Source organism: Lagopus leucura, unplaced genomic scaffold (assembly GCF_019238085.1).
Source record: "Lagopus leucura isolate 7727_CA_CO unplaced genomic scaffold, USGS_WTPT01 Super-Scaffold_1, whole genome shotgun sequence".
Taxonomy (NCBI): domain Eukaryota; kingdom Metazoa; phylum Chordata; class Aves; order Galliformes; family Phasianidae; genus Lagopus; species Lagopus leucura.
This window is the reverse complement of record NW_024962250.1, coordinates 16,865,262-17,009,440: the sequence shown is the minus strand read 5'-3', so window position 1 is coordinate 17,009,440 and position 144,179 is coordinate 16,865,262. Positions and strand designations below refer to the sequence as shown.

The 144,179-nt window shown below is 35.6% G+C and overlaps 1 protein-coding gene across 6 annotated transcripts; it reads left to right on the top strand.

Moving 5' to 3' along the window:
• The first annotated feature begins 30,053 nt into the window (after window positions 1-30,053).
• PRKD1 (protein kinase D1) lies at window positions 30,054-139,872 on the top strand. 6 transcript variants are annotated; one of them, XM_042864426.1, is made up of 19 exons: window positions 30,054-30,464; window positions 89,251-89,389; window positions 100,159-100,290; window positions 101,116-101,180; window positions 104,461-104,484; window positions 113,308-113,518; window positions 114,762-114,839; window positions 118,538-118,742; window positions 122,110-122,233; window positions 123,029-123,106; window positions 123,899-124,178; window positions 126,514-126,566; window positions 127,110-127,185; window positions 128,141-128,247; window positions 128,729-128,890; window positions 130,291-130,389; window positions 130,964-131,231; window positions 135,816-135,901; window positions 138,876-139,872. In XM_042864426.1, the coding sequence occupies exons 1-19, from the start codon at window positions 30,273-30,275 to the stop codon at window positions 139,092-139,094; spliced, it is 2,598 nt and encodes an 865-aa protein (XP_042720360.1). In that variant the 5' UTR covers window positions 30,054-30,272; the 3' UTR covers window positions 139,095-139,872. The 6 variants fall into 6 exon arrangements, with proteins under 6 accessions (XP_042720360.1, XP_042720329.1, XP_042720339.1 ...); XM_042864395.1 differs by having other exon boundaries at window positions 101,020-101,180; XM_042864405.1 differs by having other exon boundaries at window positions 30,055-30,464; window positions 101,020-101,180; window positions 127,113-127,185.
• The last annotated feature ends 4,307 nt before the right edge of the window (window positions 139,873-144,179 follow it).

Sequence of the window (144,179 nt, the reverse complement as noted above, 5' to 3'; positions counted from 1 at the left end):
TAATATAAAATACTAGGAAGTCTTAAATTCAAGGAAGTTTTAAGAAAAATGATGCTATGTTCAGTATGAGGAAAAAACTGCAAACAACTACCACTGGTACAAAAAAGAAAAATATTTTTCATCTCTTATTTGCTTAAATTTGTCTAGACTACATTTACAAAAAAATAAAATAAAAAAAAAATAATCCCAAAACCAAACAACCAAACCAAAGAACCAACTGGTTACTGAACAGGGTAATACAAAACTCATCAAACGAAATTCTATTCCTGATTTTAGCAAATTACGAATTGGTAAATATTTGCAGATGTAAAGGCTGCTGTTTGGTGGCTTCTCTTTTTATGAAAGCTAGCCTCATATCTTAACCCCCTGTGGTGGTTTCTAATGGTTGAGTACATTTGATTTTTATGTTTCAGATTGACTTAACAGTAGCAGATAATCTGGCTCATTTCATATTGGTCTCCTGCCCAGAAGCCAAGAAATCTAAACATAAATTATAATAACTTCAATTTTAAAGTTTTTTTCAGATCACACTCAGCAGAATTATGTCATCTTTCAGTCTTGATAACTTCTTCATCAGGGACAAAGATGAAGGGATAGAATGCACCCTCAGCGTGTTTGAAGATGATACAAAGCTGGGAGGAGACTGACACATCAGAAGGCTGTGCTGTCATTCAGCAAAACCTGCACAGACTGGAGAGTTGGGCAGAGAAGAATCTGATAAGATAAAGTATGGGTAAGCGTAGAGTCCTACAGCTGGGGAAGGGTATCCACATGCATCAGTACAGAGGAGGGGCTGACGTACTAGAAAGGTGCTCTGCAGAGAAGGACCTGAGTGTTCTGTTGGACAACAGGTTGGCCATGAGCCAGCAGTGTGCCTTTGTGGCCAAGAAGGTAAACATATACATAAATTATTTATATAAATTATTTATATAAGTTATTTATATAAGTTATTTATATAAATATAAATATAAATATAAATATAAATATATACATACAAATACATAAAACATATGAATATATATATTGTTTTTATACATAAATTTGTATGTATATATATATTTTTGTTTTAGAACATGTTTATCGGGGGAAAGGGAAGGAAGGAAGAAGGGGACACAAGTGAGGAAATAATCTATGATCATTTGTGTGTGATGATTTCTCACCTGAGTCTTGTTAGGTAGCTGTTACTTTCAATATTTTTATACTTCTAATACTCTTATTGCATAAACTGACACAGTTGCATTCACTTCAGAGCTACTCTCAAAGCTCGATTTAGGAATTTCAACAGTCATTCACACAGAGAATAGTGAATGTCTTGGGAAAGAAAAAGGACAGAAAAACTAAAAATAGTGAACTTCCTCCTCATTATTAAACCTTTTTTCAGTGCTGCTTAAAAGAGGACATGTGATGTGGCTGCAAGTTTCTTTAGAACATCAACTCAAGATGTGACAGGCCTGTCCACAAGTGTATGATAAATGCATTTGATAAATACCTCTGCTGCATCTTTCAGCACAGAAAAAATTAATAGTGTTAGTACCTAAGTAATCACAATTAGAGTTCAAAGAACACCACATTATGATATATAGGGGAAAAATAAGATTTCTTGCAGTGTGATTGTTTCAGACTAGGACAAGCAAGTTTAACTTTTTCTCGGAGAATAGTGAATTTCCTATGAGCTGGGGATGAATTTAGTTTTGCTTTTAAATCTTTGTGAAAGCTTTTCTGAATATCAAGGAAAAATAGCTTAGTCATTTAGTAAGTTGCCAAGCTTTGTCTTTGTTTCTTTCAGTGCCTTTTTTCAAGATCCTAGAGAGACAAGGATTCCCCTTATGAGTTTTTTTTCTATTTTTTCTTTTCCTTCTGTTATCTTTTTTTCCTTTTCTTTCATGCCTGTTGCTGCTCTAATTCTGTTCTTTAATATAAAAACCATAATCTTCTGACTATTTCACTTATTTCTGCAGTACATACACAAAAATAATCATTCTTAAGACAGTGTGCACTGTTGTTAACAGAACAACATCAAGCTTTAGTGCTAAATATGACAATGAGATTAATGAGATGAGAAATGCTCGAACATTGCAGTCACAGTTTCAGTTTGTTTGCAAACACAGTTTGCATTGCTTTATGCTTTGTTTTGAAAGAAACTTTCAAAATATGAATATTGTGTTTCACTGTAAGTTTAAGATTTTAGCCTGTGAAATCTGAATATATCAATGTGGCAATAATGAAGCAAAGCGTAGAAACAAGTAAGCCCTTTTGGGTGGATTTCTGTTTTTTCTCAACTGGAAGCTCAAGCCAGAGACAGTATTTTTTCACATTCATCAGTGGTCCAAAATCTTTGGTTTACCACATTTGCACCAGGTAAGTAACCCTCTAATTTTTAAGATACTTTGATATTTTCCATCAGAGAGAGGCCAGCACATCATTCAGAAAGTTAATCTCCTCTGCCAAGGTAAAGCTTTTGCTCTGTTATACTCAAAGCCATCCATACCACTTGGCCTGCTGTGTTCTCCACATCTTGCATCAGACCTCAAGAAAGCTTTAATACCATATGTGGACACAGAAACACACAGCCTTCCAGCACACCATCACATCATTTTTTATTTCTGTGTGCTCTGCAGACTGCCTTTCTAAACCTGTTTCCCTTGCCTTAGTCCATACTGGGCCTGGGTAAGAGAGACTTCCCTTAAACTTTGTTCTGTTGTCAGGTCTGCCAGTGCAAAATCCTACATTTTACCATAAGAGCTAGTCTTAAAACAGTCAGATCTCATGTCTTTCCATTATCAGAAAGTGGAGTAAAAATATTTTTGCCAGTTCTTAGTAGTGTATAGTGACAGGTTATGCTTGTTAAGTCAAGACACTGTACTCCAGTTCAGAAAGCAATGTGTGGAACATGACCCATATACAACCTTGAGTAAACTTCACAGAGTTATAAATAGATGCCTAAGCCATGCAGCCTTAGAGAATAATTACTAAGGAAGTCCAAGATGATACAGCAGTTCCTGGCAACTTTGCATAGACTTAAATTATGAGGCAGAGCCTTGAGTTCAGCACTCATTTTCTAGTGTTCTGCAATCTTCTGGACTTCAGGAGAAGAGAGTTCTAGCATGTGCTGATGCAGTGATGAAATGAAGAAGGAAAGAAGGTGCCAAACAGTCTTCCTCGCTGTGTCTGCCAGAATTTTGTTACAACATTACATAGGGAGTGGGCATATGGGTTTAATACTGATAGAAAAATCATAAGATATTTACAAAAGATGTCCCTTAAGGGTGGTTAGCAAGTCTTGTATCCTTACTGCATATTGTGGGGTTAGGAAACTAGCATGTTATCTCCTTTATGACTACAGAACACAGGTAGGATTTCCCTTCTGAAGAACTATTTAGTTCATCCCAGAATAGAGCTTGCATGCATGTTAACATTTATACCGCACAAAAAAAATAGTGAATTAGGACCCTGCCATTAAGTAGCGAGTAGCGATTGTGCCAATGGGACGGCCCCATCTTGCCCAAACTAGCTTCTCTTGGCTCAAAGCCATTTTTCCATGATAGTGTCAATGGCTTTAGCAATGCTAAACAGGCTGTGCCTGTTATCTTCACTTCTTTATTTTCCAGTTTTTCATTGTTACAGCTGCACAGCCAAATCACCAACAATTTATTTCCCACAAACAAAATTGAGCCAATAACATTGTAAACCAGTATAAATAGAGAAGCAATTGATTTCAATTAGGCAAAAGTTTCAGTGTTTCCAGGCTTGCAGCCAGTTTGTGGTTTATGAAATTTAACTAAGTTACAGCTTGATCAACTTGCCACTAAAAAACAAATTCTAGTCAAAAATATCCAGACGATAAAGGAGAAGCTTGAATAGTTGTTAAGAAGATCGCAGTGATTATGTTTTACAACAGCCATATCCTGCTGTTGTAAAAAACAACCAACCAAATAAAAGAAACAAACACTGACCATTCTTGAGATGGCCTGCAGGTTCACCAGCAAGTACAAAAAGTCACAAAGAGTTCTGCCTTGCTCTTTGATTCATAGTTACCTTGACACAGAAAAGAAAATAACAAGACATGGGTATGCTAAAAAGTTTGTCTTTCAGTTAAGACAATCAATAAATTCAGAAAGCTATGATAAATAAAATCCTGAAAAACAGAGTTGTTATATTGGTACTGAAAACCTGAAAAAAAAGTGAAAAATTATTTCTGTATAGGAATCAATGGTGATAAAACTATTAAAATGAGAATGTAATGCTTATGAAGAGATAGAAAACTAAGTGACTACTGATGATACAATTGAAGAAACATACAGTGTACTCCAGTGTTCACATTATTAGACAATACCTGCAATGCTTTCCAGGTTATAATACAAACTACACTATTGGCATAACTGCTGGGTAACAATTAGAAAATACAGGGATTACACGCATAGAAAATTAATCATGATAACTACTAGACAGAAATCCAAATGAGAATATTTTTCTTTTACAGCTAATTCCCCACATGCTAGTTTTGAAAAGTATTTAAAAGAGTTGTTGAGAGATCTAGACAACCTGCTCTGATTTTTGTTACTCTATGCCCATGGAAAATACACAGAGATTATAAGGCATCCTGTCTGAAACTTTGGATGAACAGTTTTATAATAATTGGATAAAGAGAAAAATTAGCAGGTTAACCCTACAAGGCTAAGTTAAGAGGTAGGGATCAGAATCGTTCATAGGGACACAGAAGGTCAAGTATGAATGTATGTCCACATAAAGCAAAAGAGAGAGAAACAGAACAACTACAAAAGAGAAAAACTGGGAGAGCTTCATCAAAGATTGCCCTGGGGCCTAACAATTAATCTGCATCCTAGAAATTATATTCAAACTATTCCTCTAAATCAGGCCGAATGGAGATTTAAAAATACTATAAATTGCCATAAATTGCCATCTCTGCATATATTATTGCCATAATGTAACAGACACATTTCATGTTTCCTCTTTTAAAAAATTATTGATCACATGATCTTACATCACACTAGAGACAAGCATCTAAATCCAGTATGGCTCATAAAGTCACCAAAACAGCCAAGATATCCAACTGACACAAGGGCTCTTGTGAATGTGGTTCAAAGATGTACTGCAAAGACTACTTGCATGCTGAACCCAACTGAGAGCTTAAAGCTGCACTTTACCTGAGTCCTTCAGTAGTGTAGCTTTGAGTCTGATTTTCATGGCAAATACTTCCAAACAAGGTTTAGTGGGTTCTGAAAATGTTTGGTGAAGATTGTGATTAAACTTAGCAGGGAGAAAAGAAAATAAACAAACATGATGTAATGCCAAAGACAAAAGTGATTTAATAATAATTAAAAAAAAAAAAAAAGCAAGAATGTAGTTTCTGTTCACCAAATGAAACCATAGCACTCCTCAGCAGAATTTGTGATAGATCATGGTGAGACATAGTAAAGGGATCCAAACTTCTTTTATTCTACCTAAATCTACATATTCAATGAGATTTGAAAGAACAAGGAGCAAAAGAGACTAAAATTCTAGGCAATGCTGGTATGAATTATTATTATTTCCATTACATTCAGAGAGCTTGTTGAGAAAGGTACTGTAAAGCTACTACATTCGGAGAGAATCTGTACAAAAGTCTCTGTCAGCTACTGTACTGCAATATAGTATCTTCTTTACCTAATTCAAACTGTAAGATAAAACCTGATTTATTAAAGGTGTTCTGATTTTTCCATGAAAAGACACGATAAAAGTACGACAGTACTATTAGAATGCTCATATCTGCACTCTAAATATTTTGTCTCAACCATGCATCAACAAGTTTGTAAAATCACAATTTGAGGAAATGCTATAAAGCTAAAAAAATCCCCGCTGTTAAAGCTCCAAACATCTGTAATATATTTAAGCATTAGCAAACCTGCTCTCTCTCATGACTAGCTTTACTTCTTTTGGGGCAGTATTATACAGGGGAGATACGAAAACAGCTGAGGACTTTTTGTCTTAAAAAATTTCCTTTCCTTGAAATACAAAAGGTTCTTTTCACTTCTGTGTGGCCACAATGTTGGCAGGGGCAGCAGTGGCACACATATTTCTTTGCCAGAGAAGTTAAAAAAACTTGCTTTAAAAATATGACTAGCCTTATTTAACATTACGTGCAACCATAATTATTCTAAACATACAAAAAAGATCTGGGGAAGCAGTGAAAATATGAAAATAATAAACAGGATGATAACGGTGCATTAACAGTACTTTCAGTAACTCTTTAGACAAAATTGCTGTTTATTTTCAAACAAAAAATGGTGTACCATAGAAAACAGAAAATCGGAGTTCTTTTTGGCACAGTAAGTCAACACCAGAGTCAACAGCTTCATTCTTCATTTATCAACTCTTCCTCTCAACAGTGAATTAAGAGACAAAATAATAACTCTTTATCAATCTATCTTTACTTTTATACAAACTGAGTTTTACTGTGTCAGTCTTGTCAACACTGCTGAATATTAATGTGAATAAAGTTAATTGCTAGGTGGATAAAGGTCTGATGCAGTCAAAGAGAAAGGAAGCACCTAACAGAAATCTGTCATTTATGACAAGCTGTAATTTATTTCCACTTCACGATATGTACTGACAGGTTTCAAACCTTACTCTAGTCTTTACCATAAGTTGCAATTATTATAATTCACAGCGACATTTGACCCAGAGGTTATGACCTAGTTCAACACATATAAAAGGCTTCACATCTTAGAGAATTCATCTGCAAATTCCTGCATGTATTTCTCACTGTAAATCCAATTATTTGCACTCAGCACAGACTATGCAAAGTAAATTTTGTGACTTGCACTGCTTTGAAAGCAAATAGTACATTGCTTAAACAAAAAACATGAAATGCTTATGACAAAGTATTTACAAATATTTAATGGCTAAGATTAATTATTTTTTATTAATTGTACAATCATTTGTAAGTTGTACAATATGAATTTTGCTATTTTTATAATGAATAGTCAATTGCTGTTGGCATCACAAGCAATGGGTGAAGTTAACTGAGATTAGCTACTAAAGTTCTGCTCATCTGTTACTTGATATAAGTTTAAACAAAAAACTGCTGATGAGTATTCCACTTTTGAAGCCATGCAGAATTCTTATTCTGACTGGGTTTAATTTGAATTTACATCTATAAATGCAATTTAGAATTCTGAGCTTATTAGGCCAATGCTTCCTAAAAGTAATATAAGAATCTCTCTTAAAAATGATATCAATATAAAAAGATCACAAAGATTTTATAGATAATTAGATGATACAGATGATAACAAATGTGCTACTTCTAAAAAATCAGACATTTGAAGATAATTAAATTAGGACTCTACTAAATTAAATTTAAATTAAATTAAACTTTTTCCATTTAGTTTTTAAAGCTACTGATCTTTTAAAGAGTTTTGAAAAATGAAGTCCAAAAAAATATCTATTACAGATATCTATAAGAAATGTTTCACCTCCCTTCTTTTTTTCTTTTCTAACATATTCCCTCTTAAATGAAAGAATTGGATCCTTCCTTTGTAGGTGTTGTGTACCCTTCACCTATAAAATATAGCAAGATCAGTAAGGAGAGTTTTGATGTTTATTTCCCTGGTTCATTCTTTTCCTTGTATTTGACTTTTGTCTGATTTCTGACAGGTTGTAGTACCCACGACAATCAGACTATGATTTCTGATATCTCAGAATACTTTTAATTAACTAATCAGCTTTCTTTGTCTTGACTATACCTTTAGCTTCTCAGGCCCATATTTTTTCTGCTAAGCATCCGTCTTCCCTCTTTAAGTGTATTTTTTTGCTAAATATAATAATCTGCATTTCTGCAAAATCTTCTACTCTTTTCATAGTATCAGAATTATTGCTTTGTTCCTACTTCACACAATTGAGTTAATGGTCACAGAGACAACACTTAGAAAACTGGAAACAAGGAAAATGGAAAAAAAAAGAAAAAAGTCCTGATAGCATTGTTTAGAAAGGCATAGAGATATCGACTTCTCTCAGCACAGCACTTTTTCTGTTGCTTTTGAACTCATAATGTTTTTCTCAAAAGTCAGTAGAGATTTCTGCAGCATCACACCAGGGAAATCATGCATGAAGCACTATGTTCAACTGAGATATTACACAGCCAGCAAGTCTTTGAGATTTCTGCAAATTCCTGCACTGCAGAGCATAGACTTGTAAGCTGAAACTATTACTGACAGAGAGCACAAACTGGTGATGAATGAAGAGGAATGGTGTCTGAGGAAGGTGGAGTAGGAATGCCAGTCTCCCAGAAATGTGGATTAAACACAGAGAAGTTTAGTGTTAGCAGCAGGAGGGAGAAACTTGAGACAGTTTACACTGCTTTAGGTACAACATCCTGATACCACAAGATTTATTGAACCATAGCACAAAAAAATCCAGACTTATGGATCTAACAACTGCCATAGTTGTAAAAATGATTTCTCTTTCTGCCACCCATTCTTCAAGTTGCTATCTGAAAAAGAAATTCTTTAAATATTTAAATATTCTAATTTAAAAAAAATGTTTGCAGGAACAGGTTTTTGATCTGTTTTCTCTGGCTGCATATTAAAGAACAGTAGCTTTTGACAAAAATATGATGGAATAACATTCTAGAGAAATTACTTTGTCTCAGTGACCAACCCTATTGTTTGTTTCTCCAAGAATTTTACTTGAAATACTGAAACTGTCTTGCAACAAAAGCCATGTGACTGCTTTTTCCACACATTTTTTTCCTAAGCAGCGCTAGAACTATTAAGATTAAAAAATTGCATCTTGAAAATATTCAGGGTTTATGCCATTATCTGTAGATACATAGGGAATAATGAAGGGAAAGAAACACTGTAACAAAGACAGCAGGAGAAAATCCATATCTGAAAACTCTGATTCAAATATGACCTATTTAAAATAATTAGGTATTCCAGAGAAGATTCTGCCTTTCATTTTGAACACCAGCATTATGTGCAGTACTGCAATGTATCTACAAGTCTAACAAGTGAAAAAAAGAAAACAAAAATAAAAATGAAAAAAAGCCAGCACTGACTTGAGTAATGATGTGAGGTCAGTAATATCTAAAACACATTTTTTCTTTGGATTTTTCAAAATAAAGGTAATCTATAGAGCAGTCTCTGATTTCCTGGAAAAAGCAAACCTGCAATTTAGAGCTGTATCAAACCTTCAGTGCAAGATACATTATATCCTTTTTAATATGTCATTCAGGTATCCCTTGTCACAAGCAAAAAATTATCGATGTGACCAAGCAAATGTTTCTACAACTTTTATGAAGATACTAGCATTACAGTTCCTCATTGCAAACAACCAAATGCAGTACACCACAAGATTCACATTCTCTCCCTTTCTGAATTCACTTAAGCATGCATGTACTTTTTGATACCTCAGTGATGCACATTCAGAGTATAAGTCCCTGAAGGATTGCTCTGAGCTAAAACAGATTGGAAAATATGTTTACTGTTGATTCTGGTTTAATTAGTATGATCTAAAAACATTTTGGCAGAGACTTGTTCTCTATCTCTACCTATGACAAACTTAGTTATCATGCACATGTATGGAATCCATCTTGTCTACTGCTAACAGAGCATGTGTCTGATTAAAAAATGGTTATAAATTCTGTGCTTGCTAAAGCAAAAGTATGTCAGAGTTTGGACAGATGTGGTGTGTAATCTATCCTCTCCCTGTTGTTTGGCCCTTCCAACTGTGGTTGTGAAATGTGTTTATTGTAATGAGGTACCTGAATCATCGTCTTTGATCCTGAAAATGGCTGTTACTGAGAATAAATCCAATCATAAAGAACATCTTTTAATCAGAATTTTGAAACACTTATGAAATTAAGCAAAGTCTTCAGCACTTGTCCATGGGATCAAAACTACTATACATAAACACCTTATAAATCTGCCAAAAGATACAAATCTGCACAACAAAACTTGTTTTTTTCCTAGACACATTATTCTTTTGATAAGGACCTGGCTCATTTTCAGCCTTATCTTTTTGTTAAGGCAGAACTGAAAGCAAAAGCCTTGATAGTAGTTAGAAAAACAGTGTAATCACAAATATACCATTATCCTGTCTCTTGTAGCTTTTATATTTGACCTTCTCAAAGCTATGGACAGCAAATTACTCATTTGATACCTGAGCTGCATAAAGAAGATTGAAATCTGGGCTATTAACAATCTTTTCACTCTGTTTAGGATATTCTCGGTAAGAGCTCATGTGCAGTACAGGTGCTGGCTGTCTACATTATTTCTAGCCCCCCAACAAAATATAGAGATGGGAAGTGTCATTTATCCTGGATACACTAATGCTGAAAGAAATCTTATTACTGTATGAAAGATACTTGAAAGGAGGAAATGGTTTTCTAGGAGACCAGATACAATTTGGAGAAAAAATTTGAGGTCCTTTTCCATGATTTTTATAGTAAGTGGACCACATTGCTAGATTTCATAAATGAATTACCAACTAAAATGAAATAGACATTTTTACTGCCAATTAAGGTGATGATTAATTAGAGAATAGACAAATAAATTGTTTATTTAAGACAAGATTATGCAGAGAGTATTTCATCCCTACTCTTTGCAAAGTACTTTAGACTTTGATGAGATCTATATGACAAAAGAGCACTACTTCTCATTTGACTAAAAGCACAAAGCAATTTTTTAACTTTGGTTTTCTTTCCTTGGTAGAACTTCTTGAAACACCTGGGAGATAGGAAAAACATCCTTATTACAGATGGTAAAATGTTGGAGCATATGAAAGACAAACTGCCATGCTCAAAGTTAAATGAGTGTGGGAGATCTAGAAATTCATTTGAGTATACAGACTTTATGCAGTAATAAAAGCATAACTACCTTCCTTCTTCCTGCTTCTCTCCCTGTGCCCTTCTATTAACTAGGTCTGGTTAACAGGCCACAGTCTGATTTGAGATTTTAACAATTCCTGCAATCTACTTCTCACATCTGTTATATGCAAGGTTCTCATCAATTTATGACTTTCTGGATGATTACCTAACCCTCTAGGGAATACTTTAAAAATAACATCTCTTCACCTTCTCCTTCTCCTCCTCTTCCTCTCTCTTTTTAATTTTTCTTTTTTTTTTTTTTTTTTTTAAATCAAGCAGTCTTAGCTTAAAGTCCCTTTTGTATTTCCACAGAATCAAAGAATCATCAGGGTTGGAAGGGACCTCTGGAGATCATCTAGTTCAATCCCACAAATAAAGCAGATTCATAATTTTCATAAAACTTAATTTTTAGGAATGTCTTCAGTCAAAACCAAGGAAACGAGTCAGGCAATGCAGATAGCAGAGATCTTAGCAGTTTGCTCTCAAGGCTCCTCCAAACTTTTCAGCTTTTAAAAACAAATCTTACATTCCAACAAATACATAGTTTCTTCTGGTAGGAAAGCTTGAGGAATAAATCACAGTTCAACAGCTTCTCTGAGTCCTCACCAAGATTTAACACACAAAATCTACACAAACACACCCTTAATTGAAATGGATACAGGAAAGTCCTGTTTCACTACCCCAAATTCCTTCTCCAACAAAATAAGTTTAGTATTAAAAACCTCTGTGCTAGTGGATAGTTACTTATTTACAACATTGATTTGCTAAGTACTGACAAACACAAAAAATAAACTTAAAATCCCCTCCATGATAAAAGCAACCTCAAGAAATCCTTCTTTTATTTAAACTCAAAGGTACAGTAACTTAGCAAACCTAATATGTAGAATCACTGTGTTAAAGGGGACAGCATATACACAAAACTCCACTTTCTTACCATGCACTTTTAAATCAATTTTTGTCTAGCATCTATACCTGAAGTTACTATAGAAAAGAAGCTGAGACACCAAAAAGTAAAGAAACTACACTAATGAACACTAAATGAAAACCAGCTTACACATTTTAGGCTAGTTTAATTTCTGTGAAATAAGTCTGTATACATCAAGTCAATGAGTTCATATTCTCTTTTGCATCTCTTCTGATTTTAATGAAATCTAACTGTTAAGACTTTTGCATGCTTAGGAGAATCCCACATAGAAAGCCATGAACAAAAAGCAACTTCAGAGGGCAAAGAGGTTACAGAATCTTAAAGTAACATTTGGGTAAAATCAGCCAAGTGGTGAGGTTTTTTTCTATCAGGTGGCTGCAGATGAACATCTGTGAAGAAGCCAATAGCACCAAGCAAAACACAGAAGTTTACCGACATAATGTAAAAGAGCGATTCTGATGGGGAAATATAGAATGAGCATATGTCTGCTCCACATGGATATTAAACTTTGGATGACATTTTCTTTAGAAAAGAAAAACATCTTTTAATATTTCCTCTTCTACTGTGGACTATCTGCTACCCTGTTTGTAATAATTTGCGAATCATCCTTCAGGCACCACTTAACCTATCTAAATGCAAAGAAATGAATCTGGAATACTATCAAAGCACATATTGAAAAAAGAGCCATTCTGCTTCAGCAGCAACATAAGAGACCTGGTTTTGATTATGCATGTGAAGTGTTTAATTTAAACTGCTAATGGTTAACCATATCTGGCCTAAAGCAATGTAAATCTAGGAAAAAAATACATAAACAAAAGCCCCTCCATCTCCCTTTAGTTCTTTCTTCTCTACAGTTGAAGAGAGAGGGGAAAACATAATTTTCTAGAAGATAAGAATATTACTTATGTGATATTTATCAAAAATGTGCAGAGAAAGAAGATAAAAACCTTGTAGCTCATACTGAAAAGTCTGAGTTACCTGTTTTAAGATGTCTGTAAAACAGAAGTACCTCACAGCACGACAGATCTTGTCAGGGAAGCATATAGTTACCTATATGCTCCAAAAGTCACTAAGAAAGTAATGCCGCCTATATGTTTCCATGGAAACTACAACAGATACAAAGAGCACAATTATGCTATTGATGGAGCAAATTATTAGCTAAAAACAGTATTTTTCAGTGTAGTCACCAGCATTAGCTATGTATTTTCACCAGCAATGAACAAGAGCCTGCAAGCTACATTTGTGAAAATCTGCACTAGTGGAGGTGATCCACAGTTTCCACTGCTAAAACACCACTCATTGTCTCACTGCTCACATGCACTGTTTGGTCTTCATAAACATTCGGAAAGTGTCAGTGAATGTCAAGGGGTACAATTTCTTCTGCATGGAGGAATTCATTTCCACTCTTTCACTACAGATGCACTTCTATCTCAATAACTAACAATAACAATAGCAAATAATTATTTCTACATTTAAAATTTTCAATAGAATCTCATTTAACAAAAAGAAATTCTTTTTATGCAGCTTTCAAAAGTTTCCAGAAATGTTCAGATTTTCAACTTGACATTTGATCGGCTAGAAAAAATGGTAAAATGCCAATGTAATATACCTACCATAGTAAATCAATTTTAAATTTAACATTATAGGATCTAGACATTGTGTACTCTTCCATAATTAAACTAGTTTGTCTATGGTTCAAATAGAAGACAAATGTTCAAGATCTTTGCCTAAAGCATTTGTATTTTCCAATGAAAGCAACTCTAGTCAAAGTTGTTTGATTTTGACATACATAATTCCTATCCCAGACAAAAAAGCAAGAAATCAAAGTTTAGACTTAAAATCACTGTATGGGCCTTGTCATTCTTTCTCTAGAGAAGTGTTAAAAGTCCTACTACATGTTAACAAACTAGGAGAAAACAAAGAATGAATATATAATTTCTTGCTTAGCAACAGTTCTAGAAAAGAATAGCAATTATAGTCATACTTCATTCAGAATGTAATGTGAGATTATCAAATAAAGGAAAATAAAACTGATGCCAAATAGTATGCAATAGTAAATGGTATCCAATATTATGTTCCTGTAATTGTGTGTTCCCAGGTCTGAAAAGGTTTATTACTACAATAGTCTCCTAGGAATCAAGAAATACTTTGCTGATGACAACTGCTGACTTCCATTGTTTTTGTTTTTGCCTTGTCTTGCTTTGTATAACAATAGCTTTTAAAAGCTAGATGTGCACTTACATATACACTTTACTGTGATGGAAACCTAGCTTATCAAAGAACCTACATTATCCTCTGCTGTTAATATACTGATAAAATTCTGTTTCTCACACCAAAGTGGATTCTGTTGCATTTAATGTATGGTGTATTTTTAAAAATACTGTAACTATTCTTTCCCAAAGAAGTAAATAAGCTAGTTTCTGGAAGGCTCTTTGTCCATATACATTTCACCTTTTTCTGAATGCAAGTAGTACAGATCAAAAAGATCTATGGCCATAAGGAATGGGGCAAAAGACCAAGCAATTTTTTTTCTAACACTGGATTCTTAGTACTGCTTTTGGTTTTACTGTGGGTTAATAAAAAAAATCTATGAAAATTGAAGAGTTAAAAAGTTTTTAATTTGTAAAACTTCCACTTTTAATAAAGCTATAAATGAAATAATACTGGCTAGTGTTCTTTTTTCTGTATTTTTCTGGAAAGGTTTAAGTAATAAAGTAGAAGGACATTATACTAGGCTGAACAGTTAATACAGCTTAAGTGCACTGTCCTTGTACTTCCAGTAGATGGCAGGTAGAGTACTTTCAACTTTTTAAAACTTTATTTTTATTTTTTTTTAACTATAAGATGCTATTATCTCCGAGATTTTGTTTTAGTAATACCTTCTTTCTATATGTATGCATTTTTATATTTAACATACTTATAAAAAACAAGCCAAGAAGAAAATGGATGTTTAACAGAAAAATATTTAATGATAAAAACAAAGTATAAAGTAATAAAAATAGAGCACATTGAACCACACTCACAGAGAACAGGATGTTGCTGAAAGTATCATTTAAAGTAAAATAGAAATGATAAATGGTAAGCTTAAAACAGAAATTTTAAATAATAAACTCCGTAATTTTTTTCCTCATATGTCTCCTTTTTTCTAAAGGCAAGGAAATTTTTTTTTTTCAGAAACAAACATTCAGTTTTGTTATGTATCATTGAATAATTGAGAACCATGAAATGACAGGCAATGACAAATTCAGATTGCATCAGTAAGGCTATTTGTGAAACTGAGCTCAAACCCCTGTTTGTGTACAGGAAATTATTATTATAAAACCATTTATTTTACTACAGAATCATGTGATAAATTCTACTTGCAGCAGACAAGTCCTTCTCTCTCAGAACATGGGACAAATGATGTTCAGACCAAAATCTGGAATAAAACCATTAACATTCTTCCTGTTGTTTGCTGTGTGACACCATGCCATGTTCGCTGAACATTTCCAGACCCCTAAACTACTGAAGATAATTTCATTACTTTCTGTAAGTGCTTTTCTGTGCGCTCATCAGAGTTTCATAATGGCATGAATGTCACTTTATCTCGATCAACGTTTTGTGAGTTGAGTTTGTGATTCTGGCTCTATTTTAGAAAAGGGGAAAAAATAAGATGATTTGATATTAAGGTCAAAAGCATTTGCGATAATTTATTGAATTGTCCAAGAAGTTCTGGGGAAAGGATGCATATCCAGTGTCACAGCACTATAGATGTGTAAAAATTTTTTTTAAATTAATTTTAATTTCAGCCACGGGTGAAAGTTTTATGCAAAAAATGACAATTTTTTATAATAGTTATTAACAATATCTGAGATGGTTTTTTTAAAGGAGAGTGTTAATGTCACACAGAAACTGCCATATAAATTTACCATATAAAAACAATGATTCAGGCAATTTTCCCATCTTTCTTCATCATTCAAGCATGTGTTCTATTCCATGCCTTATGTCAACTTCTGCACAAAATAAATTTGCTTTTATTTTCTGTTGGTGTCCCTAAACATGTACTATAGAGTTGCACAGTATTGAGCGAGGTAGGTGAAGCCATCCCATAGGCATGACTGACTATATGAATACAAATTAGTCTTCTAATTTCCTGGCTTATAGATTCTTGCAATCACCTCTCATTAAATTCTAAATGACTTATCTTTATCCTGAGACAACCCTTCTGTCCTCTTAGCAATATTAATTCTCATCAATTTTCCTTTTTGATTTCTTTCCTTCCAACCTTCTCCTTGGCTTCTCATGTCAATTTACCTGTCAGAATATTTCATTCCTCCCTCTAGATTACAAGTCAGATTGAATCTTCCTCTGTAGTGCCTATGATTACACTGATTTTCCCTGCAAACTATTATCCTCTTGCAATCTTCCTATGCATTCTGTTCTGGTTTTCGCTTTGTTTCACCAACTCCTCCAGTGGCTCACAGTTTAGACACCTGACTCCCTTTTTCTAGTTTCATTATTTCTCCTGAACTCAAGTGCTATGATCCATCATTCTTCCCCTCTCCAAGTTCTAAGATCTAGCTTGAATGAGTTAATTTCTTTGTTTATGTTGTTCAGAAATCAGAAAATAAGGTATTATATCGAATCACAAACAGACTGACAGATGATCACGAATACATCGATATCCACTATGCTCTTCAGTCCAGTGCCTAATATTACTCTGTGTTAACAGAGAAGCTCATGCAAGGAAATCTGACTTCTGTCACATACTCTAAAGTTTACATGCTCAGATCCGCTGTGAAAATGACAGATCAACTTTGTGTGAAATAAGAGGTGTGAGAGATGAAAGCAGTGATGGAATCAACTCTCAGCGTTGTGAAGCTTATATTGAGCAAAGACTGTTGTGTTCTGAAGGTTTGTCACTTGAACAAATTTGGTATTTTAAGAAAATGAAAGCACTTCTTATGGAAAAAAAAAACAAGCTGCCAAATCTCATTCATAAACATTGAATTGTAGATTGTTTTTGAGGAAAAGAGCAAAAAGTTTTATATGTTGATACACTGTCCTTAATTTCATTCTTGGAAACCACAAATTTTGGCAAAATTAAAACATAATATAAAATTTTAACATATTCTCATACAGGTGATAATAACAAAAAATTTCAGCCAAATTGGTAGATTAATCTTGTAAGCAACATAATTTGAAAAAGCAGGAAACAGGTGGTGATAAAACTTCTGCATTTAATATATATTTATGCGTAGCACATGTGGTAACAATAGTCATTCAGAAAAAAAAAAGTGGTCTTTGTACATTTTCAAGTGTTTCATCTGCTCTCTGCCTATTTCCATTGTGAGCAGATGTGATATTACCTTGCTTTGTCTACTGCACTTCCAGTAATATTTTGGGTCACAAGAGTGGGAGATCGGTTTGAGTAGGAAGAGGAATTTCCAAAAATTTGGAAGTAATGCCAATGTAATCTAGTTTATTTATTAAAAAAAAGTAAATACATCTCTTTCTAAACACAGAAGGAAAAGAATAAGAGATATTATCTTTGTATATGTTGCCATGCCTCATTTAGCAACCAGAAGGAGAAGCTTCACTCATGCTTCATTCTTTCCTTGCAGATCATGTTCCCAGTGGGTTTTTTATGGTTGTTGTTCTTGTTTTGAATTTTGCAGCATTTCATTCCTTGTGATATTTTTTGCTGTTTTCCTCAGACACTTGCAATATAATCTCTTCACTCATCTACCTTAAGACACATTTTTGTTAAAAGCATTGAGAGATTTCCTAGGATTATAAACATCCTATAAAAAATACCAGAGACCCTAATTGTAAATGATCTGTTTAAACTCTTTAGTCTGTACCGAGCTTCAATGTAGAAATAAGAATTGAGTCATTGATAGAGCTTTTTAAAAGTGGGACATTTTTAGATTAAAAAATTGAATTTTCACAGTTAATAGGAAGTCTAATCAATTCTTATTTAATTGGCTTGCTACATATGAGTTACACACCCAGATGTGCAAGATAAGAAAATGGCAACGGCAAGTTCCATACAAATATGGAAAGGACAATTATCATTCTGGATAATAAACACAGTTAATGCTGATGAAAAATCATCATTTTTCATTACCACTGAGTAGAATTATTAACCTCAATCACCTCCCATATTTTTGGTGAGTTCTTTTCATGTGAGAAAACGAATCTTTCCCTGAGAATACAGGAAAAAAAAAAAAAAAAAAAAAAAAAAAAAAGGTAAGCAATGAAAAACTAAAAGAATCCAGGAAGTAGGCCAAAATAAACAGTGTTCACTACTTAACGTTATTGCAAGACTTTGTCAGCCTGATTCAGTCCAGAGTCCTGAAACTATTCCCTGTGAACATATTTCTGTTAAAAAAAAAGATAGGGAAGAGAGAATGGAGTTGTAACATGGCACTCTGTAGTCAGTTTATTTCACAAGTGTTGAAGGCTGGTTGAGAAAGTGGAAAATTTTTGAAGCTCTTGTCACATGCTCCAAAAATGTCAAACAAATCTAGAACTAAAACCCTAAATGTTTATTTAGGGACAACACTACGTAACAATAACTTTTTTACACCTCTCTTGCAGCATAGTAGCAGTGACTGTATCCTGAATGCTCTTTCTTCATTTCTCAGAAGCTACGAGGGAATATTCTTGAAGAATTAACTTCCACAGTAGTTTTTAATTCGTTTTTTACATTTCCACTCAGCGGGACCACTACAGAGAAAATTTCCTGCAAAACAAATCCACAAAACATGCCACCAACATACAAAGCAGAGATTTGAATGAGATGAGATGAGAAAGAGATGAACAGGAATATGTGGATTCAACTGAAGTTATGGAATATACTGTGTATTTTGTGTTCAATTTAAATATTCTGCTATGTTGAATCATAAAAACAAACGAGCAAACAAATAAAAACATATACAAAAAAAAAAAAACAGAACAAAAGTATTTAGATATCATTATAGCAATATGAAGATCCTGAAAACAAGAAAAAATGAAACAGAAAAAATGCTGCTTGTTTACTTCTACAACCTGCACTGAGGAAATGCATTGTATTTCCAGCAGCATAGGGGAAAAAATCATAAAATAAATCACAGCTCCAAATCCCAAATCCCTTCAAATCATGACTGTTAGTGTTTTCATTCAGCTTAATGGGAAGGTGTACAAACAATCGTATTATCTTCTTTCCTATGGCACATTCAGTTCCTTCTTGTTTCATCACCTTCTCTGTCAGCAGGAGGATACTAACTTCTCCCTCTTTTCTCCAAACAAGATATACTCAAACTGGAATATCTCAAGCTGCTGCTCACGTGTGTTGGCAGCATGCCTTGACATGGTGAGATTTGCTCCTTGTCCAGAGACAATTATAGGTGGAGAACATCCCCAACTCTGGGGCTCTCAAGTGGCCCAGGCCTTCATGTTTGCTTGTACTTATCAAAAACAAGTTTCCTGTTCTTTAGAGGCTTAAGCCAAAAAGCTAACCACCAATACATGCATGGAAGTGGGAGCTATTAGTCTTAGGAAGTTAAGTCTCTGAATTGTGACAGAAAAAAAAAAAAGAAGTAGATATTTACTGGAATTTTCAGGATCATTATTCAGAATATAGCAGCTCTCTCACTGAAGTGGAGAATGTGGCTGGATTAGCACAGTCATTTTGAAACACTATCATAACTTTTTAAAAGCTTGACTACTGACACAAGTCCCTGCAATAGGTGAAGATAAACATACACCTGAAGAGCACAGTTACTTCAGAGTCCCTGCACAGACAACAGAGACAGAAGAAGCTCCAGAAGGTGATTCAGTTCACAGCCTGCACAGGTGCATATTCCTCATAACTGAGAGTGTAAGGAACCTCAAGAAGTTTGTTTATAGGAGCCTTTTCTCCTATGAGTACTTCAGGCTTTAAGACACATGGGTCCATCTGGACCTAATGGATAAGTTAAACCCTAGATCCATGAATACAGAAAGTTTAAGGAGCAGGAAATAAACTCCTCCAGCATTAGTGTGGGTAAGATACAGGATTTTGAATGAAAAAAAAAAATTAAAAGTAGCTTAATTTGATATAGATACCTGGGATCTTAATAATGCTCCTGAAGTCACTGTCAATCAGTTTTTGCTACACAGAAGATTCTAAATTATAAATTAATTACTTCCAAGATAAAGGAAAAAAAAGAGTATTTCTCCTCTTGTATTAGAGAGTAGTAAGTTGTATATGGATCATAGTACTCTAACAAAAAATAAAGATTCTGCAGTTTTTGCACATAAACTATTCCATTATTTTTTACTGAGCTCATTATGACACCTTTAATTCACTTTTCCTTTTTTTTCCAGTTCCTCTAGTTTCCCTGCCTTCTTGCAATAACGAATGCTTTCAAATTCTGTTGCTTCTATTAGAATCTTATGTGAGAGAGACTGAGAGTGAGAATTTGCTCTATCAGATAATGGTATTGCAATCTTTGAACCTGTTGATCTGTTGTATTTTCCACGGAAATAAGTAGCAGTCATTACTTTCAGAGTGACCTACATAGTTTCTGTGGAAATAGGTGACATCACTTTTGGAGTGACCTATGTATTTACAAGGCCTCAAAGTTCTTATTTCTTATGATGACAGAAGGGTAAGCTGAAATGTATGAATTCCGTTGGTTTTTCTTTTTGTTTGTTTTTTTTCTTTTACAGAAGGATTTTGGGAATATCTTTAAGCAGGTGACTCCAGTTTACTCCAATCCATTCTTTGGCCAGTAATTATTTTCAAGATTTGTTGGTTTGTTTTTTCATTTTGTTTTTTACTTCTAACTTGTTTTCAATGACTATTTATCATTAACAGGTACTGAAATATGCCATCTAAACTTATTGCCTAGGTGTAAGATATAATTTGAGACACATGATGTTAATTTATTGTAATTTATACTACATGAGCATTTATTTATATGACTGTGATTGTTGAAGTTTAATGAATTCTTGAGAATATTTTTGCAGTAAAATACATAGCACTATGGAAAAAAGCAGAACATATATGCCTATGAGTGAAATTTCATTTATTCAAAGTTTTAAATATATGTAAGGAGTATTTTTGAATATCATTCAAATATTTATGCAGAATGTTCAAAGATATGTTACCATGAATCTGTTGTAAAAATATCTGAATCCATGTGAAAAATACTGTAAAAATGAATATAATCCTGCAGATTCAGCTACTCTGGAAATATATTTTCAAAATATCATAAAACTCTGTCTTCTGCAAATAGCATTTTGTAGGATAACAGTGTGAATATCAGGGTATTCCTATCCCTACAAGTAAGTGTTATTGTATTCCTGAGAGGAATAAGGAAAGCAGTCTCAGACAAAGCAAGAGCAGAGCTTTGCCAGGAGAAACTGCAGTTACAACAACTGAACTTTATCCCAGGCAGAATAAACTTTTGACAGAGTTCTTGAGGAAATGTTGAACATCTGTCTTTATGAAAAGCGTACAGGAGATCTTATTTCAAGAAGCACTTTGTGAGTGTTAACTATAGAATTCAGAACTTAATCCAGGTTCTTACCATGTATTCAACATATAGATTTAATCTAATCTAGTATTATGGGTGAATATTCAAATATGCCAGAGTTGGGAAATGCAAAATGCAGTTTCTCATAGTTGCTGGTATTGAGTTCCCTTTTAGAGATGTAAAAATGTATTAGAGTAATGCTTTGAGAATATGTTGCTTTGGCTGTGATGTAGTTAAGTGACAGCTGCTGTGAAAAATAAAAAATTCGATTTCCTAACTTCTGCAGATTGCCCACATCCTCTTGATTTAACATAAATATTTGCAATGAATATATTTGGCATTCCATGCTGAACTGTTTTGGCTTTTGGAAGAACAGATGATTTTTCATTTGAAAGCATGCGTGTAATCTAGTAACTACTGACTCAGCTTAATGAAGTGCTTTTAATACTTCAAATCTCAAAAGATACTGATGTCTGATATTTTCAGTTCATGATTTGTATGTTTTGCCTATTTCAAAACATCTGAAAATGTAGCATGCTCAAAATTTTACTCAGAAACCCATGAGGAGAGGAGGTGAGCTGAAACGAGAAAAAAGCATTTTCTGATCATTCGCTCCCCTCTTTTCCCTCCACAGTCTCTGATGTGGTTCCATTACAGTTTTCTAGCAGTAAGATTTTCAACTGTTCACACGGAGATACCATTTTCTTGTTGATGAATTGTATGAGTTGTGAAAATTAACTGAACATATTTGACTATTCTGGTGAATACTGAATAGAAAGAACGTGATGAGGATCAGATGCAGAGGTCTACAAAGAATAAAAATCAATCATCCTAATATTAAAGATGTGAGTCACTGGAGTGCTGATAAATATAATTAACTATTTCCTAGACTACATCACCTGAAATTAGGTCAAAGTAATATAGACCAGCTGTTCCATGATCTTCTGACCCCAACTGTCACTCCTGTAATTAATACTGACCAGCCTCACAGGACCACCTAGGATTTTAATGAATCAAGATTTACATAAATGCCTGCTCTTTTCTGCAGGATTTTCATATTTTTGTGCCTTAAAAGAAGAATGTATCAAACTCTGTAAAACTATTATTTCATCAAATTTCTACCAACAAATCAGATTTATGAAAGACTTAGAATACATTTATCTGGATATTTATAAAGACTCTCCACAGATACACATGCTCAAGCCTGAACTGAAAGAAGCTTTTGGAGTTTTCCTCCAACACATATATGCATTCACAGAAACAAGCTCAGTCTCCTTCGCAAAGCACACTAATGCTTTTTTTGTGAGGTTGGGCTATACACAGGATAGAAATTCTTCACCGTGTGGTTGAGACACAGTCCTTTTGAAAGCAAAATCCCTTTTTTAGCCATACAATTCAAATAATTCAGCAGTTGCCAAATTACACATTGTGTTTTGTATTCGTAAGGCATGAAAACTAACTATAACTTCACAAAGATTATTGAAAACTCTTATTAGGATAAATAGAACAGGAAAATGTAAAGTCCTCCTCTGTGCTTTATGCCCCAATGTTCACTGCAATTAGCCCTTTGAAACAAATAATATTTTATAAATAAACAATATATTATTGTGTCAGTGCCAGGGAGAACTATCCACCATAGCATCAATTTTCTGAAAGTACAGCATTGTCTTGTGGTGTCTTGGATGTTAGCAGTCTTATTCTATTCTATTGGATCTTTTTGCTCACGAAGAGGCCAGTGGAGCTATTTGCTACTCTTGATACCTACACAATTAGAGATTGGGTTCAAAACTTGGAATATTAATATATATACGTATATATGTGCATATATATATATATAATTTCAGAAACAAAATAGTCTATAAGTGGCTAGAAAGATAGATGCTTCCAATAGCTTGATACTCACAAAAAGGACAATTTTAAATCATCTCTTTTTCTTTCCTAGTTCAGGAATTAGTAGAAAATGGTTGATCAGACATTAATTAACAAATGAGAAAAAAAGTCTACAATTGGACCTAAAAGGGATAGTTCAGAGACAAATATATTTTCATATCTTTACTACATAGACGTGGAATGTTACCTGATACTTTTATGCTGAACCTAGTAATGTTGTAAAAATGTACTTCTTTCAGAAAGTCATACGTTTGTGGTTGGAAGACAGCCTCGTATGAAGTCCTCCACTTTAAAATATTCAAAGGGTAAAGATTAAAAAATGTTCATTTTTAATTTAAATTTGATTTCAATCTTCTGGTGTATTTTCAAGTTATCTTTTTTTTTTTCCCCCAACAATGTCATTTATTCTTGATAATATTTAGCATGCTCAAGAACAGATTAACTGTAATATTCACAATCTCTTGTCTACCTGTTTCTGCCTAATATCACATTTTTTTATTCTCTTACAGTGTTGGACATTATTCTAATGAAGTTACTTTAAAGACTCTCTTAGCATGCTTATTGTGTCAAGATCCACTAAATTTAAATAGAATCAAATACAGCTAATCTGTCTTCCTACTCTGTCTTATGGTTTTGTTGTTTATATAACCAAGGATGACAAAGCTGCAGCACCATATCGGGCTTCATGCTGAGATTCTTGTCTTCTAAAGTGCAGAAAAGATATAAATCTATTTTCTGGATTAAGACTAAATTGTGGATTAAATGAAAGGTATTATTTTCTTTTATTACCTAAAGAAATTCTCAGCAATCAAGTCATCTTTATGTGCAGAAAGTAACCGCAAATGAAAGAAAAATACAGTTCTAATTATCTGAAAACCCAACCTGCTGAAATGATGAGGTAAGGGTAAATTTTAAATTCTGAACATTTTCAGGTAACAAAAAAGTTATATGCAATTGTAGAACTCCCTGCAATAAATGCCCTTTCTTCTCTTTCTTCTCCTTGCCTACAAATCTTTCATTTTCTATTTTAACCCCACTCAGGCAGGTTGCTTGGTATCCTTTGCACCATTTCCTTTTTCTACCCCTCTCCCCTTCCCTGTAAAATAAGAGGTTCCCCCATTACTGTCACAGTTTCATGCAGTAAAACCAAAGCAGCAGTAGTAACCAAGTCCAGTAAACAGTAAAAATCAATGACAATACAGGCAAGAAATGTATTGAATTTCCTGTTTCAATGTGCAGTCTCTCTCATCTCATTAAAACATTACAAGTATGAAAAGTTTCACAGAATTAAGGAACAGTGTCTATCAATTGCTTTATTGCTATTGTCTCAGTAATCCCTTGCAGGTGTTATCTGGGCCTGTAGTCCTTGCATTCATGCAGCAATCATTAATAATTTAGGTTAACCATAGTTTAATTTATTCAAATTATATTGTGCATCAAAATAAAACCACATAAAAGTATGGTAATACTAACTGTACTGGAACTAACCATCTGACAAGCTCAATTAGCATCACTTTAAATACCAGAGCAGAAAGTCAGCAATCATTACAGAAATTTCTAGCTTCTGGATAAATTACTAGCTCAATTTAAAAATTGCCTGTAACCTTGTATACTTTCCATACAACCAGATATTTCTTAGATCATAAATAAGACTCTGACACCCTTACTTATTATCTGCCACTCTGCATGTCCACTACTTTGACGTGTTCCATAAGATTTGGTGAGAACTGCTGATGGATAGCTAGCAGCTTTTACCTCTTTTTTTGGGCTCTATCTATCTGCTCACAGAAAAAGTGTGATACCCATTCCTATAGGTCAAAATTATGCACAGATCACAACATACATATCTGGCTCTGCATGGCCAGTACTCTCATTCCTGGGATCTGGATTACGTGTTGAACTGCCAAAAAGCATCAATGAAAATGACATGTAGGCCTGGACAGCAGCCACAAAAAATAAAATAAAATAAAATAAAATAAAATAAAATAAAATAAAAAATCAGTGTTAAGAAACCATATAACAGGTTCCTGATGTGTAACAAAACAAGGTTTGGTAAATAGGTTATGCTCGTATGTATTAATAAATGAACAGTACTTCAAGAACTTTAATAAAAAATACACTTAACTGAAATACGATACAACTGGTTTTCAGTAACATACATATTTTACTAACGGAAAGAATTATTGATGTAATTTAAAAGCAAATTATCAAAATAAACAAAACAGACTAGCTCTATGTTGATTAACTATTCCCAGCTACATAGTGAAGATTATATAATCATTTCTAAAGAGGAAGCAATTCTATATGCAATCATAAAGTCTGACTATCAGACCTAGAAGTTTGAGATCCAGAAATCTGTAGAATTGTATTGCACTGACACTGAGGAGCCTGTTTAGTGCAACAGTGCTATGTAAGCAACAAAAAAAGTGGTCTTTGTAGAAAATGCTATATTCAGAAGTCATCTGGGAGGTAGCAATAAGAAATTTCTGAATAAAACATGAACTCTGCCTTCCTGTCCCAGCATTTTTCAAGTACAGTTAGATCAGTATGGAGCATATAAAAAAAAAAAAAGAAAAAGAAAAAGAAAAAAGAAACCAACAAAAAAATATCAAACCTCCTATATCAGCACGATATTTTCTCAAGCAAAAGAATCAGAGTGTGTAGATGAGAGCTTTATACTGCAGTCTTCCAGATCCTATTTTGTCCTTCAGCTTTTAATAAACCATCATCTGGATGCAAGTCCGTATGTCAATGTATGGGAACTTTGAATCACAGCCTGAACCACTGATTGATTACCTGAGGAAAGGACTGAGTCAGGTGTGGAAACATCTCTGAAGGTGATTCACATGTGTGACCCCCTCCTAGATCCCATTTAAGGGCTGACTGCCAACGGGAAAGATCTCTTTTTGGACATCCCTGTTCTGTAGAGTCTTTCCTATGAACCTAGATCTCTGGATACAGGTGAGCATTTCTTCCCTGGTTGCTTTTTTTTTCCCCATTTTCATCATGATAATATTTCCATCTATAACACCCACTGTAACAGTCAAGAAAATGAACTGTTGGAAAAAAAAAATGCATTGAAATGATAAATGAAAGCAGAAGGCCTACGGGGGTGTGGTCCAGGAACATGTAAGAGAAGGAAAAGCCAGGAAACAGAAGCACTGTAGTAGCAGAATGCAAAAATGAGAATCAGCCTCATTCAGCAACAAAAGTATCTTTGCACACTTCAACATTTGATGTGCTATTGCAGATTGAGGAGGTAAACTATCAAAGATTAAAAAACAAACAAACAAACAAACCTGCTGTTATTTTCATGATGCCCTGAAGAACAAGCTGCTCCCCAGGCTTCTGCTTGATGGGGCAAGTAATTCGAAGTGGCATAAGGAAAACAGGGTTTATGGGCTCACTTTCTGCTTGGACAAATTGTGTCTTCCCTCTGAGGTAGAAGATGGACTCTTATAATAAGAGAAGAAGAAAGATGGCTGTCTCTGTAGCTTTGAATTCATGTGTGCTGTCACAGGAAAAAAAAACCTGCCTGCCATTTTTAGATACTATTAAGTGCATAACTTAATATGGAACCTTTGGAAGGCCAAAGGTCTTCCACTCTGATCTTGTGAAACAAAGTTAAAACTGTACTGAGCCCCAAAGTCTTTAAGAAAAGAGTTTGAATATCAAAGCATTCAAAAAGATTTACCACTTCCTTTTCTTACTCATTCTAATAATTCTCACATTTAAAAACTTGAACGTTATTTCCTGTATCACTTTCCTTCTAGCTCCCATACACTGCTTTTTTTATACACCTTTCTCTGCTTTAGCCCTACTCTTTTTTTTTTTTTTTTTTTCCCTTGCCAAGATGTACTATACTACTGGTTATACTGTCAAACAACATATTTTCAAAGTACCAGTCCTAGAACTGGTACTAATAGTATTCTACTATTAGTCTAAGAAGGCCAGCAATAATCATCTGATAGTAATCACCTGTGTTCTACTCTCTGGGTAAACACATCAGAATTTATTTTAGGTCAAACATATTAACCTAAACATAAGCATTGTCAGTGCTCAATATCTATTCTCTATTTTTTGAGGCATATTTTGCATTATTTTTTTCCTAGCTGTTTGAGCTTAGATTTTTAAAAATTATAACAATTAAAACACATGCAGTGAATAATTATGTTAAAGAGCAGAAAGATACGTGAACAACTCACTGGTCAAAAAGGGACAGTCACATCAAAAGTAGAGAAAAATAAAGGAGAGGACGATTCTTATTCCCAGTGGATAGAACAGAATTCTATCTATACAATGTCAGATGCTGAAAGAAGAAAGTTTCAGAATGGGATGTAAGTGGAGGGTCGAGTGTACAATCTGAGAGTACATGAAAATCACTATCCTCCCTTCTTGCTATAATTATTCAGAATAATTGGAAGTAATATTACAACAGCTTGTAATTAACCCTATTAGCAATACAATGCACATGCGCAGGAAAAGCAGTCCTTTCTCAAGAACTGCTGGAATCTTGTCCAACATGTGCTACAAACAGGTAAGGCTCTGTACCTTGGGGACAGCTGGGAAAGGTTCTCATAATTTGATTTTACAGTGACAATCCTCTGTTGACTGCTCTTTTCCTGTAAATAGCTAGATGCATAGGCTCTGAAGCCATGTGAGGCAAACTCTTTTTTCCCTGAAATTTATGTCCTGCTTAGTCAACTGGTACACTTATAGTGAAATCTAAACACTCAGAGTTTTTTCTGAATCTCTCAGTATAAATGAGCTCCAGAACTGGAAAAGTTCTGTCTTCGCCTACTCTGATTACAAAGGTGTATTCTGCAGGGCAGATGTGCCAGTGAAACAAGACAGAAACCTAGAACTTTTAAAAACCACTACTGTCTCTCCTTTTGAAGAAAACATTGCAACCATGTCTGCACAGAGCATATGAGCTGACATTGCTAGATCTCCAGAGATGACAAAGACATGGATGGATAATTCTCTGCACTGCTACTGTGTAATAATTTTCTGATACAAATTACAATACTGTTGCCTTGCCCTCTATGGCTGCTGTTAAGCACTTCTCAGTTATTTTGAGATGCAGAAGAGCTGTAATACTGCACAGTAGCTAAGTACATGTGCAGCTTCCATTTTTTTCACTCTTTCCCTTGAAAGCCAATGCCATCATGTGACTCATGTTGTGAAAGGCTCAGTTAGGTGATCCTATCATTAAACATAGCAAAGTCAGGAGAAAGGAGGACTACTCAACACCTCTACTGCCATCAGAGCACATCTGTTTTTGCCACAGTGAACTGCAAGGAAGAAGCACTCTGATAGCAGCTGATGACACTCATGATACTTTACCACATTCAAAGACCACCTGTACAATTAACCAATGCTACAGGAAATTCTAATATGCTGCTTTCAACAGTGGACAAGTGTATATGCTCTGAAAAAGCTTACACATGCTACCTGATATGACTCTGGCCTTACCTTTGCATTTGAACTTCTGAGAGTCCTTCAGAGATGGCATTTTGACCTCATATGTTCTTCCTTTTGTGGGTGTGCATACAGATCTCATGCTTCTCCTGTGCTGATTCCTGTATAGGACAGCTGGCTGGATCACAGGACTGTGAGAAGCTTGTAGCAGTTGTCCTCAGCAGGTTTTGACATGGGAGTGTAATTTACATACTCCAAAACAAATGTCTAGTACACTGGAAACCATTAGGAAACAGCCCATCGTAATGGTAACTTGCACCAGCTGGAGTACAATGCTGTGCCATAACTGACATGTTCCTACAGAAATGCTGCTTGCAATGACAGCAGTGAGTATGGTTTACAACAGTAGAAGCAGCAGATGTGGTTGAAGATGATTATTATTCCTAATGTGATAAGAAAGTCAGCAGGGGGAACTAAGAATCATCTTAATCTACAGTGCTGTTGATTTCATTAGGTTTGGTATTCTGTAGAAGATACAGATGTGAAAAATGCAACAATGTTAGTCAGAAAACTTGCTTAAGAATAAATGGATTCAAAAATAGTGACAGCAAGGTGCTGCATGTGTGTGCAGAGCTCAGCTGTGAAATAATCTGACCACAGTAAAAACTCGTCCTTAAAAACCAGCTCCTCAAAATGAAATAGTACTGCAGCTATACGTTTGATCAGAAAATCAGTTTGTAAAGAAAAAAGTGGTAAATGCCATCAACCTCGATCACCTCCTCACATTCACTCGGCGTTGCCATCTTCAGGAGTGCAGTAAAGCTGCTTTAAGTATCTCTGCTACCTAGAATATTTACAATTCTTGCTCCCACTGACTTAACAGATTTCCAAGTGGAGATTATATTGTTTGTTTTTTTAAGTTTAAATATTGCCTGCCATCGGTGCTATTTCTACAGACGTGTGGGACTTGCACTGATCCTGAAACTCAGGAGGAATAGCTTGTCCTGGGCTGAGGCGGCCAGGAGCTCCTCAGCACCAATCGCAGCTGCTTATCACGGCTACAGAGCAGGCTGTCCCTCGTTCCTCCTGCCCTGCACTGAGAACTCTCTGTGCTGCCTCCAAACCGGAGGTTCCTCAGGCTCTACCTACTCCTGCGACCAGGAAAGGCTTTCCGTAGGAGGCACGAAGGCTGCTTAGACGGAGGCGGGCGGGGAAGGGGATGCTTTTCCCTCCTCAGCCCAGGTATCCGGGGGTCCCCGGCACACGTCACGAGAACACCCCCGTGGTCATGAAGTCGAGCTCAGTCCTGGCCGCGGCCGCCGTGTGGTAGAGAAACGGCGCGGCGCAGCACGGCCCAGCTGAGGGCGCGGCCCGTCCCGCCCCCGCGCCGCGCACAGCGCCAACAGCCGGAGCGGCGGCACCACCTCGGCGGCGCCGGGCCTTGCTCCCTCCTCGCGCCTCTCGTCTCTCGCCGCCTTTTCCTGTCTGCATCCTCTCCGGTCCTCCGCCCCTCTTTCCCCCCACCCCCCCTCGCCATTTTCACCCGGGAGCAACTCGACCGGGACTTCCCTGAAACTTCGCAGAGAAACTCGCCCAGCGCCTCCGTGGCGGCCGCGAACTTTTCACCGCGGCGTCCGCGTCTTTGCCTCCTTCCCCGGCCCCGCGGCGCCCCGGCAGGCTGGTCCCGATGAGCGCTCCACCGCTGCTCCGCCCGCCTAGCCCGCTGCCTCCGCCCGGGGCTGCTGCTGCTGGTGGCGGCGTCGCTTTCCACCTCCAGATCGGGCTGAGCCGGGAGCCCGTGCTGTTGCTACAGGACTCTTCAGGGGACTTCAGCCTGGCCCACGTTCGGGAGATGGCTTGTTCCATCGTCGACCAGAAGGTAAGAAGCGGTTCCCCCCCCCCCCCCCCCATCCCCGCCATCCCACGGCCGCTGTGGCGACGAACTTTTCTGTCCCGGCCTGCTGGCGGCTTTTCCCGATGCTAGAGCACCGAGCGCAACTTTCCGGCCCTCCTCCTCCTCCGCCGCCCGTCTGGCTCCTTCCCTTCCTCGGCTCCGCTTCTCAGGTTCCCCGGCTGAGGGCGGGATGCTCTCCCACCGCCTCTGCTCCGTTTGTTGGCCAGCGCTCGCTGCGCTAAGTGCCGCGTAGGAACCGGCCCCCAGGTCGCTGCGGCTGCTCCCGGTGCTGTGGGAGGGAGAGGGGGGCGAAACCTGTCATCGCGGCGCCCGGGGCAGCTCTTGTCCCAGCCTCGGCCGGGAGAGGTAGAAACTTTCCACTGGAAAAAAAAAAAAAAAAAAAACAAAAAAACCCCAAACGAAAACACACCAGCCCTCACAGCGGCGCAGCTCCCGTTCGATACCCGGGCAGAGCAGCCCAGCTCCCGCGTCCCGCCGCCGCCTAAGGCGGGGCCGGGGGCGCCGCTCGGGCCGGTGGCGCGCGGCGGGGCTCGGGCAGCGCCCCAGCGCTGCTCCTCCGGCAGCCGGGTGGGGGTCTCCGATTGGGCTGGGGCCGAGGGCGAGCCCAGAGCTGGCAGGTGGCCCTGGAACGGGAAGAGGCCGAGACTTAGAGGAGCAGCCGGGCTCGGCCTGGCTGCAGGTAGCAACTCGGAGCAGAATGCCGTCGGGCAGAGGGCTGTAGGAGTCGCGGAGCGCTCGGAGTTCCGCTCCGCCAGCGTTTGCGTGCCTCATCTGCTGCCAGACGCCGTTTCCTATTCTGAGTTGTATAAAATGTTGCACTATCGCAGTGCTTCTTGAGTGAGGGACCAGAGTAACTGTGTCATGATGATTGCAAGACATTACAACTAACTCAGCCAACCAAAACTTAGACATCCGGAATTGTTATAACGCAAAAAGTTGTGATTTTTTTCCTTTGTTTTTACTGAGGTAAAGTATTTTCCAGCAGCACGGTTTTGTTTTTTGTGTTTTTTTTTTTTTTTTTTTAAACTCACGGTTGTGCTTTATTTGTGTTTGTAAAGCCTGTCCTCTGAACTTTGCTGAAAGCAGAATTTCCCTTTTTTTTGAAGAGCACCTAATGCAACGTTTTGAAAGAAGTGTTAAACACACAGCTTCGCTTCTAAATTCTGTGTCTTAAGAAGTGGCTGGTGACCTGCACTGCTAAACCAAACTGAAGAAAGACACAGCTGTTTTTTAACGTTGCCATATTGGCTATCAGGCTGAAATTTGTTGCTTGGTCACGGAGGTCAGACACAGCTTACCCAGTGCATAGTGCTTTGCTATTCATGTTACTATGCTTGCAGGAATGAAAACATGTTAAGATCGTTGCATGCATTGTTAATGTGTTTGTGCTTGAGGAAAGCACTAATTTCAGGGCATTATAATTAGATTTAGTGTAATCTTTCATACTTCCTAACAATTTCCTAACTTCTTAACAATGCAGTATTGTTTAAAGAATGCCAAATGCTTTGGCTTTTCCTCCCAGAGTCAGGTTGAAGTCAGAACTGACATAACAATGTTAAACACTTTAATTTGTTGGACAGTACAAAAGAGAAAAGCATGTACCAATCTTCACAACAATCCCAAGTGAGGAACTTTCTTCTCAGTACAATTTCTCATTGCCCTAGTTCCTGCTTTCTCAAGGCTGGCAAGAAGAATGTGGATAAAAGAAAGTGATAATGAGGAGGTAGAGATGTTTTCCATTTGTTTGTTTGGTGTTTTTTTTAATTGTTGTTTTACTCCTGGGATGGTGGCTTGCAGTTCCTGCTCTTTGCAGGCTAACTTGTATGTTATTTAGTCCTGAGAATTTTTGTTTTAAATCTGCAAGCATGTCTGTTGACATGAGTCCTGCCACTCACTGTTTCAGTGTCACAGGGGAACTGTTTGCATGTGCAGTTACTCTGCATCCTGGCAGAAACTTGTTTAAAAAATGGCCTGGAATCAGATAGCTCTGAGGTAACACCTCCTGTGTGCCAGAGATTGATGATGTTTTCTCTCCCTGAAGTGATCTAAAGTGCTACTTACTCACAATGTAATGTGAAAGATCTGATTGTTCACCGCCATTGTGCAGGAGGTGATGCTGTAACAAATACTTTAATGAAATAGCATGCTATTTCCAAGGTTCCTTGGGTCTGCATAGGAGGTGGGCAGTGTCTGCAATGTGACTGTTGTCCTAAGGCAATGGTTTGGTCTGAGCTGTATAAGCAGTATATCAGGATGAAAATTGTTATTATTATTTTTTTTCTTCAGCTTTCCTGTTAGGTCATTAATATAAACTCTGTCTCTGTGGTGATACTGTTAAATATTTAAATGTGCAACTTTATTTGTAGGATTGTGGCAGCTTCTCCTCAGTATCAGTCAGTCAGATGATCTGTTTACAGAGTGTCTCTCCCATGCTGATGTGGATGTACCTGAGTGAAGACATTTATGGCCTTTACTCTGCACAGATTTATTGGCTGAACTTAGTGCTCAGTGCACAGAACTTAGATTAAGTGGAACTGGGGTTCTCAGAGTGTGCAGCATGGAGCATATGTAGTCCTGAGTAGGATATGAATATTGAGGGTCTGTGTATGTATATGCGTACACGTGTATCTGTCTTTGTGTGTACTTATGTATCTTTGTAAATGTGAAACCACAGTATTTAGTACATAAAACCACAACCAAGATATAACTAATATACATATGTATGCACAAATATAAACTTTTATACATAGCAAAACTTTTATATATAAACATGAATTTGCATATACTTACACTAGAGGACTTTAAACGGCACCTGAAGTGCAAAGGTTAGGTTTTCTACTTTTATTAGAGTATATATTTACATAATTGATCTAATATATATGATGTAAAAAATGGCATGAGCAAAGAACATTTTTCTTTTTCTTTTTCCCGTCATCCATGAGAGGGATTCCTTCAGGAATATCATGCTGATATAGTTGTAAATGAATTTTCATAACAAATCTGAAGATGAAATGGTTTGTGCTAGTTTAGGACATAACAGAATTAAATGTGTTTGAGTTTAAGAGCTATACTTAAGATGATTACATTTGGTTCCTCTGAGTCTGTTTCCTTGTCTTTCCTAGAACCGGAGGTGCTGAGGTGTGCTTCCATGGGATCTTCAACTGAATGGGAATTTTAGCATTTAAATTATGTGGTTGACAAGAAATGAGAATATACTGAAAAATATGTATCATGTTTGGCTTTTAGGCTGATCCCCTCATGAGATCAGCAGGAGAGTATTGTAAAATATAGTCTTTGTTTTCTGAATATAAATAGTTTGAATTATTACCCTTTTTGAGTTAGTGGTTTACAATAGGATCACTTATCCAGGGCACAAGTATAGTGTAGAGCACTCTAAGTAGGAACACAGCATATTTGTAGTTGTTTGAAGTGGTCATGTTACCAAAGACTTTTTTGTTTTAACAGTTATTATAAAAACTAATTTGCTTTTTGCTAGAAAAAGTATTAGTCCAAAGGAGGAAGTTCTATTTTCTGTTTGCTGAAGTTCTTTGCCACCTTTATTATCTCATATAATATACAACTAACTTTCTCATATAATATAAAACTCAACATATACAATGTGTTGAGTTACTTATTGGCATTGCCAAGTTTTGAAAACTTTGATGTAAATATGTGGTAGAAAATTATTTGGCTTAAGAATATAGTTTTATGAAACAGCCCTTAGATCAACTGCTAAGATGAGATTTGGACCTGATCTTTGGCCATATCTTTGGCATATGAAGACAGAGAAGTTGCTAAGAGGAGTAAATGTGGACCCTGTGCCATCTTTTCTTGAGATCTGCATGGCTTATGTTCTGTGTACTGCAGTGAGATAACCTCTGTAAGCTTGAGGCAGCTTGCATGTGAACACAGCTGGCCCTGCATAAGCATTATGCTTGTGCGCATTTTTTAGTTTCTCATTAAAGAAAAGTAGAACAAACAAAATTTCATCCAAAACAGAAACAAAGTTTGGTCTGCATTGTCTCTGTGTGTTTCAGACTGATTTATAAAAGTAGTTGTGTAGATGGTTAATTCTGAAATTTCACAAATAAAACAAACAGAAAAGCCCCAAACCCAATCCCGGTAATAATAAAACAGAAAATGGGCCATCTCAGGAATGAGGAAGGACAAAAGTAAAATTATAGTTCAAGTGGTGTACAACAAGCGAAGTATCGTACCCAGGTTTATCTCCATGTAAGATGTTCAGTGGTAAAGTAGCAGAGTTGCCACAAATCAAAGTGAGAGCTCTTTAGAAGTATTTATGTCCTTTATTTGTCCTCTGGAGTTGATCCAAGCACACTTAGGAACAGGTATGCTGTTTGTGCGCCTGGTCATCCTTGATAAGGGAAATCCAACTTATTCTTAAATAAATAAAACAAGAAGACAAAAATAAACCTAGTTTTTTTGCTTTTTTGTTTTTTTCTCCTTTCAGGCCAGAATGTCTAGACCTGCGAGCTTAGTGAAGAAAGGAGTTTTTCTAAAGGTTGATTTGAAATTTGAAAATATGCTTAACTTTTTTTCTGCAAGGGTTTTAAGCAGCCATGGAAAACATACAGATTTTGTTCATGTGGATGAAGTTGATTGTTTGCTTGTTTCCCCATAAAATCTACAAACCTGTGCAAAATAAACAAGAGCCTGGTAGTAAGAAAATTATTTCCTTTGGAGTGGGATGAGGACTCAGTAAATAGTATAGGAAGACTTTCTCCAGATAGACAGATAAACAGTGGAAGTTTGTTTTTTTTTTCTTTTTGTTTTTTTTTCTCTTGTGCTCTAGCCAAAACTCTTAAATGATCAATTCAACATGCAGATGTAGACATTTCATATACTTACTATGTATTTGTTCTTAATCACATCCTTCTTCTGTTCTGGAAAAGTACAAATGTGTGTCTGTCTGTTAAAGCTACATTCCCTAGCAGTCTTTACCTGGTGTACCCCATAACAAAATGTTTGACTTCTTGTGAATTCTCTGTACTGAACGCTTCCTTCTGCCTGTGTTGTGAAAGCGGAAAGTTGTTGTATTTCATTTTAGGAATGTGAGGTCCCTGGTCGTTATGCATGTAAATATATTTCAAAGTGAAAGTACATTTCTACTCTCACTCTTACAAACTCAAGAGACTTCTGATGTTTGCTGTTCAGTCTTTTATTGACTTTATATTTGTTATTCTCCACCCTGGAAACTCTTAAGTCAGTGTGCACAATGTTGGTTTGTAGATTATTTAAATTACCTTTGGAGAATGTGTGAGAGTAAGCCAGGAAAAGGATAACTGATGAAAGGGAATCAGTCTGAATTTGTTAAAAGAAACTGGGATTTTTTTTAAAGAAATGCTGACTTTGTTATTTATCACGTCTGTGATGGATGAGGAAAGCTGGTGCAATGCTGCTGACTGATTTAGAGCATTTGAGAAATTCCTTGCTAAAGATTAAAGGCCATCAAATGAATTCTCATAGAATAAGAAGTAAGATGGAGCTTTGGATATAGGACTGGCTTGTAATCAAAGCAGCTGATGTTTTAATTTTTAAAAGAATTATAAAAGGAGCCTTGTGTTGCTGTTGTGAGACACGTAGTTTCCATAATGATTTTGAAAATGATGAGATGAATAAGCAGATGAGCTGCTTCTCTTACTGTTGGTGAGATGAAGCTCAATTGCTATAGAAAGAAACAGAACTTATCCCTGGCATTACAGCACATACTGAACAGAGGTTCATACTCTCTGTATGACATTCTTAGTGAGTGTGGAATGCTGAAGGTCACCTGTCTATCTGATTCAGAGCTGGTGGGACAGTAACCATATGGATAATTTCTCAATGCCAAGAGCCTCTGGTGCCTCCTGTTGCCACTGTTGGTTTACTACTTGTGTACAAGTGGTCTGTGCTGGGACTACGTATGGTACATATAGAATGCGCCGTGGTCATGTGTGGATTTGTATGCTTTGTCCATGGGTATTTTTCTATCATTTCTGAAAATTTCTCGAAAACATCCAAAGCTATTGTTCTTCTTGTCTAGTTTTTTTTTTTTTTCCTTTTTGGAGAAATCGGGCTGTGTAGTTACAATGTGTACTATATTGTGGTTACCTGCAAGGAAACAAGCAGACTTGAAGGCTGCATGCTGTTACTTTTTGTTTCTTTTTGTTACTTTTTTTTGTTTTTAATCAAAATAGTTTCATATAAAAACGAAACAAACTTCTGCTAAATGTGCGTTAGCTGATTTGTTTGTTTGTTTTAATGACTCTATGGTAAGGATTAATTTAAAGACATGGAATTTTTGAGATAGGACCATGGGAAATCAAAAATCACAGCTAGCAAGAGAGTTGAGCACAGAGAGACCAGGAGTTGTTTATCTCAAGAAATATGTGATAAGTAGATGTGTTATCTGTGGTTTCTACAGTTACTTTTGTCCATATTCTAGACCATCCTTAACTTAACTTTGCTCTCTGCCTGACATCTGGCAAGTTTGTTGACATTATGTAATGTGACTGGAGTTAAATAGATGCAATTAAGTATATAAATTAGAACTCTCTCCCAAGTGTTTATTATGTTTCTACCTCTGTATGGAAGTGTGTGTTGTAGCTTGGTCTATTCTCTAGAGGTAATAAATTAAACCTCATCATACTGGCTGTATACAGGATTTAGTGGTAGCATTTGTCTTGTTCAGCTCTTGCTGCTAGCAGCTGGGTTTCTCCTTCAAATTGTCTTTGGGTGCTATTATGTGCTTCTCAGATAATATAAACTTGTCCTTTTAGGGATGGACCTGAAATCTGCCTTACGATACATTCCAGTAAAATATTGGTTTTGCACTTCAATGTCATGCTTGAATGTCTCATGCATATAATAGATGTTCTGCTATAAAAGCTATCTCATTTTGTTATCATGCCTCATTTGCTCTAAAAGAATGTGGGCTATATGAGAATAAAAAGCACTTTCCTTTTCTGTGGAATGCCTTTCACCTCATCTTTGGGTGTGATTTGCTTTCCCGTAAGTTCACTGTACTTTACAGCTTTGTGTGAGAAAACTTTGGATGCTGATCTTCCTCATGCTTGATGATGGTCCGCAGGATCAGCACAGATGCCCCGTGTGTCAGTGCTCTGCCTGGACATCACCTCCGTTTACATTCTTCTAGCTTCTGTAGTCCCTCTGAATGTGCAGGGTTTTGGAAACTAAAATAAATTTGAACTCTCTACTTCCTTGTACAAGACTTTCAATACTGCTGAGGGCTCTCTTCCTTTTTGGGTCTTTCCTTTTAAATATTCCTATCCACACAGCAATCTAAAATTATGACAGACTTGATGCAGCTCAAAAAAATCCTGTGTGTAAGATTGAAGTAACTTGTGTCATTCTTTAAACTTCTTAAATTTAAAACTTGAAGTATGTACTTCAAATCAGCTACTTCATGAAGCACGTTATTGCTTTTAAATCTTCCTTTTTATCTGCTGGAACAAAATGCAAAGGTTAGAAAGGTAGTGTGGTGTATTACATGATAATGATAATCCAGAAGTAATAAACATCTTACAGTGATATATACATACACAAAGATAGTAATTTGTGTGTGTGTGTGTGCATATGTACATATTTACTTCCTCTTCTTCCGTGCATTTGTGGCTTCTTATTGCTTGTTCCCTGCAATTCTGTGTTCTTTTTTTTTGGCTGAGGAAAAGATGATCAAGATGTAAGCTTCCACTTACTGCACAATGATAAGGTGGTACTGTGAGAAAGTCTCATAGAGCTTGATAGCCAGATAGCCATTGTTTGCTCCCTATGCCTGTGCTGCAGTCAGGATCAGCTCAGGAACTGCAATGATATTAAAGCTAGAGAATGGTAGATTATTTTGATTAGTATCTTTTTTTTTTCTTCTCCTTTTTTTAATTTTTGAAGTAAGAAATGTGAACATATGACATCTAATCTAGTTCCTGGCTGTTCCTAAGGTGTTTAGAGGCTTTTATTTGTGATTGGCATAAAAATATTTTTCCAGTACATCTTTAAGCATGAGGGACATGAAAGTACAAACCATGACCAAAGTCTAAGTATAAACTTTTATTTTGTATATTTTAAGGGAATCATATCTGAACATGTTCCATGTAGTCTGAAAGCAAAAAACGCACACAAAAAAGTAACCTTGAGATTTATTTTATGTTAGAAATAGTTTTTAGCATCTTGTCAACTGCAAAAGCGCAGAGGAGATAGCAGCTACTGGGAGCAATGTTTTGGCTCTAAGACAATTTCTCTAAAAGATACTCGCTCTTACATACAGCAGTTTCAGTGATTTTATATAAAGGGTAATTTATGACTTAAACTTCTTAAATGGTGGCTTTGATTGGGGGGATGGCAGTTCATGAGGATGAAGGAAATCCCACTGGTAAGGAGAACAGCATGGGTTGTTGACATTGTTTCCAGTCTGGTAAAATCAAACAACCTGGAAAATAAATATTTGTGCTCTACACCTAGAAACATATGTCTAGTCTGCCATTAACCTGTGTTTATTTTCATGCTTTTTGTTTTCATGCCATCTTTACTTGATCCAGAGAATGGCACAGATTCAGACCTATAAACTAATGCCAGTGTTGTGACTTTCAATTTTTAATCTGGTTGATTGATCATTGCATGTACACCTCCTCTTCTTTCTTCTATTTGAATTTTATTTGGAAGCTATCACACTATCTAGTGGGCTCTGTGTGTTCTTGATGGAAGCTGCATAAACCCTATAGGGGTAGTTACAATGGTAATAGAGCTAAACTCTTCTACGTGTTGTAAGTAGTCCTGCTGTGAGAAGTCAGGCTTGGTAACTCCTGAGGTTTTAGATGTTTCTGTGGTTTGGAGAATGTGTCATTCACCATTATCAATAATTAAACTTGCATTTAAATTAAAGCAGTAGCATTCCCCTGCCACAGCTTAAGATACAGCTAATTTTATTCAGGAGTTGACATGGTTGTATATGGCTTTTATCAGTCTACGTTTTTCCTTCATGCTTTGCATTATATCTGTAATCTCTTGCTTCTCTGTGATTAGAGTATTCAAAAATTGAAAACATAAATCCTGATAGTAGTATGCGCATAAAAGTAGCAGATAAACAGATCTTTGAGAACGTAGCTATTAAGGAGATACATTGAAGAAATCATCATAATGCTTTGTATGAGATCACCTAATGCATTTAAAAAAGAAAGCATAGAGTAAAAAGAGAAGTTGTGGCTGATAATTACATATAACTGCAAAAGAGGAGGTAGAAAACAGCTGGAAAAGGTTATTTGTAAGAAAGTTATTTGTAACAGTCCTTTTAAATCTTTATGCTTTTTTTTTGCATACATTTGTTGCAGATACCTAAGATCTGCTAAGGAGCCTATGATATTATAGAACCTTATTATATGCCATATTGTACGCAGGCAAGAAGTCCCTGCCTCCAGTGGTGTGGAGTCAAGGTGTACTGGACAGCTGGTTAAAACACCACAGCTTAGGCTGCATGGAAGGATACCTCAACACTTAAAGCAGCAGTTTATCAACAGTGTCTTTTGAAGAAGGCCCTATAAGAAATTTATCCTAGGTTGTAAGCAAAACCATGGAATTTCTTCAGGGCAAAAATGGCTGGTAAAATATCAGCCTCCTAATAATGAAATGAATACCTTAAATCCTATGGTTTGGAAACAAAAACAACAAAGGTACTGTTAGATAAGGAAGAACCCTGACTGGATTATCTATCCTTATGGAGATGCATAGGCTTTGTCCATGCGAAGATTAAAGGAAGGAATAGTATGATGAAATAATGTACCCATCTGCTGCAAAGATTGTTTTAAGTAGAACAGTGTGTGATTTGTCAAGGAAGGAAAAGAATATACTACTTAAGAAGTGAGCAGACAGAGAATGTACTTGATTCATCTGTCTTCACAGGGATAATGCGTGTGTTAGAGATGTTCCACAGGAAAAAAATGCTCGTTTTATACCCCACCTTCCTATTAGGTCTTGGAAGGGAAAGCAAAGCTGAGGTTACTGTTTGTTGTGTTACTTCCTGTTTTTCTTCCCTTTTCCACCTTTGTCTGTAATTCCTATGCTTCTTAATGGGCTCTTATCAAATAATCATACTATGTAATTTAGGCATCTGAAGTTAATACCATGGACTGGTAGATAGCTGTTGAATAAAGTAGGGGCATACAATCTAAGCTAAAATTTACTTGTTGGTTGCTTAACAACATATCTGAAAAAATGCTACATGTTCACAGATTTCACATAGACATGTGCAGTTATATGTTTAAATGTAAGAATACTAATGTTAGGGTAACATTCAGAGAACTGTGGAGTTCATGCTTTTTTGTGAATTACACTATTTCATTTAATATCTTGTTTTATTCAGAATTAAGTATTTTTTGTTGTTATAAATAAAACTTAAAAGCTGTCATGCTGAGTTTGACAAGTTTAATTTTTTTCTATAACCTAGATAAGAGAATAAGGATGAAAGCTGCTTTAAGACTTGAGCATGAAACAAAGATTTCTAAACTTCTAAAGCTACTGAAAATCATTTCTGATTGTCCAAAGGTGGCCTGAGAACAGAAAAACCAAACTTGATGGATTCAGCTTTAAAAGTGCCAGTTTTCATATTTGAGAGGTAAATATTGTATATATGAAAACTTGCTAGAAAGTATCTGGAGATGCCTCTGGAAAAGAACTGAAAGAGAATAGACCATCAGGGATCTCCGTAAAAAAACTGTGTGTGTCTCATTCATGGTTGGTGAGTAAAGCTCCTTTGTGAAGCTACTTTTTTTTCTTTAATTTAAAAGCCTTTTGTGCTGTTAAGAATTATTATTATTTTTTTAATATTAATGTTATTGTTTTTTTCTATTTAGTAGTACAAGGAGATAGTGTTAAATGTGGAGGTGGGTCTCCCTGACTGTGGTGGGGGTTTGGAGCTCCTTGAGGTCCCTTACAAGCTGGGCCATTCTGTGGTTCTATGAGATTCTGGAAACACCAAAAACTTTCTGTAATTAGAGAGGTTTTGCAAAGGGCAAGTCAGACCTAAGCTTCCATTTTTTTGAATAGGAGAGCCTAAAAGTCTGTCAGTAGCGTGAAAGTCCAAATGTGTTCCAATTAAAAATGAACACTGTATGTAACTGTGTTGATGTCATGATTACATGAGTACAGACACTCAACAGAAAAAAAAAAAAAAGGAAGTGACTCAACCTCATGATAACTACAAACACACTTATTGAGTATTAGAATCTTTTTTTTCCAAAAAAGTTATTTGATTGCAAAATTGGCATTCAGATCTTCATGAATTAAATGATCAACAAGTTCTACAAAAAACTTGAAAATACACAAAGCTTAAATTAAAAGTGTCTGTGTGTGCTTTTATTATTTTTCTTGGAGCATAGGAATTGCTTATATGTGTAGATGTGGCATTATGAGAACACACAACATCTTGTCTTTATTCAAGTTGAAAACATAAGCACTAGATGAACTTTCTAAAATCTGCATCTTCAGTATATTGAAATTCATTTCTGAGCTGACTTTAAGGACATTTGTATTAAGGGTTATAATAAGTAATGAATTGTGTAATGGTATGATCATTTCTCTGATTCCTGCTGGCCATATTGTTGAGCAAGTCACTTTATTCCTTAATATATGTTTCCCTTTCTGAATGGCATATTGGTAGTGAGGAAGACTGTATGAATAAAGCAAGATTTTGATTGCAACTCATTTTAATGAAATTGTTAACTCCTGTTTTGTGATGAATCTTTGAATTTACATTACAAATATGTGTGTATACAGCTGGAATTGTTGATGAATATTTATGTAATAAATCCTTATAATGTTTCTGAAATGATATGTGACTATTTAGATACTTGCTAGTTGAAAATAACTATACAGTAAATAAAAGAGGATATGCAGTTATCATAGTTATTGGAAAGATGTTCTAAGCTCTTAATGTTGTGATTGACCCAGCTCTTTAGTTCTCTAATGTGGAGCATTTTCATTGATTTGAATTCAGTATTGACCCTGCTCTGAGCAGCAGCTTGGATGAGGTGACCTCTCAAGGTCTTTTTTCAACCTCAATTCTGCAGTTCCACAAGGTAAAAAACTGAAAACAGCTGCTTCTATTATTCAGGAAAACTTGAATTTTCTGCTTAATGATAATTCACTCATCTTTTGTGATTTCATAGCGGATTACAAAAAGGACCACAACTTGTAAGTTTATATCAGAGTCTGCTTTATCTATTTTTTTTAATTAAACTTCCATTAAGCTGCAAATAGTGGCAGTCGGCCTTATGTGCTGCTTTATTATATCACGCTTTCTCCTTTCGAAGGAAAAGGTTATTTTTCTATTTACTTTTGCCTATTTCATTGAAATGCATATATTCTTTTAAAATTTATCTTTTAATTCTTAAAGAAAAATTTAGAAATCAAATTGCTATGTAATTATTTCTATCTTCTTGGTTGTGTTTTAATACAAAGATCCATAAAATGGACAAAAAGTTAAATGAAAGTGTAATCTTCTTGTATTTGTAACATAATTCCATTCCCTTAGATTACTATTGTATTCAGTACTATTTACAATTTTTCTTGGTATTTAAAAATTCAAAAGCAAAAATTACTCTGTTCAGCGAGAGCTTCTTTTTAACTATATGTGCTATACATAAGGTAAATCTGGATGATCTTTTCACCTGTGTAAAGAACAATTGAGTTTCTCATTATTTCATGTAAAAATGATTAGAATAATTGCGCAGTGTGTTGATGCTCAGAACTCTTGGTTTCTCTTTTGAGTGGAGCATTAATTCTATAGCACTTAAGTATGCATTTAACTTTTCTTGTATCAGCTATCTGATCCAGTGTAGGGCTGTTCTGAAAGGTCAGTGAGGGAATAGAAACAAATGACAGACAGGCGGAGTGAACACTTGAAAGAAACTGAGTCTTGGATTTTTCTCTCTAAGACTTTAAATGTTTGTTCTTCTGTCACCTGAAATAATTATTTTTCTGTTGAATATGTTTGTGTTGCATTTGATGGAAGACTAGAAATACCAAAGAACATCAACATTCTTACATTTTCCAGAGATCAACATTTAGATAGAGTAAGGAGCCAAGTAACCTGACTGAAGGTAGGTTGCCTGTGAGCTTATGTTTTGTTAAACCTCAGAGAATTCTCATAGGAGAAAGACATTTCAATTAATAATAGTTGCAGGACAATAGAGCACTCCTACCTCCTATTTGTCAGTCATTTTATGGAATTGAATTTTGTATTTTGTATGGTATTATTTATATTATGAGGAGAAATGTTTACAAATATTTATATGCTTGTATTATACACTTGGGCTACTATGGGTGTTGTGCAAAAAACCCTCTTCAGTATACTGAAATCATGATAGGAAAAATATAAGACATATAAACAGTAACCAGGTGGATTATTCTCTTTTTCTTCTGAGAAATTAATCAAGATGTTTTTGAAATAGTGTTTAAGTGAGATTTTTTTTCCAGGTTCTATTCTGGAATTAATTTTTTTATATTTCTTGGAAACTATGGTCTAGATAGTGGGAACATAGGCAGATACTGTGGTTTTGGAAAAGGAACGTTCTAGTATTTTGTACAATACATCTGTAGGCATTATTCATAGTAAAATGCCAAGATAACATGAATACTTCTATGTGTTCTTCTGTTTTGTTTTTAATCGCACAGTAGTGAGTGGATGAAGGAAAACTGAAGTAAATGTTTTTCTAGAAAGTATGCTGAAGGTTGTCATGTAGTGACTTAGGCTGGAAAAGCTGGACAGTAGTAAATGAGGGGCAGCTAATGAAAACAGATATCAAAGTTATCTGCATAAACATATTTTTGCTTGGAATCCTTATAATAACAAAAGGATAATCTAGAGCGTGTGATTGGCTTGCTGTAATCTCTTACTAGAATGGTCATTAATATAAAACTGAGTGACTGAAGGGGCTGGAGCCAGGATCTACCCCTTCACAGACTCTAAGGGTTGGCAGTGGAGGTGAGGGCATCTCTTGCTGGAGTTTCCTGCCTACCTGAGGCCTTCTGAAAGTAAGCAGCTATTTTCTTTCATTTCTGTGTCTGTGGTTGCTGCATTTGACCTTGTTCTCATTTGCTGTAGCCAAAAACTTTGCTACCCCACTATTATTGTGGTACTTTCCATCTCATTATAGCATTACACTTACTTTATTTTTTTTTTTAAGGGTTTATACAAAATTACACAGCATTGTTGAGTTGGACGTGACTTTATCTGATGTCTCATCTTTTGGAATACGGTTTTTTCTGCTTACTCTTTGAAGTCACTTGCCTCTTCCATTCACTAGATGCTCTTTTATGAAGTAAAAATATCCTATATGTAGACTTAAAAAAAAAATTATACTATGCATAAAAATTATACTCTAAAAAGAGCACTGACTTTTTAAAAGGTTAAAAAAACAATGTAATATTTTACCTTTAGAACTGGTATTTTCCTATATACTTGAGCACTCACAAGAAATTATACCTCTTGGAGGAGAAGTATTTAATTAATTATGTGCTACTCATGAGCTCACAAAAATATCATTTTAAAAACATGTTGTTCCACATGAATACACATTTCTCTACTTAGCATAGATAGTGATATGCACTGTGGCAAGTCCTAGGGTGTGAGAGACTTAGAGTGCTGTGTGGAATTAAATTTTCTTATACAATGGAAAGTTGGCTTTGAAGATGCAAAAAAAATCTAGCTGAACATAAAAGAAATACAAAAGAAAACAACAATTTTTGAATTAAATACCAAAAGTTCTGACTGTCATCATTTTATGATTTTGGTGGTGGTGGTAGTATTCCACAACATAACATCACATAGTGCATGCTATCTTGCATTCCAATATCTTATTTAGTGAATTAGTTTGTTTCTCTTCAGGTCGTTGCTGCTGTTTTGTTTTTAGGCCCATCTCTCTACCCTTTTCTCCTTTTTCCTTTTCCCCTTCCTGTGGCATGGGTTCATGGGTCCCTCCTGTCCCGCTAGTCATGGAAGTGGGCCAAACCAGCTTGTAAACCGATGACACGACTGAAGTAAAAATTTCCTAGATTTTAATGCATATCAACAAATATTTTTTGTCATCAAGCTAACTTTTTGCAGATATTCTGTTCTATAGATATCAATTTGCACAGTTTTTTTCTTTTTTTAACAAACCAACCAACTTTTTACAAGTGTGTGGCAACAGAAAACGTTACTTTCTCCAGGTGTAGAATCTTTAACATCCGAAAATTGCTGTGATAGCATGTGGTCTGTGGTTCAGGGCTTGCAGAAATGCATTGCTAATGGTGGTTACTGTGCTGAAAAATAGTATTTAGTAGCTGTGAATTTGCTCTATTGGATAGCGCAATTGTTCCCTTTACCTGTTGTAGTTTCCATGGAAATAAATAGGAGGTATTACTTTTGGAATGGCTTAGCTATGTTACAATGTCAGTGATACTCTTGATGCCCCCCAAGCCCAAGTCAATGAACTAACCAAATAATCTCTCATACTCTGCAGCTAAATGAAGCAAAGGTCAAAGAAATCAACCGACTTTTATAACGGTCCTTAATAGATTTCTACAGGTACCTGTTTCCATATAAAATTCTCATCTATATAATTTGGTTTTACCAGCCTGCCATTGACTATGGGATTAAGATCTTAACAAGCCTATGTAAATAAACTAACATGATAGTTGCCCTCCAAACATGAGCCTGCACCTGTTTCTCTATGAGTCTTTTAGCGCTGGAATGAGATGTCAAGAAATTATTTCTTTAGAAAAGCAGTATCAGTTTTCCTACTGCTATTCCTGATCTTTTCAAGCTTCGTGTTCATTCTTATTCAGTATGTAATGCCTGAATCCTTTTTCTGAAGAAATGTTAACTGATTGTTTGTCATGTCTACTTTTTCCTGTCTCCAGTAAAACATTTCTGTAAAACTTCTTCCTCTTTTCTTCAAGTCACTGCTTCATTTTTTTGGAGATCTTTTTGAATTCCAATCCTGTTTGTCATGCATGTGCTGTCTGTCTCAGTTTCATATAGTAATGAAATTTTAAAAAGAATTTTCTGTTATTTTTTCTTTATGCAGGTATTCAGTGTTCTCTTGGTTTAGTTATACAATCTCCTTTTAAGACAATTTCAGCAAAGTAATACCAATTTTGCTTTGAAGAATGTCCATTAATTAAGGAAAGATGCTTTGAGGAGGAAAGATTTGCCGACCAGTCTTGTCATTCTCAGATTCCTCTCTTTTCCCCTGATTTTTACATCCAATAGGCTTTTGTTCAAGTCCTCCCCTACTGCATTTGCTCATGAGTTTTCAAATGCAACTTGAAAATACTAGAATTGCTTTGAATTGCTTCAAAATATACTAGATGAGATTCAGCATCAGCCTTTATTGAAAACATTGGAGTTAAGTACACTGATCTCTTTTTTTTTTTTTTTTTTTTTTTTTTCCAGTCTGGTCTGTCATATTTTTCCAATTATGTTTGAATCTTAATGAAAGGAAAACATTTCAAAGTTAAATATTTTTGATGTCTGCACAGTGTTATAAGGAAAACTCTTTTGTTATATGTTTTTAAGACCACAACTGTAATCTAATTGATACTTGCTATTGTTCATACTTTTTACTAATATAGTGGCCTTTTTTTGTTTATAGTGTTGTTTTATTCTTGTTCTCTGTACTCCATTCTAAATGCTTTCATGTTTGAGTTCAATCAAAAATACAATTTTACCTAGTTCAGTGTTTCAGTGTTCTTACTGCTGATTTCTTAGACTTTTCACAAGCCCTCAGATTATAGAAGACTGAAAGGCAACTGCTTTTACTTTTCCTATCTTCTCTGTAGAGTGTGAACTCTATCATGCTGTGGTTGCTTCTAGTCCAAAAGCCTTTCATGTTCTTGGTCTCAGTAATTTCCCTTTGTATTGATTGTGTTCAGAATTTGAGGAACCTTTTTCTTTCTTTACCTTACAAAAATATTTGCCAATGCATTCCAAGAACTTGAGGGACAATCTTATGCCTTAGTGACCAGTATAGTACAAAGAGGAAAGGATAGAGAGTTTATTTGTGCAGCTTGCTACATACAGTCTTGGGAATATATATTCACATTGCATATTTTTCAACTATGGGAAATGTGCACCAGGTACTGGGCCTTAGTGTGTTGTGGCATATGTCTGTGAGTCATGCAGAGCAAATGTCTGTACAGATCTATGTACATGCACAGGGAACGTGCTGCTTGGAGAGCTTTGGGGAGATTCACTTCCTTCCTGGGTAGATACTCTCATCTGCCTTACAAATGGGGTGCTCCTGTACATGGGTTCAGCTTTGGTTCCATCAGAGAGGAAACTATGCTCAATGGAACAGCGGTGTGTTTCAGTATGTACTGTATAACTAACAATGGATGCAAGGCACTTTTGTACCTGATGTAGTCATGTGAACCATTTTACAAGTTAGTTAAGTCTTAATTGCCCATTGTAACATCCCCATTTTTAAGTTAATACACAAACTGTGGAGAATAAATGCTTTCTGAGTTATTTTTTTTTTTCCTCCTGTAATGTTCCTATTTCTTAGAGCTCTGTACATGTTGCTGTATTTTCAGTGTTTACTATGGAGTTCTGTTATACCTCCTTACTGTGTTAAAGGGAAATAAGCCATGTGCAGTCCTTGCTGCAGAAAAACCTTGTGGCATACTTGTCTGCATTAGGAGGAGTGATGCCAACAGGCTGAAGGAAGTAATCCTTAACCTCTGCTTAGCACTGATGTGGCCTTGCAAGTTCAGGGCTCCTTAGTACAAGGGAGACATGGAGCTGCTGGAGAGAATCCAGAGAAGAGCTGCTGTGTCTCTCCCATTAGGAAAGGCTGAGAGAGCTTGGTCTGTCTAGAACGGAATACTCAGTTGGAAAGACCTACAGATATAAAGTCCTACTCTCCGACCTCTTCAGGGCTAACCAAATGTTGAAGTATATTATTAAGGGCTTTGTCCAAGTGCCTTTTGAACACTTAAAGGAGAGGAACTGAAGCCTGCAGAAGAGTAGGTGCAGGTGAATCTTAGCAATGCATGTAATTTGATAGCAATGAATTGAAACCAATGTGAAAAGAAAAGGGAGCCAAACTCTTTTCAGTGGTGTCCAGTTGCATCAACATTAAGGAATGCATTTTATTCCACAGTTAAAGTTGTGTCATTTCTTTGAGTTCAGTGGAAATTAAGCTTGAAGAAATATAGGTGTTCTTTTCCTGGGTGGGGGGGATGGGAACTTCAAATTCTGTGTCTCAGTTGACATTCCTTCTCTGGTCTTTTGTCTTTATGTACATATCCTGGGCAACATTTTCAGTTGTTGTATTTCTCTTTTTGAATGTTTTCCCCCTATTAGAGTATCTGGTATCTATAATCTGATGTTCTCAAAATTTTGATTATTTGGCTTATCTGCGATGTCAAGGATTCCTGCGTGGTTTCCAAGTACTATCCAGGCTTCCAAGAGCAAGTCAGTGCAGTTAGATCAGGAATGACATGGGCAGCAATTGCATGATAAAGTGCAATGGTTTTTGAAGAAGTCCTAGCAAACTATGTTACTGAAAGTGAACAGCATGTTGGCAACTGTTGTCCACATTCTTAGATAATGATCATCCAATGTTTGTTAAATATAAGAAGGAGAAAAGGCGTGAACATATTTGTGGAAATAAATATTCAGGAAAAGGGATTTTTTTGATTTATTGGTTAAAAAAATTTACGAAAAAAGTAAGGTGTATTTTGTACTTTGTACTCTGCCACTTCATGGCATATGTATCTACTCCACATCTTCGAGTATGTGCTGTTTTGTAGTACAGCCAAGTAAGCAAGCAGCAAAAACTAATTTCAACTAGAGGTTATAGAAACAGGAGCATGATTTGGAAGGGGTTATTTGACTGTCTTCTCTTCTGGCAGGGAAAATAGCTGATAAAATATGAAAGTCTCTTTCCAAAACTTTACCTGTATTTATTTTTACTTCTGTTTCCTTGTGTACAGACTGACTTTATGTGGCTGTTTTCCACCCAATGCTTTCGGAAACTACATTAATATGTTGTTTGTCTTTGCTTCTGTCAAATCCATAGCTAGTGACAAACTAGTGCTTTAAAAATTAATCAGACTTTTTCTTGGGGAATGAGTGTGTGATTTGCTTGTAACGATTTTGTCCAGAGATGAGAAAAACAATCAAGAATGTAAATGAACAGTAGTAAAAAAGCATAAGATTTAGAAATGTTTACACTGGTAGAAGTTTCTATAGCAGCTCAAATCATTCTTAAAAACATTCTGAAAATGGATTGCTATAAGTGAATCACAGATGAATAACAGATCTGAAAGCGTCTTGGACATAGCTATGTTAGAACATTCAAATATGTCCTTAAAAACAAATGAAGACTTTAAATGTTTTTATAAGTTACATAGCAACATGTATATATGTGTAATTTCTACATATAAATTAAAAGGTGATCTTTTCTCACCCAGATCAAAAAGTGTAAATCATTTTTAGTAACCTGTGCATTTCTAAACCACATGGAGAAGTTTGAGTGACAGCTTCTAACCCATCAATGATGATCTCTGTAGGAACTGTTAAGTAAACACGGGAATAGTTGTGGAACAATTCCTACTCAGTAACTAGACATCTGCATCCTAAAATTGTCGAATGTGTGATCCTAAGTGATCTTACTTTTGCTATCAGAGAAAAGTCAGAAAAGTATAGCTGTGATTTTCCTTAATTGCTGGAGAATAAGGCTTGTTGGTTTGAATGTAGCATTAAAGCAGCAGGAGCAGTGATACTGCAAATTAGATGAGATACTGCATTTCAGTTAAAAATTAAGGATTAAGTTTCAGTTTTTGTGAGGTTTCTTGTTAAACAGTTTCAAAAATATTTCTAGTTTAAAGCAATAAGTTGGAATAGTTTTCCAGTGTCTTTGTGTCTTCTGATCTAAATTGATTGACATGTCTAAAAATGTTCAGAATATCGCCATGCTTTACCAGGACAAATTTGTTGAGGTTCCAATATATGGGACACATTAAGTTACAACCGTGAAATGTAAATTTAAATCTTTGTCATGCTGCTGCTATCATAAAGGTAGATCTTTGGACAAAAACCCCCTGTTACCCTGAAGTTGTCTACAACTCTAGCATTTTCTTTTTGTGATATTAGCATGCATGAATGCCCATGGAGAGGAGCTGCAGCTGAAGGGGTGTGGTTTTGCTCATCATGTACTAAACCTAGTTTGGTTTTTGTCTCATGAAATGTGGAGTGAATCTGAGCTAGGATTCTAATAATTTCTGACTGCACCCTTTTTTCCCCTCTCCAGTTAAAAAATAAATAAAAAATACAGTTTGCTGTGACCATTGTGGCAATAGTGAAGTAGAAGCTGTGCTGAAGTTGAATATGTAGTGACTGATATAGCTGAAATAGGTAACTTAAAGGAAAATATAGGGAGATGGATAGGATAAAAAATAGTTAGGAATAAAGAATTGCTTTTAAAATTCTTAATTTTAAAAAAGTGATCAAAGGTAATTTTATTTATTTTATTTAGTTAAGAAGGTCCCGTTTAGATATAGAGTTTTGGAACATATGGTTTGTTTACATTGTAGACTTACAAAGAAGAGGCTACAGAAGAAGAATACTGCAACAAAATTAGATTCACTTTACTCAATCATTTTAGGTTAAGATCCACTTAAAACAGCCTGAGAAGCATAACAAAAGAATTATTAGTTCAAGTTTTATCTGCAATTGTTTATTAAGCTGACGTAATTTATTTTAACAGACAAGAGTAAGTATTGTTTTATGGAATATATGAGATAATTCAACTCAGAAATAGTATGCTAAGAACTGTGTAAGAAGACACTGCATCTGAGTTCTAGTTCAGATTATATGTTGCATTTTCATCTTCATTCCATTTTTCTGTAGAGACCAGTTTAGAAAATACTGTACTTCTATTTTAGAGTTAGGATCTATAAAACTGTTCTCTGGTTTGGCTGTAGGTCTTAAGAAAATCATTATTTATTGTTTAGAACAATTCTTTTACCGATTATCAACAAGCTAACTAACTTCCTTATTCCTCTATGTAACTGACACGCATTTTCTGCATTTCAATCAGGTTAAGGGTGGTCACCTGTGTTCTTTAAAATAAGTTAATCAACAGTAAAATAAAAACTTGAAACAGGATGGAAATGGTAATTTAGATCTGATCTCCAAAACCAGGGAAATAGTTGTCCATGAACTTTTTAATTTGCTCCACACTTCCAATGTTAGACTATTGTTTGTTTTTCCACTGGTGTTTGGACATGCATTGCATGCTTTCTTGTTCAGTGCTCTGAATGTCAGCCAGCACTTGAAGACACTTCAGCTTTCATGCCCACAAAAGAAATCTGTTTCCTGGGGGACCTGATGTTTTTACTTCTTCCACCTTTAGATTTCTGTCTGGAAGTCCAGAGCAGTTCTGTCAGAGCTGTAAAACATACATGGACAGTTTGAGGAGACATAAGCAACTTGGGAATAAGTTTTAACTAGTTAATGCATGTAATAGTACACTTGCTATTGGAAGAAATCTATTTTCAGAGTTTGGCTCCGTTGCTAATGAATCCTCATAATTCCACAGAATCTGAAGAGTAGCCAGTATTTATTGAAGGAACCCTGTGGAACAAGATGATAGTGGAATTTCTTGACTGAAATAAAGAAGGAATACATTTAGGAAATGTTTCTTGTTGTTTTTGTTTTGTTTTTGTTTTTTAATCTAAGTATGAGAGATTCTATAAAATGTCCAAACTGTGATTGGTTTTGATGAAAATAGAAACCGCAACTAGGATGGAGCTTAAAACTGTCAATATCTGGTTTTCTGTGCGTGTAATACAATTTCTGGAAGCGTGTAAATACAATGCTCTAATTTGCTTGCAAAAGTTGAGTGGGAAATCACCGTTAGTTCTCACCGCACAAATACCCTGAAGCAGTGCACCTCAAAGATCTGAAGCAGTTGGTTCAGATCTTTCAATGACAACTATTCTGTGAGTAAACAAAGCATTTCCCAGTTCTGTTTTCTAATTATTTCAATGGGTAAAATATAAGAGTGTTGCAAATTCAGTATTAAATTAAACCAAAACTCAGGATGTATTCAGAACAATACATATGCTTTTGAACTCTTGGGCGGTAGCTTCAGGGCTGAACTGAGAGTGAGTAGTGAAGCAGGCTGTTGTCAACAGGAAATCTCAATCTGCAAATGTTGATGCGTTATGTGGTGAATGAGACAAGAAAAAAAGAAGAGGGGTGAGGGGAAGGAATAATGGTGAAGTTTATATAGCTGCATGTAATCCTGGGGGGTTGTATTCATCCTTACACCTTCTGGTAAACGACTCAATTAACTTCTCACTACTACTGAACCATCGGTGTCTGTGTATCAGTTTCAAACCGTTGATGACTGGTTTCACAAATGTAAGAGCTCACTGCTGATGCTGCACTAAGTGCTTTATTTTTAAGGAATTGAACACCATCTAACAACTGCAGATTAATCTTGGTTGTAGAAAAAGAGCAAAACAGAAGGAATTACTGTTCTCAATTGCCCTATATCACTCTTCATCCCTGTAATTTGCAGTGCTGTGAAGGTCTTTTCTCACATTATTCACACTGGCTCCAACCACAGCCCCCCTTATATTTTGGGCAAAGAGAGATTAAATAGTTTTACCAAATTTGCTTTGGATAATTAATTCAGGCGATCAAAGTTTGTGTATCAATTTTCCTGGATCACATGTTGCAAAGTGCAGAAGAAGAAAATCACTGCCAGAATGAGGACCTTGCTGTCTTATGTTTTTTTGAGTCTTCTGCATTTTTACATAAATCAGTCATATTAAGAAATTGCTCTAATTTGCGATCAGATTTTCTAATTTAAAAACTATATTGCATATGTTAGATTTAAGAGCACTAATGTCTTAAATGCATCTTTTATATGGGAATAAATGATATATGGTAACTAATGCAAATGAGCTGCCTGGTAAATTGAATTCAGCCCCATAATCTCACATCAAGTCCATTCTCCACTCTTCCAATCTAGTGAGCTGGAATTTAATGGTACAATTAACTTCTGGCAACTGTGTTGTCCGTTTTTCAAATATGTGCAGGACTTGAAGTTTCTTTTATTTGGATCCCCTGAGGCAACTATTTTTTGTACAGAGTGGAAAGCTTGAAAAATCACCTTCCTCACAAAGGACACAACGTGCATGCCATTACTAACATTCTTCTACTTAAAACAAAACACCTGCAATGCAAATTCTATTTTCTTTCTTCTCAGCAGCTATCTTAAGGGAGGGAAGTAGGAAATTGATTGAATTGGCAACAACAGTTGTAGTTCTGGTGGTGAACAATGAAATTTATTTTTTTTAATTTTATAAGATGATATATTTTTTTTTTTTTACTTCTAGTCTGCATCAGTGTGTTTGTTGGACCTAAGGACTTCAGGGCATGAAAAATACTTTCACAAGCCAGACCAATTCTTTGTGTCTCCTTGTACTCAAATTTCCAGCAGTAGTAGTTAGAGGCTCTTCACAAAGGCAAATCAGGCCTACTACCTCTTATGAACTTATTTCCCACTCCACACTCCCCATCTCCAAATTACTGAAAAGGGATTTTAGAGAAAAAACATCTATTCATATATTAGGATCTGTTTTTGAAATGTGTCCATTTATTCGTCTGATGCCTTTTTGATATGAATAGGAGGATGTAAAGTAGGTGATATTTAATAAGCAGATACATAAGGCAAGTGGAGTCCAGCCTGAAGAGGAGGGTTGTCTGTGTTTTTCCCTTTGGGAAAACTGTACACATGACTGTTGAAGAGTTGCAAAGCTCTTGTGGAAGAGTATGCAGAGTTGCAGTCTGCCAGAATTGTTGGTTTGGTTGTGTTCACTGCTTATAGATACAAAACCTCTTGGTGTGTTCTCTGAGTGCACTCTTAAAAGACTCAAGATGACCAGAGGATGCACAAAAAGTATCCTTGATGTCAGAACAAGATGTGCACAAGCTACTCCTACCCCATTGCAACCAGTGAGCAGAGACAAATTTTTTCATGCAACTGAAAGTAGCACTCTACCAAGAAATGGATGCATTAAAAGGAGAGCAGAGAGTGAGGTGATCCTCCTCCTCTACTCTGCCCTGGTCAGGCCTCACCTGGAGTACTGTGTCCAATTCTGAGCTCCCTGGTGCAAAAAAGACAGGGATCTCATGTAGAGAGTCCAGTGGAGGGCCACAAAAATGAGAAAGGGCCTGGAGCATCTCTCCTGTGAGGAAAGGCTGAGTGACCCGTGTCTGTTCAGTCTTGATGAAAGAAGACTCAGAGGGGATCTGATTAATATTTATAAGTATCTTAAATGTGGGAGTCAAAGATACACAGCCAACATCTTTTCTGTGGTCTGTGGAGACAGGACAAGAAGAAACAGCCATGAACTGGACGCACCGATATGCGAAGGAACTTCTTCGCAGTGAGAGTGACAGAGCACTGAAACAGGCTGTCAAGGATGTTGTGGATCCTCCTTCTCTGGAGATATTCAAGACTCGACCAGATGCCTACCTGTGCAGTCTTCTGTAGGGGGTCTTTTTTGTAGGGAGCCTGGACTTGATCTCAAAAGGTTCCTTCCAGCCCCTATAATTCTGTGATTCTGTGAAATGCCTTAGATTCCTTCAGCCCGAGCATACAGGCTGTGTGAAAATTGACCTGCATTCTTTAATTTATGTGGCTGCAATACTTTAATTCCCTATAAATATTGGGATTAAATACCTGAAGATCTGTTTACCTGTTAATGTTCTGTGTTAGAAATATCAGACTGGTCTGGTTCGCATTTTCTGTCTGTTTGTTCTTTGAAACTTAAAAGCTAATCTCTAACAAGGGGAAAGAAATTTTCAGGAACCTTTCAAATTTGGAAACTGAATTGCTTAAGTTGAAAAATTTTAGAATGCAACAAGAATTTTCAGAATGTTTTAATATCTTACTGTATTCAAGTTTACAGCATATTGCCAACTCAGTTGATTAGGTATTGAAAAGGGCAGTAAGACAATTGCAGCTGTTTAGATGAGGAATAAATGTAGGTTTACTCTGCATTAACGTTGGTAGTTGCCTTCTGGAGGCCAGTGAGGCTACTGTATGCACTCAGCATGGTGGGATTGCTGTCACTGTTAGGTACTTCAATCAAAATGGTACTGGGTAAAATATCAGAAAGATTTTTTTATTTCTCTTTGTTCTTACACCCAAAAAAGGACCTCCATTAATTGTTATATCTGTTTTATCAGACTGAATACTTAGTGGCAATCATGCAAATAATGAAAGGATGAACTGAAAGGTTGTGTAATTTTTAGCTTTTTATCTAATTCCTATGTTTGTGAATACCGGTAAGTGGACATAGATAATATGAATTTTCATTTTCATGAAATACAAACCCTGCCTAAAAACAAGTAAAAGAAAGTTGATGTCTGTCTACAGATGAAGAGTGGCATTGTGTAGATTACATTCTCATGTAGCATATTTAACATAGAATTAGTGTTGTATGATGACCTTTCAACTTTTGAATAATGATTTTCTTGAAAAGTAGTTGTTCTTAAGAACAGGTTTGGCATAACAATAAGAGATTGTTACATAAGGTTACTGTATCCTTTGCTATCCTTCTTGACTTGCATGTTGTTGGAATTAGTGTGTATTATTTATATTGACTCTTTAAAGAAAATTTAGGTTCTTAATATTTGTCTGTGCTTTGATAAAATATTTATTTATTCATTGTAAATAAGTACTTATTTCACCAATATACCAATGCCATATGCTGTGCACTATGTATTAGGAAACTGCAAGGGGAGAATATGCTGTGTTACAGGAAACTGCTTACAGAATTTCTCAAAATATTTTCTGCAAATGTGTGTGGATAACGTGTTTAAGTTGTGTATGAAACTTGTAAGAATTTTAAAACTCAAACAATTCTTCCCTAAGTATTTCATCTGTGTTTTGGCATATTGGTGTAGATAGAACTAACCTCTTATATATGGACCATGGTGTGAAATGTGGTGTGAAAGTGATGACATTAATTTACTACTACTTACTATGTTTTGTCTCTGTTGTGAAAGTCTTACTCTTTGACACTTTCAAAGAAGTGATTGAGTCATTACCTCACTCTGTGCCTTTTATTTTTTTTCACCTTTAAAAAGCATGACAAGTACATTTAGTTCTTTCTAAGATTCTGTGCTTTAAAGTCAGTTAGCAAAACTAGTTACATAAATATTAGTGGTACTATTTGTAATTTGGTTGTAAAGTAATTAGTTTTATTAGCTTTATTTCTGTTCAGACTATGAATAGGTGACTAATAAGATGCATACAGAAAGCAGTGCCAAAGAACAAAGCTTGTTTGTGGGAAATGCATGTTTTAAAGATGTATATTTAATCATTGTTACAGGAATAAAATGAATTTCTTTTATTATAGTGCTAATCAAGGAAATAATATTATTTTGAATTCTAGTTCATATAAGTCCCAAAATAAGAATAAAAGGGAAAGACTGCTTTAAACATTCCTATTCTGTAAGAAATGTGGATGTCCTGTGCCTAGTTGCATTCAAGGCCAGGCTGGATGTGGCTCTGGGCATCCTGCTTTGTGGTTGGCAACCCAGACTGTGGCAGGAAGTTGAAACTAGATAATCTTTGAGGTCCTTTACAGCCCAGGCCATTCTATGATTCTATGAAATAAAAAACATTTCTGTTTAAATTTTAGAATGTTAACATGTATCTCAGTGCTACCGTCTCTGTTGTTGCTAAAGGTTGTATACCTTCCACTTTCTATTCACACCTCTTTCAGTGACGCACGTTCAGTGTTTATGAAAATTCAGCTGGGGGCTAATGTCACAATTTCTGCTTGATTCATATGGTGTATTGCTAAGCAACATGTGTGTGAATGACAGTGTTTGCTTTCATTTCATTTTCCTGTTCTGTCCTCCTCCAGTTTTCCTCTTCCCTAACAAGTGACACAAGTTTGAAAGGTGAGTATTAGCTTGTCAGGCAAAACAGTATTTTTAGTTCATACCCTATGAACGATAAAAGATGCAGGAGGTAGGGAGGATTTTGTATGTTCTTTAGTTTAATTGCTTAAACATTTATGACATTCCCAAATGATTTTTTTATTACTATTATATTTTGGAAAATACTGGTGGTTTTTTTGTTTGTTTGTTTGTATGTTTGAAACAGTGATTTTTTAGTATTTTTTTATTTCTCCTGGGCTATATTTGCTTGGTTAGATAGTTTGGGAACACTACTTTTCTGATTTACAAACCTACTATCTTGTGCTTATTCAGTAAAGCAGTGGTGAATTTTAGATTATGTGTTTCAGAGATTGCTGTTAAGTCATTGCTGTCTAGATAGTTGAAGTGGAAAAGTATGATAGTAGAGCATTATACAAAAGTGTATACATGATACACACCATACACACATACATACATACATTTGGGATATTGCCTGTAACTGAAATTTATAGAATATCTGACTGTTATTTATTTATTTATTTTTGTATTTGAATGCAACAAGTTAAACTCCGTGTAAATTTGCTTGAAGGAGGGGAATAGGACAGGGATTGAGTCACTCGGAGTCCTGATCTCTTGGTCTCTTAAGAAAAGGAATTATTGTATCAGTGCAAGAACCTGTCTATTGAGTTTCTTAAGCTCAAATACATGGAGTAAATGTGCAGGTTGATTTTACTGTCTGATCTACATGGTGGTGCTTAGTTCAACAAAGGTAGAGCAACAGCAGGTCTTTTTTGAGGAGTGACAATAATTGTCACACCTTAACTTGGAGAGAACCTCTGAATTCAATTGAATTTTGTATGGCAAAATGAATGTAAAATGCCAGAACTAACAAAGGGAGGTATGTATATCTGTTCAAAGACATTTTTCCAAGATGATTTTTCAGAAAATTGACTTTGATTTTGAATACTAATTTTACATTTGCAGTGTATGTTATTATTTCTATAAATTTTTTTCCCAAGAAGTTTGTTGTCTTCTACTGCTTTTTTATGTGTGGTTGTGTTATGGCTACCTTGTTTTTCCTTTTGTACTTTTCTGGTATGAACTATTTGGGAATTTCAGGATATGAGCCATCAGTACTTGTCCTGCTACATTTGGATATGGAGGAAACGAGTGTGCCATTTACTATCAGATTTCCTTTCCTTGCACTCAAAATCTGAACTGCTTTCTCAGCTTCTTTGGAATTTTACAATGAAAATTTTACAGAATTAATATTTTGAACATTCTTAAAATAATCATTTATGATTAACATTTAACTAAACATTATCAATATTAAATCATTTTTATTACCCTTTTAAACTTACATTGACAGGATGATTGTAGCCTTTTTCATGTTGTCTTTCCTTTTTTCCACTTTTGAATAGAAAAAGAATGCCTTTCCAGAATGTTTGATTACACGAAGGTGAACTCTATTATTTTTCTCATTTAATATTCAACAATTTGCATATTAATGTTTTCAATGGGAACTAAATATGCTAATTCACAGCTTCTTAACAGATAACCTTAATCATGAGGATATTTGTATGTTTAAAAAGAAATAAGTTAAACTGCAGCATCACACAATTATACTACGGGTCAACCAGAAAATCATTCCTGATTCAGATGCTTCATCTCCATGGAAATACAAGCAGCTGCCACTGAATTTGAAAGAAAGCTTAGTCTTAAGAGCCACAAAAATGATCCAAGGGATGGAATATCTTTCCTACAAGGAGATCTGTCTCAGCAGTTCTGGAAGGAGTAAAATTAATATTTTTGATTAGTAAATCCCATCATAGACTTTGCGATTAGTTTTGGGGCTACTATACCTCATGAGTTTTTTATAACCAGATGCTGTCTGGTGTTACTGCCTGTTTTTCTGAAACGTACATACATGTATATATATATATATGTATATATATATGTATATATACTTTTTTTTTTTTTGGTCAATCCATACATTAACAGTGTGTCTATGTCCAAGTTCTTGTTTCTTGTCCAGTTAATTCAGTTGCATTTCTATTATGAAATTCTTAATAAATTTTGTGATTCGTGGTTCTATGTATGGTAGCTGAGGAAGGAGAAGAACATAAGCCATGGTAATAAGACTGCTCTCTGCTGTACTCGTCTTTTTTCTTTCTTCATAAGTGTGAAGTTATCTACTGAAACTTTTCCAAAATACTGGTGGAGAAGTTTCCTTTTTTTCTTTTATTAAACTTCTTTCTAAGGCAAAGACAAACATGCACATGGATACAAATGAAGTTCTAGAATTTACAAATTTGACTGGTATGATGATTTGATGGTGTGGATGAAAGCATTAGTTACAGTGCAGAACTTTGAGGATTCTTCCAGTGATTCATTACAAGAAGAGCTAAGTAGGAAGGAAACTTTTAAATTTATCTTCTGTGAGTAAATATAGTCAACATGGAGTGTATTTCTGAACTTAGTCATTGAATAGAGTATTAAATACCTTTCTTGTAGTATTTATGAGAGACTCTATGTTCTTTATGCTTTATAGTCTTTGTCAACAGAGGGACAAATAATGGTAAATATCCATTTGGAAATGTAATTTAGCACTGTATTTGGTAAAAGAAAGTCCTTTCCATTCCATTTTAGGTATGAACAAGTAAGCTACTTCATGTTTTTTGCAGTTAGCGATATCTTCTCTTGAGAAGGGCTTTTCTCAGGTTTTCAGAGTAGCTAGAATTGACAGTGTAAAAGTGAGCAGTTTTATGTGAACAAATGAATAATTCTTCATGTGCAAGTAGAACACAATTTTTGTCTGTGAAGTTTCAAACTTTTATTTTTGAAAATGGATTATGTTACAACTTTATAATCCATTAATATGACTCTAGTCTAGATAAGAGTATTTATTTGTTTCCTGTATTCAATATATTTCCTTTTTCTTTGTCTAGACTTCAATATAAATATAAATATACATTTATTGACTGCATAATTTACATATAAAACAATACTTTGGGAAAAAAGATATGTTTCTTAACATTGTTTGAAAACTGGTGGTGAGGGAGTGGTGATGAGGAGGAGGAATATAGATTTGGTGGAACACCCAGAAAAGGTGCTTAAATTAATCTAGGCTCTTCTATATAGTGACTGGAGATAAATAAGCTCTAGAACAGTTTAGTTTAGGGTACCTAAAGTTAGAGTTTGCCATAATGGCCTGAAAGATCTCTAAAGTAGTCACCTTACTGGAAGGATGGTGGTGGTTGTGTTCAGTCGTATCAGACAGTAGCTCTTTTAAATATTTTGAGAAAATTTGTGGTAAATGATAGACTATAGAGCAGTTTAGTATGTACTGCTTACAGAATGTTATTTATAGCAGTAAGTGGATGTCATTTGTACAACACTATCATTCTATTTATACTTGGTTAATGTATTTTCTCACTTCATTTTCCTACACTATATGATACAAATTGCACAGTTAAGTCTGGACTTTCACGCACTTTAGAAATTAGTCACTGCATTTCATAGTCAAATTTTACAATTGTCATCCAGTTGCCTTCATTTAAATGAGGCGTGCATTTTGTGAGGCTATCCCGTCGAACAAAATTTAAATAAAATGTACATCAGCTTGTCATTATAAACTCTGAAGGTCTTTTCTGCCCAGCTGTATTGTGTTGATAACCCAGTTCTTCATAATAATTTCAATAACATTACAGAAAAATGGTTAGAACGTTAACTTTTACTTTTTATTAAAAACAACAACAAAACAAACAAACAAACCGTCAGAACCACAACCATAAAACAAGCTATCTCTAATGTGGTGCTATTATAATAATAGTGTTTAAAACTAGTCTTGGCTATAGGATAATACTTGGAAATTATTATTTTGGTACTACTCAAATGTCATCTAATTCAAATGTCACACAAAACCTTTATTAAGGCAGACATATCATGCAATCTCCAGCAACTAAATTAATATTTAAAAATCATGCTTTGTAAATAGGTTCTTATCAGGAGTAATTTGAAATTTCAGTAAGTTTATTTGATGAGGTAAGTGTCCCTTTCCTGACTAGATTTCAATTAAGATTAAGTAAAAGCAACAGTTTTTAAAAAACTTATTCAGCAGAATTAGATACAATCTGGGATATATTCCATGTTGTTTAAAGCCATCTCTATGAACAGATTTAAAATGAATTTTTATTCTCTAATCATATGTTTAGAGGATTGGCTGTTAGTAGATTTTTAGTTTTCCAGATGCTCAAACAATGCACTTTCAGTACAGTATACATAGATTATTTTCAGAATGCTGTAGATTAGCTATTTTAAGATTTGAATTGTGAATAAATGCTGTAGAAAAAAGCAACAGCAGTTGCAAATGTTTTATTTCAATTAGCTCATTTAAAATGCGTTTACAAGTGAGAGAGACAAAGTAGGCCAGTCTGCACGTAACACTGTTGGTCTGTTGATATTTTACATACATATACATGTGTGTATCTGTAAATGAGAGTTCAGTGTGAATTCTGTCAATGGAAAGCAAATTTGTTTATCAAGAAGGCAAGTTGTTATTACCAAGAGCTGATTAGGAAATTTTGGACGATAACGCATGTAGTTACTTTTTAAGTAGAACTTCTTTCTGTTTGTTTAGATACTCAGTATTTTACCACTTTGACAGATAAATCGCTTCACTGTCAGTTGGAACAGTGTTTTTAATTTACTTTTATTAGTAATTGTAACTCTTACAAAATATCATTTTATTGAATAATTTATAACATGTAATCATTAATCTTTAAAATGAATGTTCTTTATCTTTTTTATTTAAATTTTTCACTAATTTTTTTTTTTTTTTTTTTTTTTTTTTTGTTATTTTCTAAACAGCACTTACTGGATGTGTACTGATTTAGCTAACTTAAGCAAATCTAGTTCTAAGCTATGTGCTTTTCTTCTAATACTTACATTGAAAGAGTACTTCGGTTTATTAACTGTCTTTTTGGATGAAAGGTATTTGCTTCGAACTAAATAAGCAAGCTGCACAGATATTTCTATGAGAAATTAAGTTAAGAGTTACAGTTATTTATATACATAGGTTAAAGATAGCCCAAACCAGTCTTTTTCGTGGCATGTCTGAGATGTTACTAACAGTCTGAAGTGCTACAGACTTCACTGTCATTGTGGCACCTATCTGTAATGCTGTTGAGTATAATACAAAATATTTTTAAAAATCAAGAATAAGAGACTATTCAGTAATAATTTTCTGATTTAGTTCGGTTTAATAGAAAGTGTATCTTGGGGAACATCTCCATCGTAAATGGTCGAAGGAGTAAGAATAGACTTTGAGTGGGCTCCTACAGAACATGATGGTTCTAGTAGATTTCAGATTGATGGAGGATGTCGTATTTTACTCTCTGTGTTACGTCAAATAATAAGCCCAAGTTAATGCTTATGCAGCTGATGCATTGGATATCCAGTGGAAGTAGCATTCCCCTGCTCATATTTGAAAATTGTGTTCTGAAATGTATCTTGTAAATAGAAAATACAGATATGGGATGTGTTATCTAACCAAGATACTTAAACTAATATTCTAGGCTCTTTGTATAAGGATGGGATGGAGGTAACCTTAGAGTGCTATTTTGAGTATTTCAGTTGAACTTTGCTCAGAATGACCTTTGAAGGAGATACCATCTTGGGGTGATCTAGGAAAAGGATGATCTAGGAAAGCAGCTTGTTGCTTGAAAATTACCAAAGCTGTATGGTCATACAGTGCACTGGATTTGACTGCATAATACAGGAACTCCTGAGTCATAGACCTGCGTCCACAGAAGGGCCACAAAAATGATCCATGGAATGGAACACCTCTTCTATGAAGACTGACTGAGAGAGCTGAGACTCTTCAGCCTGGAGAAGGCTGCATGGGGATCTATTAGCGGCCTTTCAATATCTAAAGGGGAGCTACAGGAAAGAAGGGGACAGACTTCTTAGCAGGGTCTGTTGTGATAGAACAAGGGGAAATGGCTTCAAGCTCAGAGAAGGTAGATTTAGATGAGATATAAGGAAAAAATATTTTACAGTGAGGGTGGTGAGACACTGGAGCAGGTTATCTGATGTAGTCGTTGATGTCCCATCTCAAGAGACTTTCAAGGCGAGGCTGGATAAGGCCCTCAGCAACTTGATCTAGCTGTGGTGTCCCTGTTTATTGCAGGGAAGTTGGACTAGATGGCCTTTAAACGTCCCTTCCACGTCTAGGGATTCTATGATCCTATGATTCTAACTTAGGTAGGACTCTTCCTAGCTGTGCTACCACTCACTGATGGATTTAGGAGCTCCTGGTAATAGAGCAGTCACAAATGCTTCTCTTCAGCTAAATCCATAGGGCTGGATTCTTCATGTTCTTCTAAAGGAGATTGGACTTGTGTCCTGTGTTGTGTATTAACACTGATTCTTGAAGGCCCTCAAAGGCTCTGCTGGCACACCTTCTCTCTTTTTAGAGAAAGTGACTTTTGTTGGTTTGTTTTTTTTTAATCATTAGTTCCAAAGTCTTCCAGGTGACTGTTTTTAGCTGATTTTTTTTTTTTTTTTTTTAATTGCAATAGAAAACTATGAAAATTATGCCAAATTTGTTCACTAACAAGAACAAGAGAGAAGGTATATGAGAGTTACATCAGGCTCAGGGTATCTATCGGTTTCATTGCCAGAGGAGAAGTGAATTCTCTTAAGAGATTTGTCAGTCTTAGCCTGGCACTGTTTTTCTGCCAGCACTTTTCTGCCTACTGACCTTTTTTGCTGCTTGTCACAGAGCAGACTTGCAGGCAGAAAAGAATCAGTGTATGAAAGAGTAATCGGATAATACTAATACATTAAAATTTTGTCGTACTTTGGCAACAAAAAAAAAATATGCAGAATTGCTTTATTTGCTCATTTGATTTAATGGAGCATGTGATTTTAAAATCACTGTTGTTTTTTTGTTATCATTGCTGATAAGATTTGTATATATTCTTCTATTTTTTGATAGCAAAATTTTTGTATGATTGCAAAACTCTTAGTACTGTTAACATTTTTACCTGTTTCTTAGGAGTATTGTCATGTGGCTATTTGAGATGCTACAAAATATTTAAAAAATAATAATAATCCCAGAGCAAAAACCATGGTGAATGTGATTATTTTCTTGCACAGCTTCAAATTTAGATTATGTAATACTGAAATGCTAAGGTTCTCCATTTATTTTGCAGTTCATTGCATAATGTAATTGCAATGTAATAGCTGCAATTATTGGAACCAATGAGACAGTCAACTTATAAAAGAAGCGTAACTGGTGGTAGTTACAGGCTTCTCATGACTAAACATTCAGCTTACAACACAAGTTAAATTCATGGGTAAAGTGGAGGCAATTAAAAGTCACTGAAACTTTGATACCCACCTAAGTAATATATTTTTAATGAGAGAATTGATTGTATTATTTTTTTCCATTCCTTGCATTCCCTTAATATAAGAACATTTATTGCTCCCTGTTGTTTGCTTAGAACAACATTGTAACCACTGCTGGGAATATACCACCATTCCTGTTGCAACTAACTCGCTTAAAATGCTCATGGATTGATTAAAGTGCTGAAGTGCCTTGTGCACTGACTCCCAACTCTATGTGTTCTGATTGTTGCTTGTGAGATGTATTTGGAAGTTTGCTCATGGCAAACAGTGAGCTATTTGGTATTGCACTGCTCAGTTTAATCTTTTAACAAAAGTGATAACAGAGAAAAATGGGCTTAATATTTTCAGGTTTCAATTGTTTTTGAAGGAAAATAAAAAATATGCCACAAGTAAGTAATAGTGCCACCGGTAACTGATGTTAAATTTTTATGTACTTTTTCTGTAGCAATACCTATGTAAATGTAAAACTATCTAGACGGTACTAATCTTGTCATTGCTAATTTTTCCTCAGTTTTGCCTACTCAGGATAAACATCTGCAAGATAAGTCACTGCTGTATCCTTTCTCATTGGAGTGAGATTGTTTATATTCTTTGTTTACTGAAGGGTTGTCAATCTTATAGCAGTTTCTAAGGGAAAAGCATTAGTTATTTTTAAAATTAATGATTGCAGTGAGACTGAAAATTTCAGAAGAAATCACATTATAGATTATAATATTTTCCCATTGAAGTGCAAACTGTGTGACTGGTATTTAAGTTGAACATATGTCTGTCAGAAAATAGTATCAGATTGCACTCTTAAATTTACAAGGGTAAAAAGGCATTGCTAATACAACCATTGTGTTAGTAGTTGAAGTTAGTAAATTTGATCTGCTGCTGACTGTCTTCTTCATCTTGAGTGTAATGAATACTTTGCGTAAAACAACTCTGCATTATTTATTCAAATCTTTCATCCGGAAAACAAGATCACTTTCTGTAGTAATTGGAGAAAAGAGGCTGTCAGCGTATTTCAGGAGGTAGAAACTTGCAGGTTTAGAGTCAGAGAAGTATTTGTTCTTAAATATAGAAAGAATTGGGTTCATAGAGTTGGCTTTCAGCACTGGTTTACAATTACTGATTACTAGTACCACCATTTTGAATAAATAGGGATAAATAGTGATTATGACACTGAATTCATGTATGCCGTGGGAGGAGAGAATGAAGTTTTGTTCATTTATTCTGTGCAATTTGTGTTCAGGATTTTCTGTTGTCTTGTATTTTCATAGTACATGCACATTTCAGATTGTAGACTGCAAAGAGAGATTCTGTGCAAGCCAAATAGATTTTTCTTTTTTTTCTTTTGGAAAATATAATTATTGGCTAGCGTCAATGTTATGAAGTGTGAAAGATTTTTTTTTACCATTTCTCATTAAGATTTTCAGTGTTTTTGCAGTATGAATAACTTAGTCTAAAATCTGCTAACTATTCTATGACCATTTTCCCTTGTAGAAGGACTGCTCTGAAAGTAATGTCTTAAATTTTATGATGTTGGAGGACAACAACAATGGCAGTTATTGGTGGTATGGCAATAGAGGCTGAACCTTTCTGTCAGTATTCCTTTGCATGTTGTTGCCCTGTGACAGTTGGCAGCAGAGGAGCAGTCTAACAAAATGTCATCTGACATGGAAGTGCATCTGAAGCAAAGGCATGTGGAAAGAATGACACTTGTTGACATTGATCGACACAGGCTGAATGTTGATGAAGACCAAACAGTTGACGTGAGCATGGTGAGGCTGTGAGTGGTGCAGTAGTGACAGTGGGCCACACATTTTTACAAGAGTGACATGAAGGCTCTTGTTCATCAATGGTGAAAATGCAAAAATAGTGATGACTATTGAAAAAGCTTTGTAGCTGAGAATTGGCTCTATCAAATAGTGTTAAAGTCATAGAATTGAATCATAGAATCATTTGTGTTGGATGCAACCTTTAAAAGTCATCTAGCTCAGTAATAAATAGGGACATCTACAGCTAGATCTAGCTGCTCAGAGCCTGGTCCAACCTGACCTTGAGTGACTCCAGGGTCAAGGCTTCCACCACATCTTTTGGCAACCTGGTCCAGTGTCTCACCACTCTCACTGTAAAAGATTTTTTCCTCGTGTCCAACCTAATGTTACATTCTAGAACTGTTGTGCCAGTCCTTTTGCTAGGAAATGGCTGGCAATAGAGTTTGCAGTTTTGTACTTAGAAGATGAACATAGTGGAAGAGATTTACTGTTGTTCCAAGTGGGCCTAGACTTGTAGAATGAAAGACGGCTCTGCTTTCACTGAAGATTTGCTTTCATACCTTTCAACTTTCAAGCTTGCCAGTGTGTGTGATAGAAGCCATCAAAATGTGTGAAAACTGACCCAAAAGCAGAACTGTTATTTACAGTTATCAATACAAACTGTTATTGTGCCATAATTGACAGATGGTTTTTCACTCTAATATCTGTTTTTAAGGATATTTTTACACTGATGTAGACAGAGTTGTGGGTTGTTGGTTTTGTGTGTGTGGTGTTTTTGTTTGTTTGTTTGTTTATTTCCAGGAGAAAACAGAAAGCCAGGAATTGGAATGACAGAAGAAAGGAATGACAGTGCAGAATATCCATGTGAATATAGTGATAAATTGAAACTTGTGATTTGAGTTGAGGGATACTGGGACCAAAACATAAGTTCTTCTACTCTAGGAAAGTGTGCTGAAAGTTAGCTGTTTGATGTTAAATGTATTTTTCATATTTTGAAATCCTGCAGGATTCTAGTTTCATCCTTTCTTTCACAGAATGAGAGAAAGTCTGAGAAATAGTAATGGAATCAAATCTGATACCTGGTACTGCTGGAGAGCTGATTCTGTTATAGCAGTAACAAAGTCTCTGTTAAGTGCTTTCATCCAGTTCTTCTCTCCTGCATAGTTTTTCTCTTGGATTGAATTAATGTTAATGATCACTGTAGCTCTGTCAGAACACTGACATTGATTTGAATGTGTTCTTAGAAAGTTCTTGTTTGCATACAGATCACATCTGGTTTTCCGTAGGTCAAAACTACTGAGTGGACCAAATATAGATTTATCCCTAATTTGATATAATCTTGTGATTTCTCAGAATGTCAAACCATATATTTTTAAAGTAAATTAGATTTTGGTTATAGATCCTTATTTCAGAGTGGCAGCAGCTAACTATTTGTGATGTGGAAAAGAGCTCCTGTTCACAGGGAGATGTATATTAAGGTTAGCTGACCCTATTAGGATAACTGTTTTGTGTTTCAGAGGTGTACATTGTTGTGTGGTAACAATTTAAAACCTACACAATTTGCTATTAATTTTGTGTTACAATAAGTTTCAACTGAAGAGCTGCTACTTCAGGCCTGTCATGAGCTTGCATTTCCTCCTGTCTGTTGGTATACATATTCATTATAATCTTATTAATTTTAACTAGACTCTGAATTGATACAAAATTGGCCTGTTTACATGAGTAATCTCAGTTTCCCCTGAGGGCTGACATTGTTTTCAGTATTAAAAGAAAGAAGAATGAGCCCTAGTATATAGCTTGTTTATGACTGTAGAACCAATTCCTACCCTTGTATGCACGGAAGTTTTCATACTGTTTTGGTTTTTTTTAATTTGTTTGTTTGTTTCACATATCTGACAAGGAACTAACGAAGCCTTTGTGCAAGGACTAAATAATGGGATAAAGGTGAAAGTCAGATACATTGCTGCTTTGTGAAAAACAGAGCTATAATATGACTAGCAGCAAAACCTTGCCTTTAAGTATGAATGTCCAACTGCTGCAAACTTCATCAGGAGCTAATGTGTTTCCTTTAGTGGAGTTATTCCATACAGCTTATTTAATTTATTGAATGCACCAACTTTAATCTGACAGCATTTGCAATCTGCCAAAGTGTAAAAACTGTCACAAGATACATTTACATTTATAGCAGAATCTGCATAGCTGTACAAGAGGTGAAAATAAGTCAATATAAACCTATGTCAGTCAAGATGGAATTTTGTGTACAAAATCTGGCAAAACAGTTCATCAAATTTGGGCTGTCCTTTGTGCCACTGAAGAAATGGAAAATTTTATGAGGAAATAAATGACAAAACTTTGAGTCAGTTTATTACAGGACAAAGTACAGGCAATAAGCTAGCCACTTACTCTGTGAGAGCTCACACCAAATTAGAAAATTGATTTTAATCACTGCCTAGAATGTGTTGCTAAATTGTCAGTCTCCTTTAGAGACCTCCCTCTCCCTCTCCCTCTCCCTCTCCCTCTCCCTCTCCCTCTCCCCTCTTTTTTTTCCATTTTGTTGTGCTAGAGATTTGTCCAACATGAATATTTATTAAAACTTTTCAAGTTACTTAACATTTTCCACAGTGCTCCTTCATTAACATTTTTGCAGTTTGTTTTGTTCTTATCAGCTTTAGAGCAGGAATGCAATTTCATTAAAATTAAAACATTGTTTCATAAAAATAATAACCCATGAGCATCTGAGTAAAAGGTGGTGTGCGTTGGGGTTTGTTTTGTTTGTTTCTTTAAGAAGCCTGATATCAGAACACTGACAGCAGAAACAGCTATGTTTTTTCATGTATTTGGTACATACTATGTCACTTATTTATAGTGTTGAGTTAGCAGTACTTTACCTCAGAATTTGCACTGCTTTTCATTAAAAACCACTTAATGAAATATGTTTTCCTTGGCTGTTAGAAATGTTCATTTTTAAGGTATTTTCTGTTTTTTTTGTGAGAACACTCAAAAAGATGGCTACTGATTTTTTCCCATACAGGTACCTAAGGAGTGAAATTATTGATGATAAATATTTTTTGTTAGCATATGACCACTTTAAGTTTAATAAAAAGTTTGAAAACCTAGGTTAGCTCTATGCTGAGTAATTATTATCAGAATAATATGTTTATCAAGATTACATAGCTTTTTCAAGAATGATACACAGGAAAGTTGCATTTTAATCTATCACTTATAGATCATTCTGGCAATTTCAGTATTTTGATTTAGAATGCTAGGTCAAAATCTGGTATTACGCAAATATATCATTTTCTTAACAAAATATGTGTTTAAAAGATGATAAATTTTATTTTATAAGTCTGAATTCATGGTAATTTTTTATTGCGTTTGTTTTGGACCAAGGATTACAATTCTGAGGGTGTGTCAACACCATCACACTTTCAGCAGGAGCTTGAACTGGATGTGCTCCAAAGGTCTCTTCTAACCTGAGTCATTCTCTGTTGGTATTCATGTATTTGTGTGCTTCATGAATTTGTGATCATAGAATTATAGAATCTTTTGAGTTGGAAAGAACCTTTAAATGTCATCTAGTCCAACTCCCCTGCAGGGTACAGGGACACCTACACCTAGGTAAGGTTGCTCAGAGCCCCTCCAGCCTAACCTTGAATGTCTCCAGGGGTGGAGAATCTGCCTCATCTCTGGACAACCTGTTCCAGTGCTTCGTCATCCTTATTATAAAACATTTCTTCCTCATATCCAAACTAAATTGCCCCTTTGTTAGTTTGAAAACATTTTCACTTGCCCTATCACAATAGACCCAGCTAAAATATCTGTCCCTTTCTTTCTTAAGTTTCACTTTCAGGTCTCCCCTCTTCTCCAGGCTGAATAGTGCCAGCTCTCTCAGCCTGCAGGTTAACGTGATGGACAGGCTTTTTTCCAAGCTGTCTGATAAGAAGACACTACAGGCCACTACTTTTTTTTTTTTTTTTTATCAAGGACTGCAGTTTCCTTTGTGTTCGAAACATTCTCCATTTGTTTTCTCTTTTTAGATAATTTCTCTTTTTCAAATCTACAGAAAGTAAAACTCTGAAGGATTACAACCTAAAAATATTGATTCTAATTCTGTATTAAAACTTGATGTAAATCTCAGTAATGAAGTAGTGCCTAACTGAAATCTGTTCCTATTCAATCTTGTCTAAAATTTTTACAGAAAATCTCTATAAAATGAAATATGCCTTTCATATACACAAAAATTGTTAGAAGTGATGGAATTGGGTAGTGAAATAATGGAAATATATATATAGGTAATATGAGGCTTGGGGGATGAAACTGGGAATATATGAGAAGAATTTACACTTTCCTTTGTTTGATTTTTACCTTTAAAAAACAATTTTGAATATCTGTTTAGTCACAGAGTAAAACATAATTACCCCAGAAAATGGGTGTGCACAGTCATTATTTAGTGTCCCGTTTCACTGCAGCTGTCAATGAGACAAAATAAGAAAAAATATTTTCAGACAGTATTTTGATACTGCTATTCAATCACATGCAAATACCAGGTATGTTTGTGTTTATTACGGTCTTCAAAGCTCATTAGGCCTTGGAAATACACTGTTTCCCTCTCAGTGTAGTAGTTCCAGTCACAGTTGTGTTGACATGTTATAGATTATTAATAAAGAAAGTTTATCAGTAATCTCTTTTGTGTGGAAAAATGTTTCACTTGCATTTGTGCTAGTTGGGGTAACAGATAATTTCTTCTTCACATTGCTGCACCTATCTGGTGCTGTAATGAATTAACACTTTGTATGTGCGATGGTTTACCAAAGGGAAGTATTAAGCCTTTGATACTATAATCTCTTTAAATCATCCCTCAGTCTGCTTACAAGTGTTAAGCTTTGGTTTATTTTTATTGTGTGTATGCCTGCAGATAGACATAAATACACTCAAATGTATGGATACGTACACACACTATGCACAGTAAAAAGTAGTGAAAATTTATCTGTGGAAGATTTTGGCAGATTTCAGCTTTAATGTTGATTTTGTTCAAAAGACTTTTTGCATCGTCTCTGCAGTTTATTCATTGTGCATACTTCTAAGAGGATAAAACCGATTAACAGATTAGTAATAAAATAATATTTTGGCAAGATTAGCAGCAAAATGGGCATGGTATTTTCTTTACGTTCAAATAGGCTTCTGGGACTGTAAAGGATCTGTTATCAGTTGCTTTTACAAACAATCAAATCATTCATTTTGTGTCATAGGATTGACAAGCTTGACTTTTAAAAAGTCTAGGTATTCTATCCCTGGGACTTCAGTTGGAAAAGCCATCCAAATCATAAATTTCTTTGAAGCTGAGGAATTAAGTATGCAATTTGAGTTCCTAAGCAGCTGGTGGTTGGTTCTGCTGGACTGTTACTTGGTTTTGCTTGGGGTTCTTTCCCCTCTGTTCAGGATCTTGTCTCATGTAGGCCAACGCTGTTTTCACTTTCATGTTCATTTAGCCCAATTAACTAAACAAAGCTTAGTCTCTTCCCATGAGATACACTATCTATTTCCCTCGTGGTATTAGTTGTATCTTCTGTCAACCACATTTTAAAATTTTATTTATTATCTAACATTGGAGTGTAGGGATTGTGCTTTGTGCCATGTCACAAATAGACTTTCCTATTGAATATGACAAGAACATTGGGCGTTGATTTCTGGGGAGATGCACATTTATGTTGTGCTTACATTTAACAGTTGGTTAAGATTAAATGCGACATTGTACTTGGTAAAAGTCTGTGAGTTACTATTTCAAAACTGGAATCTGACCTTCAATCCTCAGGTGACATGTCTCAAGAAAATATTTTTATTTTGTCTCTGCTATAAATTATCAGAAATCTTCTGATTTCAATAGAAATCACCTTCTGAAATGAAGTCCACACTTTCATGATTATGATACAGTTTCTGTGTGAAAGCCCTTGTTTAACAAGGGTGTTGTGGTAGGGTGGCTTCTGCAAGATGTGATGAGGAGAATTGTTTGTGTAATTTAGTAGTTTAGTGGTAGTATTGGTGATAGGAGGATGGTTGGACTATACGATCTTCTAGGTCTTTTCTAACCTTATAATTCTATGATTCGGTAACTGAATATAAAGTTGTTTCTGAAAGTGTTTAAAAGAGGCTGAAAGGGATTGCTCAACATGATATAAGCTCCTGGTTTTTTTGCATTGCAATTCTAACTATATTTGCCATCACCATTTTATACCTTCAGATTGAGGTGTAATAGCTGTATTGCATTACCAGTACATGTTGTCTAAACGTGAAATGTTTAGATGTCACCAAGAACCTAACAAAACATAGTTTTCTGTGGCATTTCATAACAATTTTTATTTTAAAAAATGTAAAAATGGTAGAAAGAAGAGTTACAGATGACTCTTACCAGGCATCAGGGTGCAGGTGTTGGAAGTTGCTGGTTTAGTCCATATGTGTACTTGTGCTGTTTTCTAGGCCATTGTTTTCTTTTCCTCTGTGTAGTTCTCTGCCATCACTAGATTGTTCTCTGCTTTTCTACTTCACTAAATCCTAGAGTATTTGCAGCACGTCATAGCTGCTAAAAAGCTTGTTTAAATCTTTGCTTTATCGGGTGTAGCATGCTAGGACTTCTTCACTGAATTAAAAAAAAAAAAAAAAGTTTTTTTTTTCTGCTGAAGTATTATATAATCTGTTTTACTTGGTAGCAATACGTAAACGAAGTAACTGGTTTGTAGAAGAGTACATATGACAGAGATAAGATGGCTAAATAGAAATAACAACCTAAGAAGTGTTTGAATTTGAATTGCTCTTGATTTGTACTACAATTATGGATACAAATTGGAAGTGCATGTCCATTTTCTCTCTCGGGCCTCACAAAGAGCCCTAGGTGGGAGACAGTCAACAATGCTACTTTCTGGTCTTTTCTAGAGACAAGAGACATTGAATTAATTTCTAGACATAAGACTCATGTCTTCCTTCACTGTGATTCCAGAAATGGTGTTCAAGGAATTTTGTGCCCTCTTCTCAACACAGTTACTCACTGGCACTGTCTGAATTTACTGCTTTGTTTTTTTTTCAATTCTTGCATTCCTTCCTTATTCTTCTCTCTCTAATCATAGCTAGTTGTGAGAAGTAAAAAAAGCTAAAAACATATTGGCAAAAATGATCAATATAACAAGTTTGGTATTTTTATCAATAGAGAAAAAAACCCTATAATCTGCTCAGCCTACTGTAAACAACACATTGTATGCTAGTTTGAAGAAATTCAACTTTTTCTATAAAGAATTGCTAAAATTTAGATTTTTTGAGATGTTCTCATTTGAGTGATCACTTTATATATTTTTATTTGTTTCCAAATGTCACAGGAAGGCACTGATGTAAAAACCTGCTGATGCCTGGTGAGTTATTTAGCCATTGGAGCTGATGGGCACCGGCCTCTGTGGTTTAGGCTTTTTGTATCTTTGTGCAGGCAGCTTCTCTGAAGGAAGGAAAAGGGGTACAGCAAGAGGAAGCTCTATAGATGCATTTGTTTCCTGATAATTATGTTTTTATTCAAAATCCAGTTGGTAAAGTTGTCATTTGTTTTGCTTCGTTTTGTTTTTTGGTTTTTTTTGTTTGTTTGTTTTTTACTAATTTGCCTCTTGCTATTTTGAAATTTTCTTAAAGACTGTTTCAGAGATGACTGCTGCATTTGAAATATAGGATTGTATGTCTCTTTGAAATGCCAGTCTGTTTAGAAACAGCACCTACCATTTAAGTAAAATTATAGTGCTCTGAAAAAAAAAAAAGAAAAAAGAAAAAAAAGTCCTTTGTCACTCCTGTGTATTTATGCATATTTCATTTTAACCAGCAGAATTTTTTCCAACTTGGCAGAAGTGTTCACTGGCAGAGTGATTTTTATTTTTTTTTTTAACTTGCCTTTCTTTTTAAAAATTCCTCTTAATAGTACAGTTCTTTCTTCTTTCAACTTTTTCATAAATACAACCAGTTTCATTCAGGATGAGATTATTCTATTGTTTTGGTTGTGTAGGCTCTTGCGTGAAATCTAGTATCTAGTGTTTTTCTCACAAATGCAGCTGTAGTTCAGGGGGTGGAGGAGACTGATGTGGTGTGGAAGGGTGGTGTGAGCTCTTCTGCTCTTACACCCAGGCTAACCAAGGTACTGGTGATTTGTCCTCACCCAGACTTTTTTTCTGACAGTCCCTTCAAAGTGGTCATTTTATTTCCCTTGTGTGACTGTAAAAACTTAAGAACAAAAAAGGAGCTTGTATTTAAGACAGGGGATTTAATGGAATACAGACTATTGTAAATTGAAATTATTTAGACTGATGTTGAGGAATGAAATATGTATTATCATTTCACTAAAGAATATTTGGTATTTTGTCTTTTTCTCTATGAAATAAAACAAGATTTAGACTACTCAATTATTCTTAAGTAGTTAAAAATAGAATTCTCACTTTGAATATCTGAATTTTGTGCTCTATTGTGAAAAGTAGTCACTTGTTATCACTTTTCTTAAATGTAGCATTTTCTCGATAGTGAGTATGTTGTCCTTCTGGAAGAGCTTGCAGAAAGTTCCATAGGCTGGTAAACAGAGGTTCTTGCTACAAACAGGTTTGCACTTGTGGGCTAAGATGATCTGTAGCCTCTAATCAGATATTTCTAAAGAAAGATCATAGGGCAGGAAGGAGGGAACGGTCAGAAACCAGTAAGCATAATGCACACTTGCACATAATTTGAATGTGCACCTGTGTGTGAATATGAAATCCACACTATGCATGCAGAATTACTTCTGGCCCCACTCATTTGCACTATGTTCAGATCTGACTCTCCAAAACAGTATATTTTCTTTCCAACTCATTGAGCTTTTTTTTTTTTTTTTTTTTTTTTTTTTTTTTTTGCTACCTGTTGATTTCTATTCTCATTTTACTGGATTCTGAGTTTATATGTGGATAATTAAAAAAAAACAAAAAACAAAACCTATTTTTCCCATGGTGCATAGGTGAGCCAGTGGTTGAAATGACGGTGCTGGTGAATCATTTGGTGAGGAAAATACAACTGACTGTATAGAACAGAACTTCTGCTTGTGTGTGTGTTACGTTAACAGTTACAAATTTGAACCTATTTGAATTTTTTCAGCTTTCTTGTTATATTGTAGATTTTACCCAGTTTACAAATGATCAGCATAGCAATGCAAAATGAATATGAACTGAGAGAGTCTATCTGATTTTAAAAAAAGTTTTAACTTTTGTAGGCAATAACTAAGTGCTTTTTGAAAATCCTGTCCTTGCTGAAAATCCACACAGGTCAGACAGGTCTGACAATGCATTATGTCAGTTTTCAAGTGCTTATTTACCACATGGAAGCACACCAATTAATGATCAGTGCATACTTACAGTGAAGCATTGGTTCAAGTGAATCAAAGGGGGCATAAGCCATGAAGCTTCCATTGCAAAAAAGACTGATAAGGATCACGAAAACTTTTTTCTCTGTAATATCTAAAATCTTTGCTCAGCTGCTGGTAATATAACCTTGTCCTCCCTGCAGACTTCTGTTGCTAAGGTCTTCTTGCATTAAGTGTCTGGCTCCTCACTCCCAGCTGGTGAAGTTCCACATGGCTGAGACTTTAAGTAAATTAGATTATTTTACATCGACTTGTTTGTTATTAGTGCTGAGAATGGTTTCATTATGTGTTAGATAAAGGTCTGGATACTCACAAAGACACTGTCAGTTTTTCTTATATTGGGTTTTAATCTAATCAAAAAACACTTGGAGACTTATTTAAAATCCATGATCAGAGGGGCAGAGCCATGAAAAAAAAATTACAGTCACTTACTGACTGAGAACAATATGTTCAAACATCAAACAAGCAAGATTTATTGAGACTGACATTCTCTAACTGAAAGTATTAAATACTTAGGTATTGAAAGATGAGAATAGCTAGCTATCTACATAGGTAAACCTGTGCTGGAAATTAGGGATAATGGTGTGTTGTTCATTTCATCTGTTAAATGATTACCAATGCACACGTCACAGACATACTAAAACCTAAAGCGACTTTTGTCTTGATGTTTAAAAATATTCTTGAGGCAGATAGGTTTCACTGAAATTAAATTGTCAAATAATCTGTCAGTACTGGTTAGCTGGGGGTGGACATGTATTCACCCACACGGAAATGCAAAATCCTCCCTTGTGAAATGTGGCAACTTTGTGAAAATGCAGAGGAACTGTATAAAACCATACAGGATAAAAAAAGAGGGAAGTATTTAACTAGTTGAACTTCAGCTGGGCATTTTAGATAATCAGGAAGAACATCACAGGAAAATGACTTACAGAAAAGAATGCTAAATGGATCTTACATGGTTTATTTTTCTTACTCTGAACTAAAGCAATTTCTTTTTGTGTTTTTCAGCAGAGCCATAGATACAGGGATAGAAAGACACAAAAAGTCTGTTGTGAATGAGGGTCAGCTGTACTGGTGCCATTCTTGTCACCCCCCTATGATAGAGAGTCCACAGCCTCTCTCAAAAGTCATTGCCAGATTTAAACTATCCTTAATTCTTAATAGGTAACTTAAATCCCTGTTGTGAGAGTCCCTTACTGCCTAACAGAACTGTCAGTGATTCCTTTCAAACTGCCCTCTTTCCCTTAATCAGTGCTTAGTTCTGTAGATCTTTCCTGTCATATCACATTTTATAGAACTGTCTTTGGTGCTGTCATTGGACTGCCTCTGTGCACTCAGAAGTAGACAGTATTACATTAGAAGTCTTATCAGTGCCAAGATGAGTGGCAGGATTGTGTCATATATCTGGTGTATTAGGTACTTGATTTATTTTTATTCTGAGATTTAAAAAAAAAAAAAAAAAAGTGGTTCTGAGAAGAGTCCCAGGAAAGGTGTTAGCTTTCTGTAGTTAGATTGACTGTGACTGCTGTATGGATTGAGAATATGGCATGTTGGTAATCTAGCCTGAGAGTCTGGTGTAAGAAAGGCTGTAGGCATTTTTTTTTTTTTATTTTTTTTTTTTCCAGCAAGCACTTCTTATAGCTATTTAGAATAAAAAGCAAAAATACTAGGAAGAAATGTTAACAGCAGAATAATTGCTGCGCGGTCTAATTCTATGTAGCCTCAGCTGTCAGAGATTGGAACTTGCTGTTTCTTTCTCTGTGAGGCAGATTAATCAATAGATAATCAGATTTCACTTTCTCATACTGATGCTTATCAAAAATGATCAAATCAAATCCTAATCTTCTGTTAGAAATTAAGCAGGTCAAGCTCCTGCTGTCACATACAGGAAAGTGTGTCTTTCAGCTTTTAACTATTCCACTATTCTTCCCAGAGCTTGTTCTTGAGTGTCCTACCTTTGAATTGTAAATGCTAGATATGAATACAGAGTTCCAGTTGCAGTTATTTCAGGGCCAAAAGCAGTGGTAATAAATCCATATGCTTCTTTGATGTTTCCCAGTTCATGGCATAAGCAATTTACTGAGACTTCATGTGGTCACCCAATACATTTGCAAAATTCAGCATTTCTTTTCAAAGAGTACCAGTTCAGCCTGCCTACATCCCATGTTTTCAGGGGCCCGATATGTTATTTTGCAAAGTCTGACTTTATGTTTCTGCTAATCTAGACTTATGCAGGCTCCTCATTAAATTACCGATTTATCTGTTCGTCTGTAATCCATGATGGTAATCAAACAATAGCGCTTTCCTCTAAGTTATTATTTGTTCAAATTTATATCTTTTGTTCCATTACTTTGAGAAGGCTGTAGTTCTGCATGTTGTTGTTTCCTGCTCTCAGTTGCTCCAGAAGACAACTATTACCTTTACAGCTGTTCTGCTGTTTCTAGGAAGTATTTTAGATTTGCCAATACAAGTGTGGAGCTTCAGTGTTCCCTTCAATACGCATAGCAACAAATGTTAGAATAGACACCATTGCAAGACATTAATACATAGCGCTGCATTTTCCCAGTGTGTTCAACAGTTGAAGTGTTGGATGTTTATAGCTGGTAGAATTGCTGTGTTTCTTATTCCTAAAGTATTAGCAAAACCTTATCATACATTCGCTTAGCTTATAGTGATATTTGGAGTGTCTTCAAGCTTCCCTTAATGGTTTCATAGAACTCCTAAGTTTCTGTTTATGTCCATTACTATCAACTTTATATTTGGAACATTGTATGTCTGTATATACAAGATAGTTCCTTTCTCAACATGGCATTTCCTGTGTTGTGCATTTATTTTATGAAGTCCATGAAAAAATAACCTTAAGGTTTGTTCATGGGCTTCTGTTTGAATGATTTTCCTAGTTTACCCTGTACATGTTTTCTGTTCCATGAAAGTGTTACTAGACTGATAGAAGGCTTACACATGTATTTAATCTTTATGTCTGAGTGTCCTGAGATGTTTTCCTTGCAGTCCATACTTGTTATAAAAGGCAAAATTTGTTATGCAAATTGAAACACGGGAAGTACAAGCATTTTTATGAAGAAACAATACTGCTGACAGTATGTCTGGAGCAATCTTTGTTGAGGTCTTTGCTTTCAGGGAAGGTCTTGTTTCTGTTTAGTGCCCAACAGAGAGAGAAGCTCTGTTGTGATCTGTGATCCCATCGTCTTTCAGTAGTTTTGGTTTCCTTAGTGTTCTTGTTCATGAATAAGATGCTGTACAATCTGACTTTGAAATTCTCTGGTGAGAAGCCCATGAAACTTGATTCTTCCCGAGTGACTTGTTTGATGTGTATTTATGTACATTTTATATATGTATGTATATATGTACACGTAGAATTTTAACAGAAAGCTGCCATTTCTTTGTCATATTAAAAAACCATGCAGTTTCATATCCCCAAAGAGATATTTGATCTTGAAACATGAATCATAAGTCTGACATATGTCTTACTCAGATCTGCAAAGAAATGCTAGACTTGTCTATAATAATGTTTTAGAGATATCTCTACCAATTGTCTTTATTGTCTGTTCTTAACAGTTTTCTCTTTTTTACTTTGGCTTTTCTAAGGCACATCTTGCATAGTGACTTAATGTGCATGACACAGTATTATGAATTCTTCTCCAGAAGTTTGACTCCTACTGTGGATGTGGTTCTAAATATGCATGCGAATGCTGAACTGATGTCCAGTGTCAGCTTTTTCTCCTATTTATTATAGAAATTATGTTCATTATAGGATTGAGGATATCAGTAATCCTGTTACTTCATTTTGTCTCTTTATCCTTTGTTAATAAGGATCCTAGTTATTAATAAATTGAAGTAAAAGAACAAGTGACCAAGGAACAAACTAATAATTAGTATTAAAAACTGAACCAACGTTGTTCTTGCACCTAAAAAGACATTCAATTTTATATCAAATTCAGTTTGAGTGGGCTTACTATATTTCCTGTAATGTAGAATTAATCTTGCGAGTAGATGAAAGATGACATACTTTTCAATATCTCTTACAACTTCACTCATAGTGATGATAAATTCTGCTTTTTCAGGAAGAAGCTACCAATTTGGAGGCTTAATTTAAAGAGTAACTGTTTAGATGTGGTTTGTTTCCTGTTTTTTGCAAAACAACAATAAATTATCTTGAGGCAATTAAGTGAACTGATATCCATTTTGAAGGAAGTGAAGAGTAGGTTAGAAGCAGAACAGAGTTAAAAGAAAGTAAGAGTGAACACTAGATATCCCTTATTACAGCTCTTACCTCATGCACAAAAACTTTGAATCAGAAGCAGACAGCTGTTTTATATCTATACAGGTGAATGAGTTAAAACCTGAATGAGTTCCCTGAACTGATGTAATACTTGCTCAGAGATGCCTAAAACATATCTGGTTGTAGAGTCTTACAGACTTATTTTTTTGAGGATATATAGAAATAACTCTTGAATTGGTTTTTATGTTCTTGTTCTGTTCTGTTCACGTTCTGGTCTTACATTAAGAGTTTGTTTACCCAGGCATAGTATATGTTAGAGTATTAGTAAGACTGCAGCTTCAGAAAAAGTGAATTTATGTGAACAACGGATTCTTTAGTCACCGTATTTAAGACTTTCTTGTTTAAAGTAACTAGAAAAAATAGTTGATTTTGTTAGTGATTCATCACCCTGCTTCTGCCTATTCCCTAAAGGGCATGAAATTTTCTGCTGCAGTTCTCAGCATCCTTGGTGAGAACTTCTGCAATCTGTTCATGAAGCAGCTCTGTAAATGGATGCCTGTCAGCAATATGACACTGATACTGTCACATTCTGCTCTTAAACATTGCACAGGGAACTCCACAGCTCTGTACCAGAGAGGGCAGTATTGGATGTAACAGAGCATGTAGACAGGAGTGGTGTGAGCCTTCCTGTTGAGGTCCCCATGTTACCCTGGAAAGGGCATTGAGGCATTAGTGGGTCAGTGTTAATAGAACATTGCTCCTGAACTCAAGTTAGGAAATAACAGAAAAGCACAAACCATTTTTTTTTAATCTCCATGCAATTTTTCAGGGAAATTACACAGCATATGCAGATGTGGTGCATGTGACAATACTTTTTGCTACAATAGGATGTAACGATCTGTTTTCTGAGTCTCATTGTTTCATGTTTATCATCATAACTTTTCTAAATGTTTGTGTTATATTAATCACTTAATGTACCTGATACTAAAGCCAGCTATGTAAGCATGTTCTGAGTTGGATTTACTTCCTTTTAGAATATTTTTGTGACAATTACTTGACTGTTTCTTCAATACCTGAATTATTCTTAAGCTTACTCCTTCACTATGTTGGCTTGACTCAGCTGGTAATTCTTGAGTGGTATTAATGAAAATCAATTTCCAAGAAATAGGAAACATGTTTAGGTAATTAATTATATGTGGTAATTCCAAGAGATACTTTCACTCAATGAAAAATAAATCCAGTCTGTTTAGTAGAAATGGAGAAAGTGATGAGTATCCTGTGGTAGCACAAACAAACTTACATTAGTTATTCTAAAGATCTCTTTGTTTAGGAGAGAAGGGTTATTGTTTATGACTTTTTATGTTTAGTGCAATGAGTGGAGGGTTGATACTTGCCAGCAGACAGTTGCCAGCTGCAGTTCAGGAGGACAGAAAAAAAATATATTTTTATTCCCATTTCTTAGAATCTTCTTAAGGCAACAATGCCAGGCATCAGAATTTACAGTCACTGGAATTTTACTGTAGTTTTCAATTGTAAGGAAGCCTTTATTTTGACTATCTGCTCATCACTGGGAGAAGTGGGAGTTTTAAAGACTGCAGACCAGCAGCTTGAGTAATGTAATGTGTGCTGAGTATTTTTGGCAAGGAGCAGTTTGAGTGGCGGAAGGCTGGCAGCCTCACAGCAGCAGGAAGCACAGGTAGCAGGGAGGTGTTTGGGAATACTGTGCAGGAAGCAACCTCTTCCTTGGATGACCACAGGGAACAACCTGTTCTGGAAGAAGCGGATCAAAAGGTCTCTTGTAGGTCAGGCTCTACAAAACTGCCATCCTTCTATGTTTCTCCAGAGCCCTGCTTCATTTGTTTCACAAATATTTCCATGAGGGAACTCAGCTGTGTTTTTCCTCTGTGGTTGCTGCTGGCAATTCCACTGCTGGCAACTGGGAAAAAAAGTTGGAGTATGGGGCCAATTCCAGTCAGTGCATGTGAGCAAAATGTTCTCGATCTGTGTGATATGAAGAAATCTGATTCCCACAGCAAACTGCTGCAGCAAACAGCATTAGCAAAATATTTGTGTGTGTTATGTAAAATACTGTTTATATCATGTAATGATACCAAGTTTGCTCCTTCCTGAAATTCTGCTCGGAAAAAGCTTATTAACTTCTGTGCTGCAGGTGTCTCATTATGCTTCATAGAACTTTATAGAACATCTACAAAGATTTTAGATTAAAAAAAAAAAAATTAAAATAGAAGAATAAAAAATATATGGCAAATAGGGAGTGGAGTGATGCTTCATATATGGAAGCATTTAATAAAGCAGTTTAACTGCCTTTAGGAAAGGTTCAAATGGCAATGGCTCTCTGAGTTTATATCTGTATTTGTAAATTAACCAAAATGAGAACACAGGCTTAAGTACTGGTCCAAAATCATGTAAACGTTTTGGTTGTTTAATAGCTTGTTTCCCAGTGCAGTTTGAACCATGCTCAATCACACTCTTACAGTATGATTTCACCCATACACAATTTGCATCCTAACTCGGGATCTGCTGAGAATAAGCATTGGGAATGCAGCCTCCCTGCTTCTGGAGGAAAGACTTCAGCCCTTTGACTCAGCCTCATGACTGGAGAATGATTCCTGCTTGGCTGACTGGGAGTATCTCAGAAATTTCTGCTTAACTGAGCAATTAAATCAGGAGTAAGCCTTTTAAAGGGTTATGGAGGCAAAAAGGAAGCAAAGACCCATAGTTTTCAACACTTGAAAACTTCACAAAACTGGCTGTCTCTATCCTCAAGACTCACTCCCAATTCTGAGTTATCTTAACATGTATCCTTTGTTTGAGTCTTCCCTGTTCTAAATGTGTTGAGGTCATCTCTTTTCTAATGTTTCCTAAACCTTTCTGGGCTTCAGTCATTTGTCGTCTTTTCTGCACTTTCAATAAAGAGGATTGGCCTAAGCCTGTCTTGCAGTCCCTCAGTGTGGGCACTGTCAACACCATATCAGTACTACTGTGTGTACTTTCTGGTAATTTTTTGTGCAAATGAAACCTCATGGTAGGGTAAAAGAAGTAAAAAGCGGAAGAAAGGAAAAGAAGGTATCAGTCATTGCCTATCTGTGCTATTTGGCTGCCGGGCAGGTGCAAAGGCACTTACTACTAGAAGATTCTAGAGAGATTCAGCACTTCAGAGATTTCAGAGTTGGAGTCTGGAGTCCCCTGGCTGTGGAGGGGGTGCCACTGCTGCTGGAGCACCCACCAGCTCCCATCTTTACTTGGGTGTTGCTGCATATATGTTGCCTGGCTGCAGTGTGAATCTCTATTTATGTTTGTAGTAACTGTAGTGCTGTATGTGAAGAACGTCTTTGTAGTAAATACTAATCAGTGTTTCTTAAAGCAAAACCATGAAGTCTTTTGGTATTTTCATTCTGCATAAAATAAAGACTAAATACCTTCATGGTAGTTTTGAGTTTGGGAAATAGAGCCTCTCAAAAATGTCTTGAGTTTCTCAAGTAGATTAACAGTGAAACCCACATTTAAGTGAAAATTCAGACAGTTCTCTTGATCAAAAAGTCTCTGCTTTTTAGGATCATTTAATTAGTGTTGGAGCCTCTGCAGAGAAAGGAAATCCTGACTTCTAAAAATACAATGTATTGTTATTTTTAGAATGTAGAGTAGTGTTTTAGTTTGGTCAATATGATTATTCCAAAAATTTTAAATATTATCATTTTTAATGTTTAAAAAAAAATGACTGAAGGTAAGCTTTATTACTGTTATTTTAAATGATACAGTTAGGTCCACAACCTTGGTTAGGTTATGTCAACAAACATTCAACATGACTCAACTTCTCCATGTGCTATGAAGACACTGTTTAGCTTACAGCCATTATATGTTCTGGACCATTATATTTGCGCTTCCAGCTTTTATCAAGGTTCTTGTTGGCTTTATGATACTCACTAAGGACTTGTCTAAAAGGCAGGTCCGCAAAAATCTATCTAATTTGGAAGGAAAAAGAAATTGCTATCACTAAAAAAAGATGTAGCTCAACTTATTGAAGACTGAAAAAAGGAGACTTTTTACTTTCTAGAATAAGGCAACACACATTAGCCCTTATGCAAAATGTGCAAAATTGTAGTAGAATGATCACAGCGACATATTTTTTCTATTAGATTCCATTAGTATTCATCAATGTTTAAAGTACATGTTTTCCAGATTGTCCAAATACATATAAATATGTATATTACATATGTATAATACATATGTCCATCCATATAAAAAAAACTTTCTTTCTCAGGAGTTTTTCATACTGGAAATATGTTAAGATGTGGATAATATATCAGCTCTCCCAAAGTTCTGTCTTGAACAATAAAACAATTTGATTATCATGGTAGTTGGGCAGAGCTTTAAAAGTCGATTTTCTTTCATGAGTTTTTCTTTGATGACTGAAAACAGTCATTACTAACACAACACATTCATGGAGGTATGTAGTTCAACTTGTGTCTGTTTGTGTATGCCATTGAAATTATAGATTGATACAACAGATAATGGATTAAGAGAACTCCAAATTTGAGACACTAGTTATTAAAAATTGTCAGCAATTTTTTTTTAGTAGTTCTTCAAGACTTTAAATGATAATCTGGAATTTTTATAATCATGTGACTTCTTATTGTTTAAGTCTTTTGGTGGAATTTTTCTTAGGTATTTACTATCACTAAAGATAAAAACACTTCAGTGACTACTTTCACTTTGATATGTGATGAGGAAGGATTGGTGCCAAGCTTCTTCTTGTCCTGTGTCTTCTGGGTAATCTGCTGCTGTACTACCCACAAATGGGACAGTGTCAAATTATTACTCGTGATACTGAACAGCAGACTTTTTCATCTGAAAAGACTATTCACTTTTTTTGAAATCTCATGGTAAGAAAACAGTTAAATGATATGGAAATGAAGGAAGTACACAACTTCAGCCTACTCATGAATGACTTCAGATGCTAGTGTTGTTTCCTATTGGCTTTTTGTTTTGTTTTGTTTTTTGTTTTTTTACCTAAAGAGCTGCAACAATATGACATAAAACAAATTTTATATGAATGTTTAGATGAGTTCTTAAGGCTAAATATCCAGAATCAATGTCCATTAAGCTTTTCCCAGATAATACACTTCTGTTATGATAACATTACTTTTCCTGTAAGGAGAAATTATTTACAAAATATGAGAAAAGCATTGTTGAATAACTGGAATTGAAATGCTGAAAACTGACGTTTACATCTTTGTTGCTGAAATTTTTAAAAGTAAACTTTGTTAGGGTAATCATAACTTTTGAGGTGCCATGTAATACTTGCATATCCATTTTACTTTCTGAGGGGGATGTAATTAAGTGAGGTATTATTAAAGTAATCTCACTCAGTGAATGATTACTGCATCTGCATTCAGTAAGTATTGCTCATGCAAACTCTAATAAACTAACAGTATTAATATCCCCACTATCCAACAGTAAATGTATTCAGAATTCCAATACATTTGTAATCACTTCCTTAGTCAAATACAGTTCTTAGTAGAAATTTTGTAACTTAAAGTGGACCAGTGAGAAATAACTTGTGGCTTGATTCAGGAACATGATACTCTCAGAATTGCCCAAGCTTCAGTTGCCCTCTGCAATTCATGCCAGTTTATACTTAAATGTAGATGATCAGTAAATGACAAGTTTTTCTCCCCAAACTGTTTGAAATTAATGTGACTCTATCATGAATATATTCAAATTATGACATAATTGGTTGTTTCAATGAATGCTACTTTGGACCAATGTCTGAAACCTTTAATCCTACAAATTTATATGTGTGTGCTTAATAAGCAGTTAAACTGATCAGTAGTTAAAATTGTAAGTCACTTCAGTGCAACTTTACAGGTACAGAATTCAAATTTTCTTAAGCCTGGTCAGCTTATTTACTGCTAGAGTGTTGCTTCTTTGTGAGAGCAGTTTATTTTTGACATGTCACTGGCAGCATTATGAAAAACAGTATATTTTATTTATTTATTTATTTTGCAGAAGAGTGTGTTACAATAATCTGATAATAGTTTTTAGTATTACCTTTACAAGGGTGCACTACAAACTGGTAATCACTAATATAGAATAGGGAATTATACAGAGCTTAAATTGTAAGTTTACTGCACTGACAGATGATGTTTTTAGCAATAATGTCATCTACAAGCAAGGTCAGGCAACATTAATTGCTCTTATAGCAAAGCACAAATCTGGTACATCATATGAGGATAGTTTGTATTATAGTTTTGCATATATATGTATATATATATATACTGTAGTATTTTTTCTTCTGTCTGCTATGTTTGATTTAGTAAATTAATGAACAAAGCCTGTGGGCAGGTAATGCAATTTATTTCGTTAACTCTCAAGTTCTGTTTGCTCTTGCATTTTGAAAGTTGTCATTTTAAAACATTCATTTGCAAAAATCTTTCCTGTTTTTCTAAATTTCAAAATACATTTTTGGTATGTTCACTCATGAATCTACACATCATTTTCTAATCAAGTTTTTCATGGCCTTCAAAATAACAAAATATAGGATCTCATAATCTCCTTATTCCTTGCAATGTTTTACAGTGTTTAAAATAACAAATTTTGTATTTTTGTCATGCGGTACTTAAAATATACAGCTGAATTATGGCAATTTAACAAACTATTATGCTATTAAGTTCATTTATCCTGCCTCAACTGTACATTAATGCAACCTAGATTAAATCATGTTATGAACAGTTTAAACTGATGTCTTTTGTTTCACACTTGGGGATAGTAAGCAATGTGTATATGCAGAGATGTTATATCCTAATGACTACTGATGCCTTGAAAAGCATCCAGAAATAGACAATTAGCTCACACCATATAAACAATTTTGCTGTGTCCTGATTCTTAAGGAAATATTCTATTTCCACATTGTAGTATTTTCTGTGTTCATTTCATTCCTGGTAATTTCATTTAAGCATATAACATAGTAATAAAGGGCTTTTAACAGTGTTGAGAATGTTTAATAATGTCATTTTTAGTTAGCTTTTAGATAGTCAAATCTAGTTAGCTTTTAGGTGGCTTTGACTTGTATGCATTTCCTATTTTGCTCTGCATTTGGCAAAAATAAATGATATTTATAGTGTTGTAGTACCAAGCAATGTGTTAGATTTTTGTTTACTTTTGTTTGTGCTTATCAACATTATTGTTGGCAGGAAAAACTTAGCTGAGGGAATATTTTTGTCACTGTTGAAACAGTTGGTCTTTACACAGCATTTTATTTGGAGAATGATACCATCAAAATGGCTTTTTTGGTGATAGAGTAGCTTATGTTGGGAAAACTAACTTGATCCCAGCAAATAACTCTTGCATATATATATATATGCATATATATAATATATATTTAATTTAGATAGTCATCGAGTTCATCTTTCTTCAGAATATAATAAATAATACCTTACAGTGTACATATTTACACACACATGCAACATATAATACACGCAGAACAGAAAATGTTTTTTATAGGTAGATACAAATAGAAGTTAACACTAAAAGAGCAAATGGAATGGGGGTGTACAGAGAAGGATTAAAAAAAGATTTAGAGGGAAATGCCTGTCCTATCTCTGAAATACAGTGAAATGGAAAAATTCTATCAGTGTTTGAAAAAGGTCATAAGTGGCTGTTTTTAAAGATGTTTTTCATTTTACAGTGCTTCCAAATAAGAAAATTCCCTCAGTCTTTTGACAGGAAGCAGCTTCATCAGGCTTTTTACCTTTAGCTCAGTGCTGCTGCATACTGCAGTGTGAAAGAAACACTATTGATCACTTTTCATTTTTATTCTCTAAGTATCTCGCTTTTAGGAATATATATTCTATGAAATAAAGCAAATGTAATTATGAAAAAGTCTGGCTTCTGCTGCCGCAACACCTAAACAGCGACTGAAAGTCTCTGGCTTCTCTTGCTTCATTGCAAGGCATTTCTGAAAGGTTCAAAAAGAAAAAAAGAGAGCATATTTTTTAGATAAGCTTTGTCCAAAAGTGAATGAGAAGGAATGTGTACAATTACAAGAAATTACATGCTTATCTGACTTGCAGCTGCCTTTAAACTTAATTATATATTCTTATTTAGAAATCATTAGATTTTAAACTTTATTATAGGAAGACAACTAATTGATAAATGCAGTTAAACTTATCAACAGGTTCATAACTTTATTTAGTATATAAATTATTAATTTTCTATCCAGTATTTAACATTTGAGGAATAAAGAAGAAATCTCCAGTGACATCATCTCACTTGAACTTGATGCTTTGTTAGATTTGGATTATATTGCAATGGAACTGGGCATTAAAAAAATATCTTAAGAATAAAAATTTGAAAGAACCAACACAATTAAGAAGCTTTTTTTTTTTTAATGGAAAAGAATTCTCATTTCAGAAATAGAGATAAAAATCAGTAATAATTTAAAGCTGACACTGAACAATTGTTGAATGAATGTGTTACGTGACATAATTTAGTCTCATGAAATGATTATTACCTAATGACATTCTGCTTAGGTGTTGTATCTTAGGTAGAGCTAAAAATTATTTCTGTTGGCCTTCAGATATCATTTTACCACTTATCTTTCTAAAAATCGTAGGATTATTAAATAATGTAAATTGGTGGAGGTTCTCTAGTCCAATAACTTTCTTTACCGGTATCTAAACAAGTTGCTTGTGAACTTGCCTTTGAAAAGACATCAAGTAAGGGATACCACATTAGTTGCAAACAAAAAAAGGCAAATGTGCTTACATACATGGGGGAAAAGTCATTTATAGAATACAGTAGTAAATATTGCCATATATGGAAAAACATTCACTTTTGTTTTCTACTGGTGTGAACAATAGTCTACTTTGCCCTGAAAATTAATGATATTAATTGTATTTTACAGTTACGTGTTTTAGTAACATTCAGGTTTGTATTTGCAGTTTCCTGAATGTGGTTTCTATGGAATGTATGACAAAATTCTTCTCTTCCGTCATGATCCTACCTCTGAAAACATTCTCCAGTTGGTGAAATCAGCTGGAGATATCCAAGAAGGAGACTTAGTTGAAGTTGTCTTATCAGGTAAGAAAAATATGAAAATGATTGTCATGTTTGCACAACTGAAGATATCCACAGTATTTTTGTTCCAATTAGGATCCAAGGAAAAGGAAGTTTTCTATATATGGATTTTTGCTTATACTGGATCAAAATCTTCACAGATACATCTATGCCATGTGTACTGTCATTATAAGCCTACTAATTTTTGAATTGTTCTTCCTTTTTGCCAGCTTGATTTTGTCCATATTATTAGTTAAGCAACAAGTTAATTTCAATAACCAATATGAAAAAAGTTAGGTCTGCATTTTCAGAGGAAAGTTATCTAGTCAAGGAAGTACAGTAGAAAGAAAATAATAATAATAAAAAAAAAACAAAAACAAAAACATCATTTTAACATTTAATTAAGACTGTAGCTTGAAAATTGGGATTGATCTTAAGATGTTTTGAATAACGTATGAGCAATTTAATATGTAATTGGGTATACTATACATTTTTCTCTTAGTCCATTAATTGGTGCGGCTAGTTCATAATTACCTGTGTGGAAAATATCAATGCCATTTTTACTAATAGTGACCTGGCTCCTTTTAAAATAAGGATTTTTGTCTTTTATCTTACATGAAGTGCAATAAATTGTCTATTGGAAGTAGAGCAAATGATTTTTCACAGCATTCACATTTCACAGGAATGTCTTTCAGGGCTGCTCTGATTCTTTGTATGATTACACGATTTTAAAAAGTAAAAAAAGAAAGTAAGAGGAAAATTCTAGATTTGGTAGTAAATATGTATTATTTTTGGATCGCTTTATTGGATGCCAGTAGTCTCTATTTCACATATTCCATTTAAGATAACCACTCCAGATCAATAAATCAAATGAAGTAGCAAGGAATTTAGTTTTTCATTTGATGCATTGTTTTTATGTGTTTGAAATGGAGACCGCATATCTTAGTTTCCCAAAATCAGGCAAGTAACTGTTGAAATCTTCAAGAGAACTGTACAACTTAGAAGCATAAATCCCATAATGACTTTATTTTGTGGGTGATGCAACTTTCCAAAGTGGTCAAGTACAAGCAACTCGGCAATATTTATAAGGCTGTTAGAATAATACTGTATGAAAATGTGAGTGCTTCCTACAATTGTGCAGGCTTTGTATAAGCTTTATAAAAATAGATTATATAGAGTGCTGGCTGAATTTAATATCACAAAGTAGTGTTGTTCTGTGTTCTAGTAATCACATTTTAGATAATGGCGAATCCCCAAAATATACTGTTCTTCTATACCTTCTAATAACTGTTGCGTGCCTCCTAATAACTTACACAGCAGTTGACAGTGTCGATCAACTGCATTTTATTTTCATTTATTTTATTACACTAAAATTATGTTATTGGTGCACACATATGCTAGATAAACATTTGAAGACTAGTGCATAATGTGTTGCATGAAATTAGTTTGACTTTCACAAGATAAGGTGATGGAATTCACATAGTAAAATTTAATTAGAGGACTACCGGGAGAAAAGGTGTCTCAAAGAAGCCTAGGAAACTGTGTGCAAACACAATGTTCACTTTAGTATGTGACAGACACCAGCTGAAATTATTTATAGTGCAAGATATCCAACAACTGCTGTGAGTTTGTCAATCTCTTATGTCTTTCTTTTACTCACACTGGGGCACGTCATGTGCCCCTGTCAACAAACAGAGTGCATTTTTCTGCCTTTGGGAAGTCATAGACTGAACTTCAGTAGGGGAGAGAACACGTGCAATTCTGCTCAGTGTTCTTTAAATAAGAAGCTTGATTGTATTTGACAAACATTGGATTATTTATCTGCCCACATTATTATTAATCACAACTTAAGTTTAGAAAGTATTTATTTGTTCCTGAGTATTAGTTGATAAAATATTATAGAATCACAGAATGGTTATGTTTGGAAGGTACAGACCTCTGGAGATCACGTGGTCCAACCTCTTTGCTCAGGTAGTGTTAGATAGGTCGGGTTGCTTAGAAGGCATGTGTAGTTGGTCTTTGAGTATCTCCAAAGACAGAGGCTTCACAACATTTGGCTGTCAAGATTTGGCTGTTTGATTGTCAAGTGTTCTATTTCGAGCTTACATTAAAAATGTCTTAAGAGAATACACATTCCAAAGTTCTATAAATTCAAAGTTTTGGAAAATTATTTTTGAATAGCCTGAAAAAGGCAATAGAATATAATGCTACAGCTTTGTTGCTGAAAACTGTGCACTGTGAGTAAACAGCCCCTGAAACACTGATGTCTGATGTCACAAGCTATACTGATCCACTGCATTCATTTTTTATTGCAGAAATCAATATTGACTACTGGAGAAAAAGCTGAACTGTCAGTCCTAATACTTTGGGATTACATAATGTTTTTTCACAGTGCTTTATGTAATTAAAATTTTTTCTGTCAAGGCTGAACAACCTGTGATTATTACATACATTTCTTTTTAATTTTCATATTCTGTTTATTACCTTGACAGTTTAAGCAATGGTAACATCATCTTCTGGTTTGGACCTTATGCTCCAAGTTCTTGAGAGAGATGAAAAATTACATAGAAAAATTTATAGTTGAGAAAAGTGTAAACAAAGCACTTCAGACCATTTTAGGGAATAAAATTGTACCTGCAGAAGTCAAATAACATAACTGTTACAGTTTGTGGAAGAGCTAGAATTTTCTATTGAAAGACATGAAATTTAATCACTTCAGAATGCAGCACCTGTTGTGCTTTTATATATTCATAATGAACATTATTACTTGTATTTTACTTTGGTGCATTATGCCAGTTGGGAATTTTATGGAGAATAAGAATCATGCAGCTTGCTAAACAACTGGTGTGTGTCTGTCTGCTGACTGGCCCACAGAAGAAAGGCACAGACTGCTAGGATCAGCTGTCTGAGCTCTGTTCAATGCCAATACAAATTCTGGAGTTTTTCCCTTCAGGAAAATTAACAATTTGAAATGGAAACTAAGGAAAAGAATTAGGAAATGATACAAGTTGCAATCTGCTTGTTTTTGTACCTGACTCAGGACTGGAGACTTTGTCGTTCTATGAAACCTACTTCATTCTGTCTCTAAATGAGGCCTCAGTAATATTTTTGTTATCCTAGACAGTTAGTAGTTGACTTATTGCCTAAGTTTGGAGTGCTTGCCTACCTCTCAGGACGTGAAAATTTACCTCGCTGTTTTATTGATGCAGAAGGTTTTACTTCAGGCATTATGTTAGTTCCCTGTTTTTGTTCTTTTGCAGCTTCCTTCTCTTCTGGACCCCAGTACCTGCTTACTCATTTCCTTTAAAAATGACAGAATTACGGTCTTGTAATCTCACTGTACATGGAAGTCATCTTCCAAGACTACAGTGGTTTTTCTCATCTGTCAATTCTTCTCTCTTACTCTTAGTTCTTTTTAGGTTGGTCTCTGAAACCAAACACAGTGTCAAGTGAGGAGTATTGGTGTCACCATTTCCCAATGTGTATTTCAATTTCATTTTATTTTGTGCATGAGTGAAATCCTAGATAAACCACTAAGTCAACAGCAACTGTTTTGTGTTCAGTGGAGCAACTGTATGTTCTCTAAATATTTTGGTTTTTTTGTTTGTTTAACTTTTTTTTGACCAGGCATTGGAGATTCGCACTGCGTCATTCTTGAATTATTTTAATCCATTAAAAACAAACAAAAAAAAATCCACCACCAACAAACTGTTTCTAGCTATAATTCATTTATTTTTTCCAAGTTATGTCATCTTGGATATTTTATGTACAAATGTTCCATTTGTTTAACTTGATTACATTTTCCAGTCATATCCTAGAAAAGATAAAATTGGGGATGAAAATACACAATTATTTATAGTCATACTTCTGTTCCTTTTCTCTGATGGTCTGAGGTCTTTGAAAAACGTATTAGTCAGACATAGACCATATTGACTCCTGGGATACACTGATAGTTAAGTGGCCCTCCGATTAGGTTTCGTGCACCTGATCACCATCCCCTTGGCCCAGCAGTTTGGCCAGTTTTCAGTTCACCTTACTTTCTGTTCATCCAGTCCATACAACAACAGTTTCACTATAAGCATTTTATGAGAGGCAATATCAAAAGTATTATTGAAACTGAGACAATATCCACAGCTCCTCGTTTGCATACCAAGCCAGTCATTTAATTACAGAAGTTTATCTTCTTGGTCATGTATGACTTACACTTGGTGAATACTTGCTGAATTCTCATGACTCACTTGTTGTTTATGTGCTTGAAAATGGTTTACAGCAGATATGTCCAACCCATTGGGTAGCCAGCACAGCCTATAATGAGACCTCACCCTGCTGCCCTGCTATCATGGGTGCAGATCTTCCCCACCAAGTCACTGAGCCCAGCCCTGGACACACACCTATCACTCATCAACAACCAAAACATCAGTGTGCTATCAACACTGTCTTGGCTGAAAGCAGGCAAGGGGAGGGTGCAGTGCAGTGCTAAATAAATAAGTAAATAAGCACAATTAAGTTTATGCATTTTGATGCATTGGCTAAATACAGTCCTGTAAACAGTGAAAGATATGCAGCCTTGTTCTTGGTTTTCATAAAGAAATTTGAGAAATTTGAGGGAGGTAGCTACTGGCCTGGGAAGGTTGAATGCAAAGTTTTCTTGTTTCCTTCTGTGCCACTGCTTGAAGCTCCCAGTTTTAGTTATCACTAGCCAAAATGTATGAACGTTGGCCTCCAGTTTCCTGATCTCTGGATCATGCCTCATTTCCAGCATCTTATTTGTAGGCAGAATATTTACCCTCTTGTTTCCAGATGCTAAGGTTCTGTTCTAGAGGACCTTGCTCTTTCACTTCCTCTTGCTGCACCACCAAGCTCACATTTTTTTTCCAATCTAATTAGTCCACATGCAGGAATGCAACATGTAAACAACATTATATTTGGTGTTTCTGTTTCCTGTCTCTTTATTACTGGAAGATTCAGGTTGTTCCACTTTTACACAGTTCTGGCACTATCAAAAACTGTAACCAGACACTACCAGTTGCAGCTAGTGAGTTGCAGATTTTTTCTTAAGAGTTTGAAATTCAGTTCTCGATATTTGTTTCCCTCAGTTGGCAGCGGATTACCTGCCAACTGTTAGCATTAGTAATTTTGGCTATTTTTCACCTAAAGCATTGGGATAAAAGCAATACTAGGTAGGAAAAAGGAAAAGAAAAAAAAACCCAACACTTTAATGGGTTTTACTGCATATAAAATTTGAAATATTTCTGGAAAATGCATTAGACCTGAATATTCCTTATTCAACCTTCTTTATCTCAGACAAGAAAAAATAAACAGTGATTAAAAATCTGAATATGTCTAGTTTTTCAAAAGTTTTAATTTTCATATATTGGAGTCTTGATAATCTTAGTTTTATTTCTAAACCAGGTATTAAGATGGAGATCAGAGTAGAGATCAGAGGTCAAATCTTTGGTTTGTTTGAACTTCTAGCAGTCTGCTGACTTTGGTGAAACTCTCTTAGACTTTCATTGATTGCCAGAATGGAATTTCAGAAAGAGTAAAAGGCTTTCTTGTCTCTTAGCCCAGTGAAATCGTACAGACATCCATTACTTGATATGGCTTAAGCAATGTTTGAAGTTGAATAGTGTGCCAGGGCATGTTTTATTTATTTTTTAAGTGGTGAATGTCAGCAGATCTCGTAGCAAAAGACTCAAGAATGCCTGTCAATGGGATACATTACTTTTAAAGGCATTCCACATAGAAGAGGATAGCAGGGGAAAGTCTACTTTTCATAGCTGCAAGATATTACTGATCGTGTGGTTGGTGTTTTCTTAGGCTATGAGAGGCATGAATGCTAGATGAAAGTTCCCATTACACAAAGCTGTGTTGCTCAAAGTAGCAGGATCTCGTCTCTGCTAATAGTTCATGTCCTTCTGGATTTGGAATTCAAAGTGATCAGTAAATCATTTGCCTCTCTCTGAAAGCAGGACTTGCCTCTATGGGTCACAATGTCTTCTCGGTCTCATTTCCAGCTGTGATGACTGATAGATGTGCTCCTGAGCCCTGAACAGGGAGCACTAGCCACTAACAGCAAAATCATTAACAGACTTGATGAAATTGCCTTGTCAAAACTGTTCTAGTTTCAACGTCTGTGTTTTAGTGATACTTGGAATGCTTAAGTAGATAGTGAAAAGTTATTCTAAGAATTAATAGCATAATAACATCATTTAAGAACATAATATTGCAAACTTATCTACAAAGTAATTGGTTGCTCAGCGTACAATAATGGGCACATTTGGAGCCCATTCCTTTTTAGTATGCGGTTTTACGTATAGTCTGAAAGTTGCCTTCATAGCAACAGTGTTCTGTAAAAGTATGAAGGTACCATGACATTTTTTTGGTTAAAGAAATGGTCTCCATTTAATTTGAAACATGTACATATCATTCTTTATCAGCAGTGCTTTTGTCTTCTCGTTGCACAACACTGGAGTATTCTGAAAGTTAAAACTTTGTTTGTTAGCAGTTGTATGGAAGCATTTCTAGATGTGTAAATTTAAACAATTAAAAGTTGAAAAATTATGGAAGAAATTTTAAAAATCTATTTCATATACTACTAGTTCTGGTGTTGCGTGCTCCAAAAATCTAAGCTGTGCTAAGTTTAGCCATAGAAAATTGAAAAAGCTGTGTTGCAGAACAATATGGGAAAGTGCAAAGAGGATAGGACTAGGTTTTTTTCAGTACCAAGAGGTTCCTCCAGAAGACTTGTTTACAATTCAGGTGATGGAGTACTTGCACAGGCTGCCCAGAGGGGCTGTGAAGTCTCCTTCTTGGAAATATTCAAAGACCATCCAAACATGGATGTGGCTTTAATTGTCCCTGCTTGAACAGAGAAGGTAGAGATGACCTACAAGGTCTCTTCCAACCTGAACTATACTGTGATTCTGATTCTGTGAACTTTATATATTTATACAGATAAAAGATGTGTGCAATTTTCTAGTAAACATAATTCGTCTAAAGTAAGGTCTACACATAATAGTTTCAATGAATAGTGCTCTGAAATAACACTGTTTCCTGAGACAAAAAGCTAGACTGCTTTCTGCAGAGCTTGATGAGAACATGTAAATTTAAGCTGAGAAAAATATTGGATTACATGAAGGATTAAAACCCAAAATGTTTTCATGCCTTTAAGCACAATAGAACATTACCAAAAGTTCAAATTAAGGGGAAGGAATGTTGGTATGTTTTCATTTAATTACTAGATTTTTTAGTACTTGTTAAAGCTTTCTTAGAATCATATAAAGAATCATATAAATGCCCTCCCCACCTTTCATTTTTGAATATTTATATTTTCAGTATAAAATGGTATATTTTAAAGTTCCAGTTATTCAGTCAAGAGAGTCATGATGAAAAGAAAGAATGATATTTATCTCTACTCATCTTATTTTGATAATGCAGGAAGTATTCCAGAACTTACCTTTTCAACCATTAGGCTGGTGTTCCTCATCTAGTAGTTTGACTTTAACTTCGGTTTCTTGCTGACCTGTTGGTGGTGGTGCCTGAGAGGCTTTAGGTTGGAGAGTGAGTGCCCTAGTAGCATTTTCCTGCAATGTTGATCTGCATTCCTTTGTATGCCAGCCTAATAACCTAGTACATGGTCTGGATGCAGCAGTCTTTCATTGTTCCCTGAAATGATTTCCTGCCTTTCAATGCTTTGTACTTTGTTTCTGGTACATTGCATTCAAATGGACTCTTCGTTACTAACAATTGTCTCTCGTCCCCACAGAAGTATAGTTCAGCTGCTCTTAGAGTTTGTTTTAGGTAGGCAAATTTGCCAGTCAGCTCATCATTGCTGAGATTTAACTCTAGTATGTTGTAGCAGATGTGGCAGGAGGTTGAGTACCCTGTGAAAATGATGGCCCAACTTGCCACAGACCTATTTAAATCCAGCCATAATTCAGCACAGACAATTTACTTTTCTGTCAAGGAAAAATCCCAATTCAGTAATCAGTTAAAGACTTCAGGCAAAAATTAAACTTCAACTGAAAAGTAGTTTCTCTGAAATTTTGTCATCTCTGTTTTGCTGGTTTCATTGTACAAGAAAGGAAAATATGTGGGACATTGAGATTTTAAACATCTGTATGCAGTTTTGCATGTGTGCTTATAATCATCTCTGCATAAACTTGAAGTTCCATACTTTGGGAGGTTTCTTTACATTAGATTTCTGTCTCCTAAATTTCATTATTACTGTTAAAAATGTGGTATTTAGTATTACACTTATTTGTAACCCAAACTCAACAGAAGATGTAATTAAGTCATTTCTAGATCATGTTTTTTGCCTTGGGAGTAGAAAAAAAATTTATTACAGGAGCATGAACCATGATAACACATTCATTAATTTGCAGGAAGGTCGGAAGGTTCAGTGATAGCTTTAATGAAAAGGATATCAATTATTTCTTTGCCATTTGGGGATAGTGAAGAGAGTAGTTCAATAAAAATGTAAGTAAGGAGAATAATGACAAAATGCTTTTCATCTACTTAACAGCTTCAGATGGAACTGAATTTAAGATACAGAAAGAGAGACAAATGAAGAAATCCCTAAGGATAACTGCCTCTGGGAGGTTTTAAATTCAAATCAGATTCTACTGTTTTCTTTTCACGGAAAGTAGTAGTTTAAGATTAAAATATTTTCAATTCATTATCTAAATTATGAAGATAAATGACAGCTACTGCTTTTTCTAAGTTTGGCTGTGTGGGTTTTTGTTGTTGTTGTTGTTGTTGTTGGTTTTTTTGTTTTGCACTGCTCATACTATTTGAAAAACCACCCAGTAAATCCATAAAAAGTTCCTCTCCAATCTTTCAACATAGTAAAGTTCCTTCACTCAGAATAGAATTTAAGTACTTGAATAGATTTGGGTAGGTATTCAGGAAAGTAGGCATAAACTTCTGTACATAAATTCCTCGCTTGATTGAAACTTATGCTATTTTTGTTTTTAAACATCACTCATATTTTAATTGTGCTTTAATAATTGCATGTATATTTTACATATATATTCACATATGTGGTATTAAAATTCATGCATTCTTGTATTCTCCCTGGGTAGACTTGCTGACATACTGTCTTGTTAACTAAACTTTTTGTTTTTGTGTTAAGTGCAAATTTAAACTGGAGAGACAAGTGTAAGGCTGTACATTTCACAGTCTTGTTGGAAATATATTGGGCATGTTGTTCCAGTTTTGGTGCTGAGTAAGCTTACAGCTTTTCCATGGTCACTGCTATCTATAGAGGAGGAGAAGATAATTGCCATATTCTTCTTAAAGCTATGTGTACGCATGCTCTGCAAATTCCAGAATCAAAGGTCTTGAATAGAAAGGGCTGAGGCTCAGAACATACTTTCAATCTCTGAAGAAATCAAGCAGAGAGCTGAAGCCTCCTTGCTGAGGAGGTGTCTTTGTTATACTAGGCTGAATGACTGGAGTTCCCCAAATGCAGATGACCATGTCTTCATGTCTATATCTCAGCTAATAAACCAGGTAAGTGGAGAGAAGAGGAAGGTATGAATTACCGACATCCAAAATGATCAGTTTGTATGACTATATTTTGTTCTGATGTTTACAGATGAAGAACAAATATGCATTTTTATATTTTAATATCAGTATATATTTTAAATTTTGAGTGCTCAGTTTTCCAAAATAGTATTCTTTGATTCTATAGAAAAAACATATGACTGAAATGATGGTAGACTTGATGATTGACTTCATTAGTTTGCAGATTTTTGTTTTTCTTTATTAATACATGAACTGAAGGTGCTTAAGTCTTTCAGGATTTATTTCAACTGAACTATTAAAAAATTGATTTTTTTTCTCTTGACTCCACATTGGAAATGTATTTCTATTCAGGGACAAGGTATTTCTATTAACTCACTCCAGACCTGGTCCTTTCATACTGGTAACTATGAAATGGAAGCACATACTTGCTAAATCAAATGTTTAAATGACATCCTAAATAGAATCAAGTGTTTGCATACGTGCTTAATTTTTAATAACATTTGGTACATAATATTTTTCATTAGACTGGTACATTAACATAGTAAGAAAAAGAAACAATTTTAACACGGTCATCTGAAGTAGAGTTTTAGAGATGTCCACAATGTATTCTTTTTTCTTTTTCTTTCTTAAAATCAGGAAGAAAATCCCTCTGCAGGTGCTCAGACTGGATGATAACCTTTTCTCCTTCCTCTCTTCTCTATCCACTGAAATTCCATCTGTAGTTCATTTTCACATCACCCCTTTTACTCCTTGTTCTGTCTACAAGCTCTTTAGAATTGAACTGTTTTTCTGCTTGTGTATTTATTTACATTCCATTTTGTATCTTTGGTTAGATTTTAGGTGCTATCATTTACATTATCATGTACATTATCTTTAAACTTCTATTAACAAAGGCATCAATTATTCAATTTAGGGAACTTAATTTGTTCAGCTTCACCAAGTTACTAGCTTTCTTCTGAGCTTATGTAAAATAAAATCATAAAGTTGTGCTGCATATATGTAAAAGTAGTTTCTTTTTCCAGTGGTCTTTGTAGTGTGATGAAATGCCATCAATCTTTCTACCTTTGAGAAATGGTATATTTACCTATATATAGTATACCCATATAAAATTCAGAGTTCGTTATCTTCTAGAGTTTACTCTGCATGAGTAACAAGACATAACAACTCTAATAAAAAAGGTGTTTTGTTTTGTACAGTGATGAAAGATATGAAGCATGTTATGCTACTAATTTTACTCCATTTTGGAATTAATCTTGTTACAGCTTCTGCTACTTTTGAAGACTTTCAAATCCGACCCCATGCTCTTTTTGTTCATTCTTACCGAGCACCAGCCTTTTGTGACCATTGTGGAGAAATGCTGTGGGGACTGGTGCGCCAGGGACTCAAATGTGAAGGTAAGTTGCAGGCTGTTCAGTCTCAGGAAGGAAGTCTTCCATTACATTTTCACGCATTTGTTTCTGATGCAGCTTTCTTTTAAATTGACTGGGTAGGTAGAGACAGTTAGATCTAATGATCAAAATAATTAACAGATTAAGGAGGTATCCTTTTGACTCTCCTGAGGCCTCCTAGATACTGATCTGTAAGTGGAAGTGCAAAACAGTCTATATGTAGGTTGGTTTGTTTGCTCGCTTGCTTGAAGAGAAGCTTATCTGTGTCTTATTTATAATAGAACAGAATGGTTTGATGGGAAGTGACCTTCCAACTGCTTGACTTCTTCAGGGCTAACCAGAAATTGAAGAATATTATTGAGAACATTATCCAAACATCTCTTGAACACTGACAGGCTTAGGGCACCAATCAACTTGCTAGGAAGCCATTACAGTGTTTAATCTTGATGGAAAAGAAATTTTTCCTAATGTCCAATCTGAATATTCTGTGGTGCAGCTTTGTGCCATTCCTTCCATGTATCTATCATTTCTATGATAGATAAAACACTGTATAGGTTTAAGTTTTCAAGAGCTCATAATGTCACTAAGAACATGTAGAATATAGGAACTAAACAAGGAGAGCAGAGGAAAAAAGTTTCATCAAAAAAGGCTGTTGTTTTTACTCACCAAAGAAAAATGTTCTTTGCTTTTCCAGGAATAAACTGTAATCAGATGGTTTTAAAATTTTCTTTTCAGGATGTGGTCTAAATTACCATAAGAGATGTGCATTTAAAATTCCTAACAACTGCAGTGGTGTACGTAAAAGGCGCCTGTCAAATGTTTCCCTAACAGGACTCAACACTATTCGGACAGTTTCTGCAGAGACATCACCCAGTGTGACGGATGAAGCCCTTCTGGTATGCAATTCCTTAGTTACCAAGGTCATGGATATTACTGTTAAGAAACAATTATGTGCTGCAGGATTTGTTTTTGTCTGTTGGAGACTCTGGGGCTAAGAGTATGCAAATAACAAAGCTTTTCTGTGGGAAAAGGCATCATGATGTAAAAGGGAGGTCACCAGCTTAAGGTATGTGAGCTTAAGGTATGTGTCACTTCTGATACTCCCAGTAGACTCCTCCCTTAGAGAAGAATTATGTTATTTTGAAAATCTGAAACTGCCACCCATGCTAATGTGAGAAGCTACATCTTGATGCTCAAAACTGGATGTCTTCACTGGAATTAGATGCTGAAATTTTTCTGCCATAGAACATTATGTCCATTGGTTCATGATACAGGAAAGAAGTGGTCTCAGGAGAACACTGAGACACTGCATCAAACAGAGTTTCTGTAACAGTCAAGGCTATAATGTTTTGTAAGTAACCTGTAAGTACAGAATATCTCTTAGTGTTTGGAGAAAGTGAAATCTTTATCATTTCCTTAAACAAAACATTGTGGTAAGTGTAGTATGTGTGTAGAATATATGTATTTTTATGTGTAGATGTCTAAATGCAGAGCTGCAGGACACACGTGCACACATACATATACAACGTATTTGTTTATTCATAAATATAGTAGTTTTCCATGATGAAAAGTCTTCCGATAACAAAATGCAATGACTGAAAAAAGTTGGAATACTTGTTTTTGTCTTGGCAGTATTTTTCTTGTGATTATAATATGAAAGTTATGAATTTGCACTGTGTGTAAATGGACTCCACTTCTAAGTGAAAGTTTTGAAAACCTTAAGGTTTGAAAGAGAGGAAAGAGTTTATAAGTACACACAACAATTATCATGTTTTCCTCTCAATTAGAATATTAAACTTATTAAACTTGACATACTAAAAGGACACTATTGCAAATGGTGTAGATCTGGTGTTAGATGGCACTGCATATATGAACCATAATTATGTACTTATGCTGATGATTATCATTAGCGTAAAGCTACTTGGAAATTAAGGTTAACATTATGAATCTGTATTTTACTTGAAAAGCTGCATAAATGAATAAGATGCTTAAGTTCTGCAGAAACTGCAGCAACAAATCTTCATAGATTATTCATGATTCTCAGTAGGTTATTTCAAAATGCTGACTTATTCAGACCAATACCAGTGAAATGTTGAGACAAGACTGACCCTAATTCTGTTCCTGGAATTTTGATTAAAAGAGTTTTATGAGTGAGAGTCTTAGTACACTCTCTATCAGTACTCACTTCACTGTACATGATAAATTACATGATAACAATTTAAATATGAAAATACGTTCAATTATATGCCTCTATTGGTTCTTATATATATATATATATATATTTTTGCAAAGCTATACATTTTAAATGTTTAAAAAAATAAAACTAAGTTAAAATACAAAGAAATACAGTAAGTATCATGCATACTGCAAAATACACTTCTCAAAGATCTTATAATCATCAGGGTAACCAAACTTTGGAATATCATGCATTTGTATAAACATATATGCATGTGCACATTCACACATGTACATAGAAAGTATATTTGTAGAAAGTTACGAGGATAGGCATAAGCCTAGAAAACTGAAATAAGTGCTTTTCCAGTGTCACTTTTACTTCAGGAAATCATGGTATCATTTATCATATTTTCAGATGAGATCTCAAACAAGACTTCTTCATGTGTTTTTGTTTTTGCATTGAACATGTTTGAGTTTTTCCACCTTTTTTAAGTCTATTTAGACTTTTTTCACTTTTCCTACATCAGACCTCTTCTTTGAACTCCATTCCTCTGCTATACTCTGAGATAAATTTTTGGCAATTTATGATGTGAAATCAAAGCATGTATTTTGAAATGTATTTCATTATTCTGGAATCTTTGTGAATAGACAAAGAGACATTGACCTTTATCACAAAATTTTATTATACACTATTTTTATTGTATTGGCATGATTCTTGAGTCACTGACAGAAAAATATAAACTCCATCTGAGACTAGTGAATTCAGTCAGAGATCTACCAGTTACTTAAATAGAACTAAAATAAATTTCATTTTTAACCTATTTACTAAGTGGAGTGGTAACAGTTGATAGAGAGTTGATAGTTCCTGGAGACTCTTCATAGGGGGCAAAATTATCTGAATTTTTATTTCAGTGTATATATTTTTTACATTACGTGAAGGAGCTAAGACATTTTGCCGTAAATTGTAGAATTTTGATATTTGAGAAATCTTTGAGGCATGGTAATGGGTAATGTAGTATCCTTCAAGAGTTATTTTAATTATCCTTTTCTAGGGAATTGCCACAGCAGGCACAGTTTCAAAGTTTATGTCTGTCCTCATTAGCCAATAAAGCATTTCATTTGAGCTGAAAATTGACTGGAGGCTATACTTAAATGCAACTTTAAAAATAAAATAAAATCTGGGGAATATCCTTTTTTTCTTCTTAACTTCACAGTGTAAAACTCATCAAATGGACATACTAAAATTAAGTAAAACTAGGAGGGTGTAGTGTTACCCAAGTTTTTACCTATCATAGCTCAAATGCAATTCTTTTGCATTCTATTCTATAACATATCAGGGTTGCGATGAAAGTAATGTCTCCTATTTTATTATGGTGGAACACAAGATTAGAGGAGGATGGTGGTAATATGTCTGTTGGGGTTCAACCTACCCACCAACATTCCATTACACTTTGTTGCCATACAATAGACGGCAACAGAGGGGCATTCTGACAGAAATGCATCTGGCATAAAAGTGTGGATGAAGCCAAGATGTAGAATTGAATCCCTCTATGTGGAAAAAATGGCACCTACTGACTTTCATTGATGTGTGTTGAATGTTTATGGAGACTGAACAGTGGATGTGAGCACAGTGAGATGGTGGGTGGTGCATTTCAGTAGTGGTGACGGTGGGTTGCCTCTGCTAGTGCAGAGTTTTACCAGTGCAGCATGCAGGCTCTTGATCATTGCTAGCAAAAAGGCATAGCTAATGATGGTGACTACACTGAAAAATAGTGTTTTGTAGCTGAGAATTTGCTCTATCAAATAGTGTAGTTGTGCTCTTTGTATCTGTTGTCGTTTCCAAGGAAATAAATGGAAGGCATTACTTTCAGAGCAAGCTATGTAGAACTAATGTATAAAATAATAGCCTGTTCATGCTTGCTTCTAAAGTAACATTATTTTCTGTCTTTTTTCCATTATTTCTTTGGTCTATCTTTTATTCTTTCCAACTTCCTGTCTCAGTCTCCTGTTAGCCCTGGCTATGAGGTATGTACTAAATTTATTCCCTACTATACTGTCAGGAACAATCTCTTTTATTAATTATCAGCATGATTTTATGTAATCTCGAGAACTCAAGAGCATTTATTTTTTCTTTTAGAAAGAGTGTGAGTGTATCTGGTGTAAAACTCCAAAGCCACTATTCCAAAGTGAAGATCATAATTCTTCTTATATTAAAGAGTAAAACTCCACTGATATTAAAATATTTTTGTATGAAAGTGACATTTTGTAATAGATGGGAAGAACATCTAAACTTCACTTTCGGAACGTTGGGAATTTGCTGGAATAATGTACAAAATAAACATCCTGAGATGAACAAACTGACCTAAAGTGGTTGCTAGCAAGCTTTTAATATCATGACACAACATAGAAGCTTTTTTCAGAATATAGTTGCATTACAAAAATCAGTCAAGGATTCTGTTTTTCTCTGGAAAACATAATTTTAAAATAATTAAAAATTTATTTTAACTGTGTACAACTGAGTCATAGCCATAAATAATAATAGTGTGTTAGTGAGAAAACAGTATATCAATTTTTTTAATGCATAATTCACATCAAAAGGATTCTTAATGGGTTTTCAAAATGGATTTCCTAAGGAAGCTTGTTAAATGCAATAAATTTTAAAAATTTTTGGAAAATAAAATTTTGACATCTTTTCCTTGCAGCATATATTTGATATACAGAGGTAGAATATTGAGCTTTGGAAAATAGATAATTAATTTGAGAAATATTTTTAATGTTGAACATTTCCAAACATTTATCTTTTAAAAATAAATTTCTGTGTTTTTTTCCTCAAACATAACTATTGTGATTTTTCTTTGCCTAAGTAATGTAGAATGCCCAAGAAGTACAACTCTGTAAAACACTCACAAAACAATATAAACAAACATACATGGAATAGAGTATTTTTAATACCTAACAATTTTATTCTATGTATGTGCTATCTGAAAAATGATGATCCATACAGTCTCGGACTGTCATAAATTCATGGTAAGTGAAAGTAGTAAATACTAAAGGTGGTATTCGGGGAAAAAAAAAGTTTCTTTTTTAAAGGAAAGAATGTATTAACTAACTATATTTGTACTTTAAAACATTTATATGACAAAACATTTAATTTCTGTGCTATTTATGTTTTCATTATTTTGTGAGTTTTATTCATTCTTCTGGAAATGATCAGTGTTGATGTGTAAATGTAATTTTATTAGATGCATTGGAGGTGATGTCTCCAGAAAAAAAATCTAGCTGAGTTTTGTGTTTAAAATAGGAATGTTCTGTCTTTGGGCCATGGATAAATGAAGTGTTAAAAATTTTACTTATATGTTATCTTTACTTCTTAATGGAAAATCAAGAATTATGTTCTGCAAAATAGTTTTAGTTAAAAAGACTATTTGTATATCACTGACAGAATGTTGCATATTTATTATAAGCAGGTCTGAAGCTTCTTAGCTATGTACAGAAGAGAGATTTTGCGGTGATAGGACATTGAGTCCTAGAGTCCCTGGGAGTCTGCAGTTATGGATGGCCATTTTCTCTTCCTTCCCTCATCTCTAGCTGTTGATACAGCTGCTTTTTTCTCTCATTCATTTCAAATAAGGAATCTAGTGAGCAAAAAATTCCTGCTCTACGAAACCTTCATTTTCCAGTCAGACATCTAATTTTCTCAGTTCCAGTACCTGTATGCCTCAGTAACTCAATGGACTGGAAAGAAGGAACTTTTAGAGAAGGGCTAAAGAATAGCTAGGGTGCTGCAGCTGAGAGCAGTTCTGTGCCTTATTCCAGTTGTAATCAGTAGGAGCCCTTCTCTAATGAATATAGTTGGGTTGATTAACCCAAGGGGGAAAATTAATATTTCCTCAAGAGGAGAGACTCTCAAGTTAACTCTGAATTAACACTACTCACAAATACATTTTATTCTTGTCACCCTCAAGTTTTCCTCCAGTGTTGTGCTTTAACCTGGCAGAAAACTAAACACTACACATCTGTTTGCATGCTTCCTTCACAGTGGAATGGGGAGAAGATTGAAAAGTGCAAGAACTTATGGATTGAGATAAGGGCCTGCTCCTAGGAGCTTAGACTTGCAGTTTTCAGCTTGTGAACCTACATATAAGTCTCTGTAGCTTAAACTGGGGACTTGTAGATACTCTAAATAAACCCTAATAGCCCCTGTAGCCACTAGCAAATCTTTGTCAACAAAGGGCTTTTGTTTGGGGAAATCCCTGACTGAATGACCTGAGAAGATAGCATAGTCACACAACTACTGCTGAAATGTATTAAACATTTTTTGTTACTTTGCAAAATAAGGCAGGTTACATAAAAAGCATTCATACTACCATTTGCTGCTATTGATATCTGAGCAGGAGAACGGGGTACATAATAATTTCCATCTGTGGGTAGTTTAATTTAACACTACTAAAGTCAGTTCTTTGACGTGTTTACACATTTAACATTGAAGTGTTTTTCAGACCATAGATAGCTAACTGTGGTGCTTGTGAGATTAAATCATACACTTGAGTTAAAGAGAAGAGTGCAAGAAGCATCAAAAGACAACACAGTTGATTGAATTCTAAGTGTGGTATTTCAGTGTATTTAATTGAAGATTTGTTTCCTTGAATTAACTTAATTATAGTCACATAGTTTAATTTATTAAAGAAAGTCAGCATTTGCATTGCAGCAAAGAACATAGTTCCTGTGGTGACTGATAAATATAACTTCATATATGACGCTAATTTCCTGTGAAAAATTTGTGTGTGAACATATTAAGTCTTTATCTTTTGCCTTCAATACAAGAAGGAAGTGCATATTTCAGCAATATATTTCCACATGGAAAATGCAACTTCATGAGATCAGTTATTTTGTTGGTTTTGTTTTAATGTATACTAATTAATATACATCCAAATAAATAAACTAGATTTTTTTTTTTGCTTTTAGGGCAAGCACTTCAAAAATGTAGGAATACCATAATTTTTTGGTTGGCTGTCTTGGTGTTATACACAGGGATAATATCACAGAGCTTTTTAGATACTGGGCCTGCAAAAGAGAAGCACTTGTCTGTGAACGGTTTTGAAAAATTACTCATTTAGGGGAGCTTGGGATGTGCAGTTTGTTCTTGTTCAGGACAAATTTATTTGAATGTGTTTCCACAAGCATAATTTACAATAAGACATTCAAATGTCAAAATTAAGTAATGATTTTTCTGAGCGCTATAGCACATGAAACTCTTCAGTGAAGTTCTTCCAGAAACTCTGGGACATTTTTTTTAGTACTTTTTGAAGCCTTTTAACAAAAAGTTGGACAATCAGCAATGTGTTACATTTTAGGCTTTGTGCAATTGGATTGCAGGGCTGTTAAATCCTAGAATCATAAAATTGCTCAGGTTGAAAAGGACCTTAAAGATCATAAAGTCCAACTGCAACCTAATCATACTACCCTAACTCTAACAACCCTCTGCTAAATCATGTCCCTGAGCACCACATCCAAACGGTTTTTTGAACACATCCAGGGATGGTGACTTAACCACCTCCCTGGGGAGCCTATTCTAATGCGTAACAACCCTTTCTGTGAAGAAATTTTTCCTGACATCCAACTTAAACCTCCCCTGGTGCAACTTGAGGCCATTTCCCCTAGTCCTGTCACCTGTCACTAGTGAGAGGAGGCCAAACCTGCTTTCACTGTGAGCGCCTTTCAGGTATTCGAAGTGAGCAATAAGGTCTCCCCTCAGCCTCCTCTTCCCCAAACTAAACAGTCCCAGTTCCTTTTTTTTGCACCTTGTAGGGCATATTCTCCAAGCTCTTTATAAGCCTTGTTGCCCTTCTTTGAATCTGCTCCAGCTCCTTAATGTTTTTCCTGAATTGACATGCCCAAAACTGAACACAGCACTCGAGCTGAGACCTCACCAGTGCCAAGTACAGGAGCAAGATTACTTCCCTGGTGCTGCTCACCACATAATTTCTGATACAAGCCAGGATGCCATAGGCCACCTGGGCACACTGCTGGCTCATATTCAGATGACTGTCCATCAAGGTCCATCCACCAAGGTCCCTTTCCATCAGGCAGCTTTCCAGCCACTCCTCCCCAAGCCTGTAGGGTTGAGTGGGGTTGTGACCAAAATGCAGGACCCAACACTTGGCCATATTGAAACTCATGTGGTTTACCTTGGTCCATCGATCCAGTCTATCCAGGTCCCCCAGTAGTGCCTTTCTCCCCTCTGGCAGATCAGTACTCCCTCCCAGCTTGGTGTTGTCTGCAAACTTACTGAGGGTGCACTCAATGCCCTCATCAAGATCATTGATAAAGATGTTTAATAGAAGTGGCCCCAGTACCAAGTACTGATGGACGCCACTCGTGACTGGCAGCCAACTGGATTTAACTCCATTGACTTCAACTCTTTGGGCCCTGCCATCCAGCCAGTGTTTCACCCAGTGGAGCATATACCCACCCAAACTGTGCCAGCCAGCTTTGCCATGAGGATGTTGTAGGGAACAGTGTCAAAGACTTTACTGAAGTCCAGGTAGAGCACATCAACAGCTTTACCTCCATCCACTAGACAGATCACCTTGTAGTAGAATGAAGTCATTGTAAAGAGATGGGGTGGCCTGCTGAGGGGTTTTTAATTTTGGAGTGGAAATTATAAGAAGGATTATTTCCTTTCTGCAATGACATGATTCTGCACAATGACTTTGTGCTTCTGCCTACTGTAGGCAAATAGTTTTGTTCTTGGGTAGCTTTTAACAAAGTCTAACAAATGATATACAGTTTCAGGACATTCCAAAAATCTGAAGAGATTGATCAAGAATGAGGGGCAAGGGATCAGCTAATGAAAGTAAGCAATATGTAGAATGGAGTGTCGGGGAACAGCTTGGCACTTAACCATTCTTGAAAGAGAGAGAGCCTCATCTGTTTTTTGTTTTTTTGTTTGGTTTGGTTTTGTTTTGTTTGGTTTTTTTTCTAAAATAAGAAATAAGCAAGTACTAGGTTCTGATATTTTCATAACTCAAGGCAATACTGGATCAATTTCACTGGCTCGATTGAACATCCATGCAGTTAAATAATTTCACATGTTCCTTTGTTTTTGTTGTCACTTGGAAGATAATATTCTAATCTGTTAAAATACAGATTACCTTGCTAGCGTGATTGTTAGAAGGACTGTTTAGTGTTTGGAGCAGTGCAGGCTGTTAGTTTCCATGGTGTAATCCAGTTAAGCAATCATTTCCTGGGAAGTTTCCAGAGTTGCTGAGTCAGTAGTCTGGCTCACTACCAGGAAAAACTAATTTATCTTTCTAACAAACCAGGCTCACCAGCAAAAAAGAAGGTGCTTTTGTGCAAGCGTCTTGCTTTTACTATGAAAATAGTGTAGTTCCTGTTTTCCTTTTAGGAATTTTAAATTATGGTATCTGCCTGATGCTGGATGGTGGAAATTAAAGTTAAGGGATGTTGAAAACTATTTTGGAAGGTATTGGGAGGAGAAAATCATGACCTGTAAATTTAGATGGTTCTCCTAAGCAGTCAGTCCCTGGTGTTGTGGAGTGACCTTTGTGTTTCATGCCACCCAACTTCCCTGCACTTGCTACCCAACGGAAGCAGATTTTATGTTGCCTCTGTTGGAAAGAGTGCCAGTCCATGGGATTAGGCCATGAATGGAAAATATTGCCTCTCTCAGTTTATCATACTGGTACCTAAAGTTAGTCTCAGTACATTTCAGCAGCACTCCTGAAGTTTCCAAAACCTGCTAGCTATTTGGTGAGTAAAGGCAAGCCAAGTCAACTTTCTGAAGTCCTTTGAGGAAAGATTTTAGCAGTATTCAATTGCTAAAATAATTTTTCATTCAACAATAATGTTGAAAACAAAGCCTAGTACAACAATACAAAGTAGATTTCATTTATGTAGATGGTACTAATTGGTGATTTTAGCAAGAGCATGTTAGGAGACATTTGGATTGTTTATGCTTCAAAAAACCGTACGATTGTCAAGAAATTGCTTAGCAAGCTGAAATATTGATTTGTGGCAACAACATAAAAGTAAACAATATAACTCTCCTTAGAAATTTTTACTTTTCTCCATCAGTTTTGTTTTGTGAAAATACATTTTAATTGTGTCACCACATTAAAATTCCACCAAATGTCCACTTGAAGACAAAGACATCAAATTTTGTGACTAATACCTTAGAAAGCTCTGTTGAGTTTATGGGACAAGGTGTTTATAGTGTCACTGGGGGGAACTGCAGGGGTGGGTTTTGTGAGATTAGGGTTAAGACAAATCTGTAAAGAATTATTTAAAAATAATATACTTCCATTAAAAATATAATACATCAGATAGGACAACAGTTTTAGTCTTGTGCATTGTAGATAACATTCTGAGCTAGATGCCTGACTATGGCATGGGGTTGAGGATGAGTGACTCTTTTAAGGCACTGCACTAAGACTGCTGTGGTATCAATCTAGTGCAAGGTGTTGCACTTGGGCTGGGACACTCCCACGTATTTATACAGATTGAGGAAAGAACTCTTTGAGGGCAGCTCTGGGGAGAAGGACTCAAGGGTGCTGGTAGATGAGAAGCTGGACATGAGCCAGCTGTGTGCGCTTGCAGCCTGGAAGGCCAATTATATCCTGGACTGAATTAAAAAAGAGGTGGCCAGCAGGAAGAGGAAGGTGATTGTCCCCCTCTACTCGGCTCTTGTGAGGCTCCATCTGGAGTATTGCTGGGGACCTGGGGCCCCCAGCACAAGGCAGATGCAGAGCTCTTGGAACAGGTCCAGAGGAGGGCCAGTAAGATCTGAATCCAGATCAGAGATCTGGAGCACGTCTCTTATGAAGAAAGATTGAGGGAACTGGGCTTGTTTAGCTTGGAGAAGAGAAAGAGACCTCACTGTGATCTTCCAGTACTTGAAAGCAGCGTATAAACAGGAGGGGAAGTGACTGTTTACATGGATCGATAGCGATAGGACAAGGGGGAATGGTTTTAAACTAAGTCAGGGGAGGTTTAGGTTAGATATTAGGAGGAAGTTTTTCATGCAGAGGGTGGTGACACACTGGAACAGGTTGCCACAGGAGGTTACGGATGCCCCATCCCTGCAGGCATTCAAGGCCAGGCTGGATGTGGCTCTGGGCAGCCTGGTCTAGGGGTTGGTGATCCTGCCCAGGGCAGGGGCTTGAAACAAGATGGTCTTTGAAGTACTTTTCAACCCAGGCCACTCTATGATTCTATGAGTATTACTAACTGATCAATATTAAACAATTTTAATCCTAAACTGAAGCTAGTTTTTTTGTATGTATAGGTGCGTTACAGAGCCTAGAGATGGAAGGCTCAGGAACAAGTAAACATATAACATCAAAGCATGAACTTGTACATTTTCTGTTGTTGTGTGTGGTGAAGAGAAGACAGACACTTTCCTATGCTTATTTCAAACTAACTTGCTTATGGTGAATGCACGTGGTTCATACAGTGTATTTTGCATATTTCTCCTTGACTGACAGGCCTGCGTTTATACACTGAATAAGTGTGAAGCTGGCATTGTTGTCAAATAGTAGGGAAGCTCTAATGTTCAACAAATCTATTGCATGTGCTTCTTTGGAAAGAGATAGTTATGCAGTATAGCCAAAAGAAAAGAAATTGGTCTTTACAGTAAGAAACCCATCTGGTTTTTGTAAGAATTATCTTTCTGTTTCTTTGGCAAATATGCTGTGAAGACAAGGCTAGAACTCGTCAGGTTTGTTTACCACCAAAATGGCATACAAATCTCCCCTTGCTCCAAGGTTCTCAGACAGAAGCATACAGAAATTGACTTTTACATTCTAGTGAGCAGGAAATAATAATTGGTCTCTAAGGATGACAGCTTTGTTGGAACATTATTAGTTTGAAGGAAAATAGTTTTCCAAGCTAGGCCAATCCAAAGTTTCAGCTACTGCAGCCTTTGACTAGTGGAGGCCAAATAGAGAATGGCTCATTTTCTAGCCTTCAATTACCTGAACATATTTTTTCAACGAGCAAGAAAATGATGAATTTTAAAAGATTAAGTTGCATCTTGTTACTGTATTTTTCTTTTCCATGTTAACTGTGGGTGTAGTTTGTTCCTCAAGGCAGTTCTTAGGAGTACACAGTTTTCTGAGTCCATAATTTTCTGTGTTATTTACCATATTTACATCTAAATGTATTTAGCAGAAAAATATGGTAACTTATTTCTTTCAGGATTTTTTTTATTCTATTTCTTAGAGAAAGTGCGTCTCAATTCATGTGTATTTATAGAGAGAAATATAAATACCTGTTCTGATTTGTCATGCATAATCTGAATGTGATAAGGTTAGCAATAGCAAAAGTTATAAGTAAAGTGGATGAGAGATACTGATCTGCTTTTTATCAAAAATCTGCATGTGCATAGATCAAGATAACAATTTCCTTAATGTTTGTACAAAAGTAGTTTTTCAAAGTTACCTTTGTATAAAACAGGAAATAGGAGAGAAGGAAAAAAATGGTTCTTGTTTTACTCAGAACCAAAAAAATGTTTTTCTGAGAAATTTTTTATGAATCTTTTCATTTTTATAAAAATCTGTTTTTAAATTGAAAATCAACAACAGCAACACAGGTTTATCCACATTGTGAAATGTATGATGCTAGTGTTAGCAAACATATTATTTGATACCATTCTAAGTTTTTAAACACAATCTCAGGCAGGGGTATGTTGCATATTCTGTTAGTGTTTAAAAGCAAAGTATGCTTTTTATGACAGATAATTTAATATTTGTGAGGCATATGTATGTTATGCTATTAAAAATGAATAAATCATTATTTATTTTAAATGTCCTTTTATGTATTTCACAGCAAAAAACGCCATCAGAATCATTCACTGGGCGAGAGAAGAGATCAAATTCACAATCCTACATTGGACGGCCTATTCAGCTTGACAAGATCCTACTTTCTAAGGTTAAAGTGCCTCACACATTTGTCATCCACTCTTACACACGGCCAACAGTTTGCCAGTACTGTAAGAAACTTCTCAAAGGGCTTTTTAGACAGGGTTTGCAGTGTAAAGGTAAGTAAACTTTCTCTAGGTATGTAAAAGCTAAGCATAATAAAATTAGTAAATTAACATTTGAGTAACTGATATGTAGGTTCACTCAGGATTTCTTTACCAAAGTGTCCATATGTAGTCACATGATCAATTACATTGGATTGTGCTGGGATCAGAATTACACTAGTTCTTCAAGAGCTGGCTGCATGCTATTTATTATTACTCTGTGGTATAGCTGAGGTACCTTACATCTTTGTCACTAAGGTGTAGATTATTTTGTTTGTCACTAGGTGATAGTGTGCTCATGGGCAGTTACAGCAGAATAGTTAACACGTAGAACCATATTCTTAATCTTCATTGTTTTCTATCTGCAAGTTTTTGTGCTTTAATTATAGCATGTACATTCTTCTCAGCAGTTAGAAGTCTGGGGGGAATTCTAGTGGAAGTAAAACAATAAGGTCTTATATGAGAATTAAAAAAAAAAAAAGAAAACAGAAAAAGAAAAAAAAAGCTTGTTGGCACTGCAGTCCCTTGGTTGGTTTTTGAATCAATCTGAAGTTAAATAATTACAAGGATAGAGGCATCTCTAATATATTTTTTCCTTCCAGACTTTGCTTTTCAAGCTCTTTTAATAAATTACAGCTCTGAGTTCAAGTAAAATGTGTTCCATAAGCCAAAAGAAAATAATTGAAATGACATCTAATAAAGTGCCATTTACAGATGTGAAGAATGTAGAAGTAGACAGTAGTAAAAATATCTGTGAATGAGGGCCTTCACTTAAAACTGTCTAGAAGTTGCTTGATGATGCAAAGAGCAAGTATTCCTCATGTAAAATTGCCAGCTAAGGTTCTGCTTCTTCAGTTTTCTTTTGTATTTGATATGTAGTCAAATGTCTAAGCTGAAGTGGATGTGCTGCAGCCTGATCTGCTTCTTGTAGCAGAAAAGTATCTCTGGTTTTTCAGCCAAGTGCACAGGTATCCAACTTGCTCCTCAAGATCAGTGTAGCACATGGTGCAGTGAAATCTTCCTGCCATTGCTGTAAGCACTGCTTTCCTTCTCTGTGGGAGGCTGTTGGTGTGTTCATCCTGTCTGCTGTACTGGCAAATGGCATGTGGCCAGGCTAGTTCTCTCTGATCATGTTAAGTTAACTTTGTGCTAGTGAAATGATTGAACTTGACAGTTATAGGTTATTGCAGGAAAAAGAAATGAAACTGTGGCAGTGAAAAAGACAAATAATTATATTATGTTCCTTTTCTCTTGCCAGACTGTAGGTTCAATTGTCACAAGCGCTGTGCTCCTAAAGTACCAAATAACTGCCTGGGGGAAGTTGCCATTAATGGAGGTAAGTTACTTTAACAATTGTTTCTGTCATTGTTTAAACCACGAGTTAGATAACAGAGAAGTGTAAAGCCTATGTGTAGAAAGATATCTTTTTCCACTGCTTGGGAGTAGCCTTTCCACTAAGATATTTCTTGTATTGGAGATGAAGTGTGGGAGGAACCCTATAAATAGTTCATACATTATCATTTTGGAGCACAGATCTTCAAAATACAGCGCTGAGAGGCAGGCTCAACCATGCCACGGGGGTGGCTTCAGCAGCAAAACTTCTGGGTGATCGTTGCTCACAGAATGCCAAAGTAAATTGAAGAGCCCAATGCATGAGAAGAAGGCTTTCATGCAGTAGATAAAAACACAAAATTGATTTTTAATTTGAGAAGGGAAGAAGTTTGTTTGTTTTGGGATAATCTTCCAGAGAAGGAACTGTATACTGGGAGAACTTTGAAGGCCATTTGGGATAAAACTAATCGTATCAGTTGCCAGAATTGAAAGCTTGATTATCTGCAGAATTTCCCATATATGTGCTGTCAGTTTTGTGTCAACTATAGAAATGTATGGCTAGGCTTGACGGACAGTACTGGAGAAAAAAAGGGTTTTTGTAGATGAGTTGTTGATTGCCTTGAAAATATCACTTTTCTTTGTGATAAAGGAATGAGAAGTGTGGTAAAGTGTTCAGTGTCTAATGCATATTATCATATTGTCAGCCTAAACTGCATCTGAGGTTGAGAAGGTATTGCTTCATTAGGTATCCTTTTTCAAACTTTAAACCAATGATTTTCTTTATTGAAAAGGTACCAACAATACTAAAATCAAAAGTGTTAAGTAATTTTTCATATTTGTGTGACTATATTACTGCAAAGTTTTTTCTGTTTAATGGCAATTAACATAGGCAAAAACATATTAGATGCTGAATATCCTGACTTTTGGGAATATTGATGTGGTTCTCCAAGTGCATATCCACTGTCGTACACCTCAAATTTAGCTCTTGGAATCTCCAGTATTTTTTAATATTACATAGAATCACATGGGTTGGAAAGGACGTCAAGAGACCATTGAGTCCAACCCCCCTGCTAAAGCAGGGCACCCACAATGGGTCACACAGGTAGGCATCCAGAGGAGTCTTGAGTATCTCCATAGGATGCTCCACAACATCTCTGGGTAACCTGTTCCAGTGCTCCATCACACTTACTGTAAAGAAGTTCTTCCACATGTTAATATGGAACTTGAATTTGCACCTCTTGTACCTCTCTTAACCGTTACTTGTCCAATAACTTGCTTATGGAGGGGGGTAGACTTAGTTTCAAATCCAAAAGCTAAAAATGTGCCATGATGTGCTAAACTCATTGATAACAGTATGGAGTTTTCCGTGTAGAAATCTTCAGTAGCTTAGAAAAATCCTTTTTATGCATCTTCTAATCTTCCTTTTTTAAGTTTGTAAATAGTTGTGAGCAGAGATTTGCAGAGCCAGAGGAAGTCACTAAGTCTGCTTATAGATGATAAAATTTCTACTGCATGCATTTTAGGTGTGATTTTAGAGGACAGTGCAAAATAGGATTGATCAGAAGTGTTAAGGTGGAAAAGCAAGACTTATTTCTGGACAGCTAGACTAAATGAAACAAATTTGCATTTGTTTCTCTGTCACTCTTTTGATTTCCCACTCTTCGTCTCAGACAGCTGTACTTCATTCCTTCAACACAATCTTTATCCCCTCCATGCCTTTGCCTGACAAGTAACATACTGTTTTTTGTTTGCTTTCCTCCAACCACGAATCTGACGGCAGACTGATGAGATGTAATGCTTTCTCTGAGGAAAAACTAAGTGAGGGAAGCTTGTACAAAGCCGCTTAGGGGTGAGAGTGCATACTCCATGCAGTATTTTAGAAAGCGCTAAACTTCTTTTTGTGCAACTCTGCAGAATTAGTTCTTAGGTCCTTGGAGCTCTCTGCTGTAAAAGTTCTAGAACTTGGCTTTTCCTCGCCAATTTCCATAAAGTAGTATCCATAGCATTATAGTATAACTCTTAATTTTGTGTCTAAATGAATTACACGTGGTCGTTAGACTTTTCATAGGCAATTTCATTCTGGTGTCTCATTTCAATTCTTACAGAAATTTGGTTCACATTAATTTCCATCTTACTAAATAAAATACCGTATCTGCCTCTCTTTCCATCTGCTGTGTGATGCATCTTCCCCAAAATAGTAAGTGAAGGAAGAGCTGAAGCAATAAAATTTCAAGCATGGTTTCATTAATGTATACATTAAACACTAAATGTGGGAGGATATTTTTAACTGGCTGTGGGTTTATTAAAAATAGAGATATAAAGCCATGCTGTATGAATAGCAAAAAGGGAGTCCTGAACTGTGAAATATCATTCATGACTGGATGACTGTTTCAGCTAGAAATTAAATATAATGTGTTTCTTATTCATACATCAGAAACTTATATATAAACATTTGAAAACTACTGTGTGTGGAAACAAATGTTTCAGCCATACACTTCCAGATCCAGTGAAATACCATCAGTTCAAATCATTTTTCCAGCAGTCATCTCAATGCTATTATTGTTTTGGAGCATCCCCTATTTTGACTGTCAAGAACTTGCCTACACCAAATTTGGTGAAAATTTCTTAGTGTGAACATTTGATATCTTCCTGTGATTAGACTTTGTGTAAAATTCCTGTCCATGAGTCTCTGAGTGGGTCCTGAAACAGTGCAAATTATCCAGAAAAATAAAGTTTTTATATCTGACAGAATTTATAATTTTGACTTTTTTCATTGGTTTCTTTTTTCATTGTTGATTTTCTGTGGGTTTTTTTCTTTTTTGTAATGAAGCCTTTAGCTAAGTCATTTTTTTCTCTTTTTCAGTCTTCCAGATTAATCCATTTGCAAGCAAGAGTACAGTAAAAAGTTGTTTCTTTGATCTTGCCTATGCAAATTTAATAACAAATGAGAAAGTTTAACATTATTTGAACATACACTTCTTTAATATATTTATACTGTTTATATTATGCACTGTGTGCTAAAACTTAAAACATCATTGTTTTTTCAGTACTATATTACATAGAGCTATTTTATATTAATTAAATATTTCCTTCTTAAAGGCAGGGAATGTCATTTCATTAGAATGGATTACTGCCCATATTGTACAGTCTTCTTAGGGAGCACCAGTGCAAAGGAAATATATTTTCTGCCCAAATAAATAATTCACACTATAAATAATCATCTTGGGAGTTGTTTCAATAGTTCATCATCATGTCACCATCATATTACAAAATTTTTAGTTTTGAAATTTCTGCTTTTCTAGCATCAGTTTGCAGCTGTAGCCTGCCAACAGCCATCAAGTCAGTGCACAACATTCAAGCTGCATGGAAAATCTGCCAGAAGATCTCAGAAATAAAACTCATGTGTATAGAATGTTTGAATAGAAGTCTATGGATAAGAAATTCTGCCTTGGCTTTGGTAGCTTTTTAGTAGGAAGTTGTAGTTCTGAAAATACTCCAGTTTAATGTGTTTCCAGTTTTCTGTAGTGATTTTCGAAATGGTTGGTTAAAGATCACCTTCACCATTACACACTGAATGCATAGAGACTCAGACAGTAGAATTCCAGAGAGAACCTGGGTTTTTCTGAAGCTCAAAATACGTTAGGATGTTGTGGTTGGAGTATTGTATGTGTTCAGATAATAATTCAAGAAATAATATTCCAGATCTCCTTAGTCCTGGGGCTGAGTCTGATGTGGTCATGGAAGAAGGGAGTGACGACAATGACAGTGAAAGAAACAGCAGTTTTATAGATGACATGGAAGAATCTATAGCTCATGACTCTGAGATTTCAATGACAGGATGCCATAGTGACAATGGGGAAATGCAGGATCCTGATCCAGATCATGATGAGTCTAACAGGATGATCAGGTGAACCTTCCATCTTCTTCTGTATTTATTTGTTATGCCTTATATTATGCGTAAGACTGAAGGAGAAATCTGAATGAACTGCATTCTCACTCATTCAGGATGGAGAGAGTTAGTGATATGTGATGGTACTGAAATTATGATGAGATTATTTCCTGCACTAGGATTTTAAAAGGAATTTAAATGCAATTGTCAAGCTGAAATTTTGTTCAAAAGATTGTATTTTTTACATATCTTCTCTTTTCTGAAAATTATGTTGTTGAACTTCATTTGTAAATCAGCAACAGAGAATATTTTTTAAAATGTGTTTATTTTCCCAAACATTTTTTCCCAACTGGAAGTGAAATACTTGGCTATATAGATGAAAGCCAAACAAAACAAAACAAAACAAAAAAAAAACCCTGTGCAATTGACTATGATATAATTGGCCTTAGGTGTATTGTTTGCATTTTCATATATCTTCAGAAAGAAGAAACTCTTAACAAACTATGAGTTTCAAGAAAATTACAAAATAAATCAGTGTTTTGAAATGACCAATCAGAAGAAAAAAAGGAATTAAATTGTGCAATTTACTGTAGAAATGTCTGAGGAGAAGAAAAAAATCATTTTTGCTTATTAGAACTGCAGAGTACTAGAGAAAAAAAGTAGTGAACCAAAAATGTATTAAGGTCTTTTCTTCTCTCATTTCTTTGGAGCAAGAATTCTTTACTTTGAAGAACAATTATAGGATATTTTTTCTTCATGAATGCCAGTTTAACCTGCAGTTCCTCTTATTTTGCATACTAGGAATCTTTTCCTGAAGCATGTTCCCCTAAATTCTCTTTCACTGACACAAACATTTTGCTCTAATTGAAAGTTATCCATTTCAGCAATTAACAGTATTACTATCAGCAGCAGCAAGCTGTAAACATATTCTTCTACATAGGTACTTATATACAGACATTTATCATTAGAATATAAGCATCTACTTTTTATCACAAAATTCAATGTTGTAATATCATCTTGAATGTCTAAGTCACATTGCATGAATGGCATACTGAGTTCTTTAAAATAGAGATACTGAATTATCTACAGATAAACCAGTTACTTGTTTTACTTAGTTGAGGGGCATCCCTGAAGTTCCAGAAATACCTTCCACTGACTACATACGTCACAAAGACCTAATAACGTTATTTGATAGAGCAAATTCTCAGCTACGAACTTCTATTTTTCAACATAATCACCACCCTTAGCTGTGCATTTTTATCAGTGAAGAACAAGAGCCTGCACACCTGTAAAAACACTTTCTGACACTTTTAAAAATCTGCACCAGTGGAAGTGACCTGCAGATTCACAGCTGCTATGATTGTGCTGTTGCTAGGAAGATGTCACCCACACAGCCCGTTTTTCATTGGCCTGAACAGATAGAAGTAAAAATGCTCCAATTCTGAACTATATGAGGGGTGTGGTAGGATAATCCAGCCAATATTGATCCATGGTCTTCCAAATGGCATAGGGCCTGCTGTAAAACGAGAAAGGATGTCTTATTTTCTGGCTGGAGTCTGGAAGTTCAAACCTTCAACTTAGATAGTGTTGTGATGTAGTGCTCAAAGTTGATGGTTTGTCTGGGTTCCAGGAAATCCAGAACAGTCACACATTTCCTATTCCAAAAGATAGTGCACATCATTTTACCCTCTGAGGATTGCATTGAACTTTTCCTCTGATGAGGAAATTATGTGTTGCCATTCCATGGACTGCCATTTTTACTTTTTACTCATAGTGGTGACACCATGTTTAATCATTGGCAATGATGTGATCCAGGAAACTGTCACCTTCAACCTCAAACTGGTCCAGTAGATCCTGGCAAACTTTCATAGGGTATTGTTCACAGGACCCACCTGGCACAAACTTTGTGATATTTCAACATTGTTACTATTGTTTACAACACTGAAGCTGATATTCAGCTCTGTATACAGTTCCCTGAACATAATCTGCCAATTTGCAGGAATTAGCAGATCAAGACGTTCTTCATTTCATCATGTGACAGCTGTACATGGCTGTCCAGAATGTGACTTGTTTCTCATGTTGCTGTTGCACTGCTGAAATGCACCACTCGCCATCTCACTGTGCTCACATCCTCTGTTTAGTCTCTGTAAATGTTCAGCAAGCGCTGATGAATGTGAATGGGTGTTATCTTTTCTGCAAAGAAAAACTCATTTCCTCACCTTTGCTTCATCAACACTTCCATGTCAAATGCCATTTTGTCCCAGTGTCCCTCTGCTGCCATCTGTCATATGGCAACAAAATGTAACAGAATATTGGTGGGAAGGCTCAGCCTTTATCTCCATATTACTACCAACCTCCTCTGATGTTTTGCTGCAACATAACAAAATAGGAGATATTACTTTCAGAGCAGCCCTCATATTTATAAGGGTATTTGCCATGTTCATGAATTATTTTTCAGAGGTCTATAAAAGGAAAATAAAAAAGGAAATTTCTTTGTCTGACAAGAATATATACATGCAGCCTGTCTGATCACAGCATGAACTCAGTGTTGTTTTCATGTAGGATGCAGAATCTCAAGTTCTGCCAGAAATAACTAAGCATTTATGTTTAGGATTTAAGAAGATGATGAAGCAGATGATTCCATTATGCTGAGTCTGCTCTAGTAATCGTTAACTCCATTTGGCTTTGTTATTTCATAAATCTCTTCAATGAGATGTTCCATGTTTTATCTGATTGTGCTATCAGGCATACTGTCAAGTTCCCATGACTTCCTGAGTTACTGTGCTGAGCACTGGAAGTTTTCAGCATGCATACCCAAGTACAGGGCAGTAACACTTTGCTTAAAGTCTTTGAAGATAAACTGCATTATCCTAAACCTCCTTCTGTGAGAGGTTCGTGCAGATTCTCTGCTGTATTCTAGCAGTGTATGCACAGCTAGTTGACACATTTTCTACTGTAAACTGTCATGACTCCACAGTGTGTGTGAACCCAAGAAAGATCACAAGACAGTAATCTGATGGGCAATGCTTACTTTATGAGAGATTCTAGATCAAGTGATGCTCTGAATCATGCATAGCGTATGCTTGTGCTATTTCTTCCCAACTCTAGTTGAGGCCCTAGTCGTTTGCCCATCATCTTAGCTATCTTGGGGAATAGTTTGTGTATGTTGTGTATGTAAACTTTCTATTGGTCTCTGACTTTCTCCTGTTGTGGCATTACAGCTTTTTTCCCTTTGTACTCTCAAGATACTTGGACTGACAAAACAAAATAGTGTCTGGTCCAGGTCTGTTAGTGGCTACAGATGTTAATGTGCATATAAAAAACGTTTTTTCTATTTGTCTAAAATTGTCCTCTTTTAAAAAGACTTTACTGATTTATTCTTAAGCCCTTCAACCAGCAACAATATTCCACTAATGAGAGTGGTACAGTCTGTGAAGCACACAAAAAGGAGAAGCAGCACAGTAATGAAAGAAGGTTGGATGGTTCACTATACCAGCAAGGACACACTGGTAAGAAATATTAAGGAAGACATTACTTCACATGCTATATAACTGTTCAGAATGAAAATTCTAATAGTACATTAATAATTTAAAGTCACTCTTATATGCCATTTTTACAACATCTGTATTTCCCATAGTACTAAATCTGTAGCAGAGCTTGTAAGTAAGTTATTTCACTGTACCAGGAGACACTTAAAACACACAGTAGTATCTGAATCTGTGAGTTGCATTATCACAGACCAAATATGAAGACATTCTGAAGAAAGTAAAAAAAAATTAACACTTTAGAGGTTCTGGAAAGTATCTTTATCTTCCAGCTACTGTTTCCTAGATATCTTACTGTTAGGTGAGTTTATACTTTTGTAAAATAAAGGTGTCAATAATAATGATAATAATAAGTTGTTTTCATTCAGACCTGCAAAAACAGGAATCAGAATGTCAGTATAGGCCTTCTAAAGTGGGCTACTACCAATAGGAAAAGAAAGTTTATTTATTTTATTAACACAACTGCTGAGTGTAACCTTGGGACTATGATGACATGTTAAACTTCCAAAACATGGACTAGTTGAACAGAGCTACATTAGTACAATAAAAGATGAACTTATAAAACCTTAACTCAAACATAAAGGCCTCATAAAATTTTCGTAATAGCAAATGAAACTTTATCCTTCCCAGTTCATCCCTTCAGATGAAAACGTAAACTTTTGGAAATGGTGCATTTCAGAAAAGAGCATTTCTTTAATTTTCTTGACATTTTCTTCTTGAAAATTGGTAGAAAATTTTTCCCCTTATTTTTCTTTGCAGAGAAAGCGACACTACTGGAGACTAGACAGCAAATGTATTACTCTTTTTCAAAATGATACTGGAAGTAAATATTATAAGGTAAGGAATATTTTTCAATTTCTTTTTCTGCTATCAAAAAGTAATGACTGGAGTGAATTGCTGAATAAATAAATACTAAAGCTGCATTAATAGCACAACTTGGAACTGTTTGTTTTCATTACCTTACTTGCATATGTGGGTATTGCATTTCACAAGCAAGTGTCAAATCAGAAAAGTGTTATTATTATGTTACGTTATATGTTATGCAAATGAAAAGTTTTATATCGGGGCAATTCACTACGAGTGACAAATTTTGCCAAGAAGCTCATCTGACATTCTGTTGTTCATTATATAAATTGTTTCCAAACAATAAAGTGTTGTACATATTATTTTAATTCTGTCCTTTGGAAATTATGTTGTGATTTAAATTGTAAAACATTATTTTAATTCTTGCATCCTTCTACCTGAAGCAGTTAAACTCCTTCCAGAGGAAGTTAGTAAAATGTGTCCTTTAGTCTTATTCAAGATGAAACAACCAAGTTCATGCCTATGTGAAATGTGGATTTGGAATATATATTCATTATGCTTTTATTTACAGAGTTCTTTGCAAGTAAGTTTGCAAATAGTTAAATTTCTCCTTGGAAAAAAGCATTTGTTATTTTACACTCAGCAGGCCTCTGTGTCAAGGAGTTCCAGGTTACAAGAACCTTTTTGTTCGTACGAGAAACATGTGGATAAAAGCAAGATCTAATGTTATAAATTAGTGAAATAAAATTCATGTCTTAGTTTTATATGTTGATGATCTTTACACAGATTTTTTTTTTATTTTTATTTTTTTTTTTTTTATTTTAGGAAATTCCACTGTCTGAAATTTTCTCTCTGGAACCTGCAAAAACTTTCACTTTACTGCCTCAAGGAGCCAATCCTCATTGTTTTGAAATAAGCACAGCAAATATAGTCTATTATGTTGGAGAAAACATAGAAAACCTCTCAAGTGTTCCACTAAATAATGGTGTTCTCACTAGTGGTATTGGCACAGATGTGGCAAGAATGTGGGAGATTGCAATACAGCATGCCCTGATGCCTGTCATCCCTAAAGGTGCATCAATGGGGTCGGGACCCAGCCTACACAGTAAGTATTTTTCCTCCATTTCAGATAAATGCAGTCATTAACAAATAGCATGGCTCAGTCTTCTGCATGGAAATATTGCCCAACTAGTAAAGGCTTATCAACTGTCTGTATATTTTAAAAGCCACAATTGTTCATTCGTGTATTTCCAGTTTATATTAGGTCATCTGTGTTATACAATGTGCAAATTTGATAGTGAGCAAATAGTTGTTCTACTCCTAAGGCATCCCTTCCATATTTGTGTGTTGCTGACAAGAATGACAGCTTCCTTGCGAAGTGGCATGAAGTTTTCTGAGCTCCAGTTGAGAATTGATAGATGTTTCCCATCGTTATTGTAATTTATATTGCTATATATCGCAGAAGCATCCATTCACTCTTTAGGTCGCTGCAGCATAGATTATATGCTTTTTTTCATCACATTTGGTTGTACAACTGCCACAAACATTCTCCCATGATGAGATGAAATGAACTCAAGTGTGAAGAACAGCTGTTCTGTTCACAGTGAGGTATGGATGTTACCCAGGACCAAAAGGGCTAAATATATCTTTGCCTCTGATTTATATACTTTTGGATAATTCCCTACCAAAGCCAGGACATTATGTAAACAAACATGAAACTGGTTTATATCTTTTGAGGTACTGATAACTAAGTAGCACAGACCAAACAGTTCACCACTACCAAGTATGCGCTGCTGTGGTTTCTTTGCTAATTGTACTTAGCCTACTCAGTTTAAAGCAAATTCAGATATGTCTACACAAACTGGATCAGACCTTGTGTTGCAACATAGATGTGCTTTAGCACTTGACATCTGGATGCTATTAATGCAGTGTGAAATACTAATGAGACAGCAAGCCCTTCAGGAACTAAATAGTACAACAGGCTGTGGCATACATCTCCAGGCACAACAGCTCACATAACAGAATAGATCATCTCTGTCTTTTTCTTTCTCAGCTACGTTCCTACATGAAATACTGTCAAGTTTGGATGTCATTCCAGTCATGTTGGTTGCCTAGTGCTCCTGGTTTGAGCTCAGTGTAGTTAAATATATCATCTAAAATGCTCGACTAAGAATTATAGCTCTCTCCTTTGCCTCCTTAGAAGTTTAAAATTTTATTCTGTTAATTCATACTTCTCTTCTGCCAGTGCATCACCACTAGCTAAAGAGAATCAGAAATAATTCATTTCTAATATCTAATATAAATCTTTGCTCTTTTAATTTAAAGCTGTTACCCCTTGTTCTATCTGATTCAGAGTCCTTCTCCAGCTTTCTTGTATGCCCCCTTTGAAGGGCCATGTCAATATTATCTTTAGTGCAAACACAAAGAAGCACATACATTTGAAAACAAATTAGCAATGCTAAAAATCCTGTATGAAACCAAAACATCCCATTCCAAAACGAATATATTCCTAAGGAGAGGACAAGGAAATAAGTCATTTTGAGCAGAAGTTACTTATGCTACTTTTTGCTGCTAGGAGAGGTGGAGATGGTAGTAGTGATTTTATGCAGAGTTTAATACAGGCTTTATAGAATAGGACACTGATTTAAATGAGGCTGAAATCCATACTGAAAAAATGAAAAGCTTGAGCAGGATTCTAAACAGAGATAGGAGACAGAGGCATCAGTTCTCCAAAGTAACCCCCAAAATAACTTCTTTGAGTACTACAGTCAGCAGCAAACTTATTCTCCAGTTTTATTAGGTTCTCCATGGATTTGCAAATCAAAAAAGTTATGGTAACGTCCTAAGCTCTGAATTATTAGAAGTTGCTTATCACAATTGTCATATGAAAGCATAAGTGCAAGTTTTTATTTCTGTTGTGTATTAATAATGTCTCTTTTGCCAGTTGAAATACCTATTCCTTTTAGCAGTACGCATAGCAATATGAAAAAGTATTAGCCCTAGTCTGAATAGCATCATAGAGTGACTTGGCTTTGAAGGAACCTTAAAGATCATCTAGTTCAGTACACTGAAGTATAGTAAATGAAAGCAGTTTTCCCTGGTTGATATCATGTTACTTTCTTAAGATAAAAAGCCCCGAAATAAAATGGAATAAAGCAGTAAGAAGCTTATACATGAGAAATATAAGATTCCACTATAAAATTTGGTAATGAAGTGCGTAATTCTGTTCTTTCCCATATACTACAGAAGTCTATTGTTGAAGCCACATATTTGTGAGGTGGTGTAATTTGGTTTTGTCTGGTAGATGACCAAGCTGACCTAATTGGTCCAATTTCTACAGTCATCAGAAAATAATGATGTCATGTTAATGTCATTTGTTATTATTACATGTCCGAACTGAAAGCATAGCTGTCTCAAGTATATTTTACTTTCTTCCCCAGGGGACATATCCATCAGTATTTCTGTGTCAAACTGCCAAGTTCAAGAAAATGTGGTGAGTGTTCTCTGAATGCTTCTGCTAGATATGATATGATTAAGTATGTGAAGTCATTGATCTGTTTTGCAAAAGAGAATGTTAGAGAAGAGTTCCAATCAGCCATTTTTTCCTACTTACACTGTAGAAAGTAACAAACGATTAGCATTATTCACTTTTGAAAAAAGTCAACTTCATGGTATTTTTTCCTTGAGACACAACTATTACATAGATGTTATGTAGCTTAAAACAGAATTTAACAACTTATCTTTTCAGATTGTTAATTGCCTACAGGAAAGCAAGCAGAAGTCATTAATACATGGCATTTCTGTTGAACTTTGTAAGGCTATCATAAGCCTTTTCTTGTCACCACTAACACATCCAATATTTTTTGTACTAAGATGAGGCTGCAATTTTGGTTATTGATTCTTTTAAGAAAACTCTCATTAATGTTCTGGCAGGCGTGTTTTGAAATGTACTGTAGAGTACATGTATGCACACTGATCAAATATATATATTTTTTTCCCATATTTCGGAGATTAATGTTTGTTGTGTTTATGTAAGCAGGATATCAGCACTGTATACCAGATCTTCCCAGATGAGGTGTTGGGATCAGGACAGTTTGGAATTGTTTATGGAGGTAGGTTTCTGGTGAGTTGTACAGATATGCTTAAGGCTGAAAAAATTTAGCAAACCTGAAAGTATTTGGATTGTGAAGTACTTTATTACAGAAATTAGCTACCCAGTGTTTAATGTAAGTAATATTCTGCCAACAACGGGTTAGTATACTTAATAACTGTAGTAATGTCATAATGTAGTGTAGTAATGTAGCTGTAGTAATGTAGACCCCAAAGTACAGAACTGCCTCTCTTTGAGAAGAGAATTGAAGTATATTTCTTAGGTAATGAAGGAAGGGGGAGAAAGTCATCACTTCTTGCTATTTTTCTTGGCACAACTTTGTGATTCTTTTTTCTTTGTTCTTAATAGTTTGTTTGGATTATTTATTTTTTTCACGTTCTGTTTCTCCATTTTGTTCCTCATTTTTTCAGCAGTTTTGAGGAGGGTGCTTAGGTACAGTTGTTTGAGACAAGTGAGTGATAACTAACTAACATTCTCTCTGAAAAATCTCTGTGGGTCTCTGATAAAACTGGGACAGGAAGTTAGGCAATCACCTATTTCATTATTTGCTACTCTGGAACTACCACTGAAACCTATGACCTGCCAGTTGCAAAGAACTCTATTTTAAGTACATGAAAAGGAAAAAGTATGTGAGAAAGCTAATTTTACATGTATATTGTTGAAAGGCAAAACTAAATTTTTTTATATGCTTGTATTCCTGACATGTTTCAACAGCTTTGTCAGGTGAGAAAAAGTTTGCTCATAAAAGGGAAGGGAAAAGGAAATGGAAGAGAGCTTTCAATTATTTATTTCACTTTATTTAACTTGCAGCAGACTTGCTCTGGGATTTACTTTGTTGTGCATAGTTGTACATAATTGCCACTTATTTGTGGTCAATTATACAATCAAGTAAAAGTGGAACACTTTTCAGTATTAATCATGTTAATTGATGGAGGCCTTCTGTTTTATTAATGCAGGAAAGCATCGCAAAACAGGAAGAGATGTTGCCATTAAAATAATAGACAAACTAAGATTTCCAACTAAACAGGAAAGCCAACTTCGTAATGAGGTTGCAATTTTACAGGTATTTTGCTGTTATTTTTCATTCTTACAAGTCATAGAATCTTTTGAGTTGGAAGAAACTCTTAAAGGTCATCTAGTCCAACTCCTCTGCAATGAACAAGGAATTAATACCAGATAATGTAATTATTTCAGTTGATAATGGCTATTGTTTTTGCTGAAAATTCTAGCATTTTTGCAGCCTAATCTTCATAAATAGTCAAGACTAACAGTACTGGGAATGTTATGTTAGGAGCTGTAATCTCTACAAGCTAAAGCACCAGGCACAGTAATGTATGTTTAACTAATTTTAAGTTAATGCATTCTTTTATAGCATCCCTAGAAATGTTATGCCTGTTGCCTACAGATGAAGTAAGCAATTGAAAATAAGAAAAACTGAAATATTTTCTGTTTTAGGGGAGCCTGGAGGTTAGTTATGTATCATAAAACCTACTAATCATATAGGGATATCTGTGTTGTTCAAATGTTGCATTTACTTTTACTAGAATCTTCATCATCCTGGGGTTGTAAATTTGGAGTGCATGTTTGAGACACCAGAAAGAGTGTTTGTTGTTATGGAAAAACTCCATGGAGACATGCTGGAGATGATCTTATCAAGTGAAAAAGGCAGATTGCCAGAGAGAATAACAAAGTTTTTAATTACTCAGGTAAGTAATTGATCCATAGACCTATAAAGATATTTGAAGTAGTTGTTATCACTGTTTCTTATGTTTTGATTTTGACATAATTTTTCTCCTTCATTCATAAAAGCCTGGATAATAATCATAGAATCATGGAATGATTCTTTAATATGAATATTATTAGAATGATTGTAATAATAATAACAGGGATGGTACATACATCTTTGTGTACATTATCTAATTTCTAGTAAGCCATTAAGAGTTCCTAGCCATAGATACACATGCAATTGCCTGGCTGCTGGATGAGAGAGCCATCAAGTTATGGGTTCACTTATGCTTGAAGGATTAATCACAAGACAGAACTTGAAAATGCAAATAGCGAACTATTAAAGAACTACAGAAAGAAATTTGAGCCTTTTGAATTTCCCCATACCCAACCATTGTAGTTTGTGCTATGATCTTCTGTGCCTCTTTTCTGCACTGAGATTGGATCTCAGAACTACCTCTGATAAAATGAGTCTGTCTTCCTGTATGGTATCTGTTAATAATTTGATCTGTTTGTTTTTTGTCTGTTTTTTTTCTATTCTTCATGTTGTCATGTTATCATATTGTTTCCTTGGCCGCCCACAATATGTTTAAATTTAGATACACAGCTGAGTAATGAGCCACCTCAAAGTCACAGCAGCCTGTTTTTTTGTTAAGGCAAGAAAAAGAATGGAGCAGGAACAGTTGTGTTACAGTGGAAGCTTATTAGAAATTGAACATAACAGATTCTCTAGCTTTCAGACTTTCATAGGCAAAACTGCCACCAACTTTATAATTTGGTTTCTTGCATTAATGGGTTCATTCAGCCTCTACCCATTGCCTGTTCTAATAGAGTGGAAAATTCTGGCAGCCTCTGACCAGACAGATGGAATGAAGTTAAAACCACAGAGATAGGATGGATGTCTCTTACACTTCCTTGGCATTTTGTTCACATAACAGCACAAAAATGCATGTAAGGCTCTTTGTTTTATCACCTCAAGAAAATATTTTAATTGGATCACAGAATATTTCCGTGAAAATTTTTGAGTGAATAATTTATATCTGGAAAGCCATTTTGCAGATGTTTCTGTGTTAAAAGTTTCAACAACACCAAAGCAAACAAAGAAACGTACTCAGAATGCAGTTTCCCAAAGTTGTTTAGAGCATAACATCTTTGGAGAGGGAACAATCATGTTTCAAACAGTGAAACATAGCTGATCTTTTTTTTTCTTGCACTGTGACACTGTAGAGAAAGATAAATTCTTGTTGGGTTGTTTCTCTCTACAGCAGTCCTAGATTCTCTAGTCAATGTTGCTGTCAAAGTAATATAAACCCCCAAAATTTATAAATTTATGTATAACTCCCCATTTAAAGCTGAATTTCATTCTGATTTGTTTCTTCAGATCCTTGTTGCTTTAAGACATCTTCATTTCAAAAATATAGTTCATTGTGACCTCAAACCAGAAAATGTATTATTGGCGTCAGCAGATCCTTTCCCCCAGGCAAGTAGAAATTATTCTAATTAACAAGTGCTAATTCTGCTTATTTTATAAAAAAAAACAAAAGCATCTATCTGTATTGGTTCCAGGAACTACACAAAATTATTAGATTTGAATGTCCAAAAAAGTGGTAATTCAAGAACTAACTTCTGTCAACTTGATTCATTCAGGAAAAGGTCATCTGTAAAGCAACCATTCTGTTTGGAAGGAATCTAAGCAGTTAGGCCCTTCCAAAACTTCATTCCCTTCATTCTAAGTTGTCCTGTGTTTTTGCTTTCACTCTACTACAGTTTATTTATGACATGAAGGAATGCAATGAATTGGTAATCTAGTCTGATGCCTTGGTGAACTATGAGAAGGTTAAAAGAAATAAAGTTTCCTGAAGATGTATTGTACAACTAAACTATGATAAAAGTATGTCAACTGTATTTAATAATAAAAATATCTTTAAAATAAATAAATGTTACAATAAATAAATAAATAAATATTTACTTCATTTATTTATTAAAAATGTTTTTAATTTATTACTTAATTTTAATTTTATTACTTTAATTTACTTACAATTCTCCTTAAACAGGTAAAACTTTGTGATTTCGGCTTTGCTCGAATTATTGGGGAGAAATCCTTCAGACGTTCGGTTGTAGGAACACCAGCCTACCTTGCTCCAGAAGTGCTGAGGAATAAAGGCTATAACAGATCTCTGGATATGTGGTCTGTGGGTGTTATCATTTATGTAAGTCTCAGTGGTACCTTTCCATTCAATGAAGATGAGGACATACATGACCAAATCCAGAATGCTGCTTTCATGTATCCACCCAATCCTTGGAAAGAAATCTCTCATGAAGGTAATATCTATTTGTGGCTGTTTGTATATAAATGCCAAAAAAACAGCTTTTGCCTGCATTCTCCACCAAGAATGTCAATGGTGTATAGGCTGGTTTGGCCCAGTTCCGTGACCAGCAGGGTGGAGGGATTTCACAAAATCTGCGCCTCCGGAAAAGGGAAACAGAGGACCCCAAAATAATTAAAAACAGTGGCAACAATCTGAGGAGAAACAAACTAATTTACTAAATATGGTATCAGAATGAAAAATAACACACTGTAATACAATATAATTAGAATTGAAGCTAATAAATCAAATATAATGAGAAAGAGTGTCCAAAAGGTGGATAGGCTTCACCATAACACTGAGGTGTGAGATGTGCAGTCCAGTTGAGCAGCAGGGAGGAGAACCTGACAAAGAAGAGCACATCAGGTGACCTTGCCAGGGGTTATATCTCCTCTCTGACTGCAAAGCCTCCTGGGGTATGTAGTTCTTCTCTTTCGGACAGGTGCCTGGAACTGGAGTATTAACACTTTAACTACCAGTGCACTACATGGTGTTATGATATGGAATACTGATAACCAAAAATCATAAAACCATGAAAAGTGTATTCTGCTTTCATATATTTTCTCCCCTGTACATATCTGCAAAAAGTAAAAGAAATTAAAAAAAAAATCAGGTGCCATTATATACCACAATGAAGTATCCCTGTTTTGTCATATTAGATGCTTTAGACATTTCCTGCCTGTGACATAATCCTCTAGTGAGAGATTTCTCCAGGTGTTGAAGGAAGCTTGAGGAAGGGTGGGGAGAAGTCTTGGAGAGACCCAAAGAGATTTTTGAAATATTTAAAAATATATCAGCTGTGATTTCACCAATGTTTTCCAGTACACAACAAACACTTTCAGCTTACTGGATTTTTATTTAATAATTTCTTTATTTTTATTATTGCTTTTATATCTTTAACTTCCTGCAAGATTTCTTTGTAAGTCTTAAAGCAAAGGAATCATTGTATGTATCAGGTTTGGACTGGGGTTTTTTTTTGTTTGTTTTTTTCCCCCAGACTTGCAACACACTCCAAATTGAATTAAAAGATTATAATTCAGAATTTTTATTTTTACAGTACAGTGACAGATGACCATTTTTCCTTGTTTTTAACTGAAATGTTTTACTTACATATTAATGGTAACTTAAGAGATATATGCCTACTGCTTACTGTAGTGTACACTGAGCCACACGCTCTCAGCTGAAAAATTCTTTTTGTCTTCTCTGGAATTCTATCTCAGCAGTAGAAGTTTTATAATATCTGTTGAAAATATTAAAAAACAAAACAAAAAAACAAAAACCAAAAAAACATAAATCTGCACAATTGCACACTGATGTCCTCATGAACCTCTACGCACCCCTGATATGTAAGCTGACAGAATCTGTTGGCAGCAATGCTTTTTCTGGTGCTAGAAATAAGCAAATAGCAGTCAACACAGGAGAAGCTGCAAGAAACTGTCTCCACAAGTTCTGCTGTGGTAGACACGAGATCAATTTCTACATTCAGAGGTGAAGATTGAGTAGAGCACCTACAGAAAACTCACCTACCAGAGTGTTATCTATCCTTCTACACAGTCATCAGCCTTCTTTAAGAGTAAATGGATATCAGGCTGAAAACATGTAGGAGAAAGAACACACACTTTAATAAATCATAATGTTAAAATCTGCTTTTACATTGTCATTTCATTATATACTTGAAATTGTTAATTGATGAGCCATTCTGATGTGGTAAACACAAGTCTAAATCTGAACAGATCCACGATTCTTAGAACAGAGAGCTGGAATCTAGATCTCTATCCAAGTATTACTCCTGGAGCTAAAATTTGAGGTTAGACATTATCTCCCGTCTAATAACCATAAATAAACATTTATCAACCTATCTCTATCAAACTTTTTTATCTAGGTGGAATTTAACACATAAAAAACATTTTGGGGAATGTAAATCTCTTGTGCTCTCAGAAAGGTATCCTTAAAGAACTGCTAGCTCTGTTCTGTTCCTATGTCCCAAAGGACAGTTTCCCAACGTATCCCATCCAATAATGCCTTAGACACACAAAATTTTGCTCTCCTGAAGTTCAGAGTCCTGAATCTGCTCTTTTCCAGACCCATATTCCTTGAGATCACAAATCCAATCTGAGCATGATTGCTACAGCCAAATTGCCTCAAATCTTAACCTCTTTAATGAGATCACCTGCATTGGCGAACCTCACTGCTGGTTGGTCTGTCCAATACATATCTGTTCCGGGAAGTTATCCTCAGCAGATTTCAGGAGTGTACTGAATTGCTTGCAGCCCACCCTGTTATTTTCCCAGCAGTCATCCAGGTGGTTGAAATCCCCCATTAGGATGAGAGCCAGTGAGCATGATGCTTCTTATCGCTGAAGGAAGAAGGCCTTGTCAGCAGACTCCCCTTGGTCTGTTGGCCCGTAGTAAATCCTGATCACCAGAAGTAGACCCCAACCACTGGAGTAGAAGTAAATATTTGCTCTCCATTACTTGGTGCTTTCTTCTCATACATCCAAAAGGATTCGGGCACTCTAATAATTGACTATAAATCTTACCTTACCAATAGATTCTAATAATGGTAACTTCATCCAGAGACAACAGTACATGCCTCAGTAATAGCAGGCATAAACATAAAATTCAACAAACTTGAAAGAGTTAGGCTTGCCTAACTTACCATCTAAGACAATTAAAATTTACTTCAATTTATGCATGCTAACTTACTTCAGAATTTTAACAGGCTAGGATTACGGATGAGCAGAATTTCTGTCCTCTTCCCCTATTAAAAATTAGCCTATAAAATTTAAGAGTTCTCAACTTTTATATCCCTGACAAATATTTTTTTCCCAGTTGATATCCATATCCAAAACTGTACCATGAGCATCATTTCCCAAGCAGAGCACTCATCCGTGAAATGTCTTCACTGATTTCCATCCCCAAAATGCAATAGCATTTTTCCACATTTTCCAATAGCATCTCATATTTGAATGACTACTTGCTGAAAACTGAGTATGCATTTGTATGTCAAAATAAAATTGGAAGAAATAGCAGCATAGAGGTAATTTTTGTGGTAATCTTTGTCTAACCTGCTATTTCTGCTCTCTCTGTCTTCAGGTATTGTCAAGCCATTTTATGCTTCTGAATTCATTCATCTGCTATATGACAATTTGGCTTCATTCAGACCTCCATCTGGATTTTTGCTAGATGTTAGTGCATAAGAATGTACAAGCAGGGTTCTCTTTTACTTGTAGCTGAGTAATTTCACATCTGTGAAATTTAAGTAGTATTCCAATCAATTGTAGTTGATGCAAAAATAAATTAATAAATTAGAAATACAATGATTTACAAAAAAATCAGAGAATGAAACCACACCATCAGCGATCTAAAACTTGACATAGTACATATTAGACCCAAGAAGTTCAAAAGAACCTCCAGCGTAGAGAGGACATATCAGGTAAAACATATGAACAAGCAGAGGAACAAAAGGAACAAATTTCAGGGAATTCTGTCCTTATATTCAACAGTATGGAAATACTGTTTAAATCTTTTGAGATAATACAGATTTGATGGACTGAAAGATCGAAGTTGGAAACAATCACTAACACTGTTGAAAACAGGCTGCATGCTTGACAGATGTGAAATTACTCAGCTGTACGTAAGAGAGAATCCTACATCTGCTTTCTTACATGCTAATATGTAGCAAAAATCCAGAGGCCTGAAAGGAGCCAAAATTGTCATGTAGCAGATCAGTGGAGGATTCTAAACCATGTTCTTCCTAGAGAAGGTGGTCCAGATTTTATTTTCTCATTTGTGGACAAATAGATTTTTAGCTACCATCTCTCTGTTAGTGCACTAAAGGAGAGTTAGTGTGCTACATTCTCTAAATCTTTTTTTTCTTCCCTCTCAAAATGTCTGAGGAGTGGGTGTGGAATTGGAAAGCCAGTGAATTCCGATCAGGACCATATGGAGGCATTCTGAAAACTCGTTTGTTTTCCAAAACAGCAGGGTTAATCTGTCTTTCCCCTCTTGGGTGAAAGAGAAATTCTCAAGTTCCAAACTATGAGGAGTAGTAGTATTTTGAAATTGCTGACTTTGTAACCCCGCTTCTTCCACTTTCTGCCTTGAAGCTGCTGCTCTCAGTCATCCAACAATGTCACTTCAGCAGTGATACTGGGAGTCCCAAAGAAATGTGCATGTGTGTTTACTATAAACTGCTGTAGTATCTGCATTATACTGTTGTCCTCACATAAGTAGTTTTTCACTTGAGGAGGAGCTGAGTGAGAATTTACTTCAGTCTTTGCTACCTGCCTACAAGTAAACACAAAGAGATAGACAATATAGTAGCTAGCAGGCAGCTGTTTAGTAAAATGTAATCCTATTAGGAAAGTTTGCATGAGTGCTTTCAGGAGCATCAACAGTGAATGCAGTTTGTAAAATGCTGGAGAGTGGAGAGATAACTGCCCTCATTTCACAACTACCGTGTTTGTCTGTCTCTGTTTGCATGCCTTAGTTGAAACAAATACATTTCAACTGATATGCTCTAATATTTTTTTTTCCAGCTATTGATCTAATAAATAATTTGTTGCAAGTGAAAATGAGAAAGCGCTACAGCGTGGACAAAACATTAAGCCACCCCTGGTTACAGGTATTGCTACAAACTCCCTGTTTCTTCCTATGCATTTACGCTCCCAGTATATAAACATTTTTATTGTTAAGTACAATAGAATCTAAACAGATCTACAAACCTGAAGGTGCTTTCTGATCTTGAGAACCACGTACTTCTCTACCAATTTACCAATAGATTCTAATTAATTTTTGAAATACAAAATTCCAATACTAAACTCTCTCATGTTTTCAAAATACAATGCAGGAATAATTTATCTTGTTTGTCCACTAAGAATGTTTTATATATATGTTTGTGTGTGTGTATGTGTAGATAGATAGATAGATAGATAGATAGATAGATAGATATAATGGTGGAAATAAACCTTTATAGTCACTTGGCTTGCATTATCTAATTGCCTAGATTCTACCTTGATTCCCTTAGTATTAAAACTAATCAGTGGGCTGCCCTTCAGTCATCAGAAGAGATAGTGAAGCTGCATGGTTTCCAGGAAAATATATTAGCCACTTTCATTTGAAATCCTCAAATGGAAACTAAAATGTTATGAATTTCTGATGTGCTAGCAGCCATTGTCTTCTGCTCCTTATATATTAGATTTTTATTGAGGCAGTAGCAAAGTCACTGCACGCTATAAGATACAAAACAGAATCAGTGCATGGAGCAGGGCAAGCTAGGCACTGGGCACCTTGGGAATGGGACAGACCAAATCCTAACTGGGACATCAGCCATGAGATCTAAGGAACAGTTTACAACTTATGAATGAGAATGGAAAATATTATTTTTGTTGCAAATATTATTGACTAGATCACTGAAGCTTCTCATTAAGCATCCAGTGCTTCTGAGGTGCGTGTGTCCTCAAGGATTCTCTGTGCTCAGAAATGGATGTAACTCGTGACTCAGGACTGACTGCATCACACACTTAGAATTACTCCGGTTGGAAAAGACCTTCAAGATCATAAAGTTCAACTGCAACCTAACCATACTACCCTAACTCTAACAACCCTCTGCTAAATCATGTTCCTGAGCACCACATCCAATCAGCTTTCAAACACATTCAGGGACTGTGACTCAACCACCTCCCTGGGGAGCCTATTCCAGAGCTTAACAACCCTTTCTGTAACAAAGTTTTTCCTGATATCCAACTTAAACCTCCCCTGGTGCAACTTGAGGCCATTTCCTCTCGTTCTGTCACCTGTCACCAGTGAGAAGAGTCCAACCCTGCTCTCACTGCGAGCACCTTTCAGGTATTGGAAGAGAGCAATAAGGTCTCCCCTCAGCCTCCTTTTCCCCATACTAAATAGCCTCAGTTCCCTCAGTCACTCATCTTCCAAGGATGCACATATATGCATAGGAAAGTAATCGTGCAGAGGCATAGCACAGATCAGATGCGTAGTTCACAATCCCAAAGGAATACTCATCTGAACTGATGCCTGGATCCTATTCCAGTACCCTACACTTTACCAGTATTTCTCAGAGTGGAGCATGACCTGCTGAACAAGAGGAAAAGGGCTGCAACCACACCCTCAGCCTTCACATTCCTTCTAGGCTTATTTTCTTCCTCTCAGATTTCCTGTCACCTTTCAGTCTTTTCCTCCAGTACTGTGCTCTCTTCCCACGCAGTCATCAGAAAGTATATTTGTGAGATTTTGGAGACCAGAGATGTAATCTCTACAGTGTGGATGCTGACTGATTCATGTGATGGAATGTTGTTCTTCACCTCTCCTTCACTTTTTTCCCTTGAGCAATGGTGAATGGGAAAGATACTTTTCTCACTCAAGTTGAATTTACATAATATGCCTTTATGCCAAGATAGAACATCTTTCTTGACTATATGATATAGATTATTAGGATGTAGATGTTTGTTTAAGGATGACTTTTTCCCTTTTCATTTTCATAAAATCATTAAGGTTGGAAAAGACCTACTAGGTCATCTAGTGTGACTATCAACCTCCCACCAGTATTTCTCTTTAAGCCATGTCCCTAAGTACTATATCTACCCTTTCCTAAAGACCTCCAGGGAGTGACTACCTCTTCATTGGGCGACTTGTTCCAGTGCCTAACTGCTCTAAGAAATTCTTCCTAATATCCAACCTGAACTTTCCCTGGTGCAAATTAAAGATATTCCCTCTTGTCCTAACACTAATTACCTGATAGAAGAGTCTGACCCCTGCTTGGACATAACCTACTTTCAGGTAGTTCTAGAGAGAGATAAGGTCTCCCCTGAGCACTCACTTCTCCAGACTAAACAATCCCAGTTCCCTCAGCCATTCCTCACAAGTCTTGCACTCCACATCCATCACCAGCTTCATGTCCTTTCTCTGGACACGCTCCAGGGCCTCAATGTCTTTCTTGTAGTAAGGAGCCTGAATCTGAATGCAGTACTCGAGGTGTGTCCTCACCAGGGCTGAGTAGAGGGGGATGGTCACCTCCCTGATCCTGCTGGCTACACTAATTCTGATACAAACCAAGATACCATTGGCCTTCTTGGCCACCTGGGCCCACTGCTGACTCACAGGTGTTGATCAGCACCTTTAAATCCTTTTCTTCCATGCAGCTTTCCAGTCTCTCTGCCCCAAGCCTTTAGTGTTGCCGGGGGTTATTGTGACCAAAATACAGGACCTGACACTTAACCTTGTTGGATTTTATCCCATTGGCTTCTGACCAATGTCCAGATCCCACTGTAGGGCCTTCCTTTCCACAGGCGGAGTGACAAGGAATTATTTTATCACCCATGTCTTGCATCTCAGTAGTCAGTAAAACAGCCTGTAATACCTCCATATTAATAGCAGAGTTTAATAAAATTAATGATTCAAACATACCTGAATAGACCTATTTCTATTGACAGATTTCATATTTATTAATTGTGTAATTTCTCTGTTCTGAGGCAATAGGGATGCAGATTGACAAGTTAATAGCACTTTGCATATTTTTGGTAATAGAAGGAAATGTCATTTATTTTAGAAATGTTAAAACAAATCCTACTGCTTTATTTCAGGACTATCAAACCTGGTTAGATTTAAGGGAGCTTGAATGTAAAATGGGGGAGCGTTACATCACCCATGAAAGTGATGACTCTCGATGGGAACAGTATTCAGGAGAACATGGACTGCAGTATCCAGCACACCTTATCACTCCGAGTGCTAACCACAATGAAAACACCACGCTACAAGAAACAGAAATGAAAGCCCTCAGTGAGCGTGTCAGCATCCTTTAAGTTGCATCCCTATAATCTGTCAAAACACTGTGGAATTAATAAATACATACGGTCAGGTTTAACGTTTGCCTTGCAGAACTGCCATTATTTTCTGTCAGATGGGAACAAAGCTGTTATGCTGTTACACTGTTGATGAATCTGAGTTGCCAAGACAAATCAACAGAAACATTTTTGTGTGACCAACTGTGTTGTATTTACAAAAGTTCCCCAGAAACACTAAACTTGTTATTGTGAATGATTCATGTTGTATTTAATGTATTAAAACCTGTCTCCACGGTGCCTTTTCAAACTAGTGTTTTTCTTACTTGAGCCTTATTTGGTAAGAGAACTTTCCCATGAAGATCTGTGTTTTTTTGTTTGTTGTTTTTTGCATCATTAGTTTTGTAATTGTAAGTAAACTCTTGAAGAGTAGGTTATTACTGCTGTTCTGTGAACAACTACTACTATTTGGATAAAAGCTTTATTTAGTGCAGGGGAAAAAATAGAAAAAAAAAAAAAAAAAAAAAAAAAAACAACCAGAAAACATAGCACTGTACAGACAACCAAATCAGACAACCTGTGTATATGTGTTTGTGTATATAAATAGACACACACACAAGGTATAACCTGCTATTAAGCCTAAATGCCTTAGTAATGTTAACTGCAGCATATGCCAGTTGTATTTTGCTTTTTCTCAAAATATTCTTCTCTAATAGGAATATTCTGTAATATGTCCATTCAGAAGTTAAATAATGTCAACTTTGTGTATGTTTTCAATAAAAGCCTTGTTAAAATAGTTCACTTGAGTAACATTATTGTTAAAATATCCTCAGGATGGCATCAGAAGTAGCTGGGTAAGTTAGCTTTATCATTAAGAAGACCATGTGGAGGTAGGTAGAAAAACAGTTTGCTAGCACACAACACACACATTTTGTAAGAACTGGCTTGGGCAAACTTTATAACATGAATTTGTATAGTTTTGAAGCATACTGTGGGCAGTTGAGGACATGGATTTTGCACAAGTGAAATTAACATGAAATGTGCTGTTTCTGCTGAGTTTGTTCGATCTTGAGTTCTTTTGAACTGACTAATATGGATCTCTCCCATCCTCCTCCTCCTGAAAATTTTAAAGGTACTCATGTTAGTTTATAACAATTACTTTGCCTTCCAGCTCTTCCAGCTTCCAGCTCATACAGCATATGAGTGGCTACTGTTTGTTTTTTCAGTCCATTTTGAGAGTAATTAAGTGTACTGACAAAACGAATAGCTGATTCAAGTCAATAAATGACAAGAAATTATAAAAAGTCATCAAACAGGAATTGACCACTTGTTTCCTAGCCAGAGTGAGTATAACCTATGTAAAGACCTTGATTTTGAAACACTGTTTGCGTTATTGGTCATTGTGGGGTTTGTTTGTTTGCTTTTCATTCAGACTCAGCGTTAAGTAAAATAAATATAAAAATCAGGCTGATTTTTCTATACTCAGTAAAAGACCCAAGTATTTGCGAATATTTAAAAGCAAGTCCACCTAAAGGTGCAGTGGTGAATTCATGATTTTATGATCACAATCTCACAAAAGTCATTTAATTTTGTTTTATCTTTCTGTGATAGACACGTATGCGTATTCTAGTTGCTTATTCTAGACATCCACATAGTGCACTGACCACCTTCTATCACATTTCTGTACCATTGCACCTAAATCTAAATTCTCATATTCATTTGTCTATAGTGTATGTGCTGTACGGGAAACGGCTCAGACAAACCAATTACGAACCAAAGGAACTGTCTCGATAGATCAGGTTATTTTAAGTGTCAGAAAATTTGGTACTCCAATTAGATGTTCATCCAAGACTTTCGCCTTGATTTTTGCTTAGCTTATTCCTAGCAACTGGACCAAGTGAATCATGAAACCAGGTATGTGAGGGTCTACTGCAGAAACTGGAATTTGCCTGCTCTCCTTACTGGAACTTAACTTTGGTGAAGAACAGGCACCCTGTGTTATAAGAGGTAAAAGTTATTTTTCTCACTTGCTAGGCATATCTAAAAATTTGAAATCAGCTGTTCACAAACAGGAATATAAGAAAAATATGCTTACACACTTGTATTTCAGACTGAAAAGTTGCTATTTTGAAAGATCCCACAAAGTGAGATGTTTTGCTTGGAAATCTACACTGCATAGTCCTGCACCCGAGGGTGTCTAGCTGTACTGTAAGCCTGGAAGGCCTGAGGCCCCATCCTGCAAACATCTACCAGGCAGAATGCCAGCCAGGGGAGTTACAAGGAAAATAGGCATGATGAAAACATGCCTTTAAGGCAAATACCAAAATCTGCAAGCACGTGAATACTGCCAAAGATTAAAAAAAAAATTGGCAGATTCTGAAGTATTTCTATTCCAAACAAACTATTTTCCGATATGAATTTATGATACATTGCCAAATGTAATTTTAAATAGTTTCCAATATATGTCCTTAAATAAATAGTGACTTAGCAGTGATAACTTCTTACACTTTTAATGGAGAATGACTTTTTCAGAAAGTCCTAACATCTAATACCCTTTGAAAAGCAAGTAGTTCAGTTTGGTTCCACTGTTGACTTAGGCATAAAAAAGCATGAGTTAACTTTGAGCAGTTAGATCAAGTTTAGTAAGTGGAAAGTATACTGACTTAACAAAAAATAAAAACTAACTTAAGGGATCTGGCTCACATTTACCAAGTAAGCAGCTGCAGCAGTTTAAGATGTTATTGTCTATCTCCCCAGCTGTTCATCATTGGCCAAAAATCATCTATCAGAGTCCTGCATTTTTCAAAAGTGAGTGGGGAGATTGTAATCCTGAGCCTCTCGGGCTTTCAAGGTGTCTCAAGCTTCCTGATTTCTTCTGGAATAAGATGTAAGGTGAGTTAGTGAGTAACTAAGGACTGCTAAGCATTCTAGCCCTGACACTTCTGACTGTACCTTTGCATGCTCTCAGTTCAGCTGATCATTACAGTTGTTATGAATACGAACTTTTTCAAACAATATTAAAATAATAATTAAATTGAAGGTAAAATCCTATGTTTATATGATACATCTGTTGGCTTTATGCTGTAATGTAAAGGAAATATGTGCAGAAACATGTACGGTCAAGTATATTCATGGCATAGAATGGTGAAGAGCTAGAAGCTTTTTGTCTTGTAGTCCCAGACCAGTAAACCTATGATATCCTACTAATGGCTGTTATCTTTCATAAGGAAACAAGGAGCTCTCAATGAGGAGCATGTGTAATACTTCCGGAAGGAACTCCACTTTACTCTGGTCCTAATGGGAAATTCTGTACATCAAAATTCTATCTAGAAGATAGGCCAGTTCAAGGTTAACTGCTTTGAGTCTAGTAATGTATTTCCTTGATCCAGTGTGGTATGAAAAAATTTCTGTACCCTAAAACATGCAGATGTGTTTGTATGGATTTCCATTGATGGAAAGTTGGAAGAGTTGCTATTAAATAAGGAAAGCATCATCAGAAACTTGAAATACTCCTTCTCATTCCAGAACTCAGTAAAATAGCAAGGAAAAATTTTACAGACTGCTGATTTTCAAGATGATAGCATTTCAGGAAATTCAGAGAGGAAGTTGCAGTACGAGGATGGTTAATCTATCCTTAGAAATGGGAAAGAGTATAAAGCAAAACTGCTAGAAATCTGGAATTCTCCTTCTCTTTTTGCAGCTACCTTTAGATTTTCTAGAATTTTAGCCACCTATCTCTGAGGAGTTAGGTAAACTCCACTGCTTACAGTGCTTCAAGTACTGCTTCAAACAGATTCACGTAAAACTGTGATAAGCCTAAAAAGCAGTCTCAGATAAAGATTACCTTTACAAACAATATCCCAATTTGTATCTTAGTTTTTGGTGGTTTTTTTTTTTCTCATGGAACTAATGACACTTGGAAAATGCAACATTCATATGTATGCAGGAATGTACAATACTCTCAGCCAGCCTCTCAGTTTGTTTCTATATTTAACTCAATTTTTAGATGGCAAAGTGGCAAAGTAAGTAGATGAATGACTTGGGAGCAGTAATCTGGAACTTAAGGGAGAAAATGCAGGTGGTAGCACACTGAATCATGGTTTTTTTTACCCTCATAACCCCACTTGAATTCATCCAAGTAACACATATCTTTAGATGAGATATTTCTGGGAGGTACAGCCTATGCAATAGGTGTAAACTGGGAATTACAATCCAAGACAAGGAAGTCTTTTTATAAGCTCGATCTCATTAGGCATTTAAAGATCTTACAAACACGCTGCTGCAAACATAGACAGCTACCTCAGAGATCACAGTGTCCATATGCAAGATGCTGAGTTGAGGGACAACCCTTCATGTCCTCCTAACAAGCACTAGCTAGGCACAACAGATCTGTGAGTTTGGGGCCAAATTCAGTATTAATCTATTAGTGCATGGCTAGAAATGTTCCATGGCAAAATAAAACAGGACATATTTTCACAGAACTTGAGATTAAAATACATCTGTGCGTTGCCTAACCAGAGCATGGAGCAGGTCTCAATGAACACTGATAAAACAGTTCTGCAGCTCAGTCTAATGAGAAATAGACCAGCATGTCAGAGATGGATGATGCTGCTTAAATGCTTCATGGTGCTATACGAAAAAAGTGTGATTGCATGACATAATGTACTCTTTTAATTAAGGGGTTAGAGGAGTCAATGACTGTACTAGGGCTGTCATTTCTTCTCCAGCCTTCCAGTCAAGGTGACCTTTCCCGTCTCTTGTGTATGCAGCTCCAGTGCCTGATGCAAGGACACTTTTTTAAAAGCCTCAGGACTCCTTGTCATTTCACAGCCCCTTGCATCTACCTGTTCCTTTTGAATCTCACAAACCTCCACCATTCCCTTTTGGACAGAAGGAGAAAACAGCCTACCAACTCTTCCACTGTGATAGCAGAGAGCTTATGAAGATGATAGACTTGGTTTTGGAGAAAGAGACAGCAGAATGGGAAGATTGGGCAATGCAGAAGATGCAGGACTAGTACAAACTCATAGAATCATAGAGTGGTTTAGATTGGGAGATACCTTAAAGATCATGAAGCTCCAAACCCCCTGCCACAGGCAGAGTTTC

Bases quoted from the DNA above. Each gene is read 5' to 3' on its own strand.
- PRKD1 (XM_042864395.1), top strand. From the start codon at position 30,273: ATGAGCGCTCCACCGCTGCTCCGCCCGCCTAGCCCGCTGCCTCCGCCC. The intron at 122,234-123,028 runs GTAAGAAATATT...TTTTCTTTGCAG, and splicing joins ATACCAGCAAGGACACACTG to AGAAAGCGACACTACTGGAG. The intron at 131,232-135,815 runs GTAATATCTATT...TTTTTTTTCCAG, and splicing joins GAAAGAAATCTCTCATGAAG to CTATTGATCTAATAAATAAT.